We start from the raw sequence: 144,179 nt of genomic DNA on the forward strand, positions 1-144,179 counted from the left end.
AAGTTCAGCTGCTCAGCTACAGTAATTAGACAACCCACTTTTCAGTCTTCCATAACATTGCCTTAGAGAGAAAGTCTGACTGTTCCTAAGACTGTGGTATTTTCTGGCAATTATTAGACATCTCCTGAATGACTAATAGAGAAACCCTGCTTTCTGTATTATTCACTGCAGCAGTACAGCTCCCATTCTAGGCTTTGTCTCATGCACTCTGCTGTCAATATGTGCCATCACTGGCACTCCAGCGTCCAGATGTTATCTGAAAGATTCTTTATTTGCATCATTCAGACATAACAGTCACAAAGAATGACTCCCTCGGAATCAGAGTTGCAAGTAAAGTGAGTAGTGTTACTTCTCATGCTCCAACACTTCTCAGGAACAAAATCAAGCCAACAAACATATGCTGTCTCTGCTTCATGCAATGGAAGGCTTGCTTGTATGTCTGAGCCCAAAATTATTTTTAGCTACCAGTAGCTCATGTACTCACAGTACCTGACATGCAGAAATGTAAAGAATACGAAATGGCCTTTTTTCAAACATGCCAGTCAATCATAATACTGTGCAGTAAGTACAACTACAAGGGGGGAAAAAAATCTTTTAAATTGCACTTAGTTACTTTACTTGCTAAAATATTTCCTTGAAATACCAAATAGTGTCCATGGTGAATAGCTCTTCAGATGCCATAGCAATCCTACTGCTTGCTAGACTCTTTTCTATTTATCTACATTACCAAGCTACTCATTTAGGCCAAGCTGTGGCTCCTTTCATCTCTCCAAAACCAAGCACATAGACTTAAGAGGACATGCTATTTCTAAGTGAAAAAAACACACCTACAACTTAACACTTGAAAGCAGTAAAACAAAATTATTTTCCCTCCCAAGAGGCAATGAGAAGCAATGCCAGGGTTTGACAGACTGTTATGAGCTGTGCATACACTACTGAGTTAAGTCCACCCCAGAGTGTGCTGGCAGCATAGATATGTACAGACACAGCTGGCCAGACCTGAAGCTCCTGCTGCCTGTCTCCAAATATGCCTCCAAAGGCTGTAGATCAAGAAGGGCCTGGGATGTGCACTCACCAGGGCCCTTGGTCTTGTCTCGATGAATGACGTGCCCAGGACTAAGGTCCACCACAGAGAACACCTATTCCTGTAGCAGCCATGGTTTTATCAGTCCCTGACACTGTATCCCAGAAAAAAAGTGGGCTAACCCTTTAAGACAGAGTGACTTCTTCCTTCCATGTGATCAGTAAGGCAGTGCAGAATGACAATTCTATTGTGTCCCCCCTAGTAGAGAAGAACTAACAAATCTACTTATCTATCAGTGTAAGAGAACCTGAACTGTTTGTTCAAGGAGAGTTGAAACACTTCAATATTATCTCGGTTTTCTAACATGCAGCTTGCAGAATTGCTCCTCATGTTGCCTAACACGCACAGACACACACATGCAAACAGTGTGTTCTGTGCAGTTTATGCATCTAATTAGACAACTGTGAACATGAAGTTTGGATTTTTTTCAGTGTGGATGTAAGACAGAAATGAACATGGAACATCAGTTATCCACAGAAGTTCCATAATTCAGAGAGGTAAGGCTTTACAGACATGTCAGTCAGAAAGTGCCAGAGTGTTCCAAGTATCTGTTCAAAGTATTTTATATGAATTAAACTTCCACAAGAAAGCAGTGACTTCACTTGTCTTCACTTCTTAGTTTGGTAGAGTGATGGACTTTGAACTATCCTACACTTAAAACCCCACTTCAATCACTCATGCACTCCTGTGTTTGCTTAGACAGATGATGAACAAATTTTCCACTACCACCTGTCCAAGCTGTTAGCTAGCACTTAGCTCACTAAGGTTAACACACCTCTTAAGATGTAGTGCAAGAAACAAACCCCAACAAATATAAAGCATCTTGCAATTGCTTCAATTATATCTGTCTCTTATTTTGTTTCAGCTGCAGAATTCTCCACCTGGGAATTTTCCCCAGCCCTTAGTCTCTAGGCCCAATTATTATCAGGACAAATGATACATGTTCAAATCCTGAGCATTCAGGTCTATGAAAATATGTAACAGTCTTATCCCAAGTAATTGAATGGTTAAACATGAGAAACTAGGATTCTGCCAGCTACTGTCAGCAGATACTATGACAGCAAGAGACAGAGCTCCCTTGGAAAACAGCTCCATAAAATGGAATGAACTCATTTGAAAACTTAAGACCACTGTAAACCTCCCTGCTTTTCCTCTTGAGATGCCAAGTGCATTGCTCTGACTGCCTGCAGTATAAACAGACAGCTATTTAGAAACTTGTATAAAATAAAATTCCAAAGCAAAACACTCCAGCGATTCTCTGTGAGCTGTTCGTCATCTGGTGGGAGGCTGCAAGACTACGGATGACAGGTGTCAGACGTGTTGAGTAATGCCTGGCTGAGGAGCGCTCGGGTGCTCCGGCAGTGAAAAGCCCAGTGAAGTGGTGCAGAAAGCAGGAAGGCTCAGATCCAGAAGGATCTCTTTGTGTATTTCAGTCTTTTCTCGGATATCCAAAAAGGCCATATAAAGCATGAGGCAAGCATATAGAGAAACATCATCCTACAGTTGGCACTCTTCATTTAGGAATATATGTATGTTGGCAGTTTTCCTTCTCCTCACTCATGGTCCAGATTCAGCCAATCTGTTAAACACTTTACTAGCTTTGATGGACACAAACCTTCAGGACAGATTGAAAGTTAAGCCTGTACTTTATTGCCCTTAGGAAATGCACCTAATCATGAAACAAGGCCTACAATGAACTTACAATGAAGCCCATAAACTTCATGCAATAAAAAAAGGTAGTGAAAAGTTCTGAAAGTGAATTAAAAATCCAGCCAGCTCAAGCTCACATTTCATCAAGCACAAAGCCAGTCATTTTTCAGGCTAAGTACTTCTGGTATTGGAGTTCAAATCTCAGGTGAATAAAGGTCCTGGTTATGGCAAACATTAAAAAAAAATAAACAACAAAAAATCCAAACTTAACTTTTTATTTATTATTATTCAGAATTACAGTCTTGGTTATCAAGCATTCAGTTCTGTCATGCTGGCTATTTCCACAGTAATGAAAGCATGTTGTGCCTTGATGACATAGCTCTTCCCCTGTCCATTTTATCAAGCAGTGAAGAAAAATAATTGAAAAAGAGAAGGCCTCTGGCCTTCTGGGTGTGTTTCACATTGTGCATGTCAATGCAAGGCTGAAGCCCCCAGGCATGCATGGCACTCACCCTGCTGCCAGGGCTCTCAGGACATTGATAAACTCTTGATATTGTTTAAAATAGAAACCAAACATTCCTCTTCACAACACACATTAAAAAACCATGCACAACGTCATTTCTACAAAACTTTACACTGCTGATCAGAAACTTCTAAGACAATCAGGCACAGCATATGCTTCAGATTCTTCCTAGATCCTCAAACATAAGAATGCTACACATGAGCCCATCATCACTGAGGTTATCATTGTGGTATGCCATGAAAAAAATCAAACCTCAGGAGACAGTACAGAGCTTCAGTCTAAGGTCAGGAGCCAGAATCAGGTGTAAGAAGGTGAGATTCAGGCTTAAACATTCCAGCTGCTGTCCTGAAGGATGATGGGATGATCTGTGCAAATATTAAAGCAAACATAGTTCTTACCTCAGTACTTGAGCTTCAGAAAACATTTGCTAATGGTCCTGCAGCTCCTTTGCCTTTCACGCTTCATTATGCCTTACTCAGAATGCTTCATGCACTGCAGAACAGCTGACCTTTGTTCCCCCTCTGAATATACTGGAGTTACTAATATGCAGCAATTCTTCCTTACTAAGATGTAAATGCATTCATGACTGGCCAGAGCACATAGAATCAAGAGGACCTGGGGTTTTCCTAAACTCAGATTGTAAGAAAAGAAAGGAATTTCAGAAATGAACTTTCCCAGTATCTTACGATGAGTTTAATACTGTGTTCTGGAAGGCCTATACTCCTGAATCTGATCAAAAGCAGCACTGGGCGGTGGTGGTGGTGGTACCCTTTTGAACACACAGCACAACAAAGGAATCCAGACCAGAACTTCTAATCATTGTGCTGTTCCAGTGTCATTCTGTAATAGTTACTAGAGTGTCAGAACTCCATTTCTGATAGATCTCATTTGCAGGCAAAACCCTTACTGTTGCCACAGAAAATAGCAAGCTGGTGAAAGGAGAAAAATCATTGGCAATTGTTTACCAAGTTAGCTGAAACATTTACTTTCCAATTAGGATACAAACATGCTGACAATTCAGTAACATCAGGAGACAGGTAAGGGAAGCTTTAATGAAGTGACCCTTTCCAGCCTGAATGCAGCTTCCTATGTAGCAACTGTTACTGGGGAAGAGCTGGTATCACCCACAAAGAACTAACTTTCCCTGATAATAGTTAAGCAGCATCACAGTAGGCTTTGGCCCTTTATTTGTTTAATTGCTTTTTGTGGTTGAATGCCAACAAGTCCCATTCACACCACAAAGTTTAAGGAGATCTTAGGAACAGTACAACAGCTACAGTTTTGGATATTTTAATCATAGCAATTTGTTCCTGTTCTTGGTAAAAGATGTGAAAGTCAGCACAGACAGTAAGGAACTGGCAAAAATCTCAAAGAGCCTCTGCCCAGGAAATAATTTTGACTCATAGTTTTTGTCAAGCCAGTTATCATCCGTTGTAGACAGTTATCACTATACTGAAGATTGAAATTGAAAAACACAGAACAAAAGAAACCATACTTGTGCTGTGTGTTTGTCCTCCAGATGCATAAGGGGTGTCATGCTTTCAGAGCTAAGCAAACAAATTTTGGTATCAAAGCAGTTTTGTTTGGGTGTTTGGGTTTTTTTCCCTTTAATCCCTACACACACATTGTTCTTATGATAAAAATCAGGAGCTTAAACCAGCAAATGCCTGTGTTGATACTGTAACATTCATTAACCTACCACATACCTCTCTGTATTTGCATTGCTTTATCTCTTTTCTATATATAAATTGTGTATCATTAAGAGTTATCTGTACAGCAGCTGCCAAGGAAATAATAGGACAAATTTAAATAACCATTCTTCCTTCAGCCTCACAGTTCTAAAGTAATCTGGTCAACAGGACTTAAGTCCAGCCATTCTACATTCAACTTAAGTCCAACATTCAAGAGGGCCTATCTCAGACAGCTTTTGTAAGAAGTGTCACTGGCATGTACATGCCTACATCCTGTCCAGCTCAGTCTATTATCTTTTATGCATCCAGTCCCTCTTTCTTTTTCCCAGTAACTGCCAGATCCATATTCACTTTACAAAACATAACTGAAAATATTGAGAACACAAATCTTGCATTATTCTCAAATATGTGAAAGTAAGAGAATGGGCTTTCAATTCATCTGCAAATATGTGCAGAGGATCAAAGCATGTGCTCTAAAAGCCTATAGAAAAACAGGTAAAAATACTTACTTGTAGCACTGATTTGGAAATAATTTAGTTAAATTCACGCAAACATACAAGACCTGTGCTTTTTAATGAACTGAAAAGAGCTAAAATCCTATGCAACCATTTTTAAAAGAACATAAATTCTGAAGATCCTTTACAAAGAATCATTTGACATCAGACAAGATACATTCTGCAGGATATGCACAGATGAGAGTTCTGAATATCTGATCAATTCACCTGGAAATTCCTTCATCAATCAAAAGGCATATAGTTTCCTCCCCTGCAAACTTAGATTTGCCCAGGAACCTTGCTGTTGTAGGGCAGCAGGCTCACAGAGGGGAATCTGCTTTTAAAGGCTGCAAAACCACACTTAAAAAAAAAAAAAAAAAGCTTTATTAGAGGTAGAGCTCACTTCCCTTCTCAGGAAGGAGGCAGTTTAACCAAAGCCCTGCTGAATTTAAGATACTGTCAACTATAAAACAAGAACAAGAGTAAACTCACAAATTGAAAGTGGAGGACTTAAGGGAGATACAGAGAAATCCCATGGTGCAACTGCTATCCCTCAAGGCAGCCAGTCACCTTTTTTATCTTCAGTACCAAAATCTTTGGATAAAACCCAAAGCAACTCTCAGAATGGTAAAGCAGAGTTCCTGCATGTTCTTTCTCTGGCCTGACAGAAGACACCTTGGTTGGAAGAGGGTTGACAAAGAGGTCTCTCAGCTCCCTGGGAGCCCTTGTTATGTCTGCAAATACAAGACACTGAATGGAAAACTGCAACACAATATCAGTAAGTGTCCATGGTAGAAACCAGTCACAACCTGGTAGGTGTCCTCCTACCACATGTTCTGGAGTTTGGTTAATGGGACACTGTCAGGCACCCAAAAGCAGCTGGGGAGCTCATGGGAGAAGGACTCAGTGCTGGAACAGGAAGACACCTGCCTGTACAGTTTGCTTAAAGGCTCACAAGGGACCACCATGTGTGCTAGGGCAACGCCACAATGCCCACCCACCCTCCAGCCACACTCACAGAAATACCTAGGGACTTTAGACTTTCCATCCCTTATTTTGAGTTCAGTAACCTGCAATAAATTAACATCATAAAATGTACTTTGCAATATAGAGAAATTAAATTTTTGAATGCAGTTGAAATAAAACCAGTCCTGCTGACTATTCAAGAATATTAGACAGACTCTGGCCAAGCTGGAGCTAAAAGCTATCAACTGGCAGGCTGAAGCCAGTATGCTCACTGATCTGTCATAAGGTGCCAAACAGGAAAGATAATGGCTCAGTTCTTCTTACCTTTCTCTTAACAGAAGCACTTGTTTCACTTTTTCTCTATTTGGCTACTGATTTACCTTTTTTTATTTTTAAGGAAGATTCTATTAAGCATCCAAGGATTATTTTGGCCAGTATTTTACGGATTCCTTTATGAAATAAAGCCCTTCACCAATTGCTTCCTTGCCTTAAAATTAGGTTACTTGCACCACTGTCATCAACAGATCAAGATACCTACTTTTCTTTTCACAGACAATACATTATTCACTCTGTTTAAAAAAACCCAAAAAAAACCAAAAAACCAACCAAAACCCTGATTTCATTTAATAAAAGCAAAGAGAAAGCTGAACTATCATGTCAGTTTCTAAGGCATTTATCAATACTGATTGAAGGTCCAAAGTGATTTCATGTCTTCTGACAAAGATCTCTGTGGAGATCATAGAGGGCAACTCTTACAATCACTTTTATTTTCAGATGTATCTTAACTGCAGTTTATTTGTACAGGCATAGCATTTTATAAAAGAATTTGAACTGAATTAAATAGCAAGTGAGACATTTATTCATTATTTCAAGGGAAAGAGAAAAAAAACAGTAGTTGCCTGGAAAAGTTCTGTGAGTGATTTACTGATTTCCTCTCTTACATTCTCAGTCCCACTTGGAAGTTTTCCTCCTCATGTATCTGGACCCCTCACTGTCGATTGCTTCATAGAGGTCCTTTTTATTCTCTGCTGTTGCATGCAAATAACCAAGGTAGGCCACACAGAGGCTAATTGCTATCAGTCCAAACGCCATCACAGGTTTGTTCTGACAAGAAAAAAATGTGGTAAATGTTTTTAGTCAAAACGTTTTTCATTAAACTCAAAGATTACATTCATCTATCTCAGCTTAGAAACTGAACAGTAAACTATTGTGACATCTGCAAAAAATCATCACTGCCTTCTTGCAGACTGAATTTTCTGACAGCAAAAGGAATTCCCTTTGAAAAAGAAGATTCTTTCTGGAGAGAGAACAGCCCAATATTCTCTGTTTTGCTGCTTGGAAACACTTCAGTATGAATGAACCAGACAAAACCAATTACTGAAGGTCTCCACTACAAACTTTTAACAGAATTCATCTGGATATACTACTGGGACAATGCACTCTGGTCCTGCTTGATTACAATCCTCTAAACCACACTTTGTGTTCTTATCACAAAATGTACTTAAATCCATACTTATTATATGCACAAAATTTCACCCATTTCTGGGTTCTTCAAATGCAAATAAAACCTGAGTATCATCAACTTAATTATAAAAGCAAGAAAGAGGAAAATCCAAAATATTGAAAAGCTACCAAAAATCATTTCACTTCATACCAAGAAAGTTTGCATTCTATGATTTGTTCCCTTTTAAATATCAAAAACAACTCCTGTTGTTTTTATTACTTAATAATAATATTATTTAACCTGTCAAATTACATGGGTAATATACCTCTAAACAGGTCTTTCTGAAAGCAACTTGGCTAGGTACAAAAGAATCAGACAATACAGCAATGAAATAAAAGCGGCAGTAATGTTCTCTGCTCTCCACAATCAAGAGTGAAAAAAAGTAAAAATATTTTTAGTTACATTTCTGAGTGGTTTGCATAACAAGAGATGGTTATATAATCCCTAGAGAATTGTAATGATCACTTTAAAGCAACAGTATCTCTTCAAGCATATTTAGATTCTCTCAGAATGACTGTCTTACAGGTTTAATGAAGAGCTCTGGGTTCACAGCTCGGAAAAGCATAGTTGTCTGAACACTCCTCAGTCCTGGTTTTCTCTCTTTGGGTGTTTCATTTTCATTTGGAGGTTTGGTGGAAGGCATGTTGCTTAGTGTCAAATACTTCCTAGAAGTAGAATGAAATACAGGAGTAATTTCTGTAAAAAAAACTGGAAGAGCTGCGTTCACTGAATGCAAATTCACACTCAGTTTGTCTTACAGCATCAATTTTAGCTGGCGTAAATATTACTGATTACCTCCACTGTCGCATAACATTCCCAGCTTGTGCACAATGATTTTCGATCTTGTTAATTTTGTGCATCCTAAAATTAACCTTAGGAGATTCACATCTTCATACAGCAAATCTAAATCTCCTGATAATGGGCTTAGGGTTTTTCACTTGCCTTTGGCTAATGCTTTAGCTACCTGCAGACCAAATAGCAACAGTCTTCAGACCACTGGCTAAAAAGACAATCCTAGGAAAAAATCTTCTAGATGACAGGCCAGCCCAAGCACCACTGTAGTGCAGTCATCTTAGCCACCCACCCCAGCAGGCCCAGCACTCAGGTCTCACTTTTGCACTCATAGGACAAATGCCTTGGGTTCAAAGTGAAAGAGGGGAAATTTAAGCTACTTAGCATATGCAAGAAATTCTTTATTCTGGTGGTGGTGAGGTTGCCTAGAGAGGCTGTGGATGTCCCATTCCTGCAAGTGTTCAAGGCCAGGCTGGATGGGGCTTATGAGCACCCTGGTCTTGCGGAAGGTGTCCATACCCGTGGCAGGGGCGTTGGAGCGAGATGATTTTTAACCCAAAGATGATATTTTCCCAACCCAAACCACCTGAGCAAAGGCGGAAAAACACGCCCTTGGCTACCCTTGATTAATGAGGGGCAGAGGAGAGACGGTGGTGGGGGTCTCCTCGGAAGGGAAGGGCACTGCAAGGGCAGTCGCACAACTCCATTCCGGGCGGCGAGGGGCTCCTGGCGCCGCCAACGGGACGAAGGGGGCAGATTGGCCCCAGTTTGGAAGAGCCCAATGGGACCTCCTGGGACACCAAGGAACCCCCCGTGCCACCGCCTCACGGAGCAGCACGGCCGGGTTGGGGGGGGGGGGGGAGGAAGGGGGAGAAGAAACACAAACGCCGGCCGCGCCAACCCGCCCCCACCGCTACTCACCGCTCGCAGCCAGCGGCGCCTCCCCGCGGGGCGGGGCCGCGCCTGCGCGGTGGCGCCCCCTCCCGGACGGAGGCCAACGGCGTGGGTTGCGGCGGGGAGCGGGTCCCGCCCCGCCCGTCAGCTCCCCTCATCGGTGAGGCGAAGGGAGAAGTGCGTTGCCCTCGGTGGGAGCTGTGTGTGTGTTTGCCCAAGTCATACAGCCATCGAGGCTGGAAGAGACCTTTAAGGTAATCCATTACAACCGTGCACTCGACACTACCACTGTAACCCATAAGCACTAAAACACCCAGCGCTAGATCCAGAGGGTCTTGAACGCCTGCAGTATGGTGACTCCACCACTTCCCAGGGAAATACTTCAACGCCTGGCCACCCTAACAGTGAAAAATATTTTTCTAATGTCTAATCTAAATATCCCCTCTCTCAGTTCAAGGCCGTTCCCTCTAGTCCACTCACTCCAGGCACGGCAGAAGAGACCGGCCCCAGAAATCTTGCAGGGAGTTGTAGAGAGGGATAAAGGCCCCCTCAGCCTCCTCCTCTTGAGAATAAACAACCCCAGCTCCCTCAGCTGTTCCTCATAAGACATGTTTTCTAGACCTTTCAAGAGCCCTCTTGCCGTTTGCTGGTCACACTCCAGCACCTCAAAGTGTTCAAAGTGAAGGGCACAGAAGACAAGGGAGCATTCCAAAATAATAAGTGGGAGATGTGGGGAGGAGCTGGCTGGATCAGATGGGCCCTTCACTACTGAGCCCACTCCTAGCACCTGGCCATGGTCACAGCCAGTCCTGGCTTCATCCTCTCTTCAGCCTCCCTGCAGGTACTGATGGATGCTGCTGAGGCCCCCTTTTAGTTATCGTCTCGAGGCTGAACAGGCCCTGCTCCCTCAGTCTTTTCTTGTAAAGGAGATGCTCAAGTCCCTTAGTCATCTTTGTTTCCTTCCACTGGACTCGCTCCAGGAGTTTCATGTCTTTGTTGTAACTGAGGAGCCCAGAACTGCTTGATCCTAAGTGCTGGAATGATAAGATTCATGTGGAGACAGTCGCTGAGAGTACAGTTGGCTGAGCAGGAAAATATGCTACAGTTTAAGTGTCCAACTTCTGTTGTGTAGATCCAAACCCAAGATTTTGGGTGTCTAGAAACTCCTGGTTACGTAAATGCTGCTGTGTGTTGCTATGTTTTGTTTCCTTTTATTTGTAAACAGTAAAATTAATAAAGCTGCTTGAAGTCCAGAGGAAGCAAAGCCCATGTGGTTGCCTCTGACTGCTTGTGCCTCCCTTTCTACCTTCAATGCCACTAGGCAGTTTCAGCCACATTATAAATTATGGGAGAAAACTGAAATTTTGGAAAAACCAATACCTGTAGGGTAGGGTAGGGAGGGACACAGATCAGTGCTTCCTTAGGTAACTGGCAGGCAGAACCGAGATGTGATGGACAGTATTACAGATTTAGCAGCAGTGAGCTGCTGGATTAGCACATGTAGCTCTGGACTCACCAGTCCTGGCTCACACTTCTCTGTACCTGCAGGGTAAGTGGGAGGACTTTGGTGGAGTGTCTACTTATTGCAGCCAGGGAGGCAGGAGGGAACAAACAGAAGTCTTGGCCAACAGTGGCTGAACACAAGCTGGCAGTGTGCCCAAGTGGCCAAGAAAGCTAGTGGCATCCTGGCTTGGGTCAGCAATAGTGTGGCCAGCAGGACCGGGCAGTGATTGTTCCCCTGTGCTCAGCACTGGTGAGGCCACACCTTGAGTGCTGTGTCCAATTCTGGGCCCCTCACTACAAGAAGGACATTGAGGTGCTGGAGTGTGTCCAGAGAAGAGCAACAAAGCTTCTGAAGAGTTTGGAGCACAAGTCCCATGAGGACACACTGAGGGAGCTGGGGTTTTTCAGCCTGGAGGAAAGGTGGCTCAGGGTGGAGCTTAACGTCCTGTACAATGACCTGGAAGGAGGTTGTCGTGAGGTGAGAGTTGATCACTTCTCCTAAGTAACAACTGGCAAGACAAGGGGAAATGGCCTCATGTTGCACTGGGGAGGTTTAGATCGGGAAATATATCTCCACTGAAAGGGTAGTCTGGCATTGGAACAATGGCTCAAAAGGTGTGTGGATGTGGCAGTTGTGGATATGGTTTAGTGGTGAAAACAGTGACCCTAGGTGTACAGTGGGACTTGATAATCTTAGAAGTAATTTCCAACCGTAATGATTCTCCTGTTCCATGTTTTTATTATGCCGTAATCAAACTGCCTTTTTTTTTTTTTTTTTTGGAAAGACGGCAGAGTAATAATAAATTGCAGGTAAACTTTTCATGTCTAAGTCCAGATGGAGTATCTAATTTTTTTTTTCTTGTTGTGAGAAAATATAATGAGGTGAGAAAAATAATAGGGAAATAAGTTTAGGTGTCAGGAGAGGATTGAGTAGTATGTCTGGGGTTTGTGTCAACAATTAATTCACAACTTACCATCTGCTAATCTGGTAGCTATTGTTTTGGTGGCATATGTCACACAGCTGATTTTGTTTGGAAACTATTGAGTAGAAAATCTGAGTGAAGCTGCTTTTGTTTGTTTTCATATTTGTCTAATTGAAAGAAGCCAAGGCGAGGTTTTTGCAAGAGCTTGGTTTTTAGGAAGGTAGCTTGGTTTTCTTGAGGGGAAGGGGGATGTTTTACTGTAATATAGGAGATGTTCTGCATGCAGTTCCCAAGCAATTTTTTCCCCCACATTTTGGAAGCCGAAAGAATTACATCAACAGAGAGAAAACGCACTCACTTATTGGCCCATGTACCTCTCCCCAGCAGTTACACCACCCATGCAGATAAAACTTCTGATCCAAAGTCAGCCAGGGTCACAACAGTTTTTTCCAGATTTTTGGTAGGGTTTGTGCCAGAACACATTTGCAAAATATTGGTGGCAGGGATTGTTAGGTTGCTGCTAGTTCTCTGGCACTTCCCATCTTATAAAGGACAGGTAGGTCCCAGGCATCACTGACGGGGGAAGATCCTACACTGTACAGAAAACACCACTGGCTGAAGAGAATATATTCTCCATATGAAGAACTGTAGGATAAGGCTTTGTGTGTAAAAAGAGAAGCAGAGAGGGATGTAGAAACAGGCTTAGGCTTTGATGTGAATGCTACTTGGCCTATGTTAAGCATGTGCCAACTAACCAGATTAACTCTGCAGTGATGAAAAGCTTGGACTGCTTACTGTTTCTAGTTTTGCTTTATGACTGTGGGAAAGTGTTGTATGTTATCTTTAATGTGGCTATTATGTTGCTGTCATCTGACCCAAAAGGATGTTGAAACATTCAATCCATTAAGTCTTATGAAATTGTTTGGTATGTTTTATAGGAGAGCCTTTACAAAAGTGTAGAATAGTAAACATCTGTGGCATTTCTGAGTCACCCATCCTCTTAATATCCAAGTATCTCTCCTGAAAAGAAATCACACAAAAACCCCTTCCTTTTCTAAACCTGAGCCTGTTACTGAGATTTATTTTCCTTTCAACTAAATTCCTTTGGGATTCTGCATTCAATATTGTGCTTTGTGCCACAGCCATTCACAACCTAACAGCAATTCCTGCTTTTCTTGAGCCTCGCATGCCCTTATCATTTGAGCTGCAGAAGAGCCTCTGCAGAGAGCAGAGCGAGGCCGGTGCTGTGCCCCGCAGAAATGGTTGGCATGCGACAGCCAGCCTGGGGCGGTCCGGGGAGCAGCGCCGCGCCTCCTGCCCCGGCTGATTGACCTCACAGCTCCTGCTTATTTCAAGTACTGCACACGAACAGAGCTTCGCATTGTCTTCAGAATAAAGATAGGGTGCCTCAAGGTACTGATAAGCTTATCCTTGCTTTAGAGACACAGTAACAGAGCTATTGTGGGCAGAAAAAAATTCTTATTGCATCTACACTGGGACTTCAGCACTGCTATGACTTGTACTGAGAGGGGCAACTATCATCATATATTTGTCAGAGTTTTGATATATGAATGTGAAATTCACCTTTTAAAATTATTTTAAATGTTTTAGGGACCATGAGTTTCACAATATTTTTATTGGAGTTGACAACTAGGACCTTTTTTTGTTTTGTGCTGAACAAATCTGGGGGAGAAGGGAAAGCAAAAATTAGTAATTAGAAGTACTTTTTTACTCTTTGCTCAAAGCTAATGATGAGAATAATCATTGTTGCACTGAGGCGTGTGAAACAGTATGGCTACATTAAGGACATAAATGCATAAGAAACAAACAGACCGGCTAGACAGGGTTGGCATTGAGGGTGTTAAGTGTTTTCTGTGTGATTGTTGCTCTGCTCATGACAGTCTCAAGAGTCCTTATGCTGATTTTCAGCAGCTTTTGCTCCTTTGTGTTGTTCCCATTGAAAGAAAGCTGTTTTCAGACAGCAGCATGCACTGTTTGGAACCCTACCACTGACAATCCAAAACAGTTTTAAGGCAAATATGCGTTTTAAAACCAAGACTCTTCTGTGTTTCATAACGTTATTTGTATGTCTTCCATAATACTTGTTAGCCAGCCATGTCTCTGTGAGACAAAACAAATCACTCAGCCGTGCTTTCCAGCAAAGATTAAAGCAATTGTTGTTCTTCAAACACCAATCAAGCTTATAAATCTTTTTTCAGCTGAATTCAGTATGGAAGAAAAAAGGCACTTTGTTTGGTTCTACTTTCATTTTTGAGTGGGTAAATTGGTTCTGACTGGGAACAGAATATCAAAACTCAAAGCATCCCCTCTAGAAAGAAAAAGGTAGTTTCTACTACAAAAGAAGAGCAGAGAAACATGTGTAGCACTGCATTTTCTCACTACAACAATGTACAGCCAGATACATTACAGTGCAGTTTAAGGACAAATTTGAACTAAGACTGCATCTACAGAAAGGAAGGGCAAGGGAAGACCTCTTTTCACTTGTAATTGCTCTGGACTTCTTTGCATGCAATGTCATAATTGCTCAGCTTTGGAGTATGCCAATTTTATTCCCTGGTCCATTGCCAGAAAAGAAAAAACAATTAAGTTTATTTTTCAGTCTAATGTAGGCAGAGCAATGCAGTTGGAAAGGCAGTTGGAAGTGGAGGCACGGACCAGGACTAACCTCTGCCTCTGACAGCAGGACTTCCAATCAGTTTAAGCTGTGAGAACTTAAAATCCTTTCTAATGTATGCACCCTTTCTAATCTCAGGCAGGGAACACAGTTCCTAAGAAGACTACAGAGGGTAGAAATTTCACCGTTTCAACAGAACAAACTCTGTAGTAAGGGAATCTCACACACAGCATTCTGGAACTCTTCAGATTTTCTGCACCTTACAGTTGTCTTTCAGTAGATAAACACCACCACATAGAATAATAGAATCATTAAGGTTAGAAAATACCTCCAGATCTTTGACTCTGAGAGGAGCTGAGCTGGTTAGAGCATGGTGCTGATAACACTGAAGTTATGGCTTCAATCCCTGTATGGGCCATTTACTTGAGAGCTGGATTGATGATCCTTGTGGTCCCTTCTGGTTTCTGTGATCTGTGAATCCAATGTTTGACTGAACACTGCCATGCCAATTTAACCATAGCACTAAGTGCCATGTCCAGTCATTTCTTTAACACTTCCAGGGATGGAAGTGTTGATTGTTGAACCTTATAAAATTGGCTTCAGCCCACTGATCCAGCTTGTCCAGATCCCTCTGCAGATCCTTCCTGCCCTCAAGTAGAGGGCCTCAACACTCCCACTCAACTTAGTGTCATCCACAGCCTTTCTGAGGGTGCATTCTATCCCCCTGTTCAAATCATTAATGAAAATGTTGAACAGGGCTGGCCCTGATACTGATCCCTGTGGGACACCATTAGTGACTGGATGCCAAATGGATGCAGCGCTGTTCACCATTGACCATTCTCTGAACCTGGCCACTCAGCCAGTTTTAAACCAGGACAGGAGTGTGCCCGTCCAAGCCATGGGCTGCCAGCTTTTCCAGGAGAATGCCCTGGGAAACAGTTTCAAAGGCTTTGCTGAAAGTCAGGTCACAGCCTTTCCCTCATCCACTGGGTTGGTCCGCTGGTCATAAAAGGAGATTGGTCAGATAGGACCTGTCTTCCCTACCCCAGGCTGGCTGGGTCTGATTCCCTGGTTGTCCTGTACATGCTGCATGATAGCACTCAAGATGTTCTGTTCTATAACCTTCTCCAGCACTGAGATCAAGCTGACTGGGCTGTAGTTTCCTGGATCCCCCTTCCAAACCTTCTTGTAGATGAGTCACTCTGGCCAACCTTCATCCCACTGAGACCTCCCTAGTTAGCCAGGGCTCATGATAAATGATGGAGAGGGGCTTGGCAAGCTCTTCAGCTCCCTCGGATGAATTCCATCTGGTCCCACAGACTTGTGAGGGTCCAAATGGCTCAGCAGTCCACCAACTACTTCCTCTTAGAGTGCAGGGAGTCTACTCTGCTCCCTGTCCCTGACTACTACCTCGGGGGACTGGTTGCCCTGAGGATCACTGGTGTTTCTGTTGAAGACTGAAGGAGAGAAGGCATCAAGTATTCCAGCCCTCTCCTCATCTTTGGTAACAGTGTTCCCCTCCACAGCCAATAAGAGATGGATATTTTCCTTGGCCCTTTTTATGTTGCTAATGTATTTATAAAACCACTTTTTATTATCTTTAACAGCAGAGGCCAAATCAAATTCTAGCTGAGCTTTTACCTTTCTTATTTTCCCTCTTCATAACCTAATGACACCCTAAGGCACTATCTGAGTTTCATGCCCCTTCTTCCAAAGGTCACAAACTCTTTTTTTCCCTGAGTTTCAGTGAAAGCTCCCTATTCAGTCAGGCCGGTTTTCTTCCACACCAACTCATCTTCCAGCACATGGCAATGGCCTGCTTCTGTCCCTTTAAGATTTCCTTCTTAAAGTATATCCAACCTTCCTGGATCCCTTTGTTTTTAAGGACTGTTTCCCAAGTGACTCTGTGAACCAGTGTCCTGAGCAGACCGAAGTCCATGCTCTGGAAGTCCACGGTAGAGGCTTTGCTGATCCCCCTTCCTCTCTTCACCAAGGAAGAGAGAAATTATTATTTTGTGGTTGCTGTGCCCAGGATGGCCACCGACCACCACACCTCCCACCAGCCCTTCTCTGTCAGCAAGCAGCAGGTCTAGCAGAGCACTGCCCTGGCAAACTCCCTTACCAGCTGTGTCAGGGAGCTACCTTCCACTCACTCCAGGAACTTCCCAGACTGCCTGCTCTCCACCATGATGAACTGTCAGCAGATATCTGGGAAGCTTTGCATTACCTGCAGTCCAGCTCCAAGCTCTGGCACCTTTAGTCACCCTCTGAAGGCATCATCTTCTCTGGGGACAGTACCAAGGTGCAGGTTCAGGCATATGTGCAAGGCTGTGTAATAGTTTCCTCTCTGTAGAACTACCAAACATTCACATGTAATTCCCAGATAAAAGCCACAGTAAGTTTGAGCATTTAAATTATACTATGAATAAATTAGAGTGTGAATAATTCATTTAAGAGGTAAAGAGTTCATTTACGAGGCAAGGAGTTCAGTCTTTCTGCATATTTTGTCATGTTATTCAGAAGAACAGCCACATCCCAGGTAAAATTGGGCACCAATGCCTCAATATGAGATGCATGAGGCAAGGCATAAACACTTATTCCACTGCTTAGTTATTGAGAGTGAAGTTCTAGGTTTCCTGGTTGGGCGTGGTTCAGCTGTGTAGTCCAGTGTGGGTACTGATTAGTACAGTAAACAAAACACATTTCAATAAAAAAACCAGGCTTCATTTGTTTGGGAAAAGCACTGTATGCTAAAATTCTAAGAGAAAGGCTTTTCTGAGCATTTGTGTAATGTATTGTTGGGAGTCGTGTGTGCCTAAAAGAATGTGTGTGTTTTGTGGACAGCTGACTTGCCCAGGAGAACACAAAATGCAACTCTGATGTAAAATGTCAAAGAGCAAATGGTGTGAGTTAAAGCTCATAGCATACATGTCTTCAGGCTGTGCTACTGTGCAACTGTGAAAACACAGAGTGTAGCATCTGAGCTGATGCCAATGAGTGCTCAGAAGAGATGCAGATAAATCCTACAACTTCAAATAAATGCCAATTTCCTCATATCTTTCTGATGATACAAGCTGCTTTATGGTTCTGGTTTGAGCTGTGTGCCAGCAGAGATGATCAGGTTGCACTCATTTAGTTTGCATTACCTAGGAGATAAGCAGTTCCTATTTTCCAGGCACAAAATAGTAACTCCCTTTCTCGGAAATGAGCTGTTGATTGTTAATTCCACTAGAGAGCTGGGATCCAGCTGTAATCATTCAGTGGACACAGGTAAGTTAGATTTTCTTGTTACAAAATTCAGTTTCACTGAATGAAAAGTTGATTTTCTAATATTAAATAGGATTGATAGTAGCCTCATGCAAATGTGCCATCAGCCAACATAAACCATGGACATAATCCTCTTTTTGTTGCACTATTGCAGTACTTCATAATATTACAGAGTTAAAATCTCTGTATAGCGGCCAGTGACAATTTATTGTCCAAGTGGAAATCTTTTGACTTTGTCAATTCTTTTTATTATTTTACAAGTTGACTAAAGTGTGACAATAGTAACAGTAGCCTGAATGGAGCAATAATATTTATTAATGTTGAAGATCATTTGCTGTGGAGGGAGATTTTTGTTTACATCAGGAGAGCATGGTAGAAATGAGTTATCTGTTTGGCACGAAGGTGATGAGAAATCCAGTTGTAGTTGTGGGTGAGATAGGAATATCATGGCTTTAAAAAAATTAATTAATTTTAGCTACTTCTCAGCTTAATTTTTAAAAAATACATCATTTACCAAGTTACAAAGAAAACAGTGAACTGTTTCTGCCCTCTCAAAACCCATTCATTGCTGCAGAGAAGAGACCACAGCAATTAGCAGCTGGCAAAGCATTACACTCAGCAGCTGCTTTTTTTTTTAAGTGATGTTTGTGGTTTTCCTAAATACAAAACAAGAGGGGATTTTGCCATAGTTTAGATATTGTATTTTCAGGAAAGTGAATGTTTGGCAACTGAGATCCTGAAGCACAGGAAAAAAAAAGGAGTTTTGTCCCAAGCCACTGCAGAAACCGATGTGAAAGTCAGATGTAAAAGCCAAATCAACCAGCTCCAGTATTGTGCTAAATGACCAGCTGAGCCCTCTTCCATCTAGTGTTTCCTTTTCCTTCCTGTAGTTGGTTGACAAATAAGTATCTAGGCTAATGTCTTTACATACCACATGTCTATTTTAAGCCCTATTTATTTCTTCTTTTAATATCACAGTAGTTAGAGGTTTATCTCCCAGTGGACCAAAGAGCTTATTTCTTGCTCCAAGGAGTTAAAAGTTAATAATAGGCATGGAACAGTGAGAGGTTAGAATCAGCAGGCTAAGGCAGGTGAAAGCAAGGGACTGGGCTATGAGAGACCATGGTTCTTTTCTTAGTTCTGCCTTTGATGTGCTGAGTGATGCTGGATAAACCACATCTGCCCCTTGACAGCACGTTTTCTCAGTCTAGATTCACAATGTTTGTAGGAGAGGATGCCCTTTCTCATTACATTTTAATGAAGGGTTCTACAGTGTCTACTTTTTGTCTGTGCATGAGAGAAGAGCAAGCTATTGCCAGTATGTTTTCCTCTGCCATTTGGGTGGCTTCCCTGCCCCTGGAAGCACCTGAAGGATGAAATAGGTGGGAAAATTTTGGCTCACGTCAGCCGTAGAACCATGGGCTTTGCTGCACTACAAATAACTAGCAGTGGTCATGGCAGAAGTGAACAGCTTGGCCAGGACACAGACCCAGGAGGGCTGTGTTTGTTCAGGGGTTGTCAGGTTCTACCTGGCTTGTTTTTGGAGAGCCTTAAAAAATGAGTGTCAGTACTACATTAATGTTATAGCTTTACTTATTTAACAAAAAGATGTGAGTTGTCTGAAAAAGGCAAAGTTAAATTATGCCTTCTCTTTTCTCTTGATGACTCTCTCATAAGGACCCGGAGATCACCCTGGCATTCTCACCATTGAACAAGAAGCAAAGTCGTTACAAGGTTAGTGACTTGTAGCAAGAGATTTTCAGCTCCTACTGCAGATGTGCAATAGTTTGCACAGCTGGTGCATGTGCAGCTTGGTAATGTGACTTTGAGTCAAGTGATACAGTTCCTTGGTGTTCCCAGGAGGATTCCTGATCCCTCCTCTTCTGTAGCAGAGCACTGAGTAATGAGTGATGACTAATGAGTAATAAGAGCAGCATGCTGAGGGGTCTAGTGGAGCTTCCATCAACTTAAGAATAGACTGAACAGCCAGGAACAATTTCTGCCCAAACTAAGCCTTTTTAGGGCAGAGAACAAAGCAAATCAGTGTTTCTCAACCTGTGGACCTCGCACCTCTGGTAATCAGTAAGGAAGCAGTAGACAGACCATGAAACAGACTCAGCAACCATAAAATGGATGCATGCCTCCTTATATCAACAAACAGAAAAGATAAAGGCAAAATGCTGTTACTAAATGAACACCTGAAGATAAGCTTCATTATTTGTTTGGTTGTTTATGGAAACCATTGTGCTAGTACTTGTTTTTTTCTTTTCCTCCTAATACTGGGAGGATCCTCGGTGTTTGGGGAAAAAAAAGTGCTGTGATGATGTTTTGATTGAAGTGTAAAAAATAAAGGAGATAATGGACTCTAAAGATTGTTACCAGCTCTGCTTTTTTATGGTCCTGTATTCTCTGTGGTTTCTACTTCTGCTCTCTTCTTTATCATGTTTTGTCACTATTTATGGTTCTCTTTCTTCCTATTATTAATAAATAAATAAATAAATAAATAAAAGTTTTAGGTGCAGCAAATACTCCCCAGCAATGTTTAGATCTGAAAAGAGAGCTCGTCCATCTCTCAAACTGTGAGGATAATTTAGCTTGCTTGAACAGAATTGATTAATCCACTGTTCAGAGGCTTGTGCTGTTTCTCTCATTTCTCACTGTTCCATCTCTATTTCCCAAAATATTGTGCCTTCTTCCTGTAATTTGCCAGCTCTTTGAGCTCCAAGTTGCCTGCCCTTTGTGCCTCTAACACTTAGGATGCTTCCCCACTTCCTCTCCTGTTATTCAGTTTGTTCTTGCATTTTCTTGCTTTCCTGTCACTGCTTATGCCTGCCATTTTTCTCCACACAAAAATACCTTTTCTGCTTTTAAAGTAATTAAATTAGCAGAGCTGATTGAAATCTAGGTGAAGTAATACTCTGAGCACTGTGCTTTTCAATGGATGCATTACTCAATGCGCATTAGCCAACCTCCTGTAGGCATCAGTGAATGACAGAAATTAATATTTGATGAATATATTCAACAACAATAGCATTATTCAAACACTGTATGCAATGAAGTACATTCAGCACACTCAGAAGTTAATGGTGCATTCAGGTTACTCTGTTTGCTCAGCAGAACATGTGCACAACCCCAAGAGGGAAAATCAAGTCACTAATACATGTGAGAGAAATAGGGTGGGAAGGTCATTTGTGCCTCTGGTCATTTGTGCCACTCATGAGCAGGACATAGTGTATGTGTATGTTGGTGGGGGTGTTTAAATCCCATATAGGGAATAAAGGATGTATGTGATGAGGAAGAGAGATTATTTGCTCTATTTCCTGACTGGCAGATTTTGTTTTCATGCTTATCACTCACACTTCAGCTAGAAATCAGAAAAACAAATCAACATATTTCTAATCTTTAGCTTTTCTTCAAACTAGGGTGTGCATGAAGAGATGCAGAGGGTTGAAATAAGTCTAACCACATATCCTTGCTTTTCACTTCTTGCTCCATTTAATGTTTCCTTGAGTACTTGGTGCAAATAACCTGTCTTCTGCTGTTTAACTCTCTCTAATGCCTCCGTGGTAGAGGATGTCTTCCAGTAGAGGCCAAGTCTCTTTTGTGGTCTTTATGTCCACAGTGCCAAGGAGATCCCCTTTTAATGCTTTTGTAATTTTCTTAAGATTTTGAGTATTTTCATTTTTAGCTTCAGCAATGGACATTACCCCAACACAAATTTATGTCATCTACATTTCCCACAATCTACTCAATTTCTTTAGCTAGCTTCCATTCTTGACTCCCTTTGTCTCTTTCTGCACAAAATGAACCTTCTCCAGATTCTAAGGCTAAAATCTCTCCTTGGTTGCAAGGATTTGGATCACACTTTTCCTCTCTTGTCCTTACATTAGCCAGAATATAATTTTGCTAAAGCACTATGCCACAACACTACTCAGCATCTGTTGCCATGTGTACTGCCACTTCTTGAAGTGTTTCAAAATACCACTGCCATATTTTTCCTACTGCCCAGCTATGTACTCACTAGATGATTTTTCTTTTTTTGTTGTCTGAATCCTCACCTTGATGTGAATTTCATGCAGCCCACCTAATGGGTCTTCTCTAGCCTGAGCTAACTTTACCCTTTATCAGTCTTGTGCCTATGCTGTCCCATAAATAATTTTCCTCTTGTTTACCTGTTGAGTAACTCCTTGTCTTTGAAGTCCATTTTCTTTTTTTTCCATTCCATGTGTTCTTTGCAATGCTTCAGTGAATTAATTGTATTTTCAAAGGATGCAAAAGCATCAATTAACATCCACATCTATAGCAACAGTGGTCATAAAGCAATCATAACCTTTACAAAGCACATTTGCAGCTCCTTTGAACAAGGGAGCTGTGCTAGTTACAAACAATACTACAAAAGTGGCCCTTTAGGTTTGAAGCTGAAGGTTGTTCTCTACAGCCATTTCTCATTATCGAGTTAAAGCTGCAGCTGGAAAAAATATAACCAAAGTTCTGCACACCTCTGGCTGCAGAACCACTGTGGGCCACAAGACCTGCCCTGCAGTCCTTCAATAAATTTTAGTTTCTCTACAACAGAGCACACTGACCAGGAGCCACTTTCAGTTCTGTGGAATCCCTGATGCTTAATTACTAAACATCTAGATAACAGAATGTGTTGCTCTCTTTCAAATTATCTTTGCAGGAATTTCATCCATCCAGTCTTCTGTCTGGTTAGAATTTGCCCCTTGCTCAGGATCTGTTGACTTTAGTCAAATTCCTGATCCCTGTTTTCTTTGGTCAGGACTTCTTATTCTCCTTTATGTTGTTCTTTTAAGTGGGGGATTGGCAAAGAAAGTGTAAAGTTGTTCTTTTCTAACCCCTCCTGCTGCTCAGTTAAGGAGGTAGCAGCTCAGCTTTGGGAAAAAGAGACCTTGAGGTAAATTTTTCAATTTATATTTAGGTATAACCATGGCCTGATTTCCACCAGTATTGGTTCCCACTGATTTTTGTGCCTTGCTGGTGACCCAGCATCTCTTTCATTTCTGTTCACTTGGAGGCTCAGAACTGGTGTACTCCAACCATGGATGGATAGGTGGAATCAGGCTTTTTACATTAAAAAGGGATGGTGCACTTACAGTGGTCATCAGCTAAAGCCCCCTTGCAGCCACGCTTGTTTTCCAGGGAATTACAAAATCCAGAATTCCCTCTGACAGTGCTTGTGCACATCTTAAAGCCTTAGAAGAGGCCTCTTGAGGTTTTCCTTCAAATCTCCAGAGGACAGCTCATCCACAAGATGCACATGCACGTGCTAACATTGCTCAGTGAATGCTTTGTTTCCTTGCCTGTGATTTATTACATAGTGGTGTGTTCATGTTTGCTGTTCAGCTCCTTTGAGACTGTTGTGACTGTGTATTGCTTATTTAGAAAGCATTAAAGCCTTGAAGCTTGTGTCTTCAAAAGTTTGATTTAAACTTCTGCTTGAACTCTGTTTGCAGAAGACAGGAATAGCTCTTTAATGAAAAAGTAACCACACTGCCCAACATATTTAAAAGCATAGAAGCATCTGTCTGAAGGGATATAAGCTGGTATTTCCCTGTTATCTTTTTTATCTGCAGAATAAAGGAGTATCTTGGTAACCATTCTTGGCAGTATAAATCAGGAATATATTAATTTCTGCAGCTGTCCCTCAGCTCCTCAAGCTAGTGCTCAGCTCTAATGGTAACAATGCAGGAATATCCAAATAACCTTGCTTCCCTGCAGAAGCCTGACCATAGGCAGAGATCATGAAGGGCTGCAGAACTGAGGGACAGCAAAAGAAGCACTGAGCTTTCCATGTGTGTTGAGCCTTACAGAATCACAGAATCATTTAAGTCAAAAAAGACCTCCAAGATTGAGTCCAACCTTTGACCAATGCCCACTTCGTCAACTACACCATGGCACTAAATGCCTCATCCAGTCGTTTCTAGAACACCTTGAAGGGATGGTGACCCCACCACCTCCCTGAGCAACCCATTCCAGTGCCTGAGTACCTTTTTCATGAAGATTTGTGATGCTGTGGCCTGATTACTACTCAAACTTGCCCACAGATGAACTTGTTCATTCCGTCAGCAGTACCTGCAGCTACAGCAAGTTCAGTGGGATTTGCATGTGCCACTGCAGCCACAGAGGGGGACATTTTCTCTCCTGCTAGGCAGAGCTTGCAGAAGCAGAAGATGGGATGAGGACATTAAATGACATAACACATGGAAACTTCTGATATCCCTCCTCACCTCATGTCTCCCAGCTACTCTGTGTGCTGGGAATACATCCACTTTTTGCTCTTGCAAACAAAGGAGCTAGATACCCCCAAGGATCCAGTCAGACCCAGAGATGGGGCCAGGTGCAAGGGTACTGTATATTCTTGGTGGATATACAGTCACCTTTGTGACTTCTTTTTACTCTGATGAATCTCCCTGCCAGTGGCTCCTTAGGCAGTATTCTAGAGTTAGGACAGGGAAAGACTTGTGCAGATAAGAAACTGTAACACACACACACACAAAATACGAAACATATTTTTGAGTAATGATAAGAAGTACAACAAATAAAATCCAATGAAGCAGGAAAATATTTAAAATATTGCACAAGTTTACCCAAAAGTTAGACCACAGACAAAAAGCAATTAATTTGCATTTTTGTAGTCAACTTAGTATGGGGCACTTGGTTTCTGTGCATAAATTTGAAAGTGAAATCTGATTTGACTGTGTGTAGTATTTGCATAACTGACAGGGCTAAGTTGAGTGCAATTCAGTGGTAGTGTGAGCCTGAACTTGCCAGAGAAAGCCCTACCTGTCAGTCAGGAGACCCTCAGGGAGAACAGGCACATTTCTTACAGAGGACAGCTTAACAGAATGATTAGACTTCAGCCTAATTGAAAAATGTATTTAAACAGCGAATAAATTTTGTTCAATAGCCTCAGAATGTATCAGAATTATTAAATTATCAGAAATAAGAACAGCTTTTTGTTCTTATTTAAATGCTTAATAATATTAAATTACTTTTAAATGCTTAATAATTTTAAATTGTTTCAGCTACTGGTTATATTTCATGTTGAATGAATGTCTCATTTGTCTTCACCCAAGAGGATGCATCTCTCTGATCTTGTGTTTCTTTGATATAGCATTTCCATCTTTCCTTGATGAGAAAAATGAGCTGGGCATTCCTACGTGATTTGCTGAGTGGAGTGAATAAATACTCAACAGGAATTGGAAGAATTTGGGTAGCTGTTGTGTTCCTGTTCCGCTTACTGGTTTATGTTGCTGCCGCAGAAAACATCTGGAAACATGAACATGATGAATTTGAGTGCAATATCAAGCAGCCTGGTTGTGAAAATGTCTGCTTTGACCATTTCTTCCCTGTCTCTCACATTAGATTTTGGGCTTTGCAATTAATCATGGTCTCCACCCCTTCACTCTTGGTTGTCTTTCATGTTGCTTACAGAGAGAACAGAGAGAAACACCACAACCAGAAACTATACAAAAATCCAGGAAAGATAGATGGTGGGTTGCTGTGCACTTACCTAATCAGCCTCATTTTAAAAACAGGACTTGAAATATTTTTTCTTGTTCTGTTCTATAAATTGTACAACGGATTCAAAATACCACAGATTGTGAAATGTGACATAAAACCATGTCCCAATACTGTAGACTGTTATATTTCCAAACCCACAGAGAAAATGATTTTCCTCTATTTTCTGGTGGCAACTTCATGCCTGTGCATTGTATTAAATCTAAGTGAACTGAGTTATCTGATGTTCAAATACTCCATAAAATGTTATCTGAAGAGACATGTGAAGAACCAGCAAGGCTCAAAAAGCAATTGCTGCAAATTCAGCGGCAATTCAATTGTGCAAACTCGTCAGGCACAACAGAGCAGCAGCTGCAGGACGACTCCACAACAGCTCATCATCTCTGCCTCTGAATATGCAAGATGAACATGAAAAACATTCCCTGCTGACTTGAAAGAAGGCTGGAGACCACCCTCCCATTACAAAGCTGCTTTTGACAAATTGCTTTTCCAATCAGTGCTTTGCAGAACTATCCTTTGAAAGGATAGTTACATAGGAAATGCTGTTCCCCATTACTTGAGCTGATAAACTCGGTTACATTATATATGTCGTACATAGAATCATTGAGACCTTTTCATGTTGAAAAAGGAAATGTAGAACTTCTGAGAATTCCATGAAGCTTTAATATAAACACAGATGCTTATGATAAATCATGCTGAAACAATTGCCCAAACAGTTGTGTACTGAATATTACACAAAATTGCTATGGTACAAGAAAAAATAGGCTTTTTATATGCAGAGATAGGAAGAACCTGAGATTGATGAAGATGAACAGCAAGGGGTGTACAGGATTTGTCAGGTGGGTGGATCAGACTTGGTAACTGCTGAAATGGCAATGGGAAAGTGCTGGCATAGAGTGATTGCTGTGCCTTGAAGTGAGCTGGATAGTCACGAGTCTATTCCATTGTACTATAAAACATCTCAAAGAAAGGAAGAACCAAGAAGAGGTAGACACATCTAGTTTAGCCCCTGTGATAAATACAGATTTGGTTATTTAGCTATTTGTGGAGCACCTCCTTCTAGAATTGAACCTTTACAGATATTAGGGTGTTAATCATCAAAAAGTATCCTTTAAGGCACTTGCTCTAACTCATGCAAGCAGCATGTATCAGGGTACAGCATTAATTCCTGGTCATCTGCACCAAGCAGCTCCCATGTCATTAGACTTGTCTTCTGCTCAGTGGTGGTGGCATTTAAGTGACCAAATCATTCGTACTTCCCTAGGATCTGAACAGACAAATGCAGGCCACACAATACAGAACAGTAGCCAGCAGTCCCTAGTATTAAGTAGCCTAGAATCCCTTTAGTAAGGCTGAAAATATGCTACTCCTTCAGTAGATTTCTCTGCTGCAGAAGAACACATGAAATCTAAAAATGTGAAAAGCCTCCAGTAGAAACACAGGAAAAAAGAATCACCTGTTCTCTCCCCCAAATTTCAAAGTATCTCATAAACACCACATACCTCTGCTCTTTGTTATCTGTGTTGTTTGGGCTAACAGAAAAGGGACAGAAATAATTTAAGACAAGTCTTCTGTTGAAGCTAGGCTTCTAAGACAATGGAAAGTAGTGCCTTAAAAACTTCCTTTGGGGTAGTGTTCTCTTTCTGTTGCTGGAATGAAAGACTTTTGGACATACATCTGGTACTGAGCCTGATCAAAATGCATTGTTTAGATGAAAACCACCGACTGAAGTGGAGCTGCCTGAATGCTGAACTAATTTTATTGTTTGTGCCAGGATAAGAAGGAAGAAACAGTGGCAAAAGCGGGTTAACTATTTTTTTTTCCTCTGAGGCCCCCTCCAGCCCCGTGGCTTTGGTTAGAAAGCATGACATTTAATGAGTAGCAGTTACAGAGCAAAACTTAGTAACTAATGAACAAGCTATGCACTTTTGATGGTGATTTCCAAGGTAGGGATTGTTTTTTGTTTGTTTCCCTAAAATAAACCTACTTTTAAAAAACATGGGAAGACATTGCTGCTGCTGAAATTAGCAGCAACAGCAGTCCCTCAGATACCAGCTTGTGGCCAGTTAGTTTTAAATCTTGATTGATGCTGAAATCAATGCTTATATAGAGAGAGGGCGCTTTATACAATTCAGAACATTTTCTGTTAAACCTCTACATACACAGAAGGTGGCTCATGACAAAAATGCAATTAGAAAGTCTTTTGCAGTTCCTGAACAAAACTCACCAAAGACGGTCCAAAGCAAAACCACCCATGAACCCTGTGAAACTGCAACTGCCGCAGCTTAAGTAACTAAGAACAAACCCCAAAATTATCTTGGCCCATCTGGACCCTCATGCATGATTTTATTAAGTCGAGGGCAACACTATAAAATAAAAAAATGTTTCTGAAATATCTGGGTTTTAATAACTACGGACAGATTTTTAAGAGCACATTAATGAAAAAATATTTATTCACTGTTTTTAAGGTAAGGTTTATTTGATAGAAAATGAAGAGAAGCAAACACAGTTTAGCCAACACAGGTTTCTGATAAAATTAGTGCATTAGCAGCTCTCTAATAAAAAAAGTATATTAAGTCAGGGCTTGAAAGGTTTCAGAGACCCCCTAAAGCACTGTGGCTGGTCAGAGATTACCACTTGGACCAAAAATTTTCCCATCAAACAAGAACTCTAATTCTTTGGAAAGGATATTCAAAGTTTTATTTTTAATTCTATCTTCCAACAGCCAAGAAATTATAAATAAATTCCAAAATCAACGTTTCAAGTCTTGGAGGATACTTCAGATTTGACAAAGCCAGTACCTTACATGAGAAATATTCTGAAAAATTATTATGGACCAACTCCACATAACCCAACTCACTCACAGCAAATTGCCAAGTAGCCTTCACATCATGTGCTGCGAAATTTGAGTGTTTGACATGGCTACTAATGAAAAGGAAATAAGCATCACTTAACCTGAGAAAACAGAAACCAATTCATCTGCTGTCTGAAGCCTTGCTCTTGGCAACCATTTGGTCTTTAACTGGCTCCTTCCCTTTCCCTGGTTTTATATGCCTTTGTTCTCCAGTTTAAATTTTGCTCATCCATGCACCCCTGAAGGCATTTGCTGCTATATTTTTGGTTCAAATGCGTTTACAGATTTGGTCCCTAAGCTTCTGAATCACTCAGACTAACATTTTAAAAAATTGAACTCAAGTGCTGTGTTCCGCAAGGATATAAGAAATTGATAGGAAGCTGATCTGAGCCTATAATGTAATGGAGAAATAACATAATCACTGCATGCACATTCATACAAAAATATTTACCTCATTAGTATTTCAAAACATCCCTGCAAACATCAAAAGATCCGTGTCTTACATAGACTCTCATTTTCCTTAAAATCCAAGTAAGTTTCTTGCCTTGGGACAGAAGAGGTTTGAGAAAAAAGACACAGACAAAATATTTCCCTATTAGCTGATAGTTTCTTTCCTCTACTCCCTCCTCCAGTACCAGTGGCCCCATTTCCTATCCCTTTAATTGTATCATCTCCATACCAAGTCTCCCAGCAGGGCTGAGCAGCACATGAGCAGAAGCTTCTACAACCTGGGGACCTAAACCCCAGTGTAGCCTGTCCCTGCTCCTGTCCCTCTCTCCCTGCACAGAGGTGGGAGCCCCAACCAATTCTTTGGCACAGAAATGAATTGCAACAATTAGCCAACTACTTGCCCCTCACCTGACCCAACAACTGATTCCAGTGTTGTTTGTACAGGCATTGCTCACTTACTATCCAGCATTCTAAACCAAATGTTCCAGCTTAACACTCTAGAAGCCACAGTCCCCCCATCCTGTTGAGAAGGACCATCCTGAAACATGTGGGGACAAACCCACTACTCTTATTTATACTGAATCAGGGCTCAGGTAATAGCAGATTTCTTTAAAGACATAGCTGAGCACCAGAGAGGCTGACTGCCAGTTTAAAGGTGTCTTTTGATCACAAAACAGTCCATGCTCTGCATTCAGACAGATCCCTCAATTTGGTTGCTTCCCCATCAGCAACACCTGCAGCTGTAGTCAGCACCTTCCTGATGGCAACATGGGGCTTCAAAGAAAGGACCTTGCTTGAATGCTCCACAGTTAACAGGTGACAATTCTGGAAGGCAGAGACATAGAGGAAGGAGAAAGTAAAGGCAGAAGACAGGGGACTGGACAGTGGGGCCAATGGCACCTCTGGGGCACCCCAAAGCAGGCTGAAGTGCTGCTGGTACATCTGGCTCAGCCACCTCGGAGCCCCATCCCACCCAGCAGCCCCAAGTGCAGGGCGTGGCTGCAGGTCCCAGAGAAGTTGCCCATCCAGGTGTGCTACAACTGCTAGGGTAGAAGGTTTTCTCTATCACCCAAGGTAAAACATCTGAATGCAAACACCAAATTTATTTCCTTGGGAGTTTCTGCAGGTGTCTTTACAAACCAGAGTGCCCTCTGCAGTCTGTGACATTTTAAATCAGACCCTACCTTTGGTACATTTTAAGCTCAAAATACTCCTGTTTGTTTTTTAAAAAGGAAACAACAAACCCCATACTAGCTTACCTGTTGGACAGGCTGTCAGTAGCCACCTAAAAGGGAGTGTGCCATGGAATGTACTAACTATATGGGTATAGCATCTGCTTTAGTTGGATTGATTGGGATGAGACAAATATTTTATTCCCAGAAATTCAGATCCAAATTCAAAATTGCTTCCTGAATATTTATGGCATTGGATTTTTTTTATCCTTTTCTCTTTTTTTTTAAATAGAATTCCAGTACAACACTATGTAGCTAAATAGTTGTATGCTATTCTCAGTCCAAGAACTGCAAATGATACAGTATCAGTCATTGGGAATGTTGAAACTATTCAACTTACACAACACAAACATTCTTCTAAAGACTAACAGTTGCGAAGTCTGTTGACAGTGACTGAAATGGTTAGGTACAGCTGAAAACAAGAGAATTCAGGTGAGCCTTGAGGATCCTCTCCCGAGGATCTCTGCCCTCTTCTCCCTTGCAGAAGTTCCCTGTACAATCACCGTGGCTGGTATCCAATAGCAGCTCCATTCAGGGGGACCAGCGGCCTCTGGCAGGTAGAAAATGGCACTGAGTACTTGTAATGATTATGGATTGCTCTTAAGAGTCACAATGCAAGGGTTTGTTTTGGTTTTATCATTCTCAGACTGCACCTTGGATTTACTAACGTGGCATAAGAGTTTGGTCACTTGGGAGGGACAGAAAGTGAGAGGAGCCGACGGGCTCTGTTCAAATGGAAGCACAGGCTTTCTGCGAAGGTAAGCAATTTAGCACCATGTAGCAAACCAAGGGCTGCGCCCGAGGTCAAATGCTGTTGCTGTTCACACATAATCCTCACTCTCGTAATAAGTCACTTCATTTGGTTGAAGGAAGGTGCCCTCTGCACTGATATTCAGGAAAACTGTCAGAAATTCCAGGTGAATAGCTTACGAGCAGTCAAATCTAGCATTTAATGCAAAAGCTTACACAGCAAGACAAGCTAATAGAAAAAAAAATCAAGCCAATCTCACCCCAGATAAAGACTGTTTTATATTACTGAAGGTAAGGTCACATCCAGTAATGATAATAATCCAAGAAAAGTTTTTGGTACCACACAATCCAGCTGGCTGAGTCAAACATAACCACACATGAAAACCAACACTGAAGATTCCTGGGTACTGACAGCTCCCACCAATGCATTCACACTTTTGGTTACTCAACAAACGGGATACCTGTCATTTCAGTTAGCAGCATACAGAGGAATTGCTCCAATCCCGGGCACTACAAGCAGCACCGCTTCTGAGGCTCGTTCCAGTGTGGAAAAGAGAGGTTGTGACTGGTGCCACGTACAGTCAGCGAGAGGCAGAGGAGCGCAAAAGGAGCCTATGCCACCAACAGAGCACAACCACCGAGTTTATCTGTAAGATCACCATCTCACTTCCCTTTCAGAAAGTGCCTTGTTTATTTAGTTTTTAATGGTATGGCATAAGGACTCGTGTATTTTATAGATAGATACCAAACTGGTATTATCAAAATAAACCCATCTGTTTTATAAACCCACTATTTACAAAAATGGTTTCTGAAGTTTTTTTGTTTTGTTTTGTTTTTTTAACAAAAATTAAACTATACACCAATCTAAGTTACAGAAACAAAAATAACCTTTATAAGATCACATGTATAAAACAAGAAATGAAATGTGTTTTTATTTAAGGCAATACTGGGCTACTTCACAAATCACCACCTCAAATATATACACTGCTCCACACTACTAATTTTCTATCACATTCACAACGGATTCTTTAATACCAAATATTGTTTTAAATCTTCAATGTAGCAAACTATTTTTATTCACATTTCCATTTTTATTATGGAATCATAAATGCTTTGTAACCAATTAAAAGCAATGAAAAATGTAGCTATAAGAAAACTATTATATTTATGTGTTAACTACATATGAATATCATCCATAGATACTGGATGTTAAAATTTACAAAAATGAGAGTGTGTCAGTACGTTTAACCTATGAAATGTGATCTTATCCAGCTTTTCTTCTGTAAATAAATGCTTTATGCAAAATAAACTGGATATGGCAGACTTAGCTAGCTTTAGTTCAAAAGTTCTTAATTTAAAATGATTAAAGGACAGTTTTAAAAACTTGCTCACTTAGTTACAAATTAAAATTCCGAATATAAATGTGTCATTTAATAGTTTAGACTTACAGACTGCTGGTGGCAGCAAATGATTTACAATAATAAATATATACAAAAAAATGTATCTACAAATAAAGAAAACTGTTATACATGAGAAGTAACCTGGTGAAAGATACCAATCACAGACAACTCACAAAGATTTAGTTTATGGAAAGGACAATCTGATAGAAAGTTGAGGTCTTGATCAAGTATTTACAAAACTGAAGCAATTACTTTCTTCAAGTCCCATAGGGATAAAAACAAATAAGACATTTACATGACTCATGTCATGTTTTTTGCTAGATTAAATCACTTCAAAATAAAAGAGCTCCACAGTTACTAGCATGCTTGATGGCTTCCTATTCAAAATAAATTCTATTACAGGTCATGGTTTAACACATTAGGTTTTCAGTATTTTGATTCCCCTTCCTCAGTACCCAAAACAATTACTTTTGCAGCTATAACCTCTGGATTATCCTCCCAACGTCCTTCGAACTTTCTCAAACTGACCACAGGTTTCATTTCCTGAAGCTGCTTCAACACACGCTCCGTGCAGTCTTTAAGAGTCTTGTCTAACACTATCTTTACATTATCACCACATGGAAGCCGTGATGGGTTGGCAAACGGTACAAGGGTTTCAGTTTCAGAACATGGCCAAGAGACGCTATCGTTTACTACAGGGGCCTTCTCGCTGGCTTTCCGAGAATTTGAATGGGATCCTTTCTTGGTTCCGCCGCTATGGTATTCTCTTTCAGAGTTTTTCTTTTGCTTCACAGCAGATTCTTCAAGGAACTTGAGGAATGACACTTCAAAACCCATTGGCTTGAACGAGCTCCAGTCAAAAGCCGCAGGTTGCTCCTCAGCCGTTTGAATGGCAACAGCAGTCTCTTCCTCTTTGTGCAGGCTACTCACACCACTGGGCAGTGCCTCCTCTGTTTTCTCAGCTCTCTTTCTCTTACTCTGAGATACATTTTTTTCTTTATTTGCTCTTTTCAGGTTGTTTGATTTTTGCTTCTCTGAGGGGCAGGAGCTGGTCTCCTGCAAGTCACTATTTACACTGGAAGAGATTTTTGCTTGATTTTCAGCAGTTGAAGAATCCTCATTAATTAGTTTAGTAATGAACAGTTCTGTCAGTTCATCCACTTCATCCTTCTCACCTTTTTCAGTTTCCTTTTGTGATAAGGTAGTTGTGCTTGAATCATTATTGCTCGCTGTCAAACTCGTTTCAGGCTCTTTCATGTCAGTTTTTTTATCAGTTTCCTCCTGCTCACAAGAGGCTTCTTTTACTTGGGAGACAGAGTGTTTTTTAGATACAATAAGAAGATTCCTGTGTTGGGAAGTAAAAGCTTTGGACAGTTTGTGACATTTATAATGCCTTATTATGTTACTTTCACTTGTGACTACGGACGAGCATCCCTTTATCATACACGGATACTGAGTTATGAACCTGCTTGTACATTCCGATAAGGCATCGTTTCTGGCCTTTATTAAATACACGTACTTGCCGCGCTTCAGTGAATAAGCCTTATTTTCCTGAACCTGTATACCTTTTGAGTTTTTGTTTTCCAAGTTCATGTTTTTCTTTCGTTTTGTTTTCACTGACAGCCTGTTACCCTCTTTTCCCGATCTGTTTTTGAGTCCTCTCTGTTTAGACTTCAACGGTTTCTCCTGATTTGCTTTGCTTGAAATGTTTTCCTGGCCTGGTGTCAGCCTCCTGGGTCTTATTAGATGATCTTTATGCCTGTCATTATGTTTGTTAAAAATATGCCTCAAGAGGTTAGACCTAGTAGCATAAATACGGTCACAGCCTTCACAGTCACACTTGAACATGCCATCATCTTCTACTTTGTTTGGCTTTATCTCAACACTGTGCTCTGTCTCAAGATGCACAACATAATTAAGATACGCTGTAAACGAAGACTTACACTGAGACTGGTCACAAAAAAACCTTCCCACCTCTGGAGCTGATTTCATGTTTCCAATTTGCTCTGGGGTCATGTCATGAAGCTTCATATAATGCTGTATCAAGCTGGTAACTTCCTGGAAGATACGGGAGCAGTCATTCACTTCACACCTGAACTCTCTGACAGCAGGTTTGGTTTCCACCTCCTCGCGTTCCTCTCTGCCTTGCTCATTCTCCTCCTCCACTTCAGCAGAAAAAGCAGGGAGGTCTGATTTGTGCACAGCCTGGTAATGAAGAATGAGGTTTTGTTGTATTGTAAAAGCTGCGAAGCAGCCCTGATGGACGCACCGGTAGGGTCTGTAAGGGCTGTATCTAGTGGGAAAGTCCAGGGATTTTGTTACAGGCTTCCTACCATTCCTCTCCTCCTTCTCTTTCCTGTGCTTCCTAGCCTTGCGTACTTTGGCTTGCTCCTGCATACTATCAAAAGATGCTGCATTGTGCTGCTCCACTGGAACAGAAACCACCTGGGGAGGTTTCTCCAGTCTTTCAGGAATATTATTTTCTGGTAGAAGTTTTTCCAATACTTTTACAGGCTCTACAGCTTCCTTTATCTGAGTTTCTTTGACCAACGGAGCTACAGTTTTGTTTTCTATTACTAGTGTCTGCACATTTTTTATTTCAACAGGTTGTGGGGCTGTGTTTACACTTTCATTTTGAGATCTTCTGCCATAAGGCCTCTTAATTTTTAATTTTACCATCTCCTCTGTTGTAAAATGATGTACAAGCTGACAGTGAGCTCGGAGATTGGAGTTTCTTGTGAATGTTTTTGGACAGGTAGCTACAACACATTTGAATGGGGCATACTTCAGTTGATGTTTCTTTATTTCTAGTATCATTTCTGCAGTGTACTGATGGATCTTGCCATAGTGTTTAAACAATGCATCTTTTGTCATAGCACTGTAACTGCAGCCAGGATTCTGACATACAAAAGGTTTATTAACTCTATCACTAAATTGAATGCTACTTGCCTCTGGAGACAGCTGGATGAGGGGTTTATTTTCAAGTGATACAACAGGAACTGCTGGTGCTAGCTTATCTGCTGGAGGACACTGAGAAACGGTCTCAGAGACTGGAATGGGAGAATCATCTTCTAGCTTCAGTTTTTGCAAGGCTTCCAAAATTTCTGACATTTGAGTATCATCCTTTTGAGGCATCTCAGCCTGAGCAGAGCTACCCTTTGCAGCAGTAACATTCCCTGTGTGCAGAGCCAACTGTGTAGAAGTGGGTAGTTTTACACCGTGTGCAGAATTATCTGAAGCAGCCTGGGTGTTATTTACTTGCAAGTTCTGTCCTGAAGCAGCAACAGTATCCTGAATTTCAGTTTTCACCTCAAGCATCTGTGAATTCATAGCAGTTTTAATTATTTCCAGGGTTTTTTCGAAGTTCTGCATAACACTGTCCTGTGAAATCTGTTCTTCCGAATTTGCCTGCACACAAGAATTTGCAGCCATCATTTGGGAATCCCCATTTTCAGTTTTTACTGTTAAAGGGGGCAGAACTGTATGAGCCTCAAGGTTTGTTTTGAAATTATCTTTGATACTGGCCATGAATAACTGATTGTCAACATTACTGAGTTTCTGTGCGAGGTTTTCCACCACCGTTTGAGAGCCACAATTTGCCAGCAAGTTGGACTGAAAACTTTCTCCCTGTATTTGCATGTTTCCTTCAGTGCTTTTGGTTAGAAGTCCCATTACTGTTGCATTGTTTACTGCTAATTTCTGTGATGTATTGGGTAGAAGCAGGGGTGTAGGCGTTTTTCTCTTCCTCTTTGAGGAGCTGGTTCCCTTCTTATTCAAGTTGCTCGATCCCGAATTCTTGGGACTACTTATTACTGAAACTCGTGAACTGTTCCCTGCAAAGTTTTGTGCTGCTGCAACAGTGTTAGAATATGAGCTAGGACACAAGCCATTTTCAACAGTCTTTAGCATTAAGTCCTCTGTTGCAAAAACAGGCAAAGTCTTGCATTCATTTAGTGGAGGAATTTTGGCATTGAGGGTCCTGTTTTGGTCTGTCAGCAGGGTACCGGGGTTACCGACTGTCTGCAGCAGAGAGGGCGTGGCTGAGCTGGGGAGAATGGCTGCATTTATCTGAGTTGTACCAGAGACACAACTTGTCGTAACCACACGTGGAAGGACTTCTGTGTTATCAAAGCTATTCGGGATGCCTGCAGTTTCCAAGGCTTGCTTTATAATTTGATTACCTTCCTCATTCCCACTGGCATTAAAGTTAGTCACATTGGCCCGTGGAAACATAGTCTGCAGTGCAGAACGATTTTCAGCTGCAAGTAACTGGAGGAAGGATGGATCTTTAAAACACGTCTCTGGATTGAAGGCAGACTCCTGAGGTTGCTGCAAGTTTAATGAATTTGAAGAAAGAATCATACTGGCAAGCAAAGATTGTCCATTAGCCTGCAGAGCTTCTGGAGAAATTTCTGATCCTTCAAGAGGCTTACAGTAAGACCTCTTAGATAAGTGACCACCAAGTGATCTAGGATTAGTAAAAACTCTGAAACACCTGCTACAGATAAATTTGCCATCTCTAATTATTGCTGGCCACTTTGCTCGCTTGTTATGCTTTGGCTTCTTTTCTTTCCCATTTCCTGAGCCCCTGCCACGATCTTTTTTCACCTTTTCTGAAGCTGGGTGCTGAGAACTGGTTTCACTGAAGTTATTTTCATTACTCAATTGTGAGGGAAACATTTGATCAACACTCTCCTCTTTGGGGAAGGTAGAACTAGTGTTTCCTTCTAGTTGCAAAGAAAAGCTATTTGTGTTATTTTCCAGTTGTGAGAAGACTGAATTTGGAGGATTCTCTGCTGATGAAGGAAATAGAGACATTGGACCATTTTCCGCAGGCAAAGGAAGAAAAGGATCTGAACCACCATCAATATTCAGAGGCATAACTGTTTTTGCCAGATCATCCAACTGGGAAGGTAAGGTTGCAGCAGACAAATTTTCCATTTGTGAACACAAAACGCTCTCAGGCTCGCTTTTAATACGAGCAGACAAATTTGGATTTATGACACTTTCCACTATAGGCAACATAGGATTTGCCAGATTTTCTAGGTGGGTTGGGAAAAGAGTACTTGAGACATGCTGCACTTGACTGGAACAGGTGGGATTCAAATTTGATTTGTTCTGTGCAGTAAAAGCAGCACCACTGGGATTGCTCACCTGGGATGGCATAAGATATACAATCTTCCCATCGTTCGGCACATTTTGCAGATTGCTGGATTTCCGCGGTTTCTTATTTTTACGCTGCATTTTAAAAGCAGCATATTCATCAGGGTGGGCTGCCTTCATGTGTTTGCCAATGCTCTGAGACGAATTGTACGTTCGAGTACACCCCTCAACCTGACAATTAAATTTCTGAATTGGGGCTGCTGGTGATACAGCTGGAACTAAAGAGTTATTTATGTTAGGCTGTGATGGAATAAATGTAATACTTTCTAAAGTCTTTAAAGGCAGGTTATATAGATTAGCTGCAGCTTTAATACTGTCTTCAATTTCAAGTTTGGAAATGGGTACACCGTTTCGATACCCTGTCTGATTCTGCATGCTGAATGGATTTACAATGCTCACTTGTCTTTCTAAGCTTTTTGATTCAAGAGCTTCTGGTTTTAATGTGTCTGAGGTCACAGAAACAGTTTGAATATTCTGAGTCTGACTGAGACAGCTTTCCTCCTTTCTCTCTTGGAAAACTGGAAGACAGGAGTCAAGTGATGAGCACAACTGCTGGGCTCCAGGTTTAGTAGTATCTACTTTACTGGCAGTAGCAGCCAATTTACCTCTTTTTACAAAGTTATCTCGGATCTTCTGGTTAACAACAGACATCTTAATGCTGCCTGCTGGAACTGTTTCTTCTGCTTTTATTGAACCCATAGGAGACTGCTCTGAACCAGCATTAGGCAAGGAATTGCTTTGCTGGAGTACACTCACCGACGCATTTACACTTTCATTCCCTACTGGTTCTGCTTTGATTTGGTTCCAGACATTTTTTCCTTCAATGAAACTGCTTCGGTTTTCAGCTGGAGGAGATGTCAATTCCTCTTTAACTTCAACTCCATCAGTACTTTCATTAGCTTTAGAAGGCTGACTAAGATCAGGCTGATCAATTTGGTTTTCAGGCTGCTCTTCTTTTTCAGGCTGCTTGTTGTGATCCTCAATATGCTTCTCCAGTTCATTCTGTGAGCGGTACACCTTCCCACAGCCTGTGACTCTGCAGGTATAGGTATTATAGTGTTGTGCTTCGTGATCATAGAGTAAATAGGCTTCAGAAAACACTCTGCCACATTTGGGAAACATACACTTAGCTCTGAAGACTTGATGCTCTCTCCTATGGGTCAGCAGCTCAGCGTAACTGTTAAAGCCAGCCTTACATTTCATCTGTATGCAGATATAAGGCTTGCTGCCACAGTGCATTTGTAAATGATCATTCAGGTGAGTAACACTTACAAAATGTCGTCTACAGTACTGGCAAATCACTTTTTTGCTCTGCATTTCAAGAAAACGTTTAGCTTCTTCATTATCTTTATGGCCCTTTGCGTGTGCTATTAGATTTTTAAAATATTTAAAGCCTTTTTTACAAAGTGTTACAGGGCAGGTGAATTCATTAACAGGGGGTGGCTTTTGAACTGGCACTATCTCTGGTATGTAAGGTTTATCTTTGTCATCATTTTCATCATCTGAGCCATCGTTATCATTAAACACAATGAAGTCTGTTGAATAGAGGCTGTTCTTCTTAATGGGTCGCTGCTCCTGTTTGGATACCGAATTAGTTTTCTGATTCTCATTGGCAGTTGCTATTTTAGGAGGTCTTCCCAGTCGCCTCAGTGGTTTCATAGCAGCCAATCTCTCTTTGCTAGATTTTTTCACATGCAAAGTTACATGGGGAACAAAGTTTTCTTTAGAATTAAAATTTTGCGCACAAATAGGGCAACTGTAAATTCCATCTTTATAATGTTTCTGTGCATGTCTAACTATTCTATGACCTAGGAATTCCTTGTCACACAACACACAATACTGCATGTAAGCTTGCCAGTTCCTAAATCTAGCTGATATGAACCCCCTCTCTCTGAGTTTTTTGATTTCTCTCTTTTTCTGCTTTTCATCTCTGATACCCCTAAGAAGGCTGGTAGCCTCATCAAGGCCAGCAAGCCCATTCAGAGAGCTTTCTTTACTATCTTCTTGGCCATCCTCAACCTTCTCATAAACTTCACTGTCGTTTAGTTCGTCTATGGATGACACGATGGATGCCTCCTCTCCCATAAGTGCCAGACACTGACGCTTCAGAGTTTTCCAGTCCCAGAACTCTGGATCAAAAGGCCACTGAGTTTTCAGTACAAGTAAGAGCTCACAGCGCAAAGAATTTGGTATTGGAAGATTCTCTTCATCATACTTCTGGTCAGGCTGATTATATAGCATTTCAACAGCATAATACGCATCCACAGTGGGTTCCAGTAGAAATTCACTCAGCTGACAAGCACGTTTCACCTCCAAATCATCTGGAAGTAAGCAGGAGATCGTCTTGCAAATAGATATCTTGACATCTGCATTTTCACTGGATTCCAAGCGCAATGCTTTCACACACAGTTCAATGCATGTTGCAAGTCCAGCACCATCAATCTGTAAAGCAAGATTAATTTTAGTAAGTCATTTTATCTAACTCTTTCTATACTTTGAAGATGTCATTATTCAATCATATATGTCAAAAAAATGCACACAGTAATGCTTTTTACCTCATGAAACAGAATGGATTATATTCAGATGCTATTCTTTAAGTTGCATAATTTGTCTTCATGCTACTAAAAAAATGTTGAAGTTTACTGACAACTAAAGACCAATTAATTGTATGTTCTGTCTAGTTTGAGGACTTTTACACTGTATGTTAGAGATGTTTGGTTTATATTAGAGTAATATTGAGCCTTTTCCTTGGACTAAAGCCTGTCAGTTGTGCCACAGGTACTTGAGATGAGATTTTATGAAACATCAACTTAACACTGGGCAGAAATCAAATGGTAAAAATTGCTACAGTTAAAGAAAAACATGTGATCTTCAGAAAGATCAATAATTTAGAGATAACTTAAAGTAAAAGCTTTACTTCTTTTATTTTTAAAAATTATGTCATTTCAAAGTCCACTGACCTCAACTGAACACAAGGCTTCAGTCCAACTGAAAGCAGTAAGTGTAGTTACATTTTGTTAAATGTTCCATCATTTGAATGTTCTAAAGGTCACGTGGTCTTTACTCACTCCTACCCTAAGGCAACACCATTTACATTTACATTGACTTTACAAACTCTTTATGTTGCCAGGGATGCACAAGAGAGGCTGTGGTATACAGGAGAATAAAGTTCAACAAATTTATGAATGTACAAGTCTACTACCTACATGGCCTCGAATTTCTGCCAACAAGTAAATGCTCAAATGCTCACTGGAGAAAAATCAATATAGCATAGAGCAGGCAGAGATTTTAATATCACAAGACTCTGTGAAAGTTATTTTCCTCCCCCTCTCTAATTCCAATTTATTTCACATCTTACAGGGAGGGAAAAAATCTTTAAATTTAGAAGCCCACGATTAACCATACCAAAACAATGAAAAACAAAACCAGGAATTTTTATGCTTAGAATTAATTTCCCAACTTACAGAAATCTTCATAAGAGCTCAATTTAGTTATCAATATTAAATATTGCAACTACTAAAGAAACTAAGAAAACTAGATGACAAGGTTAGCTGGGAAAGATGAGCAGGGTTTTAATACATTGTATGTAAGCCCACAAGTGACAAGTATTTCATTTATCAAAATAAACTGCATTCACAAATGGCAATTCAAAAGGTTTTGAGTTGTAGTTTTGGGGGTTTTTTTTGTGTAGTTTCTTCTTTTCTTTCTAATTTCCTGTAATTTTCCTTTTCTTATTTATTAACATACACTCTTCATTTCCTTTCCTCATAAGCTGGTCCTCTCAATTTTCTGTAATTTTTTAAAATATGAAAAATAACAGCGAGGAATGTTAGGGCCTCCCTACAGAAAATATCACATTTAGAGGACACAGGCAAATCTAGAGGCCATAACCTCACCTTTAGTTCTTTCTTCATCTCAGTTGTGGCATCCAGCTTTTCTGTTTAATCCCACTCTTTTTGCAAAGGAGCCAAAGTTTTAACGATTCAAAATGAATCAATTCATAATTTACCTGCAGAAGGAAGTGGCTATGGCCATTCCTAAAACTAATTAGGATTGCCCTGAAACTGATACTCTACAGAAAGACAGGATGTCAAAGAAGTTTAAAAAAGTTTTCATAAATTTTCCTGATTACAGTTCCATTGAAAGTGCCAAAAATATTCTTTCATGAGTATCCTTACCTCTGAATTAATTACTTTAATCAGGAAGAAAATGTGATAAACAGTCTTAGTTAACACAGAAAGTTGACGACATCTCTCTAGATACACTTGAATAGAAGGCTCTACCCTTTGCTGCAGTTTACTCCAGAAAAGAGTCAGTTCCCTAGAACAAGAGAACAATATTTCAGGGCCATCAATGCAACCACTAGTCTTATAACAAGAAATGCAAGGCTAAGAACAGTTTCCATTTTGTCTTCGGGAAAGGAAAAAGCCTGAAATTTATTTATTTATTTACACCTTATCTTTTATTAAAATACCCACACTATTAAGTACCTAAATTTAAAAATTATGACAATGACTCAATTCCAGAAGGGCAGTTCAGAATAAAACCTGTATTACCACAATTTTTGCTACATAATTTACTCATTATGTGGCCTTGGAAAAAAGAAGCCTTGCACAGTAGTTTATTATTCAAAGACTGGAACTGTATTCTTCTGAACTCGTCTAAGACCTACAGAAGATTGGCTTTTCTCTCTTTTTTCTAAAGCTACTCTGCTTTAAGAACTGAATGTGACTGTGATTTAGCAAGAAATTAGCCCCCAAAGCCAAACAGTATTACAGTATCTACATTATCTTATCTGTTGATTCCTCCTCAGGTGCAAGAGCCAAGAGTACCTAGTACCTTGTGGAATGCTCTATCACCCAAAACTTTAGCAGAATCTCTTAAAGCAAAATCCTGCATTAGCAGTTTTCTCCTCCTGCTGCACATAAAACAGAGATGCACAGACAAAGCAAATACTTCACGAATTATACGGGTTTGCTAGTTAGCAGAAGGAATTAAAACCCTAACAGCTCAAATATCTGCCAACAAAGACCAGTTACTTGTTCCCACATTAATGAAAGCAAGCCCTAAACAATAAGTATCTTCATCTAGCTTATTATTGTGGTTATAGCAGTAGTAAAGAGCTTCTTCCTTTCTAAGTTTGTTAGAAAAAGAAATACTGTGTTATTACAGGCCAGAAAGAACAGTACTTACTCATTAAATGCTGACATAATGCTGACCAGTTGCCTGCAGTTATTAAATTTCTTATTTCTATGGAAAAATTATTAACCAGCTATTGGTATTTGCCTCATCATACAGACACCCTTCAAATTCCTGTAATGGATGCTTATCTTGCAAAATACATTTCTTTTCTTTTTTAGCTTTCCAAGAGTCTTATCTCCTTTCTGTTTAGATCACAGATTTTATCAAGCTAAACAAAGTTAACTCGTGGTTTATGTATCTTCCCCAGACTAAGTTTTTGTTCTTAGATAGAAAACAAGATTCAAACTCACCAGGCACAGTACATCTCCCCTTGCTGCAGCTGGCGAGATAGAAAAGCTGCACATAGAATTAGAGCACTTTTTTCATCTCCATCAGATTCCAGGTTACAGATCATTTCTAGTGCATCTTTGCAATCTACTTCTGCAATCTAGAAGAGAAGAAAGAGAAGAACGAGACTCAGAAAGTGGTTGCATTTTCAAACACACAGTTACATTAGCCTTTGCAAGACAATAATTCAGAACTTTAATTTAACAGTCAGGTAGAAATGAGCTTGAAAGCAAATCAGTATATTTCTAGACAGTATAAAAAAATCATTATGCCACCAGAAAAACTGTCTTATTAGAGTGAACATAAACTTTTTTCTCAGACATAACTTATTTGTATCTAGTGTCCCACTCACCTAAGAAATTCAAAATATATTTATTTTTTATATATATCACATACATGTGGTAATAGTGATATGAAGACATAACTTTAAATTGCAGCTTAACACAAAAAAGGAAATTAATTGTAATTCTAATCCAGTTTACTTCTCACTGATAGAATTACTGCTTTAATACAATGAGCTGGATGGTTAATGAATCTGAAGTTTAACATGACTGTTCTAGTACTTTTTAAAAAATCAAAGATATGAAGAAAAGGAAAGCTGTACAGTAAGAAGCAGGTCATCTGAATGCTGTTCTAGAAGAATGCTACAGTCTGTACAATATAAATTATTTGTCGAGTACCAATGGAAGTACTTCATTTTACGGCAAATCAAAGGAAAAATCACAGTTGCCCAGTACTACTAGACAGCTAGATCAGTACTGAATCAGTGCACTTGCTGTAACAACTACTGTCTAATTTGGTTCTCAGCAGACTGGTTTGATTACATCAATTAGTGCATCTGGCAGGACATGCTGGTATTTATTCTTTGACACCAGCAGCTGAAGAATAGCTTGACTATGACAACAGCACTGTTGGAAGTCTCTCTTGAGAAATCACAAGACCACCCAAAGCAAGAAACAGAAGTGCTCACCCAAACACCCAGCTGGTCCGGCACTCTGGGTAAGGCGGCAGCACAGCTGGATTGGGCACCACGGTATCCAGCAATCAAACTACAATTTTGAATAGTACAACTACTTATTTTCACACCTCTAAATTGACACTTCGTAAATATACTAACAGCCCTTCACTGAATGTCACTGGAGGTTTAATAACCTCAAAGTAATCTTCTAGAGAAAACTGTATTTCTTAACATGGAACAGTATTAATCTAATAGCAATTTAGACTGAAGGTCTGCTTTGCTCAGTGCCCCATCTCAGACAGGGTCTACCAATTAAAAGCTTAGAGAAGAATACAGCAAACCGAACTCATAATAAGGGAACTTTCATCATTAAAAGCTTTTCCAGCCTGTCACACTTCCTAAGGGATGCTGTTTCTAACAAAGGTTTGTACATCAAGTTTGTCAGTCTAGCATTTCACATACTGCAGATCTGAATTCTTCACATTATTGAAGGAAACTATTAGGAAACCATGCTGAAAGCTTTCCTAAATGATACTTTCCTACCTGTCTGAATGGATATAAAAATTTCCACACCAATAATATACTTTTTTGCACCTTTTTTACTATTTTCTTGCTTTTCTCACACTACAAAAATGACTGTCCTCAGTTTGTAAGTCCACCCTGACATGTTAAAGCTTATCTGCCTTCTCATGGTAAGGTATCATCTTTCCAAAATGGTTAGCAATACTGCAAACAGTTAGCTGAAGCTGCTAATCTAAGCAATCCAAAGCTCAGAAATACCTGTATTAGGTTCTCTCTGATAACCCAATATGAACTTATCTGTACATTATGGCATCCAAAGAAACAAGGCCAACCCATTCCTTTTGTCCAGGGGATTCACAGTTCATTCACTGAACCAGCCCATTCTGTGTTGGGGCTGAGTAATGAAGGAAGGAAGCCTGTTTACAGGGTCATAAATTCTAAGTTCCATTGCATGTCTCCAGCAAACAAAGGTAAGATTGCACAGCCCTATCATAGCCCCTCCTGAGCCTGTTCTGACTGGGTCTGCAGCAGCTGGAGCTGGGAGGAGAGCAAGACTGATCCAACTCTACTGAGTATCTGAAGAACACGCTCAGTGAGAAGCTGTCATCTTAGAATTTCATCTGTATCTAGGGCAGGAAAGTTTTCCAGCTCTAATCAGTGCACAACTCTTATCCCTTTAGGTTCAATTGCAATATGCTTAATATTTAACATAAAAAGATGACAGCAACAAAAAGACAGGAGAGACACTGGTAGACAAGAAAAGTGACATTTGCAGTTCGTTTTCCTTCAAGAAGGAAAAAGGCTTAGCTAAAACTTTGGAGTGGGATGAGAAATGAAGATGCCACCTGAAAGAATGCAAAAGAGCAAAGCTGTCATCTCCTCTCTGACTTTTGTACTTAAATTAGAAGGATTTTATATTACAAACCAGATCAAAGATCTGATTTCACCTTCAATTGCACCCAGGAATTTGGGTGAAGTTACATTTATTCTCTGAACTGCAAGCAGGATCTAAAGGGCCCCATTCTATGTACTAGCTATACACAAATAAGAATACAGTTCAAGTAATAAGAGTAGGAAAATTAATAACTTCACTTTACTAAGGAGGTCTGAGGCAGAGTTTTAAAATACTTCAAGCAAAATCAAGCACAGAGTTATGGCACAGCCAGAAAATGCCCATTAATGACCTAATAATACACTTCCATGAGAATTTTGAGTCATTACTACCCAGCTTAAAAGTGACTTGAATGAAAATAAATACCAAAAATATTTTATATCATATTTTAAAAGAAAAACCTATTCTATAGAATACCAGCTTATGATTAATGACTCTACTACCATTAAAGAAATAAGTCTAAGAAAAAAAATTCTTCATTATTTACTTACTTCTTCCATTAGCCTTTCATTTGGTGATCCTGAACAAAGACAGACCAGGTAGGTTTGCTTGAAATTGCCTTTCGCACTGATTTCTGGATGGTCAGAGCAGAGTTTTGCCAGTGCAGTAGCTTGCGTTAATTGCTTTGTTTTCATTAGGTGCTTAATACGCATATCCAGCAGAACAGGGCCTTCTGACACCAAAAATTCATTCACTTAAAAAAAAAAAAAAAAAAAAAAAGGTCAAAATATTATAAGCATGTTACAGAGTTAACAGACTGCATTTACTCATCGTGGTTGACCCCTAAAATTTACAACAATCAAAACAGATACAAAAGATACAAAGCAAAGATGAGGGAAAAGGTTCTCAGCGAACTGCACTTCTTTATCATAAAGATTCCCTGTCACAGACCTTTTATATACTTGCAGGTTTTAATTGATTCTAATTTCTTGGTAAAACAGCTGCACACAAAACAGACTGAGAGACCACATAAACATTAAAATATTTAGATACCATTTAATTATAGTTCTACAGAAAGACAACACTCTCATATACTTTGTACGCTTGCGCTATGCCTTTGCTAATGTTGCCTTTTAAAGATCTTGCTATTGAAGGATATATGTGACAAGTACAAAAGTTTCTGAACCTGTTTTTTTTTGGTGTGAAATGTTTCGTATTATACACCCACTGAATACAGTCAAACACTTCATAGTTCTTCAACCAAAGAAGTTTCCTTATTTGAAAAAAGAGGCATATCTTGTGTACATTTGACTGTGCATAGTCTAAAACTCAAAAGACACGGGTACTGAACTGGATTTTTCAAACATGCTCCCACCAGAACTAAACTCTGTAGTCTACACTAACAACCCAACTTGAGGTGCCTCAATGGAAGGCATAAGAATTCTACAAAAAGGGGGAACACAGGTTAATGTTCCATATCTTAAATATTAATCTTGGGTCTCATCCAGATCTTCCAAGATGAAAATTGTTTCAGCTTTGAAGCATGAGGCTTAGTACTACCTCTAGAACACTTTAAGTCAATTATTAAAACTAGACACATAGACAATCAATTTTCTCTAATCCTTTTGACATCATCCCCTCCCTGTTTTCACAAGGTAGGTATGTACTGCATAAAAAAACCCTTGGTTTTCAATTGCCCTCACTTCAATTTCATAACACATTCTCACATCTTTAAAACCAGCAGACTTTTTCTACTGATTTTTTATTCTTTTGTGAAAACTAGCACATTCATGATATGCTTTCAGTATTAGGAGTAAAATCTTGATAATTTCTGAATGAGATTTTTTCCAGCCTTTGAGTAGTCCCCAAAGCCTTCTGGCCATCTGCAGTGCTCACTTTCTGACACATTTTGACAGGAACTTTCATCATATACCTTTTAATTTCCTCATCCTGTATTTCACTGAAATCATGTTGCCCATTCACTTGATTTGTATTTTCTTGACTTTTCAAATATTTGATGAAATAAGTACTTTCAACACGTAAAAAATTAATTCTCTCTGTAATACTTGAACTAGTAGAATACAAAACATAGTTTACCTGAAAAAAAAAAGGTAATCTCATTCTTTGCTTCTTCCCATACTATTTAGTTTGATTCACTACTGTCTTCATTTCAAGATTTCTCTTTCTTCTAGCTGCTTATATGGAACATTACTAGAAGTCCATCTTAAAATCAGAATCAGGTCAACGGTTTTCTTTACCACTTTAATGCACAAGATTTTCAGGCAGAAAATGTTGCCTTTTGCAGAAATTGGGCCTGTTAAACCCCATCATTATCTTTCAGGCATTTTCAGACTTATGACTGAATTATCATTTCAACCAACTTCTCAGTTATTTGTCCATACCCTTGTACCCTGTAACAAATGATCAGCAATGGCTAACTGATGTGTAAGAATATTCAAATCATATGAGCTCCTTCTTCCTTTCCCCATGGCAATGAAGCTATGACCAGATTTGTGTTTATGCAGGAAAACCAGAGCACACTAACAGACAATGGGTAAACAGTAAACATTTTTTGTATTTATTAGGGGACATTCTAAGCAGCAGATAAACGTTCCATTAATGTCATTACCAATGCATTATAAAAGACATTCACACTACTGCCAACCCACAAATGACCCTGTGACTAACCACATTCAACAGCCTAACCTTGCTCTTCCTCTACCAGGTACCAATAATCCCTTCGCCCACAACGCTTAGTCCTGGATAGTCCACCTGGAATAACATTGGAACATTTTACCTTATTTCTGTAACAAGATACAGGAAGACCTTAGACTTCAAGATATATTGGTAATCCAAGATGTTTCACTCTGATTTATTACTATAATTGCTGCATTTAATATTGTAAACATTACATTCTATCTGCGAGTTCTTAGTAATCCCCTTCCTCTAGCATTTACTGCTTCAGCCAGCCTAGCCTACATAAGCATCAGCACATTTTCTGTTATCTTCTCAAAAAGACACAGGAAGACCTCAGGGTTACCAGTTACATATTAGCTCTTAAGCCTTTATTCTAATCCCAGTGATTATAACCATTATGTTTAACATCTGAAAGCTCATTCAAAACACGAATTTTAATACATTTGTTTTGTAATTTAACTAAAGCTGACATATTAAGACAAAAACCAGTGCTGGGGTTACAGGACCAAGTTTATGGTGGGGAACAGTCCTAAGGATAAGATTTTGAGGTTACTGAGGAAAGTTCTGTTTATTTTTTAAACATTTGATAAACATATTTTATCATACAATGTCAAATTCAAAAGTTATTGTGGACAAATTGCTAGCCTACCATAACAATAGTAATTTATAAAAATGCTTTGAGACAAGTGCTTTCCCTATGGAACTTTCTTTATCTCAGCTTATGAGATTTCTACCTTTGCCCTTCCTATTCTCTCCCCAATGCTGCTGGTGGGGGAATGAGGGAGTGGCTGAGTGGGGCTTGGCTGCTGGCTGGGGTTGAGCCACAACACCTCCTCAGTCATCTTCAAGTGTTAGTCCACATGTGTATTCACACTATGGGTGACTCAGAACTGACTTGGTGCTTCCCATATCTACCAGGAGCTGGGACTCAGAATCCTTCATGCAAACATCTCAGCACAATTCTGCTGAGTGCAGCATCAATCCTGGATGCTTCTGTGGTGGCACAGTGTCTAGAGCAAGGGTAAAAGAAGTTCCAGATGGCTGCCTTGAGTATAACCAGGATGAAAACACATTTTTCTCCTCTCTAAACTAAGGCTGCTGTTATCATTCAGCTTCTGATGACAGGTGCTCTAATTACTGAGAATAGATCCACATTAGCTGTTACATTCTGCCTGCTATCTACCTTGACAATCTCTGGATAGTGATGGTTGTATCCAGATCCTCTTTTCAGTAAGATATTCTTTAGATGCCTCCCTACTACATTTAAACTTATGAAAAATTCAGGAACCTAACTCTTGGCATCCAGGTTTAAATCTCTAAGGATAATGAGAATTAGTTACCAAAAAAGCAGCAGCAGCCTAGCTTTTCATAAGGTTATCAAAGATCCTTTTCCTCTAGACACTTCCTCCACTCACCCTCAGTATCAGCTGAGGAGATACCAATGACAGATTTGAAGGATTATACCATCACTACATGAAAATGATAATCCTGAGGATGGAAATGCAGGTTCATGCTAAAGAGCACAAGCCACACTGACAAAAATTGAGGATGGAAATGCAGTGTTTTAATATTGCATAGGCTATGGTATAACCTTAAACATTTTGGTGTACTTCACTTTTGAGTCTTTGGCACACTGAGCAATAAGGCTGCACAGACAGCCACATGACTTCAGAAAACGTAATGTTCAATTGCTATTAATTCAGATCAGTTTCAATTCTAGATTAATATCAGTCCTGAGCTCACATTAAGCTATCTGGTAGTTCAGAAGGAGGCCAGTATGACAAAAGACCCACTATGATGCGAGAAAATTAAGATAACATTACTAAGGTTTCCTTCCGTAACCAATTAATGAAGTGGAGAAACATAGAAAATTCCTCTCTCCAAATACAAATGCTTCCTGTCTATCATCTGCAACCTTGAGAAAAAAAGAAGTCATGCAGGTGAAACCTGAAGTAATAGCAGGTCCAGTCACCATGCAAATGCAATGCAATGCAATGTCTTATAGCAGTGCAGGACCTGCTCCCATGGGACTCTTACAAGACATTCCTTAAAAATGTTTAAGTTAGCGCTCCTGAAGTCCATGGTCACAATCTTACTTGCTGCCCTGTGTCCTCCTCATCCAATATTGAGCTCATGAGCAAGTTCTTAAAAAGACTCAAAATCAAGGCAATTAAACATTAATTAAACCTCTCTCTTACAAGTTCCTTACAAGTTACCGTGGATGAAGTGTGGTTGAGAGGAAGATAGTGAAGGACTACTCTAGTGTAGGACTCTGAGGACTGCATACAAATCCAAAGTCTACATAAGGTGTATAATAAGTAATTAAAAGAAGTAACAAAATGCAAATCTTGAGGAAGAGTATGCCCAACTTCTGAAAAAAAATTGAAAATCACATTATACATTTACTGGACTTACCCAAGGGAGCTCTGGTAATTCGAATAAAAGGAGATCCAACTTATTTTCTAAAAGCACTAAAAGAAGCCCATCAAATCCCTAAAGATACCAAGCTCTCTTGGCAGTAAAAAAAAGAGCCTTGTACAGATAAATTATCAGTTAATGGAAAAAGAAAAAAAAACCCAAACAAACTCTCAGTGGGTTTCTGTAGGATCTGTATCAGGGACAGCATATGTCCAGCACTTTTATAAACATTTGGAAAAGGGCAGAGAACCATGACAAAATATGCTGAAAAAAAATCAGGGTAGTAAAAACATGCCAACAGTCCATAACACAGCATAACAGATAAAATGTTGATAAAATCCCCAAACTTATTTTCATGGAGAAAAAATATACAAGTCTAACTGTACACACAAGCATGATAGGGGAAAATCTTAACACTGAAATAGGTACTAGTCCTCAAGAAAATGTCTTGTTTAGTTCTGATTTAAGAAAACATTGGTTCAATGTTCAGTCAAGAAGCAAGGCTAATGTTATGAAAGCAATATTATTATCAAATATTATGAAAGGAATGCTGAAGGAAGCAGAAAATCATATTGACTGCTGAATAAACCTTTAGTTCCCCATGGAATGGGAACAGTTCCACAAGGAATGGGACAGTAAAGTTGGAAGACATGTAAGACACTGCAGAAGAGAGAAGATGAGATATGATAGCAGTCTATCAAATCAGGTCTTGTGATACATTCATTGAAAGATGTGAAAATAGTTAACTTATAAATAGATAGAAAATATCACATGTAATAAGCAGGCACCAGGCTAAAAGGAGACAGACACTAAGAGGAACTACTTCACTTGATGTAAGAACTGTGCAACTTTGCCACAGATGCTTGCTTATGTGTGACACTTATACAGATTCTAAAACCATTTAAGAATCAAAAAAACAATTAAGATTTATTCACACAAGGATACCACTTCTGAATTGCAATGACCGAAAAAAAATAACATATCAGGGCACTATTCCTGTAAGCCTCTGCTGAGGATATACTCTTCCCTATGCAACTACTGTTAGCCATTCTCAGCATTCAGGTCTAAATGAATCTTCAGTAAAGGTCCTCTTGGCATTTCATCACTGAGTAAACGACATTCTCATTTAAAAAAATAGATGCAGTTTTTATTTTTTGGGTTTATGTCAAATAATTTTGCATATCAGTATTGAACTTACCCCATCGTAAATTAGCCAGTATGTAAACTCCCTTCACATGGGTTATAAAGAAAATGGCAAGAGAAGCTGAGGGATGATTGTGTTTTATGCAAAATACCAACATTAATTTATTTGTATGTTACCATGAACATATTATCTTAATAGTTCAGAAAATGCTACATGCATATTTATGTATACAGCTTATAAATTATCACAATCTATACTGAACAAACAACTTCCATCAATCATAATATTTCAATGTCCCATAAAATTGAAGTAAATAACTTAAAATTTTACCTTTATCTGGGTCCAACTGTTCCTGGGACAGAATACCACACAATACTGGGTTCTTCCACACTCCCTTCTCTTGTGTAAGTGTTGTTAAAATGTGCAGTTCCTGGCTGCCATTTTCCATCAAGTTTTTATGAGCCACCTGAATAATACATTTTACAAAACAAGGTATTGTTTTAAACAGACATAAATAATGTGTCTTTCATACTCCTTTATACCTTTTGTTATCACATTAGCACCTTACCAGATAGAGAGTTCAATGTATAACAAAACAGTCTTAACATTCAGCCTATATAGGTTTTACTTCTGCCTCTGTTGCCTAAGATATAAGCTGAGAAACCAAAACAAGTGAGTGCTTCAAACTCACCTTGAGATTTATTAACAGGGCTACTTCTGAAATTTCTGAAACTAAATTTTGAAATAGGCCTCTCTTTTAAAAATGGATGAGCAATTTCTCTAGTCCACGTATTGTTCTGGTACCAGGTGCCTAAACTTTATCTTCTCAAACTGTTCAGCAGCTCAATTTCTATGTACTGTAGACAGTGAAAAAAAATTTTTATAATGTCAAAGGACTTTAGCTGTTAAGATCTCACTGCATAGTTCTATGCAAATATGATGAAACATAGAGTCTTAAAATCAATTAAAATATCTTCCATGGCACTTGTATACTAGAACAAATTCTATGAGCAGATGTACACTTGGGAGCAAAACAAATACCTGCAAAAATCTGTGGCTTAAGTAGCAACACACAATTTACACTGGTCCTTTAAAAAAAAAAAAAACAGCCAAGAAATTATTTTTCTTTACTTTTCCACCTGCTCTCAAGGCTGTGGAACCCCTCAGGACCAAACACATCTCTTCAGTATTGACTTATATAAGGCAATTGCTAGTTAAAATTCACTCTAAAATAATCAGCCTTTCATCTTCCTATGTTATTTATGCTCAGAATGCTGAGGTAACTGTATCTGGTCTTTTCATTATTATTCTTTTCTCCCCCCCTCCTTTTTTTTTAAAAAAACTGTAGGCTGGACCTCCCACTACATATTTCTGATAAATACTGAGAAGCAGAACTTGTTCCAACACCCTCCTTTAATGCAGTGCTCAAACCTTAACCAGCCAGTGCCCTGTGAGAGATTTAAAACCCCTCAGTATCAGCTAGCCTTTCATTCATAAATTTCAAACATACAACCATATATAGTAAAGAATTACTTATATGATAATTTTTCATTTCTAAGAGTGTTAATAATCAACTATATTTTAAAACATGTATTTTATTTCAATAATCCGTAGGTATTTTTTTTCAACAGCTGCTGCATGCAGACAAATGATATTACTTTCAGCAATTACTGCAGAGTATGAAGGATTTCCAGCTGAAGGCCTTGCTCCTTACATACTTAATATACCTAGGTTTCCAAACCATTCTGAAAAGCTATTCAGTCTTTATTTTATGAACTCAACTCACCTGTACAAAAGCCTGAAATTCTTCCCATTTATTTTCAGGTAAGTCCAGAGGCAGACACAGTAGAAGTTCAATACAGCTTCTGGAAGTCAAAAAGGAAAATTATCAGAGGAAATTTTTGATGTTGAAGTTGTATAATCAACAATTCCTTATTCTAATGTCAAAATAGTTGTCTGAAACACCAGCCACAAAACAGTTTGCTTCCCTGAACACATGAAGAAAAACAGGCCATGAACACTCTTGCAGAAACTGTAAAAACAAGCTCTCTAAAGGACCATTAAAAAAATCATTGAATCCAGCTCTGTAAAAGCCTGTGCAAACTGATGCACTTTCAGACTGTATGCAGATCAATAACAGCAAAGTCTTTCAAGCCAGGAATCTTGGTTTGTCTAAGGTCAGGAATCCTTCTTGCCTTAATTCCAGCAACCAGATATTCTCCCTTACATACAGCATCCTCCATGAGGAAGGTAGATACTGAGAACTGGACTGGGAAAACATTTAGGCAATGAAAAGTTAATACCACACAGACTGGTTTCAGTAAACAAAGAACCATACTCACAGTGCTAAACGTTCAAGCACAAAGGCTACATTTTCACACTCAGAGGTAAGGTAAGGTCGTGCTTTAACATAACTTCGGATAGCCACCGTGTACACCTCCAACAGAGGCAGAGGATCTTCTGATGTCTTCCACTTTTCTGCATATTCCAACAAAGTCTATTTAGGAAAAGGAAAAAAAGAATACAAAATTAAAATTTTAAATTTCTCACTAGTAGATCTCCTTAATATGAATTACATATTCTCAAAGCATGCTTTTTTGCCTTAAAATTTACTGTTTCATTAACAACTGACACTTATGGCTCCACACATCATCATTCTCTGATCATATAAAAACGTTATGACTGACACTTCCTCCCTGTGGTAACATCATATGATTCATTTTACATTCCTATTTTCCAAATACAGAAGCCTGAAGAGCATATCATAGTTAAGGGACTAAAAACTCATTTTTAGACATTAATCTCTACAGTTCAACTTCTAAAGCATGTAAATCTGAAAGTATTGGTTTTTACTTTAACTCTTCTACTTCCAGGAACAGTTTTGCTTTTCCCCTGCCTTGCCACCTTGAAGATACAGGTATCTTCAGGACATTGCTTTTTGCATGGCTCTGAAAGGAATATGGTCTATGCATTTTAAAGATACCATTTGTACATCAAAAACTCATTAGTAAAAAAACTGTTTTCCTACTTGCCACATGAATACCTACAAACTGTGATTTCAAACTACAACTCATGAAAGTGATGAAATAAACATCATCAACCAAAGTGCAGAAGACTTCTATTCATTTCAGTCAATGCCAGAGGACTCGGACACACATTTAGGCAAACAATCCAGTCAACATCCCAACCACATCCCCCATGGACCTCTGCTATCATGTCTACGGTAACTTGATGGATTGCAAACTAATCCCTACACCATGGCAGGTTGCATGGAGTCTGTCCTATTAAGATGACCAGTTTTGCTGTTTGCTTCTTGAGGGATGTAAACACACAGAAAGCTGAGAGTAAGAGAGAGCACTTTTGGCTGTTTGATGTCCTGCCGAAAGCAGGGTCATTATGATGTATGGTTTGGAGGAATATATTGACGGAGCTGTGTGTATCCTGAAGAACAGAGACCCAATAGCCTTTATGGGCAACCTGTTTCTGAGTGTTTAGAATTCCATTTATTATGATTTTCCTCCACCAGTACCTAGAGAAGCGGTCCCACAAGTTCTCAACAGAGGGATTAATCCTCATCAAACTGGTGCAAGCACAGCTGAGTGTGTAGCAGGTGCTCAGTCAGGGCACACTGGAGCTGCTCAGGAGAACAGCTGGGCTGCTGCCCCAGAGCTGGTCCCAAGCCTCTTCAGGTGCATGGGGCTACACTCCCTCCCACCCCCCAGCTTTGTGCTCACCCTAGCCAAACCACGTGTCAGTGCATTCCACCCAGATGCTGAGTTCCCTCCCAACAGTCTCTCTGACCTCTCTCTTACTTTGCTTGCTCCCACCAAATCACTATCATCCACAAAACTGCTGAAGATGTGCTCTGTCCCTTCATTCAGTTGCTAATAAAGAAGTTAAGAAACTATTTGCTCCAGTATTGAGCTTGCACAGGAAGCACAAGTAGCTGGCTGCCATCTGGACTTCATACGACTAAGTGTTGGGGACCCACACTTCAGGCAGTGGACTATTTCATAGATTTGTTTCTAAGAATACTATGGGAGATGAAATACTATGACCTGCTGATGTCTGGCAGAAAAACATCTGCCATTATGCCCTTGTCTGCAGAACCACCTACTTCACAGAAGGAAATCAGGTTTGTCTGTGTGAAAGCATGTTACAGAGCGCATACTGTCAAGGACATTTAGCAAAAGTCACAGTTCTTTTTCATAAGGTCGGCTGTAATCAAACAAATTTTGACAACATTGTTTCAATTCCGACAAAGTTTGTTCTGGTAAAAAAAAAAATCAGAGCCCTCTGAGCAACAAAGTTCTTTTGCTACAGAGTCCCACACACACCTGAATAAGAAACAGAACAAAGTGGTTCTCAACTCATTTAACAACAAATATTGAAAATTTGTTTAGTTTCTACCATATCAGTGCAACTATCTAAAAGGACTTGCTCTTGTTTGGGATACAATGCAACTCAAATGATAAAATGGAACTTGGTGCAAGTTTATGTATCAGAAAGTAAGAAAACCAATGTTAACTATTGTAGAAATGCAAGCCATCATATTAAAAAACAAGACAAAACAAAACTAGGTTTATTCCTGTCTTCAAATCTAGCTTAGCTAAAAAGCTGAGCTTAAGTTAAATTCAGCATTGTCTATGTTGGCTGTCTTTACTGACTTAGCCAGTGGTAACATTAAGAACATACTTAAAATTCTTACATTTTAATATGCAAATAAATACTCTCAATAAAAAATGTCAACTATACCAAACTGAATCAGCAATCTGTTTCATGTGGTCATTTGCAATTACAATACCATCACCATGTTATATATTGTACACTCAAAACAAAGGCACAAAGGTATCTCATTCAAGGACATAACAGGTAAGAATTATGCAAGTTTTGGCAAACTGATTCACTAAAGCCTGGTTTGGTTTTAAATGAGATCTTACTACACAATCAATATGTAAAGAAGTTACGTAGTCTACCTCTCTCCTGCAGCAGAAGATGCTTCTAAGCGTCTAGTGCTTCCTACTGTAACCTTTAACCTGACTGGAATATTGTCTGCTTTACTTTAACACTCAATTTGATGCTCTCCTAAGAGCAGCAAAACAGCACCACAGATCATGGCAGAGAAATCAAGAAAGAGCAAAACAGAGTTGAAGCAGGTAAGAAAAAACAGAGGAGGACTGTATAAACAAGATGACAATATTAGCAAACACTATTTCAATACCACTTGGCAATTTTGCTCAATGCACTAGAATAATCAGATCAGAACAAAGCAACTGCCTTCAAAGAAACTCCAGCAAAAAGCCTCCCTTTGTCCTGATACTCTCATAAGCAGAAGTACTATGATTTCCATTATTGACTTTTCATATCCAACATGTTTAAGGATTCTAGTGGCAAAACAGCAAAGCTGAACAAAAAACAGCCCAGGAAAGTATACTATATATTCTTCACTTTTTGGGTCTTGGAGCAGTGTTTTGGATGGAAACCCTTTCTTCCCTTTGTCCAGCTGATATAAAAAAGAGGGAATAGCATAAGCTTCGATTTACATGAAAGCCACAGACCTGTAGAAGTAACCCTCTCTCCTCAACCTGATGTTGTTTCTTGTTAAGAATTCACTAGAGCAATCAATACCGCTCCTTTCACGGTACAGTACTTGCAGGAAATTTAAAATAAAAAGCACAGTGATATAATCCTTTTTCCTTACGGAGTAAACTTTTTCTTCTTTTAAGTGCTTTGGAATGACTTGCATTTTTGTACTGGAGAAAACACCACCCAAGTGCTTTTTGTTAAAAGAGTATTACAGCTTAACCAATTTCACACTTGCTTAAAAGACAATTCTCCCTGTAAAGGGAAAATGTGAAAACAAGTTGCTGGTGAGACTGAATAAAAGAGGGACCAACATGCTAATGTGAGAAACAACTAATCTGAAATTCAGCACAGCATACTGTTCATATTGATTCACAGATATGCTGGGAAAATTCTTTGCATTAGTTTGGAATGCTACTTAGCTCAGACAATTAGCTTTGTAATTGGAGATAAATGGTTAAAACTAACACTGTCACACAGAATTACTTCCCTTTCTGATTAATTTGAAAAAACCTACTTCTCTTTTTATACTAAATATATATTAAAAAAACGCCAAACCAAACCACAACAATAACCAATCTCCCAAGTGGCAGCTAACATATAAGACCAAGGCAGTAAGAGCATAAAGTACCATTCAGTTTTACCCAGCTTTTATCCTGATTGTCCAAACTTGCTACAACTAGCCTAGAAGCCAAATAGTTAAATCTGGCCAAGTAACTCCTGTCAGTAAGGTGATATTTAGGAAGTTGATCTATGAAGTCATGAATCCTGTTTAATACTTAAAACACCATGTTATTAGTTGATGTAAATTTGAATGTGACCCACCTACTTTTACTCATCTTCTCTTCAAAAGACCACAGCAAACAACAAGATTAATGTAAGCTTTGGTAAATGAAGGACATTTCCAACTTAGCTACAAAGCCAGGACAACATATCCTGAAGTGTCCCAAAGTGTTGAGGACAAGAAGGAAGAAGAAGGGGTAAGAAAAGAGAAGGAGGTAGGAAGATATAATTGAACAATTGGTCATCTAAGCAGTGTGACTGAAGAGTATCAAGAATATTCTCTCCTGCCATTGCAAATATGAGAACCTAAGGAGGAAAACCAACAGGCTCAGTAGAGAGACACTGATTCATAACATGGCAAGTGACCACTGAGACCTTAACAAGAAGATCAGGAGATCTCAAGTTTCATGGTAGGTGGTCAGCATGCTAAAGAACCACCAGCTAGGCAGTATCACCATCCAATCTCACAAGGGGGAATACCGAGGACTGCTGATCCGTTATAACAAAACCAAGCAGGAATTCTCCCAGACAAACAGGAACTTTGCAGAAATACCATGTAGTCATTAATACCAGAAAATTGGATGAGAGAAGAATTATAAAAGCACTGGCAGAAATTATGACAGTCCAATGAAGACCAGTACAATCTACATTCAGATTATTAAGAATAAACTGAAGCAAATAAAATCTCATTTTTAAGATATGAACTTCATTAGCAGTTTGGCAAAATAGATGTAATCAACAGATTGGCAAATTCTCAGAATACACCATCTAACAAAGAGTATTTGGAGTGTTGGTGACCTGTTACTACCATCTTTTAAAGTGGCAAACACACTGTTAAAAGAAGAAGCTTGCACTAACACAGTGGCACTAACTTCAGCATTAAACAGTGCTATTTTTATCTCATATATATAGATCAGCCACTTCCAAGCCATTATGTGAACTATATTAAGCATTTACACCCACCACACCCTTCAAAAATATTCGTATGACAGATTTCCTTGTCTGATGTCTCTAGACTATACAGCACTGCCATTATACAAAGAAAATCAAATTCATTCTGCTTTGCTTAATGAATCAGAGTTGTGCTCTGCTTACAACCATAAAAAGAAAGAATTTTACCCCCAGCCCTGGGCCTCATTAAGTTATTTATCTCCCTAGTCAGGACATGCTTGTTAATCAAGCCAAGTACTGTATTCTGAGCACAGCAGCAAAAGTTTTGCTCCTCTTTGAGACTGAAACAGGCATTTTATTTTAAACAGCAGCTTACACAGTCAAGAATCCTCCAAAAGTGGAATAACATTGACCTGTACAGTAAAAATATGTACTATACCTGTGAATTAAACTGCAAAAAATGTACAACCACAGGTAAGATTCAGACAATTTTCAATCTTTATCAGAACCCTTACAAGACTGTTGCTGTAGCAACCCACCCACCAGAGAATGCTTTACTGAACAATCTTCTTTGCTAAAACTAGCCCTACAACACCAAAGCAGTGGTAAAATATGTTTCATATAAAAAGGCAGCATTAACAAGAGTTACATGTGTATGGTCCACACCTACATGTTTCTTCAGCTCTGAAGAACTGATTCTTACCTTGAACAGACCTGAATAATGGCAAGCTTACTTAAATTTATATAAGGACGGACATGCCTGGGACTGTCATTTTCATTCCCTGCTACACCCAAAGGACTAAGAAGCTGGGAAAGTGACAGACAATGGCCACACAGGTAAGCTGCACCTCTCAAACAACTGCAGTAAGTAGCAAAACCTTTATTTCAGTGACTTTCTTCAAGCACATCCACACAGGAGAAAGTCCAAACAAGAAGCCTGACACAACTATATTATGTGGAGATGAGTCTTAGGGAGCTGCACACAAAGAGTAGCTGAAGGAACTCCCTCCATGAAATAAACTCCACAGTGGCAGAGGCACCAAAGCAATGACAGAGCTCCACGCACACAGGCAGGTGCAGGAGGTACAGCCCTTCTCAGTGAGATCGCTCTGCCACTTGCTGTTCACATGGAGCATTCCCACAGAAGCAGGCCTCCCCTTGACACAAGGAAACCTCTCACTCCTCCAGTACCTACCAACAACCAACTGATACAAAAGAGCAGCTGCCTTCAGAGGAACCTACAATGGCCTGATTCAAGAAAACACATCAAGCTTTCTTCAAAGCTGGTGAAGAATAGCTACACTATCACCAATAGAAATTTAGAAGGAAAGCGAGGGTTCCAGTCAAGAAAGGGTAACTAAAGAAAACCAGTGAGTAAGTCTCCCATATGAACCATGCACGTGATTTAAGAATATTTTTCTTGGCTTAAGATTCTCCCCTGTAAAGGTGACAGGTCTGTTCTAATAACCAGTTACAGCTTGTGTCACTAGATGATGGATCATGAGGAAATGCAAATGAATTGGAGATCCTGAGTTTGGTATCATCATACAGAGGAAGATGCAGAGAGATGCTATATGCTGTAATGAGCCTGACAACATAACCACTTGAGTCAAATCAAGTTCCACTGACTGCTCTGGACTGGTTTACAATTTGATGCTCAGGATTAAAAGGACTGAAAGGAAGAAGACATATAGCATAGTTTGATCCAGAGTAAGTGTCCCTGAGGACTTTATCTTGGGAGCAGTGTCTTTCAATATCTTCATCCATGACCCAGACACTGAGATCAAAAGTACCCTCAGCAAGTTTGCAGATGATACAAAGCTGAATGGTGTAGCTGACACAAGAGAAGAAAGGAATTCTATCCAGAGTGACTTGGACAAGCTTGAGAACTGTGTCTACAAGAACATCATGAATTTCAACAAGTCCAAGTACAAGGTGCTGCCCATGGGCCACGGTAACCCCAGATGTGAGTACAAACTGGGAGAACTCATTGAGATCAGCCCTAAGGAAAAGGACTTGCTTGTTCTCATGGATAAAAAGCAGAACAGAAGCCAATAAGGTGTGCTCACAGCCCAGAGAGCCAACTGCATTCTGGGCTGCACCATAAGAGGGGTGGCCAGCTGGTCAAGGGAGAAGATTCTCCCCCTCTGCTCTGTCCTTGTGAGACCCAACCTGGAGTGGCTGCATCTGCAGTCCTCAGCACAAAACAGACATGGACCTGGTTGAGCAGTTCCAGAGGAGGCCACATAGATGATCAGAGGAATGGAGCAGCACTCCTATGAATAAAGGCTGAAAGCTGAGGTTGATCAGCGTACAGAAGAAAAGACTTGGAAGAGAACTCACTGTGGCTTTCCAGTATCTTAAATGGGCTCATAAAAAGGAGGGGGCAAGGAATTTCGTATGGGCAGACAGTAACAGGACAAGGGAAATGGTTTTAACTGAAAGCAGTGAGTTTAGATTAAATGTTAGAAAGAAATTCTTTACTCAGAAGGTGGTGAAGCTAGATGTCTCATCCCAGGCACTGCTCAAGGCCAGGCTGGATGGGTCCTGTGCAACCTGATCTGGTGAGTGGCATCCCTGCCCATGGCCTGGACCTAGATGACCTTTAAGGTCCCTTCCAACCCAAACCATTCTATGATTTGTTGAATTTCGTACAATCAAGTTCCTCAGATGGTCTTGATACTGACCTTCACTTCAGAGTGATTTTGACCTCCCAGTCCCTGACTTATGGTGAGACAATACACGAAAATGATTTGTGGTATCTTCTTCTTCCCTACGAGATTATACACTAGAGAAATTAAAAGCAGAGGAAGAGATATAACAATGATTTCTTTCAGTATTTGAACCCTTGAGGCTTGTCTGTTTAAGCCTGCAAGTTTACTAGACTAATAAGGAAAGAGCTCACACAACTATTCTTGCCAAAGGTAGTTCAAAAACATCAATTACCAAAATCATTCATTTTCCTTTTCCAAAAAGTGCATGAAAGTACATGTTTCTTGTCAAAATCATACATCATTTTTCAGATACCCTGAAAAGCAGACAATTTTCTTAATTTAATTTGTAACAACAGAGATACATCACAATTAATTAAGTCAATGGTCAGCTCATAATCTGAAAGACAAGGACTTAGGTTTTTTGAAGGAATAATTCAGCTTATCATGGCAATACTATTATCTGACAATAAGACAAGGGGAGTGAGATATGATTTAAATAGATGTTCATTGTGAATGGCTGTCTCCTACATTAGATCGTGTTAGAAAATCAGATCTAGTGCCAGACACTGCCTGTTAAATACACATAACGAAAGGGAAAGGAACTATTTTATAGTACCATGTATTATTTCAACTACATACGTACTCTTCAAGTACTACTCATCATCTAGAAGATGTTTTCTTGTTCCATGCAAACTGATGAAAAACAAGGCTGTATGTTTTACCCTCAGGTCATAATATATATTGCCTGTGGTCAGCTACAGAACAGCACAAAAAGATAATGGCAATTCTAATACTGACCTTTAAAATCTCCAGACTACTGTCTGCTTGCAATTATTTAAACTCTTGCTTCCTCAATTTTTTTGTGTAGTACTACAGATGAGCACGAACAACCTTTCAAATAGAGACAGCTGTATTTTAAGAATGTAATGCACAGTAATAGTCTCACTCCTGCTTGTCCATGTGCAAGTTACTAAAACATGCAACGATGAGCCATGCAAAGCAGGCAGAGAAGACACTGGAGCAGAGTCATGACAAGCAGGCAAAGAAGACACTGGAGCAGTAAAGGCTATGAAAATACTGATCATGTCTGTTGAAAGTCTCCCTATGCTATCTGACTGCTACTGAACATGAAGAACACTGACAGTGCAGCCCCGCTGACCCCTGAAGAAAACAGAACAGATGATGCCTCCTGGTTTTGTATTACCAGCACAATCCTTTCTTTGTATTACATAACAAAGTGTAGCCCTTAAGGTAAGCTGTAAGACTCTTACCATTTAAACCTAAACTGAAATTAAAATGGAAATGTATCCCAATATTCTGTACCCTATGCAATTAATTATTCCTGAACTGCCATCTTTCTGCTTTTGACACTTATAAAGTAATTTTACTGAAGCTTAGAAAAGTGAGATTTACTACATATCTAGCAAAAAAAAATGTCTTCCCCTTCATGATTCTGTACTTCATTTTTGTCACGTTTTGCACTGATCTCCATACCTTGAAGATAATCACTAAATGAAGACATGGATTTAAAAGTCTGACTTGTAGAGGCCCAGATAATTTCTCTCTGCTGTATTTCTTCTTCAACAAAGAAGCTGTCTACTATTCAATTACCAAAATAACCCAATTAGTAAGATTAAAGACACCCCGCCCCCCCCCCCCCCCCCCAAATCCTAACTCCAAGGGTCTATAATCTTAGGTTGCAGTTTTGGAAATGAAAACTGACTTATCTGCTTCTCTCTGAAAAAGTATTTTCCATGCATGTTCCTCTCAATGTTGACCTTTCAGATATGGTAGTAACAAGCAACAACTAACTGCTTACATTTAACTATTACTCAAAACAGAACCAGATTTGAAACTGCTGGTTGAACTTTCCTTTCCCAGGGGAGTTAAGAGCACCATGAAATATTCAATCAAGTTCTCGCAGTATCCATGGTTCCACAAAGACTGTTCATCAGTACTGGAATGTGCACACAGACACAACTCTCTGCTCGAACTTGAGAATCTCCACCAGTCACATCTTGCCAGTAGATAAGCTCACTGACAACTGACAACAACAGGAAATACTGAGGAATCTCAGATGTGCAGCACTCTATTGCAGAAGCACGCAAAGCAACTGTGCACAAGCACAGCTCCCAGATGGTGTCACTTTAACGGTGTGCACACATCCTGATACTAGGGTAACCAAGTATTTTGAGATCTACAATTTGGGCAGCTAGACCAGCAGATACAGATACTTCTAAAAACATTTCATAAATATATAGGTTTATGCAGTTGCTTTGAGATACCCAAGACAAAGACATTTCTTTTAAAAAATGAATATACTGGTGCTTTTTAATGCCAATAAATTCACTACTGAAATACCTGCATTAAATATAGATGAACAAAAAGTTTTTTTTAAAAAATCTGTGAATTATATTAAAACTGCAATGTAAACATGTTATAAATAAATTTATTGTACATGCATAAATTCCTCAGACCAAGAACAGAATAATACAGTGAGAAATAAAGCCACTTTAAAAAAAGAGTCAAAAAAAAGCTGAATGGCCACTAAAACACTGCTTTCAAGGAATAAAGACAAGAGAATTAAATACCCTCCAGTCTTTTTAGGATAGCCAGGAAAAAAATTATCATATTGCACGCAGAGGTGAGAAGCCCTTGAATGGCAACAGATCATGGGTACTGGAGAAAGTGTTAGAAATTGCAAGACAGCTTAGTCCCTGACAAAGGCCCTGAATCCTAAGACATGAAACACAAGGCACATGCTGACTTGATGTGGTTTCTTGATCAAGCAGCTAGGTATAGTCATGATGTTGATGCTATCTTCTGACTTTACAACAGCAGAATAAAAAGTTTTAGTTTGTTTGGGTTGTTTTCTGGGAAACAAACCTATTACACTGAGTCTTGGGCTGAGGCTAAACATTCATCTCATTCAAGACAAGTTCATTTTTGAAAGCTGTATTTTTCAGAGTAAAACTGTGAACCTGAAGTATAATCTCACTGACTACTACAACCATTAAAGAACTGAGCACGTGATGAAGACAGCATTGTTCAAATTCCTGGAAAGCTGATAATAGTCTGCTTTTAAGGTCAATTTACGATAGTTTACAAAACTATGCCAGGCTGCCGGCCTTGAGTCTTTTGTGCAATTCCACCCCTGTGCAAGTATCATTCCCCAATCACATGAAAAGTCACTGAACTGAACTGGTAAAATAGAAATTAACCTGTAAGGGAACAGATCTCTTCATTCCACGTGGGGCATAAGTCCTGGCTTGCAATAGTAAAATCATCCCCACCCCAAGAATTCAATGTCAAAGAACTCAATTAGAAAATGACTACGATGATAGTAGGCATGACCAATGAGCACAAGACCATGCACTGGGCAATCGTCCTCACAGCTGCTACAAAGGAATTGCTTCAAGAAGCATTTCCAGACCATCAGAACTTAAGAGAACACAGCAACACTGCCTGTGATGGAAATGTAAGGAAAATGAACAGTCTGGTTCAGAATAGCTTTATAACATGTGTTCTTTTTAACTAAGTATTTGAGACATTAAAAATAAATTAGAAATCCAAAGTTAGACATATCTGGAGTCAAAAAGATTTCCTACCAATACATTAGTACCAGATGATGTCTTTGTGAAGTCCCACAGCAAAGTTACATCCTAAAGGGACACACGCAAAAAAATCTTTCCAACATTACGCTACAATTATTCTCAGCCTTAATGATCTAAACCTTCTAGAGATGAAAACTGTCTTTTATTTTTGTGATTTCTCTCTTTGCCTTTCTCTCCTCCTTGTTGTTCAGTGTTTTACCAGAAGATGGAGAACAAGCCCTTCACCACATAAAATGCCAACTGCTGCAACTTTTTTTTGACTGTGAGGTTAAGGTTCTCATGAAAGGTTCCCACCTTATTTGAGGAAAGTGGAGGCAGCTAAGGAATCACTGGGATGCAATCAGCATTTATATTCACTTTGTACAAGGACAAACTACCCAACTAAGATGCCAAATGAACCAAGTATTCAAGCAAAAACTTGAACAGTTCTTGAACTAGTTCTGTATTTCACAAAAACCTTCTATGTCTAATTTAAACCAAGTCTACCCTCAGATTGCCCATGAGACTTAACCATTAGTCACTAGAAACAAATACTATAACACATGATTTTTAAAGCATTTACGAGTAAACAAGATGGTTACATAGTGTAAACCCTATCTCTTGCCTATATAAAAAAAACACAGGGGAAAATGAGGGAAGAAAAAAATAAGAGTACCTATTGCTTTTGCTGTAGTATGACAACCTTCTGATCAAGACATTCTCCACATCAGCATGATCATAATCAATCTTTATTTTCCTTTCACCTTTGTGTCCAACAGAAAAGCTCAAACATAAATTATTTGTTTCCATTTTGTTTTTCTGTTGGGATACCCTACAGGCTATTTTACAGATTTTTAGGTTAGAACAAAACTTACATAGAAAAATACAGATATTTTAAACCTGTCCACAATCATATGACAGAACAGCACCCATCTGAAATACAGTTGCTATCACAGATTTGCCATAATAAAATCAACAAAACCAGTTTTTATTTATTTAGAACTGTACACAGAGAGGTCATTTCACATCAAAACAACACAGCCCTGTAATTCTAAATAATTTCCAAAGCAGTTCAATGATACAAATTAAAACTGGCACTACTTAACTGATTCAGTATTTGTTTACCAAGGCTTAGCACTGTTACCTTGATTTTGTAGCTACACAAGTGTTGCAAGAATATTAGCTCTTACATGTTTTTTATTATAATACAAAACAATCCAGACTCAAACAGCAAAACTCCAGCAGGTACACAGTATCAGACTGCATATACAAAACTGTGAATGACATAATCTAATGCAATTGTATTTTCTACAGGACAAGTACTATTTAAATTATGGTTCTGATCAAGGAACATCAATCTCAATTTGTACTCAAATTTCATTTCTAAAGCCTATCAAGATTTTAAGTTGCTGATATGCTCTTTTTACTTGAATGTGTCTTCCGAATTGTTTCACAATACAGTTGTTAAGCAAAGTATAGCTCTAGAAAGCCAAGAGTCCTTTGGCTGAAGAATCAGATGATGACGCTTTAATTCTAATGGAGATATTGAGTTGCGCCCAGAAGAGAGGACTGAAGCCAGACTCTTAATTCCATCACTTACTACAAGATTGTATTTAAGCAATTGTTTTCACTCTCAATTTCTGCAAGCATGGTGCCGAGCTATCCAATTTTTTCCCCATTACAACTCCTCTCCTCCAGGCTGCAGTCCCAATCTTTGCTGGTTTTTTCCTTTCCCTTCAAACATAAAACTCCAGCTGCTTTCACACTTTGCAAAGCCATCCTAACATCACTGGCTTCCCTACCCTGCAGCTGAAAGCAAGGGAAAGTCACATCAAGATTAGCAAGTACTGAATCAGTGAGTCAACACTCATTCAGAGAGGAATTTCAAAACCAGAATCTGAGTTTGCCAATTAGGTTCTGGTCCACAAAAAGCTCACAATGACTATACCATTCCAATGCAATGCACAAGGAGTAGATAATATAACAGAAGAGAGGGTTCTGAGAACCCAAGTGTCCAGTGAACCCACCACAAGTGATTGTATTTCAGTCTGGCATACAGCTGGTTCCATTAACTGGACAGACTGTCTGCACCTGCTTCTGGAGCACAGCTTCTGGTTTAGTTTCATCCAAAAGACATTACAATTTCCACACTACAAAACTGTTTTACAATGTAGAAAGAAGTGTGCTAACAGGGATGATCAGATCACTTACAAAGCAAATCCTGTGTCTGATCCAGAGTATTAACATATTGGAACTCATTCTTTTGGTTCACATATATCTTCTAAAACTGCTCTTTCAACCACTGTCTCATTCATCTACTGAAGAGAGCATTTCAGAACACTAAAAGCAAGTTTTGTTAGGCTGTATGAGCAGCTATGTGTTTCTCCTTCCACAGGCAACAAAAAAGTCCACCCATGAAGGGAAATTTAAAAAGATTCCTACCTGACTCACCCATGTATTTGAAGCACCACCTACAAGGTAGCACTGGTTTTTGTTACTGGTACCTTCAGAACCCAGATACACAGGTGCATTCTGTGATATAGAAACCCATCACTTAATAAGAACTGATTTTTTTGGTGTTATCTAACCAAAGAAAACATGAGCTCAAATACCTTTAAGTATTAGTTTCCTGAACAGTTTTAAAGGTAATCTGTAAAAGTGTTGCAAAACTCTATCCATCTACAAGCCTTTTTTTAATACACATTCTCCCCCCCACCATCCTCTTAATTTTTTTTAATCTCAGACTGATTAAGTAAATCTAAAATCTTGCCTATCAAACCAGAACACAAAGAAATAACTGATCTATAACTGAACTCTTTTTTCTTTTTTTTGTGATGAAACTGGAAAAATTGATACAAATCTAGGTTTTATGCTCAAGCTCCACCAGAAAAGGAAAAGGAACTTCACAGAAACAGCAAAAAATCAAGACATGCAGTAACTCATTCCTCTGCTCATACTTAAAGAAATCTATCCTCCCTGGAGACTTTTTAGAGACAACAGTCAAGTTCAAAACACAAAGAGAGAACAGGTAATTGTTGAAGAACTGATACTACTCGCTGACTAATTTTGCTTTGTTAGAAAGAATTAGAATACTTTTGAAATCCAGTAAATGTAACCAACTACCCTGCAATGAATGATTCATTTTTCTCAGTCTGTTCAACCACTACACATTCATACATATATTCAGTAGCTTATAATGTAACTGCATATTATGTTGTTTATCATTCCACAAAAATTAGAAAACATGAAAGTTGAACAAACATAGAAAGTTAGTAAGAATTACCCCATTAGCTGTTTTTTAACTCTTTCCTAAAGAGATTCTCCTCAAATAACCACTTCTACTTAGGTCACTTCTGTGATTTTTTTTTTTTTCAGTAAAAATCATTGCAGCTCTAGTTACCATTTATATGCAATTACAAAACAGATTTCAACCACTCCGAAAATGCAAGAGTGCACTGAGTATTTGAACTCTCCCCTCCCTACACATATTTACACCACCTGAGGTGTAAATGACCTTGATGACTTACAACTCCTTGCCAGTAACTCTCAGGGTTGTGTGTCTCTGAGTTAAAATGAATTGTGGAAAGAATACATGTCATAATCTTAAGGGTAAGTTTCTTTATCAACTTCTTGAGGACTTTCTAAATTATTGTTATAATTCAATTTTTAGAAACATTAGCATCCCAACTGTTTGGCACACAAACATAAAAAGTTAACCATGACTCTAATTCAACCATTTCTACATCACTAGACAGATAATGTAACAACAATAAAAAAACTCAGGTTTGTTCTCTAATGCATATAACCAAGTAGAGGGGAAGTACCCACTACCCTCTATTTACAGATACAAAACTAAGAGACATAACTATGCTGTTGGAAAATATAAATATATTTTTAAGGCAAAATCTATCTTGGAGGAAGGTTTGAGAAAAAGCACCTCAGCAACTACAGAAGCAGAAACAGAAGAACAGCTTGTGGGGCTCTACAACAACTCTCATAAGTAATTATGTGATGTGCCATCACCCAGAAAGTTAAAAAAAAAAAACCCACAGGAAAGGGAGACAACTGAAAGCTAATTACTAAACACAGAACCTTCTCTTAATTGACAGAGAGATATTTCTCTCCCCAAATATAAGTTAAAAGGCACAAGCAATTTGCTTGATTTTCATCTGGGCATGCTGAACACATACTGAAGGTGCTCAGTTTGCTAATTATTAAACTGAAAGAGGCAAATGTGAAATTACTTTGGTGCTATTGGTCCTACTATTTTTTAGGCACTATTTTGCTTAGAATTCAAACCCCAACTAGTTTCAGAAAAAGACCTAGAAAAACTTAGAAAATTAATGGAGAGCCTCTGGTTACATCCATAAACTATTTTAGAACAAATAAGTTATATAAGACATCAGTAAATAATTTCATTAAGCCTCATGCTTTGTCACATACAGTAACAGAAATTACCATTCTTTAGGCTTGCCTTTAATCTTTCAACATTTTGCATTTAACAGGCTCTTTCTGATCTGGTCATTGGTATCTAATTTCTCTCTTGCATCCTAACATAAATGAACTTGCTATAGTTCTAGGGTACATTTCTCTCTATTCAGATATTCAATCATGTCTCAATTCAATGTTGTCATCCCAACACTCATATTTTAGTCTGTTTACTTAAAAAGAGCATTCAGCAGTTGGCTATTAAACAAGCATTTCATGAATATGGCGGGATGTTCATTACAGTAAACTTTCATCCACTGCCAGGAAATCTAATTTACCTATTCTTTTAATTATCAGACTGGCATATGGGCAGATTAAAAATAGGAAGACAGCCAAAAATAACTGTGTCTAATCTGGAAATATGTACATTTTCTGCAACATAGGTGACTTAAACTTGCTCTCTCATCAAGTGAAATGAGACATTATGATACTTCTATAGTTCAACTGCATCACATTTTTGTATTAGCTGTCTTTATCAGATGAATGCAACTTATCCCACTGCTACTTCATACCCTTTTAATTCTGATAACTTAACTGATAATCTTCATCCTCAGTAGAAAGATTACTCAATTGCTATTTTAAACTTGTCTACTCAGCACTGTCAAATTGGTATTCCAAAGGACACCTTCCATCTGATTGATATTTCCAGTGAAAGAACAAGGTAACATCTACCACACTGTGTCGAATAACCACCAGTGTCTTTTCACCAGTGTCAAAGTACTGCCACTATGTCCACATGTGGGAAAGGAAAAGAGCCAAGGCCATATTTTCTCCTGAATATGTTGGCAAACATGAGCAGAACTCGAGTTCCTGCTGTCACACTGACATGATGACCAACTCTGGCTGGGTATCCAAAAGCAGGGTTTAGTCGCTGCACAAGTTTCAACAAAAACATTATGCAAATTCCCAGTCTGTAGAATGGGGATTATCAAGTTTTATTATCTTAACTATTACAGATTCATAAACAAAAGTTACTTTTTATCCCTGCAATTCCTTCATAAGATGAACCCTCCAACAATTTAAAAAAGAGAAGTTCAGATTGTGTCTTTTGTGATTCTGAACATTTAATCTCTTCTTGTACCTACCCTTGCGTTCCCTGCGTTATAAACCAGTATATCATCACAGGCTCCTGAAACAAGCACTCTGCAACAGGACCAGCACTGGTGGATGGGGCAAAGCAAGCTGCACTTAAGGAGTGTTTGATGCTCTGCTGCACTGACATGCTTGTTTCCAAACTGGAGAGGCATGGATTTGATGGATGACCACACTGTGGATAAAGAACTGGCTGGATGGCCACATGCAAAGAGTTGTGGTCAAAACCTCATTGTCCACACAGAGACCAGTGGTGCCCCTCGGGGGTCAGTACTGCGGCTGATTCAACATCTTTGCTGGTGACATGGAAAGTGGGACCAAGTGCTCCCTCAGCACATTTGCTGATGACACCAAGCTGTGTGGTGAAGTCAACATGCTGAAGGGAAGGGATGCCACCCAGAGGGACCCTGACAGGACGGAGATGAGGGCTGTGCAAACCTCATGGAGTTCAACAAAGAGATGCTATTGGTACAAGGTTCTACATCTGGGTCAGGGCAATCCCAGACACACCGACAGGCTGGGCAGACAAGTCACTGGGAGCAGCCCTGCAGAGAAAGACTTGGGTGTGATGGCTGAAGAAAGACAGCATGAGCCAGCAGTGTGAGCTCACAGCCCAGAAAGCCAGATGGAATCCTGAGCTGCATCAAAAGGAGCGTGGCCAGCAGGTCAAAGAAGGTGATTCTTCCCCTTTATTCTGCTCTTGTGGGACCCCATCCATAGTACTGCATCCAGTTCTGGGTTCCCAACACAAGGAGGACATGGAATTGTTAGAGTTCAGGGCCATTAAGTTGACAAGAGGATTGGAGCACCTTTCCTATGAACACAGGCTGAGAAAGTTGGGGCTGTTCAGCCTGGAGAAGAGAAGGTTGTGTGGAAACCTCATAGCAACCTTTCAGTATCTGAAGAGGCCTACAGGGTATCCAGAGAGATTCATCATCAGGAACTGCAGTGACAGCATAAGGAGTAATGGGTACACATTGAAAGGGAGGAAGCTTAGGTTAAATATTAGGAAGAAAGTCTTTACTGTGAGGGTAATGAGACACTGGAACAGGCTGCCCAGGAAGGCTGTGGATGCTACAAACCTGGCACTGTTCAAAGCCAGGCTGAGTAAGGCCTTGAGCAACCTGTTCTAGTAGGAGGTGTCCCTGTCCATGGCAAGGGGGGGGTTAGGACTAGATGATCTTATCATTCCAACCCCTTAACATTCTATGAATCACAAGACTGAGGAATTCCTTATTCATTATTTAATGCCTGATCACTGAATGTACTTTACCAATTCACCAAAACAATATTTGGTCTGTTAGATATACAAATACCAAACAGGATTTGTCTACTTGACAGAACCCATTCTCTCCATCAATCTGAAAAACAAAACAGGAATCCTCCCAGATTCTGGGATTTTTTTTAATATACAGGACACTGAGAATGCTACACCAGCTCAACCGAAAACTGCTCAATTCATCCGAAAGAAAAGAGAGTTACAAATAAAGACTGGTCTTTATCCTAAAGAATTTTACTTCAGGGAGTTAAGGTTCTCATACCAACAAATGCACCTGTCCAACAGTTAGAAGAGAATGAACACCAGGAGTCAGTGTTTGAAGATGGATGGAGCTTTGGTAGTTGTCCATGTCATATGAGTTCCTATAAAAACAAAGAACTGTATGACTGGTTCAGAATGAGTAACAATCAAGTGAGAGCTACATTAGTTAGCAAAGGATTTTCCTATTTCTCTGATGAATGTTTAATTTACTTTACCTACCTACAGGAAATCATAAAGCTGGAAATATCGTATACTGGAAGACTGTACAACAGTTACAGAAGAGAAGATGGAAGAGATATTTGATCAAACTATTTTTACCAATAATGGGCACACATTTTTGCAAGTTTGGTCCAATTACCAAATGGATCAGATCTACTTTCAGAGAATATTTTATAAAGCTCCACTGCCTTTTTGACATTACATATATCTTCTTCCTGAAAGTCTTTGTTCTGCCAAGTACTAGGTGTTATTAGATTAACACTTCACAAATGAAAGCAGTGTACTTCACCCTTAGAGAGGAAAGACCTGAGAAATAAGACCTGAGAAATAATACAATGGAGTTGTTTTTAATGCATATTTGGAAGATTAAACAGAAAAAAATATTTCATACCTCGAAAAAAAACTTGCATACTTCCTAAAACATGACACATTAAGTTGTTAGCCAATACAAAGCACAGACCTAATAAAATGGGAAATGCTATATCAAAAGGCAGTTTCAAGCCATACTGTTTACCTGTTATTTAAACTAAAATTTGCAAATTGTTGTATATCATCACTATAAAGAAGCTCGTGGCCTAAGAACCTCATGCTAGTTTCTCTCTTGAAAATAAACACACTCTATTGCACAAGGATATGCATGGAAGCCTTTAAAAAAACACCAATTAAAAATTTTGGAACCTCTGAGTATTAACTTCTCACTTCTCTAGAAGTGTTTCCTAGAGAAATGGTAGTTTGCTTATAGAAGGGGCTTTCTCTGTAACTTCTGTAAAAGCATCAAGTAACTTAAATCTGCAAAATACGTGCATCAGGGCAACTATGAAACTAAGTATCTATTTGCTGAACTTACATGGAAAGATGGACTTTTGTCAACATCCTGAATTTTTAATAATTTTTATCCCTCCATCTACATTTTGTCATCTTGATTGCCCTAATTTGTTAGCTTCAGAGAACTATCACTTTTCTCTTGAATATTTTTACTTGGAAGGAGAAATGCTTTAAGTTAAATCATAAGTGTTAAATAGACTGTCACCTTCTTACCAAATTCTTATTAGATTGCTACCTTCCCTGCAATTCAGAGCTCCAAAAATCCCATACGTTCCAAGGATATAGCAACAAAGCAAAAAGGAAGGGGGGAAATAGGAAAAAAATTAACATAAAGAACTGCAAAAGCTGTTCTCAAAAGTAAAAGTAGAAAATAACAGAAAATAGCATTGAAAATGTAAGAGCTGCTTCCAACAGAAAGAGAATATGCTACTCTTCATTATGTACATGGGATACAATAAATCACAATAGTCTTCAGCTGCAACAAGATATTAAGTTATACTGCAAGTGGAGGCAGAAGAAATTATTAAAGGGAAAGAAAACTAAACTGAAATGTATTTTGCAGAGAGCTTCTTTGAATCTTTTTCAATGGATAGTTTTGAGAACAGATTAAACAAGCATTTGTAGCTATGGCCTATCAATAATCAATGTTGCTTTGGAATCATGGTCTACCTGGCTTATTTCAATACAGGAAAATCTACTGATAAAATCTTATAGTACAGATCTCAACAGTTCTAACAAAGACCAGCATCAATCTAGTACAATGCTGGGGCTTAATGCCATAATTGAGGACAAGAATTAGAACAGTTATGCTCACTGATTAGATTTACCCTAAACAGCGAGGGTGCTTTCTTCTAAATACTTTTTATGCACATTTTAACCGGATAGGTAAGCTTACTGTTTTATTTGAAAGCAAGACAATTTCTCTAACTCCATGTAGTTTAGCTAAAAAAAAAAAAAAAAAAAAATGAAATCAGGAGCTTTTGCTTCTATCCACCTTCTATCCATCCAAAGAGATAATGTGACTGTTTGACATGGCAGGTCTCACAGTGATGAAGTAGCACAAAAATGCCTGAGGCAGCTGAAAGTCTGCATGACGACACAGGGGTGGCAGGTGTTTCTCTTCATGCACTTGGGAATCTGTGTGGTGTACTATATTTTAGCAGATTCCTTGCTATTTCTGGCAGCTGTACATCTCTCCCTGAATACCAGAACATCTGGAGGTCACAGGTACAAAAGTAAAATCAAAAGTATTGGAAATTATAATGGGAATCTTGCACTCATGGTAACGTATTTAGAAAAAAATAGGAACTCCGAGACCCGAAGCAACACAGAGTGGTAGAGGCAAATGCATAAAGACAGAAACATCGTAACAGAAACTTGTAAGTGTTACCTCAGTGTAAAAACCCCTCACTGGAATCAACAGAAAACACTTTCTACTCAAAGTCGAAGCTGCAGAATCCATGCATACCCAAAAGAAGAGACAGACTTGATTAGACAGGACATAATTTAACTGAAAGCTCAAAAAATATCAACTTACCAGCAATTACATTCCACCAGTTTGTGCCTGTATTATGTAAACATCACTGTTAGCTGTTGAGCTAAACAAAATCTAAGATGGACATCTACCTATCCACTCAGTGAAGAGTTTGATTAAAGTTGTCTGGAGCAAGAAATCAGGTGTGATATTAACAAAACAGAAAATGTCTTCTTACTTATATTAAAAAGCACCTGATGTTTTTGCTGGTGGTGTTTCTCACCATCAGTGAACGCTAATCTTATGGTCACATCACAACTGCAGGTGTTCAATGAAATAGCTAAAAAACATCCTTCAAAGGCTGTTGAGGTCTTTAGACACAGAATTACTCCTGGCAAGGGATCATACTCTAACTCCTGCAGGAAAAAAATAAAGCAGCCTACTGAAACACTTCCTTCTCATTAGATTAAGACAGACTTTGGGTTTGGATAAATCCAGAACATCTAAGTAAAAGGTTTAAGAAATGCTTCATTTCAAATTTTATGGATAAAACTCAAGATTATTTCTGTCACCTTGGGTCTGAAGTGGAAGTTGATATTTCAGAGATTAAAAGAGAGGAAGACAATGACAGTTGAAGAGGGTGACAGCACCAGAAAGTTGTCAAGTCCATGAGGTATATAAACTGAATGCCAATTACAGTAAGATTAATAAGAAAATTTTTAAGAGAAAACATAAGACTAACCTCCAATAGAAACAAATAATTAGCAGAAACTTGTACTATACAGTAATTACAAATATGTAATAATAATGTTTTTATGTAGAGACATGCAGGTCTGCTTTTAGGAGGGACATCTTAGATTATATATGCCCAAATATTACCAAGATCTACTCTAGCATGACAGCACACCCAAAAAATATAAGGTAAGACCTTAAGGTCCCAATACTTCACTAGAACCTCAAAACACAGTAAAAAACAGCTTAAAACAGTAGGAACAAACTGTACAGCCAGAGCAGTTAAAACCAATTTTTCTTTATAAGAAATGTTGCGGTGTCTTTTTAAAATGCCCAAAAATTTTCATTACCCCCCTCCTGATCTTTCTATCATCATTACACCTTTTCTGCTACTAGTGTTGAAAATATTCAAGGTTACTACTGGGTAAACTGCCAACACTACAAGGATATTAAGGTGTCTACTAACAGCTAAGCACACTTTTAACACATTTTAATACACAATCTTTCTCATAACGGGCAGACACGACAAGGCAACCAAGAAATGAACCAAAAGTGTATTCAAAGTTATTGAGGAAAGGCCACACAACCATCCAAATCGCATCTTATGCCTATAATAAAGGCCACTATATGCTCACAACTTGTACATTAGTAGAACAAACCTAATTGCTTTACACTTTTGGAGAATTTGTACCACAAAGTACAGCAGGAGAGAAAAAACCCAACTCTTAGAAGCAGATTCAGGAAAGAAATGAAGTGTCAAAATAACAAAGGAGGGAAGACTCAACACATGTCAACTACAGAAAAACAGTCAGAAGAAGCAGAAGCACCACAAAGATTTCACAACCACCTAGTGACAACAGGAAATTTGTTACCACTCTGCAATCTGTTTTTATTTACACAAAATAAATTTTTTAAAAAGGGGTACACTGCATAGTGACAACTAGAAGGGAACACAGCCCATAGTGAGGAGCTCTGATATACCCACCAGCAGCACATTCACTTAGCTCTCAAGCACAAAAACCTCAACACACATTTTGGTCTTTTCCAACTCAATATAAACAACTGGTCACCTTTAAGAGCCAAGTCTGAAAATAGCCTAATCAGCTACCACATGGTGACAAGAGCAATCTTCTTCAGATCATTCTGAATTCTTGCAAAATTTACACTTGCAATTTTTAGTCACTACAGCTGAAGATACTTGTTTTGTCTGCCACAGTCTGCACTCATATAGTTTGTGAAAACATAACCGTTTGTCAAGGATTTGCTCATTATTGAATTGCAACAGAAGAGCACAAATCACAATTAAAAAAATCATTTTACATACGGATGTGAATTCCACTTGATAACAATAAAAGAATACTCTCTATTGCAGGCTGACAATTGAGAACAGAACTGCAATCACACAGATCTGGTACACGATTAAGGTCCAGTCTATAATCCCCTTAAAATTTAAGAATAATTGCACCATTTCACAGAGCAATCAGCAGCAACACACAAACATATTTATAGCTAATGAAATGCTGCATATGAAATACATCAAAGTAAACTTTATTCTTACAAGAGAAGAAAACAGGTCTATAACATTTTCTGTCAAGGTACAAGGGTCTTGTTTTTCTGTGTTTTTAATAGTTGTTCTACACTGTTGGGTTATAAACAATAAAGTATTTCAAACTGAGGTATTTCAAAACCAGATAAAGGACTCGGCTACACAGCTCCCACTTTCTTTAATACGAACAGAATACTAAAATCCTTTATTTGCCTTTGAACCTAAGGATCTTTCCACGCTTTACTGCACATTCTTTAGCTTCCATCAGTTTGAAAATAAGCTTATTTCTTGAACACTGTTACCTACTTCATTAAAAAAAATAAAAGTTCATTTATGGCAGCAAGCTATAAATGAACTTTTGCTGGGCTCCAGAGTGACTACCTGGCAAAACAAAACAAGGACACCAGACCTTCCCAGATCTATGCAGTTATTACATGAGTAGAAACTAAGATGGGGAAAAAAAAATCAGGTGAAATCATACTGCGAGAAATACTAAAACATTTCTTAATTACTGAGCTTCTAGACGAAAGATATAAATAAGTGATATATATTCAATTTATATATATAATAAATAACAACTCTCAGTTTCATATATTTGACCAAATCCTCCTTTCATGCATGTATTTTTAAAGACTTTATACTAGAAAGCATGGCAGATACCTTTAAACTGTTATTTGAAAGAGATTTCTGAGATGGCTTTTATATTACATGGTTTTTCTACAACCCATGTCATGCAGTGCAAACTAAGTAGCTAAGCCAACTCTCTGAATCACGGATACTATTTTGTGTCAGCTCAAATAAACGATTAAAACTGCAGAAGAGGCTGGGTAAGTATTCTGGCACCACAAGCACAGGTGAACAGATTTAAAAAACTGCCTAGTAAACTAGTACAAAAACACTTGCCCAACAACACTTGTTAATACATTAAGCATTTCTTTAGTCCTCTGTTCAAAATTTGAAAAGCAGGATCATTCAACACTGAATGGCATGTCTCAACCCTTAGTGCTACACATCAGCCTTCAGCCTGCAAAAACAGATACGGCCGTACTATAAATCTTGGTATGGAAGGAACAGTAACTCATTTCAAAAGACCATGATTTCTATGTCAGTTTCTACACAACTGATTTGCTCAGTGAGACTTGTTTTGAAAAGGTGCATGGTTAAAAAACATAGTAAACTTGGGCTTTACAACGGACTTTTGTAACAGTCATTGAAGTAATGAGAAGAATATTCATGCTGGTTAAACTTTAAATCAATCAATCAACTCTTGAAGCCACTCGCTAAGAACACGTAACCACGATTTCAGTGATAAATCTGCTTTAGACATCAGTAATCTACTCTGTACATGTCAAGGATGGTGTCTTCATTCCCACTTACCCAACACTACTTCAGTTCAATGAACAGCTCATTCACAAGTCGAGCCTGAGCCAGGAAAGGCAGATTTCCACCTCTCAGTGTAACAAGTTAAGAAAGTAGGCACAAAGATAAAATAGACTAAGAACACACTGATCTGAACCAACATAAACCAACCTCTCCGTGCTTAAACCAATGTTTCTGTGCATTGACATGGACATTCTAACCAAGCACAGTATGATAAATTTTGACCAGAGAAAAACGAACCTGACATATGAATTCTGCATATACAAAATAAAATAAAACTATGCTCAAAATATTTAGCAGTAAATCTTCCTGGTTAGTAGGAAGTAGAACCCAGTTTAATCCAGAAGCGACAGACGTGAAATTAGCATGCTACAATGGCCACCAAGAATCAACTTAAGAAACCAGATACAAGATCATAAATAAAACACATTTCAACCTATGTGAATCCACTCTTACCCATTCCACCTTTTAACAATTTGCCTGACCGTCCATGAATGGGTGACAGCAATGTGTAAACAAACACCATCACTTGTATCAGCCAGACTATTAAACAAAGTAAAGCTACAGAAGTAGCGGTTTCTGTGGCCTAAAATATTTGAGAACTTGTTTTATACACTGGGATGCACCTAATGCTATCCAAGAAAGGATATCTAAGGGAAATCAAGGCCATGTATAGACACAGATATGACTAAAATGGTCTGCTTTTTTAGCAGTCCGTGGAGCTAGTACCACAAAGTTTGTTTAGGAACAAATACTAAGCAGGTTCACCAGCTCAGAAGAAACACCTGCAAACAAACCCTGCCTCAGGACCTGCCCAAGCTCCGGGAAGCGGGCCTTTTCCCGACGGCTGAATAATTACACACAATGGTGCTTCAAACAGTGCCGGCTCGGGAACCCTCTCCCGAGGTGGGATTGCGCTCCCTTGATAGGGCAAGAAAACGGCGAGCAACACGGACCTGCCACCACCACCGGCGACTCTGTATAGTCCACCACCACCCCCACCTTCCCAGCATGGCAAAAACTCCACTATCCCTCCAGTGAACGAGATAGGGAAGGGAGCGGGGGGAGGAAGGGGACGGAGAGCAGGAGCCCCGCGCCGAGGGACGCGGGACGGACTTCCAGCTCCTGCCCGGCCCCTCGGAGGAGCGGCGGAGCCCCCACCTCCCGGACCGCCGCCTCCCTCCCTTCGCCCCCAGGGGAGGAGGGGTGTCAGAGCGACGGGGACGGGGGGGCCCCCGGTCCGCCACCGCCAGGAACAAAGGGCCCTTCGATAAGCCGAGCCGCAGAGCACAACAAAGGGGCCTGGAGACCGCGAGAACCGGGGCGGGGGGAGGCGAAGCGGGGGATGGGGATTACGGGCCGGGCCGGAACGGCAGCGGGCGTGGGGGCCACTCCGCCTCAGCCAACAGCGAGCGCCGGCGGCGGCGTCGATCTCCCGGCCGGGTCCCGAGCACCGAGTCCCCGCTCCCCCCTCCCGCGCCGGACGCAGCACCGGGCCGCCGGCTGCGGGTTCCCCGCGGCGGGGGCGGCGCTGGTCCCGCCCGGCGCCCGCGCTCCGGCCTGGCCAAGCTCACACACACACACACCCCGCCGGGGAGGGGAGGGAGCGGGCGGGGGCAGGGCACGGAGGAAGGGAAGGGAAAAGGGAAGAGGCGGCCTGACCTGGCAGAGCTGCTTGCAGTACTCGGTGGCCGCCTGCACGGCCGGCTCGCGGCTCTCCCGCAGCCCCGTCTCCAGCTCCAGCAGCCGCTCCCGCAGGCGCCGCAGCTCCAGGAGGTCGCCGCCCGGGCCGCCGCTCTCCCGCTCGGCCTCCTCGTCCGCCATCTTCGCACCCCGCTCCGTCGCGTACGCAGCCCCCCCGCCCCCCTTTCCTCCCTCCCTGCCTCCCCCGGCTCCCCCCGCTCCGCTCCCGGGTCACGTGATTACACAATGCCACGTTCCAGGGACGGGGGGTCACGTGCGGAGGAGATGGAGACGCGCGGGAGCGCGCGGCGCGCGCGCGCGCGCACCGCCCGCCGTCCCCCCGCGGCGCAAAGGACTGGGGCCGGGGAGGGGGCGGGGCCTCCGCGCCTCACGTGACGCGATGCCACGCGCGGCGGGGCGCGCCCCCGCGCTGCCACGTGACGGGGCCCTCCCCCGCCCGCGCGGCGACGCGTTTTGGCGGCAAAGCGGCCGCAAATGGCGGCGCCCTCGGGAGTGGTGGGGGCGGGCTGGATCGGTCCCGTTTTTCTCCTGACCCTCGAGTTCAGAATTGCGGAATCAATTAGGTTGGAAAAGACCTCTCAGATCATCGAATCCGACCTATGGCTGAACACTGTGACGTCAACTAGACCATGGCTCTAAGGGTCACATCCGATCCTTCCACCTGAGGGCACCATGTGGCGCAAACCGCTGCTGGATGGGCCGTGGCCCACACCACCGAGGTTTTGTGGCTTGTTGATTACCTCACCTTTCTTCCTCTGCAGGAAGTGTGTTAGCCTCAAGGATGCCACTGAGTTGTCTTCACACCTAGATCATCCTGCTTTCATAATTGGAAATGGGAAGTGCAGCTTGGCTGTTCAAATGAAGCAGTTCAGATCTGGAGGTTCTGGAGGGCTTTGTTGCTCTTGTGTGCTGGGCCAAGCACCCTCTCACACACTAGTGGCGTACTCACGATAGTGGAAAGCTCCAGTGATGGACATTGTCCTTCCCTGCATCTACTGAATTAGCTGAGGAGGTGTTGGAAGTACTGGAGATGGGCCTGAGAAGGATTGAGAAGGAAAACCTAAATCTGATGGACACTGAATTGGCATGGATACATGTTTTGCAGTCTTCTAGGCTGCGCAGGTTGACGGGTGTTGATGGCTTCACACTTCACATTACCAGCCCTCATTGAGGAATTGAGGAGAAAGTGTGTTACAGCAGCGAGAGCCCTGCCTGAACTGAACTGAATCATTTCTCATAGCCAGCCAGCACTGTCTTAAGCTGGGCATTTCACATCTGAAAAATGAGGAACACTGGTACTTTACACAAACTTATATTGGGTGTAGCAGTATTTTGACTGGAAGAGGCTACCAGCAGACCCCTAAACATACCTTGCAGTCTTGCACTGACCCAGGTGTAACTCATTATCCCATACCCACTACCTTATCTTGTATGACCATGGGATTGATTTGATGTTCTCTTTTTTTTGTCCCAAAAGACAAATGGCACTACCTGCTTCTTGCGTGCAGTTGAAAGCTGAGGTGTATGGTGAAATGAACACTAAATCACAGCTGGGAAGAAAAGAGGTTCTTCTAGAACTGCAGAAATGTTAGTGTGCAAGTGTAGACATTCACAGTGAGAGCACTCAATATGCAGCATTTTGGAGACAGGCTTGGGAATCTGGTCCAAAAATGACCACATTTTGGGTCATAGCAGCGAACCCAAAGAGGTATGTTGCTTGTTTTCCATACAAGCATCCAAGTAGATATCTTATTTGCAACTTGTAAGCCTGAAACGTTTTTAATTTTCTTGACAATTTTTGCACAGGGAATCCATTCTGTTACAAGCAGAAGAGAAAACTTTCAGCTTTTCCGTTTAAAGTTAATGTAGTACCAAGTAAATCTGATTTGTATGTATCCCTTGCTACCAAACTGCCTTTAATACCAGTACTAGTCAGTCATGCAAATGCTAGAAACAATGTCATGAAGACCTATTTATTCTTTCTCAATCATTTAATATATCTGCAGGATCTAAAATACCTCCTCCTCTGCATAACTCCGTCCTGTACTGTGCCATTTGCAATTATTTTCACTTAAGGGTGAACCACAATACCCCAGTTGATAGTCTGTGGTCTGTCCTTGCTTTAGCTTGCTGTATTGTTTCTGCCTTGACCAGGGGGTGTTCTGAATTGAGCCCAAGCCAGGAAGGAAGGAGAAAGGGAGTATGGGTTTCTCAATCATGCCAAAGGTTAGCACTTGGAGAGGGTAGAGTAAGTGTTTTTTGTTTTGTTCTCCTCAGGGTCAAGCCTAAAGTAGCCTGTGCTTCAGTCCTTCAGTGCTACCCTGAAGAGGACTTGCACTTAAGCCTCCAGGGGCTTTTTGCAAGGGAGGACTCCTGTCTTTAATCGTGACTCACAGGCAGAGAATTGCTAATGTTATATCTAAGAGACCCAGAAAATAATTATTAAGTAGAAGGAATGACCACAAATAGTGGTGAAAAACAAAGGAGTTATTTTTTTCTTGACAACAGTGAGAGTGTGATGACAGCAACTAATTCAAGCATGGCAATGACTTGAGGAAAAGGAAAAGAATAAAGAGAAACTACGAGGTCTTGTTGTTCATCCTGTATTCGACTTCTCACAGAAGCTACACTGTGGTGAATAGATCTCATGGTAGAGAAGAGCTGTTGCTTAATGGTGACAGGAGAAAGAGATTGTGCAGAGAAGAGGTTATTTTCAGGCACCTCTTTTTTTCATGGACCTGTGGGACAGCAGAAGAATGTGAATATAAGAGGCTTACATTCCAGAAGAAGAAACATTGACTGTAATTGTAAATATAGTCAAATAATCCACTTGCTGTTAAAATGGAAAATACAGAGAAGAGAGAAGCAGATGAGGAAGATGCATGTATTAGGAAGGACAATTAAAAGGAGGGATGAAAAACATGAACTTAACCAAAACAGTACAAGAACAAAGACTGTGAAGATGTTGAAAAAGAACAAAAAAAGGATGGAAGAGTGGAAGGGAAAGGACCTGACTTTTACACCAGTTCAAAGACAGAATTTTTTGTCAAGAAGACCTGAAAGGCTGATTACTTGGGTGTGCTAGAAATAAAGATTTACAATAAGGGCTTATAGCAGTAATTATTCCTCACCATCAGAAATTTTTTTGGGGTTCAATTACACTCTTTCCTGTTCTTTTGTTCTTGCCTCTTCCTTGACTGAATCATTATTTCCACAGTGTGGTGTTTTCCTAGCTCCATACTTTGATTCTCATGTCTCAAAGCTGTCATTTAGAGGGGGCACATCAGATACTCTTTATGTTTTGGGATGCAGGATCTGGTTAGAAATGCATAAGAGATAAAGGAGTCTTCATGACCAGTTGTTTGAAATAGCTTTAAATATAGAAATATTTGATTTTAGGTAGTGGAAGAGGGAAATCAAGCAAGTAGCACAAAATGTATCAGAGGTTAGAATGATGACAGCAAAGAGAGAGGGTTGGAATAGTGGTGACTGTGTAGCTTAGACTGTATGTAGCCAGTAGTTGGGAGAAAGACTAACTCTTCCTGGGAGAATGTCATGTTAGCAAGAAAGAGCTTTGATATTTGTGTATCACTGGAGCCCTGGCAACAAAACTAGATATTTTAGGGATAACAGAAGATATGGCAGAATAAAGATTAGAATGGGATCACACAAATATTAATACACTCATGGTGTTTGGGAAGCTAAGGGGATTAATGGAGGATTAGAATTTGCAGCATGATATTTAAGAATTTGCAGATAGATACTTAAGAAACAAACAGCCACAGGACAAATAAAGTAGAACTTATTTGAGTCGGTATTGGTAAAATGTGTCAAAGAACTTCTGTTAGAGAGCATGAAGATGTGCTGGAGATGTTTGGCTTCAAGTCTGGAGAGAAATAGTTTTTAGAAGAATAATTAGGAAAAATACTGCTTGGAACAAAAGTAGGTTGATAACTAAGGTTCTTAATTTCGTAGGTCAAACTTTGGGAAATTAAGGGAATGAGCTGGTGATGACAAATGCATCTAGGTGGTTGAGGACTTGCTTGTGGAAAAAGTTTGGCAGCTGCCAAATCGCTCTGAAAAAACATCTGTAATTCAAGTCTCAAACAAGAGCAACAGTCAGTCCCTCAGCCTGATAAATAGCCACTTCAAAAGGGTTATTGGGGACAATCAAAAGCTTGAAAGGAATGGAACAATATGATTACTTGAAAAAATATTAAGAAGGGTAAGAGTAAAGTGAGAATTTTGAGAAGCTCAGCTTCCTTTACAAAGGAAATTAAAGCAGGGGCTAATGAGAAAGATATGAAATGTTTCCACATTTGAGATGAAAGGAAAAAGCCTGTCACATACCCATCTGAAACATCAGAAGATCTTTATTCATCCAGAAATTTCCATCAATGGTGTAGGGGAAAAAAAAAAAGAGCTGTAATAATGAAATGTGCTGATGATACAAAACAGACAATTTCAATATGAGAAGGATCAAGACTAGATGACCTTCAGAACCTTAATAACAGAATGAATTAATTTTAATAACACAACATGCAAGGAGACTGATAGCAATACTTTCTGCTGGAGAAGAACCTCATTAGTTAGAAGTAACAGTGGGTAGGAAGTGCCCGTTGCATTAGTTGAGGATGACCAAGTCATAGATATAATCCAGCTGCAAAAAAAGTTACTAAAATCACATGACATGCCAGGTCAGCTATTTCCATTAGATACTGCAGATAAAAACATTGGTCTCACCTCATCTGAAATGATTTATTCAATCCTGGTCACTATTATTCAGAAAAGATGAGATCTCACCACAGGAGGTACAGAGAAGGACTCAAAGAATGGTGAGTAAAACGGAGAATGTGTTTCATGAGAAGAGAATAAAAATGGTTCATTTAACCGAGAGAAACAAAAGGCGAAAAGAAGTGTAATTTCAGTCTGGAAACAGTGAAAGCAAGCATATAGTTAGTTAGGACAAAAGCTTTTCAAGCTGAAGGATGGTAGTGTGTGGAGAAAAACTGATTATTGAATATGTTGAAACAGACATAGCTATCATGTTAGGCAATAAATAGTGCTATTTCTGAGGCATGTAAGTGTTCCTTCACAAGGTTAGAAAAGAAATTTCAGGAAAATGGTAGAATGGTAGATTTGTGCAAAGGGATCTGATAATGAAAATTATTTGCAATTAAAACATAAACTCCAAAAGAGGCAAGAAAATGAATCTTGTGTAGTCACATCTTCCTTAATGATACTGCTGCCTTCTGTCAAGGCTGGGCCCACATTCACCTGTATTCAAAACCACTGATATAGGTCTATATATTACTCAGTAATCAACATGACCTGTATGTCTGACAGCAAGAACCAAACCAACTGAGCAGAGCCTGGTCTTAGATTGTCTTTATGAGCTGGGGGAAGAAATGAAAAAAGTTTTTACAATATCCATTTTCAGGTTGCAGAAAGGAGCAAATTAATGAGGGAGGACAGCACTTTTGAAAACACAGCCTGGGTTGTGTTATATTTCATTTTTTTCAGAAGGAAATATTACAAAATATTTTCAGAGCCATCTTAAAAGCGAGGGAGTGGATATGTTCTCATTTACATAATTTAATACAACCCACTGTGGTGCTAATACCTGTAATTAATGGTGCCTTTCTACCTTTCTAATTGTGTTTTCTGTTTATCATTTTCCTTTGTTCACTTCCCAGTGCACACTGCCTAAATCCTCAATAGTTTAGTTCTCATTAAGAGAATCTAGCAGAGTTCTAGCTATACCTTAAAAAATTATTAAAAGAAAGAAAGGGTGTCCTGGAGATGTGTTTTCCCATCATTACATTCTTTTCTTCATTCTCTTCCCTATTTGGCAAGATTTGGCTTTTCAGTCAGGAGGATTCCACAGAGACACTTTTCTTTTTTTTTCTTTTTTTTTTTTTTTTTTTAAATTTTGTGTCTAAGAACTGAATCTTTTTCATGAGTATGGAAGATGGAAGAAAGGGATTGGGCACTAGGATAGGGCAGTTCTTGTGAAAAAGTTAGGGAGAGAGAGGAGAGGGGATATTTAAAAAAAAAACAGATTATCCTGCTAATAGGTAAAGGAAGAATTTACTTCAGGTGTAGGTGTAAGGTCAGTTAAAAGAACATTTTGTTTTCATATTGATCTGCATTCTGCATGATTCCTGATTTTTCATTATTTAGCTGGTTTATAACCAGTTAATTACTTAGTGGTGACACCCAGCTCTTTTCTATGATAAAGTGTAAAGCTGCTTCTCAAGAGCATGTTTTACAGCAACACATTTAGTTTTTAAAAAATGTTTCATTGAATCTTCCAGCAAATTAGTATTGAAAGCCTCTGATAAAATATAGATCCCTGTGTCAATAGAAGGAAAAAATGGTACAACCTGCAAATGACAGGAGAAGGAGGTAGAGGGATGGACTTTAAGAAGTGATAGTATAAATGTTCTGTAATCCCTTACCATTCTCTGACTGATGATGAACTACATATACTGCCTGTTACAGCAGTATTGATTGCAATCAGATAATAAAATCATTGCACAGAAAAAGAAACCACTGCAGTGAAAATGAAAAGATGGACATTTAATGAATTCGTGATTAAAAAATGATTTCTTGGAGTTAAATCAAAACCTCATTATTATAGCTGAGAGTTAGTCATGGAAATAACAAAATGCTGAAAAAATATAGCCAGTCAAGAATTTGTTTCAAAGTATGTATTTATCTTCAGCAGCCATCCCACACTTTTCATCTATGTTCCTTATGCTACAAATTTTCCTCACTCAGAGCCTTAGATTTACTTACAATTAATCCACTGGTATAGTGATGGAGATTCTTGCTGGAATGCATTAACTTCCTCCGTTAAATCCTCCCTCAGGCAAACCTCTTGAAAAATATTTCCTTTGTCTAGTACACACAGTTTAGTAGCTCCTTTCTTATAGTGAGATAGCAATTCTTTTGCAGTGATTTATGCATACTATTCAAATACAAAACCTGCATTAAATTATGTTACATTAAAAGATCTGAGACGTGCATGTCGTTACTTAGGCACCATTGTGCAAGGAAAAACGTGGGTCTGTTCCTGTTGCTGTTCAAGCTCATGCTTACAGGAGCAGCAAATCAATGTGACATGGGCTTGCAATGATGTAGCAATACTGGGTAATTTTTGGCTGACAGAGACCAAAGAGCCTTTCAAACTCACTGCTGACCACGTACACCTTTAGTATTTTTATTAACACAACAAAGTTGTTGTGTGGCTTTTCAAAAGAAGCAGGCTCAGGACTTCTGGAGGGAAGATTTCACAGCCTCTAACATAGCTTGTTTAAATGCTTCATAATCGGAACTGTTTGATTGGATTCACAGTATTCTACTTAAATCCCTGCTGGAAATTCATCTGATCTTTGTTCTTTCTCTAGTTGTCACGGATGAACAATAGCCACCAAATCTTTTATGGTAGCTTACTACATTTTTGAGTGCCACTATAATACCTCTCCTTGAGCTCTTTATTTCGCAATTTACTGCCTTATTTCTAAGCCACATAAACCTCATTCTTTCAGCTTTCCTCACAGCTGGTATTTCCTACTTTCCTTGCTGGCATATGTATTCCTCACCCTCAGTGATGGACTGCAGTTTTTATTTCCTGGAGCACAGTGTCCAGTGTCCAACTCAGTTCTCATTTGGTGGCACTTTGCCAGAGCTAAGTGGAATGATTACTCTTTGTGTCATCTATTACATTGTTGGCTCTAGTTTGTGATCTCCCCCATTGTTTTCTGCCTACACAGTCGTTTCCTATTCAATATTTAAATTTCTGCCCTCATTAGATTTCTCTTTTCAAAGTGTTGCCTGGTTTGTATTTTGTCTGATTAATTTTAGGCTGATTCTTCAAGACCCATTTTTAGTGCTATTTTCATCCTTCACAGCACTTCACCACTTTACCCAAGCTGCTATTGCTGCCTAACTGTGTCAGTGCACTCACATGCCATCACCCAGGCTGTTAAATGGATGTGGGGTGTAAAACTCTTCCCAGGATGACGTACTGTGGGACTCCTCCCGAGAAAGCTTCCCAGAATGACAACAAACCATCAATTACTGCGCTTTGAGAACAATTTTACAAATGTTGTGCACCTACAGGGTTGCTACTTATCTCTGGAATGCACTGACGTGGCTTACTTAGTAAAATGCTGTGTGGAACAAAGTCAAAAACTTGTCATTGTCATGATGCATCATATCTGCTATTTGCACTTATTTGTTAAAGCAATTATCCTGTCAGAGAATGAGATTAGCATCAATTGATACAATTTTTCTCATGACTAACCCATTTCAACTGGTTTTCAATAATTATCATAATCTTCCAGGTATTTACCGATTTTTTATTTAATAATTTGTTCCAGTTCAGGGGATAAAAGTTAGGTTGACAATATAAAATGCTCTATGTTCTCTATTCTCTCTTCTAAAAATAAGTATTGCATTTATACTTTTCTACGGTTTGAACCTTCCTTGCTAGCTGTTACTTCTTGAAAATCGTCATTAATGATTCGAGCATTACTTCAATTAGTTCTCTGAACATTCGTGGCTAATTTTGTCGCAGCCCTCTAATTTAGCCACCTCCAACTTTCCCCCGCCCTGAGTATCGTGAGATCAAAGGCTGGACTCACTAAGCTTGTACTTGGCAATCCCAATGCCATTCTGCAACATGTGTGCTTAGGGTCAAAAAATTGTTGTAATTAGCAAAGCGTGTGCGCTTGTGTACACCCCGCTCGGCCAGCGTGTAAGTACATGATCAAATGCCGCTTAATGAGACTTCACACCAGCGCCTGCGCTGCACACAGTGCAGGCGGCTCACCTGGGGTCCAGGTGTGATCCCCTGCCCTGAGCCGTGTTTGAATGTCTGCTTGCTGTCGGATTTTACCTCTGAGCACCCCGGCGGGGCTGGGCAGGGCGCGTTGGCCGGGCGGCAGAGCAGAGGCGGGCGGAGGCACGGCTGGCTGTTGCGCGGTGCTGGAGCCGGGCGTGTGCCAGCCTCGCCCCAAGCCCCGAGTCTTGGCCGTGGCCGCGGGCGCATCGATCGTGTCAGCTCCACCCCGAGCGGGGAAAGCTGTGCGGAGGCGCCTGCAACGTGCTGATCCTGAGCACAGCAGCAATCCGACGGCACCGGGTGTTGCTGGGAGTCCCATGACAAGCCTTGCTTCTCAGCTGAGCACAGTAATTCAGATGTGGCAGCGCGCTGCCGAGTCTCTGCTGCTTTTGTGGCTGAACTGGTGTGTTATACAGGGCCATATCACAGCGGTGGATATCCTGGGGCTGTTTGGTGCCTGCAGAATGACTCTGGATCCTCTGCTGATACCTGCCTGGGCGTTTTTAAACCTGTTTTCAGAACCTTGGTGCCTGTAGTGATGCTCTGACAGAAACTGTAGTGATTGAAATAGGGAGTAGATAGAGTAAATTTAGGTGGGCCACTACAAGGTGAGGTTTGGGTATTTTGGGGCTTGTGAACCTTATCTGGCCAAATGTAAGAATCTGAAGTGCAGCTGCACATGTTTACATCTGAGATAGATGTCAGGTTCCCCTTATAACCAAGGAGAGTGACCAATTTGTCTTGGCCTGAGATAGTTGTCAAAAATAGGTCTAAAAGCACCTTTTCCCCCACTTTGATTCTGAGGGAATCTAGAAAGTCAGTTCAGGTGTCTGTCTGGAATTACAGTTGTCTCTGTCTGATGAGGCAAATCTCAGGGTCATTCAAGTAAACATTGCAGATTATGTGTAACCACAGATCCATTCCAAATATGGTAAATAATGAAAGTATCAGTTAATATCCATGCATGCTTTCCCCCCTCTCTAATTTCCTTCCCCACTCTTTCCTCTACATTCAATTTTATTTTGTTAGACTTTAATTTGCTAGACTGATGAATCACTTACTCCATGGTTAGCGCTTGCTCATTCCTTGTTTGTAACTGGTACTGATCACAACTTTGTATGTAGGATTTTTTGAGTGGGAGGGAAAGCATGTGCATAGGATTCATATTTCTTCTTGGAAACATTTGCTAGACCACCACCCAGAAACTGGTGACCTAGTACTGTTTCACAGACAGCAAGATGAGTGACTCCAACATAAACTGATGGTAATTCACAGAGGACTCTTGTACACCCCAGGAAACCGAACTCATCACTCACTACATTCCCTGTCCTCCCTGTTTGTGCTGAGCAATTCTGCAAGTTGTGTTCTGAGGAATACTAATAGTAAGTTTGTGAGTACTAGTTCATGATTTGCTTAAAATAGGTTTTTAAAGCATACTGCTATGGATGTCAGTCTCAAAAAGTTCCCAAGAATGTTTCTTCCTCTGTTTTCTCTGCACATTAAAGCAGCATTGGTGGAGGACTTAAAGCAAATAGCCAGGAAACTGTTAAAACACAAAGATATTGGCACTGAGCTTTACTTTTCCCTGTCAGAGCGAGCTGATTTCACACACACAACCCTTTAAACCAATAAATCAATGGTAAACTCGTGACCTTATTTGCTGTAATGAATCACTTATATTGCTGTGTTCTGCAGCATTTCAAACAGCAGCAAATCTGGTTTCACTGGCCAGTGCACTCTGGCTGGTTCAGTGCTGCAGTGAAGCTCTGTTTAAATTAAAAATGTATGTTTCAGCTTGACAAGGCATATCAAATGTTAACTTTTGTTTCCTAGTCATACTTCGCTTGGTAGTATTTGGTCCTGGCCAGTAGAAGTAGCAAAGCTGTACTATCTCTGAATTTCCCACCTAATATCTAGATATGGCTTTTAAAGTGGTTTTTTTTTTTTTTAACTGTAAAGGATAATAGCAAGAAAAAAAAATTACAGTCAATTAACAAGTGGTGACACTGAAATATTTTTATTAGTTTGCTAGCCAAAAGGTCTGTCTGCTTTCTTAGAGTAGCATGTAGTGCACTCTCAAATATCAACATCATGAAGCTGGAGCTGAAGGTTTGCTTTAAAGACTTTGTATGGCACTTGCCAGCATGACTTTTTGCCAGTTTGTAAGTATCTGCCTCTACCAAAGACTCAACAAGCTGACAATCCTCAGTCTACGTATTTCTATGATTTCAAAGCTGATATTGTTAAATGCATTTTGTGTTAGTCTGTGGACTTGCCTATGCCTATCAGACTCTAGGTCCTGGTGAGGTTACTCCTACCTGTGAATAGCTCTGGAAAGGTGATTATGTTCCTGAAAGTCTGCTGCACTTGCAGCACCCCATCCTTTCAAAGGATACAGAGCATTCCCTTCTCCATATCAAGCAGGCAGAGTGTTGGTCTGTAGTTGTTATACTGTCTAGGACCATACATCATGGACGAAAATAATTTGGATAAAAGGATAGCCTTTGCTTCAGAGAATTTTCAAGCTAAGTACCCACTAAAACAAGAGGTTTAAAAGAACACAGACAAAGAGAAAGAATCTGGGAGGAAATTAGCAGATAAGATCAATCCTCCCTCTCCTCCCCTTTCTAACCTCCTGGATATGTTGTGGGAAGTTACAGAGAACTACTTACAATATGTCTATTAGGTTATCTGACTGCAAAAGTAAAAACATGATCATGTTCATTCCAGCCTATTAGACAAAACATTAAAGATGCTTTGCACTGGATCTAGTTCATTGTGAATATCTTAAAAAATGGGTATGACTATCCAAGCCAGCTTTCTTGACCTGTATGTCACCAGTGGAGCAAGCAATTGTAGGGGATCACCCATTTTATTCTAAGGTGAGAGCTAAGACAGCCCATGCCTGCGTATTTCAACTGACTGCCAGAGCAGCTAGCATGGACATTGGCCATATGTACTGCAGATGTCTAAAGCTGAGGGGATTTGAATCCCACTGTGGTAGCTTTTTTCCTTCTGTGCATTTGTGCAAGGGTAAAATATCAATAATCTATACTTCTTGACAGCTTACTATTGAAGTGCACGCAGAATGTTGCACGAACAAAGTAATTCCTGAGTGTTGAAGCAGGGAGTGATCCCCTGAAGCATTTCCTACTTTATTTCTCATGTCTGAAAAGAGGACACACCCACCATCTAGACCATCTGAACAGGAGACTTTATTCAGTCGTTTCATTTCGTGTTCTAACTTACCTTAAGAAATAGTATGGATCAAAAAATAATATAAAATAGCAGCTTCACAATTTTTCCTGGTTTTCAGACTGCCTTTCCTGCCTTCTCCCTCCTCCAAAATTTACAGCTTAGACCTTTATAATCTACTTAGATAGACATTTAACCTAAACTTGAGATGTAAATTTAAAGGATTGCTGGCCCCTGAAGACAGCCATGTAATATTGTTGGCAGCAAATGGTTACTGTTCTGCTGTGTGAGAATGGCTAAATTTCAACCATGTGGAAAATAAACTCTAAATATCCAGCATTCAAAGCACTGTAAGTTCTATTTTGAAGTGCTATTATGTAAATGTAAGCCCTTTTTATTTCTGATAGGCGACTGTATGGAGGTGGGCAACACTGGCCCACTTTGCTTTCCAACATGGCATTAATTATAACTCCCTAGCCCATTTTCCATGTGCTGACTCACACCAATAGACAAATACCATGTGTAATTTTTTTTATTAATTGCTCTGATAGTCTCTGGCAAATGCTGTGCACAGTTCTCTAAAGGGCAGGTGGCTGTATGAAGGGATAGCTTAGACATGATCAGAATACACCTCTGTGAGTGAGGGAAGTGACCTGCTGCACTATGTAAACCTAAGGCCACATCTGAAAATTTTGGTGAAGAACATCAGTTTGATATCTGATGGCTTAAGAAAAATGCACAAGTGGGTTGAACAGAAGGAGTTTAGGGGAATGATTTTAGTCATTCAAAGACAGTATGAGATGGTGAGCTCTCCAGGGCAAGGGACCATTATCTGCTTGTTCTTTTTGTGGGTTTCTTAGGTGCTGCTGCAATATGGATCTGAAGTATGGCGAGTTTTTTATACAGCCAGATTACCTGGCAGCCAGGTTTCTCTGTGCAGGGACAGTAAGAGAGGGTAACAGCAACCTCTTGCTGATGTGATAGAAAGAACTTGTTTTCTTCAGAAGCCTTTTCCCAGCTAAGTTTCTATGTCAGTGCATTTTTTTTTATTATCAGCAATGTAGGCTACTTCTTGCTTTCTGCAATTTGATTGGAATTTAAGGAACTTGAGCATTTTTTTCTCCTTTCATTTTTAAATCAAGAAATACAGTTCTATGAAATGTGAAAGCAATTAATAATATAAACCTCTACTGACAGAAGAGGTGATACAGTGAGCAAATGAAAGCATTCAGATTTGGGACTAGAAAAGGATAATAGCTAATTGTCTGAGCAATTATTACTGTATAAGATAATGAGAGTTGCTGAAATAGCTAGTTGTATAAATGAGACATCCTGCATTATTGATCAGGCTTCTTTGTTTTAGCTGCACTAGAGACGTACATTTCACTTTTACATGGCTATTTATCAAGTCTAAACCTCACAAGCAATGATGCACTCATATGGTTTGGGGGGTGTGTGTGTGTTTTGTTGTTTTTTTTTCAAGAAAAGGGATAAATGTTGAAATACATTTAAAGTAAGGCAGCATTATCCATCTTTCATGGGCTACCCTCATGGGGCTACCCTTGTGGTGGAGGAACATATTCATTGTTTGATCAGTAGTCTATGCAGTCCAGTGGTTTACCTCTGTCTGATAAAAATAAATTAATAATAGTTACTGTTTCAGGAGCCTAACAAACCTGGTTACTTCAACTCAGCAGCATTATACATCACAGGAACGGACCTTCCGGACCTTGTAATCTCATTTAGTCATCATATGAAGTGTAGTTACTTTTATTAATTTAAAGTAGAGAATAAGAATATTGAAATGCAATCTGTAAAGCCCTTGAAGTTAAAGCTACATGTTAATGACATTTTGTTTGCTGTCCCACAATGCTGTGAGAATTGTAATATTATCTATTCTAAATTTGCTCAAAGGAATTGGATTTCAAATAAACCCATTAATAAAAGAAGCATGAAAACAGAGCTAAACAGGAGTCATCATCCTATTAGTACTGTAAGTTTCCTAATAACAAGCAAGGATTAAACATTTTGACCTTGAAAATCACAATAAGAAAGGGGAAAAAATATATCTAGTCCTTATAATCTTTCTGATTTTCTTCAGTGCTGTAGTTTTTACTTAGCTTGCATGAAGTAATGTTTATTGCAGGTATATCTGAAGTGCCATAGTCTGTAATATTAATTCCTTTAAAAACAAACAAAAAATAATGTATTAGTGAACCTGCTTTACACTATGGTTTTAGAATAGGAGAGGATTTTCAGTCAATTATTTATGTGTAATAAGTACCGAAAGACTTATTATCTCAGAATAACCAATGTTTGGCTGAAGCTTGAGAACACTAACGGCTGATCTTCAAAGTCTCGATCCAGTGACATTTGAAATAATGACAGAACTCCTGTCAATTTTAAACAAAGGAGGCTGAGGCCAAGAAGTATTGCTTTGAGAGATAATTTTAGATAATCAGTTGAAAGCATCTGTAAAAGAATAGAAAATTCAACTTTCACTCTTTACATAATACAGTATGAAGTATTTCAGCAGAGGAGAGCTCCTAATGGTGTGTATCTGTATTTTCTATTGCCTTGGGGGGGGCTTTTTTACAGATATAAATGTGTGTATATATATATATATAATGAATGTACACATACAGATATATATGCACTGAGCTGGTCTTACTTTCTCTGGGAATAAACTGATGGCAGCTGAAAGAATTAGGATCAAACTGAGAAGGAGTAGGGAGACTAGGTGAAATACTGAAATACCTGCAAATCTCTTTATTTAACACTCAAGTTATTTTTGTTCCTTGAATCCCCAGCAATATTTTTCTCTCTAAGATATGCTTTCACTCATTCTGGTTGTTCTCTCTCTTCAGCCATCCTGATCATTTGGTTAAGTCAGTGCAGAGTGACTTGGGATATGTGACATCATCTCTCCTCCTAGGAACACCTGGAAGATAGCATAAGAAATGAAGGAAGTGACACCCAAAATGCAAAAGATAGTACCAGTGCTTCAGGATGCCTTCTGGTGCAGGGTATGGTGCAGGCTCTCACTTGTGGGTGCTGTGTCAGCCTCTAGGGCAGGGCTGGACTAAGATATCGAGGAGGCATTTGAAGATTGCAAGGGAGAAGGAAAGAGGAGTTTCTGGCATTTGGTGAGCATTCCGTTTGCTCAGATGGAGGACTGCTCTTTTCTGATTTTGTATCAATGATGAAGGGTGAATTTTAGCTGCATTTGGAGGAAATTCTGAAATGTAATTTAATTATTATTGAAAAAAAAAATCATCCAAACCTTAACCTGCTTGTCCATCCAAGCAAAAAATGCTATCAAAACTTCATTTTAAAGGTTTTTCCTTCTCATTTACTTGTCAGCAGGGATTAGGAAGACCAATCAAGAAGGCAGGAATGAACACAGCAATAATTAAAACCCAAGACTTAGGTGTGTGCTCTACAGTATTTTTTCCTGGGCTATGGTATAGTAAACCTTGTATTATATAGTAAACCTCATCAAAATAGGCATATTCTGTTTAACAGTGCTAATACGTAAACACACTGGGAGGGTGAGTTTCTGTTTATTAATAGAGTGGACTTATTTTTGAATAGAAGCATTTGTTTTCTGAAGTAACAGAGCCCCTCTCCAGTCTTTTACAGACAGTGCTGGGTGTCAGTGCTGAGTGGCAAAGTAGAAAAGCTTTCCTCTAGTGAGGAAGAGGCAGCATCAGGAAGCAGCCTGCAGATAAGCAGATCTCGCTAAGTAGGGAAGTAGGACAGATACCCTGAGACAGCATCTGGCAGAGCAAGGGAGGAGATGTGAGCTCTCCTTTCCAGAGACAGCCAGAGAAGGAGCTGCAGGGACCCAGCTCCTAGAAAAGAGCCATAAGTCCTGCAACTCCAAAATATTTTGATTCTGAGCTCACACTGATTTCAGCCTTAACAAGTGCTATATTTAGTGTCACATATGTTCCTTAATAAAGTCCCAGTCTGATTTAGGAGCATACATGGCCTCAAAGAAACTTGAAAATTTTAGCAATTCATTGCATTTTTATAATGCAGAACGGCAAAATACTGATCTTGGCAAAGCATATTTGATGGTCCAGTTTGGGGTACATATTTACCTATATGTTCATCCATATGTTTGTACAGACCATAAAATCATGTTATGTGTGTGGCAAAAATACTTGTGAGAGTATCACTAAGTTATTTAATAAACTAAAGGGTGCCCTCTCCCCCTCCAAAACAGTGAGCCACGTTCTCTCATTTCTCATTCAATCACACATTAAGACAGATTTGACCAAGTATTTTTAGTTGGAGATTTGGAGCGGCTAAAGTAAGAAATCCTCTTAATAAATATAGGGGCTTTTTTAAAACTATCTTTTATACCAGTGTAATTCCATTGACTTCACAAGATTTTTTCCTAATGCATTCTGATAGGGCAAGAGTAGCAGGTTGTGGGCACTTTTTTTTCCCCCCCACAGTACGGATAACATTTTCACTGTGCTTGAATCCTTCTGATAAAATAAACATTTTGCATAGCTTTTGCTCTTTACTAGTATGTGGAGGGACAGAATGTAAGAAAATAAAGATAGTGCAGAGGGTAATCTCACACCTGAGGAGTTACAGCTGTACTAATCACCAAAGATTAGGACCAGGCCTGGCCTCAATGGGCCACAGCTGTGTCCAATAAGAAGAAGAGTGCTACAAAAGAGTGGTTTAGCTGGCTGAGAAGAGAGTTGGAGTTTGTTGGCTGTGCTGTGAAAAGAGTTAGAGTTGTTGGCTGTGAAGGAGGAGTCGGTGCTGTGAGGAATTGCCCAAGAAAAATCACTGAGAAAGTATGGAACTTTTGAAATACGATGACAATACTAGTAGATGATTTGCTACAATACATGGGAAAGTATCAAATGCACAATACAAAGTTTACTTTTTTTCATTGTTATGAAAACAGTTTCCTGGCTTTTGGGAAGGATTGCAAGCCATCCTGGTTTTCCCAAAGGACTGCAAGCTGAGGTGAGTATGAAATGGGCAGGACAGAGGCACTCTGTAAATTGCAGCAATTTTCATCAATTTGCTTTGAATGACAAGAAATATTAAGCTTCTGTCTTCCAGGGAAACACTTCTCAATAAACTATGTTTACCAATAGCTCTCAAATTTCAGATGTATGCTTTTATAATTAAATGAAGCAAAAATTGTGGGGAGAGAGACTTTTAAAAATTTATTTATCTTTTATTAGACCAGGACAAATTTTGAAAAAAAAAAAACCCAAAAAACAGACAAACTTACAGGTGTAGAAATCTGTCCTCAGTTGTGAAACAGGAGCCAATTTCGAGCCAAGCGTAGGCTGGGGACAATTGTTTTGAGTTTAACTTTGTTACAGTGATGAGTTGAACAAATGGAAGAGAAAAAGGTGTCTGACACCTTGAAGCAGATGAGATTGTTAGTGAAGGCAGAGGTGATAAAGGTTGCAATAAATGTGTCTGAAATAGCAAATGGAGTCTGGGGGTGTTGCTGTTATTAAGAAGAGAGTCAGGGTAAGGGAGAAGAAAACTGAAGAGCAGAAATCTACAGAGGTACAATTCACCAAATCTAACTATACATAAACTTGTTGTAAGAGACTGATTGTTTTGTGAATAAAAGCCTCATTTTCATAGGAACACGAGAAGCTGCAGGGGATCTCTTTCAATATCCCATCTCCATCAGTGTGTGACACAAAGCAGGTCCTTAAAAGGTAGTTTTAAGCCTTTGGGTGTTTAAGAATTTTTTAAACTATAAAATATTTGTAAATATCTCTAGGTAGAATAGTGAGCAGTCCAAGGTAGCTACCCTGGGCTCTCATTGATGAAAAATAGGCACACAGTAAAAGTGGCTTAATCTTGTACCGAAATAGATGCTTAGGGCTATTTCTCTGCATTGTCTGTAAGGGCAATCCAGAGTGAGTAACTCGGGTTTAGGCACTTCACTTCTGCAGTGAGCTTTTATGTGTGAAGTGAACCTCCCTCAACTCTCCAGGACTTGGAAACACAGCAGGGTCTTGAGCACGGACCCAAGGCTCTCTGCATTGCCAGGGGCTGTTCCCAAAAGATGCTTGAATGTTGGCCTCCCCTTTGAGAAGAGGAAGGGAAACATCCAGCAGATGTGAGCCTGGCTGTACCAGAAGGCAGAGGAAGACCCGTCCTATTTAGCCAGCTCTACACAGACTCTGTCACTTGAAATTGAGGACTTACAAGTCTCCAACCTGCACTCTGATGCAGTTTTCAGAAGTGCCTCCATTGTATTAGCTTTAGTCCAAAAACAAGATAAGATTCTGCCAGAAATCTTACCTTTATAAATGTATTCCTTCTACATCTCTTTCTATCCATGCCTTCATTTTCTGTGCATTAGATTCAATGGAGAATTTACAAACTCTAAATGTTTGCATCAATCACTGTTGCTCTGTTTTTTATTCTCTGCTAAAACAATGCCATTTCTATAGTAGTGTTTTATAATATATATTTTTAATAATATTCCCCAGTTTAAAAAGAAGTGTTAGAAAACATTAATTTGTTCTTTTTTGAAAATGAGCTTCTGTTCGTTGAAAGCTGGAGCAAAAAATGGGTGTTCAGTGTTTGAGTTCCCCAGGAAACTCATACAGCGCTGACTTTGTGATCTCAATCTGACCTTTTTTTCATTATGTAAGAAAAGAAATAATCCTTATGAAAGTCAGGTTGAAGATAAGATCAGCGTGGTGGGCAGGTAATTACATAAAGTGATGTTCAGTCATTAGAGAAAATGTACAGTTGATCCGATGGCTTAGATGTGGGCGAGGAATATGATCTAGCTGTTACTGGTATAAAAGAAAGGTGCAACTTTTTCATACATCAGTTTTGGGAACTTACCACCAAGTGTTGAGGACAGCTCATCTTCCAACACCATCCTGCAGTTTCTCTGATTTATTCTTGTTGAACAAGGGAGGTAATTTATTTTTATTTTTTCATTACTTTTAGAGAGGAACAATTGCATATGTTTTGGCATTCTCTTTCCCTTCTTTTCCAAAAGTTTCCTCCTCCTTCCATTCTGTCAAACTTTTTGCTTTGAACATAACTTAAAAGTTACTTTGGGACTAAAACATCAATGCTTAGAGTTAAGCTTACTTTGTAAGTAAGAGACAATGAGGCTCTAGAATTAGATTGCAGTTAAACATTGCAAATTTGTGATTTTGGATGGGATCCCAAACTTCTTCATTAATAACTTTTGGTTTTTCTCCTGCTCAATGGTGGCAATTGATGTCAAATATCAAACATTATATAACCTGTAGTATTAGTGCCTCTTTTAAAGTCTTTAACAGAAAAAGACAAGACCTTGTAAATGATAAGGTGAGAATTAATCTGCTGGGAAAGATTTAAAATTACAATCTTTCTAAATAGCTTCTGAAATTCAGGCATTATGTGTTGTTCCAGTAGCTCAAGAGAGATAATATTTAATAGAACAAAGCAGAAGCTTCCTTGGATATGACGGTGAGATGAAATGAGTGATGGGAACATTAACTGGTATAACAGCATGGGTACAGTCAGAAAATTCAAGAAAGACCATCAGACAAAACAGCTATTGCTCTGGAAAAGTAGAGAAGATCACATCTGTGGTTTATTGTCAGGTCCCTTTGGTGGTTTTGGTATGAGCCTGAAAATCGGACTCAATAGAGGAAGTGCAAAACTGCAATTTCAATTCCCCTTTTGGTTAATATAATGTAAAAAACCTTTCCCTCTGGGATTCCCTTGAGCCATTACTATGTACCAAATTATAACTATATCTTCTCGGAAAAATTAGGGTGAGGGATGCCACAGTGCCTTCAGCAAAAAACATGAAAAACAGGATAATCTGTCTAGTGTTGTGGTGTTATTCCTGTGGCTGGCTTCTTTTATTGGAGCCATTGAAGCATTTAGGCTATCAAAGGGCTCAGGATGATGTAACAACAGATCATTTGGAAAAGTCTGTCTGTCTTCTGCTGGTGCATGAGACCCTCCAGCTGACTTCTTTCACTCTGGAAAATGTTCCCCTGGATGGAGCAGGGCTTAACGTTAAACTGTGGAATTGTGTTCCAGTGCAGGCAAGTCTGCCAGTAGTCACACCCCCTCTAAGGGACTGGAAAGAGACTATGCAGAAAACAACCCTTTAAAAAGTGCTTTATTTTCTGGAGGGAGGGATCCAGCCAATCCACTCCGCTGGCTTCATAGATGCTGTTGAGTACAATTCAGTTCCTACAGTGTTTGGCAGGATCATAAGAGGTTGTGGATCTAAATGGTGTGAAGGACCACCTTTCTGCTGCAGACACAGCTTACTCTTGCTGAAGGAACAGGTCACAGAGGGCTGGCTGCTGCTTCTCAGGAACCTGACAGCCATGTTCAATGCTTCCAAAGCTTTCAGGAAAAGTTCAAGCAGAGAAGGAAAAAAGGTTGCATAGAGCCCATACGCATACCTACATGCATACACTGAAATTTTGGATGACTCTTCTAAATGCTTATTTCTAGTGGTTCCAAAATTGTTGCCAATGTTTTTTATTCCTGATCGTTATTGGCTGCTTTTAATTCCTTTATCCTCTGTTTTCTGCCAGCATGAACTGACTCACTGGGCAGGTGGGAGGAAGGAAGCGATGTTACTTGTACCCAGCACCCAGCCTTGCCACCTGGTGACTACCACATCATCAGCCTGTTAGCCATTCTGCTCAGCTGGGCTTCAGATCATTCTCTTTCTTCCTTTTTTTTTTTTTTTTTCTGTCTTAATTAGGTAGATGCTTGTTTCCACTGCTCTCATTCATTGCCCTGGAAAGCACTGCATATCAGTTTTGCTCACAAAATTTGTTTCTTTCCACTTTAGTAATCCCTGTCAGGCAGGGGCCTGACATGTTCTTTTCATGTCGCCTTTGGTCTCAGCCTGCAAAAATGTGTGTATTTGTATTTCTAGACAGATCATGGATTGCTATGGGAAGTATGCAGCTGTCACATTGACCATTTTGTCTGTATTTCTACATCTTCTTCATACATTCCCAGATGGAGAGTTCCTCATGCAGGGTAAGTTCCTTTCAGCACTCAGAAATAGAACAAGTATAAAGAGTATTAATTAAATTTTCACATTTTATAAATGTGGTCATAAATTTTGTCATTCAGTTGCATTTATTGACAATGAGGGTATAATACAACCAAGATAATTTCACTATGAGCATGCCTCCTATTTCTTCCCTGAATTTAATTTCTCCAGGTCAACAATGTCCCAGATGACCATGTCCTGAAGTTGATGTGGGTAACCTTAATTCTTGAAACACTATTGAATAGAAATGTTTGGTTTCTTGTACTCCTGTGAACTAAATTACAACGTAACATTAGGAACAGCAGAACCACAGCTTTTCCTCATATGCAGAATATTTTTCCTACGTAGATCGCAGAATATGGGATGCTGGTGGTATAGCATTCTATGAAAGACAAATATTAGATTTTAAGGGTACTTTGGAGGTTGCAGAGTTTTTTATTTAGCCTTAAATAGAATATTAAAAAATGTGATGTACAAAACTCTTGGTACCACCAAACATTTAAAAAGTGCTTTATAACAAAATCATGTCTAAAACCAGGCAATGTTCAACAAGCACTACAAATCCTGCTGGTGATTTTAACTATCTACAGCTAGTAGGAAGTTTTCTAGGGATAGCTACTGCTGTAGACAGAAACAAACCTTCACAAGTATCAACAAAATTGAAAAGAAGAGCAGAAAAGATCCAGTAGTGCTTGTGGTTTACCTAAAAAGCCACAGCCTAGTTTTACAGCTGGTGCGTGTTGCAGAGTTGAAAAAACCTAAAGAGGAGAGCTTTGGTGTTGTGCTTTTCTGTTCTGCAGACATCAAGCAACAAAATGTGGCTTGTGCTTCCTCTTATGGCCTGCACTTTCCCTTTGTTTTTGAAAATGACAATGCAGCTGGAAACCAAGTAAAATTCTCTTCTTTGTATTTTTATGGCAGGTTGTCCAGAGTGCAAGCTAGGGGAGAACAGATTCTTTTCCAAGCCAGGAGCACCCATTTACCAGTGCACTGGGTGCTGTTTCTCCCGTGCCTATCCCACTCCAATGAGGTCCAAGAAGACCATGCTTGTTCCAAAGAACATTACATCAGAAGCAACATGCTGCGTAGCAAAGGCTTTTACCAAGGTGAGGGTGAGAATGAAGTCTGCTTTAGCTTCTTTCAGAACGCAATATTTAGCTGAAGCAGTGAATAGTAAAGAATATGGTTTTGCTGGAGGACACTGGAGAGCAGTTGGAGGGAAAAATCCTTGGCATTTATGTCCTTTATGCCATAGTTCTTTCTTTTTTATAAAGAAGGAATTAAATCATCAACCAGTAATGAGTCTGATATTCAGCTGAGATGAGGAAACTGGTGCAGTGCCACTGAATTCTATGAAACTGCTTTGTCTCATGACACCTGCAGCTCTGGTGGTGGACTTGTCCCAGTATTTCCAACTCCTCTGGGTGTGCAGCGTCCCCTTAAATGCTACGCAGTGTGTATGTGATTTGAATAAGTCAATTGCCTTGTGCCTTTCCTGCATACTCAGGAGTTCTCTGGGAAGGTATCTGGTCAATACTATCAATTACATATATGGGAATGAGGGACCAAAACCATCTGTGCTTGTTAGATTAATTGAGATGGTGTTTTACTTTTTCATAGTGTAACCAAGAGAGACTTGTAAATGTGTCCAAGTACTGTGAGCACTTAACATTCATCAGGAAGGATCTTTTAAAGTTTCTTCTAAATCTGATTATCTTGGGAGTGTTTCTGCTCCAAGTGAAGAAACCTTACATTTTATGTAATAAATGGTGAGCTAGTTGAAACAAGCTAAGGTGTCTATCCTGTGGTGATCTGAATCAGGCTCATTAAGTGTGTCATCTAGAGGTTCAGCTGAGTTACCCACTCACAGATTTGGTGCATTTGAAATACCTTAGGGTACTGAAGTCGTATGGGCATGGCTGGCAGACACAGAACCCATGAAAGTGTTTCTAGAGTGACAGCTGGAGGCTGGGTGGGATCCCCTCTGGCCCCTCAAATGACAATTGACAGCTCAGGGTGCAGCTGAGGACAGTGCTGGGTCCCCACTGGCTGTGAAGAGACCCAGACACCTGACTTTAAACTCTGCTGAACCAATCCTGGCTCTTCACCTGAGGAGAACATAGATCTTATTCTACACTGACAGTGCAATACTTGCCCTGAGGCAGCAGCTAGAATCTGGCTGAGATTAAATATTAAGGTGACTCTTGTGTTTGTTGCCTTTGTTTTTGTAATTCCCATGTGATATATTTGAAGGACACTTTCTGATTTTCCATAGATTGGTTACTTGACACTTTTGGAAAATTAGACACTTTAAGGAATGTTGAAGTTAAAGAACAGCATATTGTGTCACTGTGCATGTCACTATGGAAAACTTTCACATTACAGCTCCAGAAACTGTGATGATGCAGCTTCACAGGCTGGTATTGAGGTCATTCTAGTACATGTACCCTAAAGGGCCTGGTTACTTTGTAGTAAAGAAAAAGTTTTCAGACATATTTTACCTGACAATGCTGTTTTTGCTGCACAGCTAATCCTAATTATTTATTACATGTGTGTGTTTTCTTTTTTTAAGATTACCCTTAAGGACAATGTGAAGATAGAGAACCATACAGATTGTCACTGCAGTACCTGCTACTATCATAAATCCTAAAGCCTGTCCCTTTGTTAATGGTCAAGGACAACAGGACAACAGTGAATGGAACATTTGTTTTACAGCTTTTACAGCACCTCAGTGTAAAACCTTATGTTTTCTGGTAAAGACTCTGGGTAGACCTCTGGATAAGATAGATGGCTATTTAATTTCCTTCTTGCTTCTTCATGCATTTAAGTAAGTGTAATTATTTCCATTAGGGATAAAATACAGCACTTGCATGACCAAATGCTTGATCTATTTTTAAAATAAACTGTCAGTTAAATCATCAATGTTTATTGAGGAAAATGGTGATTTATTAGCTTAACAGACAAAAATAGATTCTGATGTAATTTAAATTTCTAGATACTTTTTTTATGGGAGAGAGAGGGGAAAAGGAAGAGAGGGATGGGAAACTAAACAGAAGAATAATTATTTTCCCTTTATTCACATAATGATTACATTTTTTGAAGTTGCAATGTATTGTTCCTCCTGCTTTTCTTCCATTTTTATTTTACCTAATGGGCAGAAAGTATAATAGTATATAATCTATGCATAGTACCCTATATTTCTGTGCCATCTTTTATATTTCTCTGAATGTGGTCTCCTCCCATACAGAGAAGCAAATTAAGCAAAATCAAACAGTATGAAGAATTTTTGTACATTTTCATGTCGAAATGGTGGAATTGTCATACAAGTGTATTAGCTGTTTGAGCTGCTTACCTTTTGTTTGTCTTCATCAAGGCATAGAGCTTTAGTAATTCCCAAATGCCTTGTGCTAGACCCAGGTATACAAATGGAAAAGGTAAGGAATGTGTTAGGGGGGAAGGGGACGACAGAATATGTGCTCATAACACCTGACATTAGTATAAAAAACTTTAGTTGTAGTGGGTTGCATCTCGGGCTCTGGAGGAGCTGCTCACAGGTCTGAAGCCTGTCCATGGGAACAGATGTGAATGAATTTCTTTGCTATTCATCCTAATTTCTGAGGTGAGAACATCATCCTTGCTTCGGTCACTGGCTGCAAGAGTTTCAATGTGGTGACCCAAAAAGCCTCAGATCTATTTGTGGGGGATTTCCCTGCAGTTGAAGCTGTGAGGACAGCAGTAAGAGATTCCAAGGGGGATAGGGAGGATTTCCTGAGTGACGCTGAGAGGGTGGCTGGTCTGTCCCGGGCCATGGCCGGCCGTGGCTGATACCTGTGCCGATGCCAAATGACTTGTTTAGACGGACCCCAGGGCTAAGCTGTGATGGGGAACTTGAGGAGCTGAAGATCGGCTTCTAATGATCGTTTAAATCCACCAGTCCACCCCCCCACTTCTGTCTACTGGAGTGCAAATTCAGTGCTATTTGCTAAGAATACTATCCCGGGGCTTTGTGGAGAAGAAAAGGCTTTCCGTATGTAGAGGAGATGAGGATCTTAGAGAAGCGTTTTTCAGTGTACGTTCAATAAACCTTACTAACCTGATCTCCACGCCTTAACCCCTTAACCCCCTCTTATGTCCTAGCTTCACCGAGCCTTTCTTGGGAGATGTTTTGCCTGACTTGCTCTTGAAAAAAACCCCGATTTTATGAAGGAGAGTGATCTCGTTGCTTCACTGTTCTTACTGTTCTGGAAAGCTTTTCCCTAAGCCTCATTTGCTTCCACGTTACTTTTGGTCAGAGGATAGAAAGTTCTATGGTTCAAAGTAGGATGGTCTTTAGGATTAGCTTAGTAACACCAGCAGCACAGGTTTTCAGGATGATATTACAAATAAGAGGCATGACTAGGCCAACCTTCAAGCAGCTATCAATTGATTAATTAATATGGTAAAGTAGGAGCAACACAGCGCTGGGTACAGTGGGGGAAGCTTTCCCTCCAACTGCACAGTGATGGTTGGGGCTTACAGGTATTTATAGGGGAGCTCATAAGCTTTCTCAGCAGTTTCTATTCCCAATTTTTACGTCACAGTTCTATACACTATTGTGATTTCGTTTTTCTCAGGTTGTATTTCCTGACAGGAGTATTCCAGGTGGTGGGGTCCAGTTTCTTGAAAAAAGGAAGGAGTATTTCATCTGGTGAAGTCCAGCTTCCAGATGTGGGTCCACCTTTTGATTTGCAAGCACCATAAATCTCATAACAGTGATGTCCAGCTTCCCTTGGTCCGAGGCTATTAATCCTTGAGTTGATCTCCATCTTCCTTTCTCAAGCTGCTTTTCACTGTTTTGTTAAGGTGCAAGATAAGCAGGTTTCCTTTCTATACATTCCAAAGCTATAGTTTCAAAAGGTCCTTACTACAAGCAATATTCTAAAAAGGTTATTATTGCAAAACTCTTTAAGGCTTAACTACAAGCAGAAAATTCTTGTCAAAAAGCACCTTCTGAAAACTTTAATTCAAATGCTCCTAAATCAACTGAAGACTTATAAAGGTTAATTGCAAACAAAGGGTAGGTTCAAAGGCCTTCTTCCATGCTTTATTTTCCTCAGTCATTATTAGAATTTGTCTCTATAACTATCCCATGGTTGGTTTCCACACATATCACAATCACAAATACACTTGCTGCCTGTACGTACCTGACACGAAACACAGCTTTGTATTTCACAATGAGGAGTCTAATTTCCCATTCTGGATCATCACTCAAACATTGTGGGAATACGTGTCGAGCAGCTGCTGTAGCTGACTCACAATTCCAAGCTGCTGTACAATTTTATTAAATGTGATTGATGTGGCTACTTTTGCAGGAAAGCCAGGTCCTACCTGGGATTCCTGGGTAACGAGAAAGGAGTGATTTGAAGCTCTGCAGCATGATTACCTTAGGGAATGGTATTGTTTTTGCTCATAACGTTGACAGGACTGAAAAGGGGAGCAGGGAAACAGGTTCCCTGAAGTTTGCTTGCAGGAGTGACGTGCCTTTTTCTGTCGCCAGCCTTCTTGGATGACGTCTTACTCAAATAATCTCCTCCGGCAGAATCGAACATTTGTTTGTCTACCTAAGCTTGTGCTGCCCACAGTAGCTGCACAATAAACTTTTGTTTGCAAATTCTGAATCAACTTCCATATTTTGGATTGTAAAACCATAGTAATACCAATTAGAGTGAAACCCATGCTCTATATATTAAAAAAAGAAAAAGAAGGAAAAAAAAAAAAAAAGAGATTATCTTGCCCTGTGTCCTGCTAGAATGCCTGGCGTTTTTTCAGGGGCTTTTCTTTTGCTTTTAGTAGTGACCTCCTCAACTCAGGGATCCCTCTCCCCCTGAGGCGACCTCAGGCATCAAGAGCTTGCAGAGTGTGTATTGTGAGGCTGTGTGGAATGGGGGAGTGCCGGCCTCTTTAAGTTCTCTGGCTCTATCTTTTCGGTTCAGGAGTAGCAACACATAACAAGGAAAGGGATGGAATAAGCACTCAGATACACAAACTTATCAGCAGGTGCTAAGGAAAACAAGACAGACCAGACCCCTTCAGCCCCCGGCTGATGGGCCATTAGGGATGGCACTCGGGGGCATCCTGGCCTTTCTAAGCAGCAGGGAAGGGGAATGAGCCTCCTGTTGGTGCTTGGGGACCGGGCAAAACTTTGTATCCCACGTATGTGTGCTGCAAGGCCTAAGTGAACTGGAGAAGGAACACATGGGTCTTGATGGCAGCAACTAGTGAGACCAATATGCCAGCAGGATAAAGTCAGGGCAGACCTTATCAGCCTCTAGAACTGCCTAAATAGATGTAGCCAGGTGAGGCTCTGTCTCTTTCCCCAAGTAACAGGTGATAGGACATGAGCTAGTGGCCTCAAGTTGCAGCAAGGGAGGTTTAGACTGAATACTAGGAAACATTTCTTCTCAGAGAAGCTTGTGAAGTGCTGGAACAGGCTGCCCAGGGACTGCTGGAGTCACCAAACCTGGAGGTATTTCAAAGACGTGTAAATGTGGCACTTAGGGACATGATGAAGTAGGGGACTTGGCAGGGCTGGGTTAATGGTTAAAGAGATGATCTTAAAGGTCTATTCCATCTGAAATGATTCTATCATTCTAAAAGAGAACACTCATCATCTGGAATGGAATTATTTTCTTCTAGACATCAGGGTTGTCTCAATTGGAGGGACCAGGGTATATATTTATGTGGGAGAGGTTTAAATATTAGCACATGTAAATAACAAAATATACTTCTTTTTCCCCTAGTTAATTTAATCCTGTATGGACATGTATGTGTAATTGTATGACAAATTTTAAGCTGGACTAATTGATGAGAAGGAGGAAACCTGAACCTGGAAGGACTCGAGGTCTGAGGTCATGCTGAATAAGGGGACGCAGAATCTGGGTGTGGGTGGACAGAGGAGCTGTGCTAAATTCAAGGAATCCATGACTGTGGAGAGGCTTGTGAAATGAATGTGTGGTCCACACATTTTCTTGCTAGCAAACTTCAAGCTGGACTGTCTGGAGAGTAGGAGGAGACCCAGTTGGTCTAGGTAGGGGAGCCTAGGCAGGGGTTTTAGAGGGCTTTACAAGCTGAGCTGCTATTCAAGGATCTGTGAATGTAACTGCACTCGTGAATTTCAAAAGTGAGGGCACATATGTTTTCGTAGAGGATTTCAATCCCTATAAGCTGGAAGGGAGGAGGGTGAGGGTTGTTTGAGTTTATGTGAGTGTGGCTAAAGGCAGTGGTCTGCTGGGTAATCTCTGTGCAGTTTCCTTGGTGCCTCTCTGGGACAAATGCTCATCTTTTCTGCTGGACAAACCTGCACACAAGGACGGGAGCTGTGTCCAGGAGACTGGGATGGAGAGTCCCTGTGTGCCCACATTTGGGCTGCACCAGTCAGCCCGGAGGGATCCCTGGGTCCTGGAGTCCACAGGATTCAGCAGCCAACCTTTACATCTTTAACATATATTGTTTGAATACACTTTCTTTGGTCATTGTTGGAATGAGGTCAGAATGAGTTTCTTTACGTTTGAAAGTAAGAGCAAAAATCCAGGCCGTGGCTGAAAGAGTGGCAATATTGGGTAGGTCAGTGGCCCCACTTACAGTCAGGACTAGGAAAAACAGTGCTACATATTATTAAGAAGCTAATACAGTGGACCATAATAAAGAATAAATGGGATATGAATAGGAGTGCTAGAAGACTAGATTTATATTTGTAGGGATTAAATACCATATTTGCAGTAAAAAAGAAAACCAGGAAAAAACCCACAGTACAATTTCATTGCATTATAGAATGGCTGAAATAGAGGTTCAGTTGGTCATATATATTCAAGAGGGCATGGATGAACAATGTCATAAAATCAGAAGAAAAACTAATTCCTTGTTTATGTAGATAGCCATTGTACATCTTCTATATTTTAGGAACCGGGTATTTGTGCATGGAGATAAAATGAAGTCTTTGTCAGTGTGGTTTATAAGTAACAATGAATCAGTCAGACTGATACTATGGATTAAAAATGCTGAAGATCAAGCAGACTGAAGATAAAAATTATATATTTTTGCTGTCACAGTGACCTATATAAACTTACATCACCACAGCCCTAATAACAAATCCATTCTGTGAGCAGAGGGGCTGACTATCTGTGCCACATCTCATTGAAAATCCATTTTGCCATGTCCTCAGCAAACCCCTCTTGCAGCTGGTGGCCCTGTTAGGTGCCCTCCCAAGCTGCTGCAGAGCCATTAGCCAGAGCCAGGGCTGCTGTTTGTCCACCCAGCATGTTTTCTTAGGGGTGCTACCAACTTCTTTTTGGCCAGATCCCAATTTTTATATTTTACCACTAGTAGGTGTTTATTTTCACAGAGCTGCTAAGACCTTCCCAGAGCTGAGGTCATTACCCTTTATCCAAAAATACTCAAAACTGACCAGAGGGTTAAAAATTTGCTGAGGAGCAGCTGTTGGACACCTGTGTGGACAGACAGACAATGTGAGTGCCACACTGCTGCCAGGTGCCAGGCTGAAAAACATTTCAATTTCCAGTCCACAGCTGGTGAGAACAGGAAGGGCACCTTCTTGGCAGAAAGATAAAGCTCTCAAGCTGTAGGGATTTTAATTAATTAATGTTTCAGACCAGACCTCTTACTCCTAGCAAGACTGAGAATCTCCAAGTGAGAAAGTGCTTTTCCCTCCCTTTAACCCTGCTGAAACAATGTTTTTTAATAGTGATGAGGGGAAAAAGGTTATCCCAGGGCTTGTTCTGGAAAAGCACAGGCTGTCTCCCTTTTACAGCTGAGAAAAAGCTCCTTACTAAATTGGAATTCACTTAAATATATGCATACATAGCAGGACTTTTGCAGTGGAGGGAAGGGCATCAACGAAAATTGCCATGAAAAAGGATTGATTTGAAGATGATGGCAGGAAACTTGTAAACTCACTTGGTGATGAAATAAAACTAACAGTTAATCAGGTGTCTGTTATAACAGGTGTCTGCAGGATTTCACTATTTAAGGGGTTTTCCTGTTGCTCTGCAATTCCCCATGTCTGACATATGTTAACCCAGCACTTGGCCTGCTGTCAGGTTGGAGAGAGATGCCATCTCATTATCTGCACACATGTGTAAGCAGTAAATCTAACAGCTACTGCTCTGCCAAACCATTCTGGGTCTGGGGGTGTGAGAGAAACCACTATTCTTTTGGTAGAGGGAGACAAAAGGCCAGGAAATTTGCTTTGGGAGAGGATTTTGGCTCAGTGTTAATTTCTTGAGAATTTGGAGTTTATTGATTTTATAGTTTGTTTTTATAACAATCTGTCTTTCTCCATAATTTGTCTTTCTTCAGAATTTTGATGGTCTAAAAGCATAAGAAACATCTTTCAGGTCAAATCAGTCATCCTTCTACCCAAGCACTCAGTTTCTGACTCTGGCAGTATCAGATGCTTTTTATGGGATCACAAGACTCTGGCCATTTCTTGCAGTTGATTTCCCTTGTGCCATTCCCACAGTATCACAGAATCACTCCCACATGTGCCAGCATCCACACTGGTTTACTGGGGGCTTCTAGGGATTATGTCTCTGCCTTGTTCTTTCTGGATCTACCCATGCACTTCTTTTCTATTAATTTATCCACTCTGGTTTGAACCTGCTGATACCATGTGCTTTCATAACTTCCGGTCACAATAAGTTAGAGACGTATAAAAATGACTTAGTGTCGTGGGGTGACAGCCTTTATCCCAATATCGTGTGTTGTGTCTGACCTTTCTTCCCCCCCCCCCCCCCCCCCCCGGCCGTCTTGCTGCGGCGGGGCGGGGAGGGGGGGGTGAGGGTGACCGGGCACCTCGGCTTTTGCTTTCGGCTGGCTGCGGCTGCTGCTTAGCTTGCTGGCTGCTTTTGCTTTTGCTTGCTGCTGCTGCTTAGCTTGGCTGGCTTGCTTTCTTTTGCGCTCTTCTCTTTTTTTTTCCTTTCCCTCTTTCTTACCCTCCCCTGAAGATACCGTACCGGCTCCGGACCTGACCTGGGACGTCCAGGACCCCCCGGAGTCTGCGAGAAGAAGATCAGCACCCTCCACAACACTGCCTGGTTTCTTTTTCTTTTCTTGTGTTGGGGAGTGTTCCTTTGTTACTTGTTATTAAATAGGTTTTATTTTCCACTTTGCTCCTCCGAGGAATTCCTTCCCGAACCCGGTATTGGGGGAGGGGTGGTTGGAGGTTTGTTTTAGGGGACTCCCTTTCGGAGATTTCCCCTAATTTGTCCTAAACCAGGACACTTACTCTATTTTAAACTAATTTCCTAGATACTCCCTTAATTATTTTGTAATGCTCAACTGTTCCTGTTCTTAACATTGTCCTCTCTACCAAAAAGACATTATTTTTAGGGTTTTCCTCCTAAGGCAGCAGCTTGATCATTTTGGTTGGTTTTCCCCATACCTTCTTTAACTTTACTTCACCCTTCCTAAGATGCAGAGAGCTGACCCTGACCTGTATTTCAGTGAGGTAATACCAAAGTTACATGTAGCAGCAAAATGATGCCCTCTGTCTTCTTCTGATACCCTTTTTCATGATACTGTTTTATCTTATATTGCTGCCCAGAGACTTGTGAGACCAGAGACTTGTACATAATGACTCTTGAAATTTTTTTTGTGACATGCCACTTCTGCATTTGGTATCATCTGTGGTTTGGTTTACTTTTCCCTGATTGCATTAACTTATATTTATATGCTCTTAAGTTTATCCAACATCTGTTTGACCATTTTGGTTTGTCTGGTCTTTCTGTGTTTCTTCACCTTCAGCATTAGTGTTGGCTGCCTGAACAAGGGCTTAGTACAATCTATGAATCTGGAAATGTCACAGAGGATTTCTTTCTCTAGTTTTCTGATTAATATGTTGAGTAAAACTGGTTCTTGAAAGTAAAAGGTCCAAGTATACCCTTTCCTATAGCTAGCTTTTAGTTTGTAAAAGAAACTTTTTCCCCAACCTTGTGGCAACTTAAGCTTCTCTAAAAACACTCTTTAGGCATTATTTTGGCATGTCTCCATCTTCTGCAGTATTATAATAGTAAAACACCCCAAGTCTCAGTATCCAGTTCAAGCTGTCTCAAGCTGCTGCTTGATAGATATTGAACAATCCCCTGGTGATTGCTGAGACTGCCTTCACCCTGCTGCGGGGTTTGGAGTCAGGCTGCCTTACAGCAGAGTCAGTTTTTATCTTTTGAAAATTTTGTTAAGGTATTTTCTTTTGGAGCAAGAGTAGCCATAGTTTGGCTCAGAGACAGCAAGGTTTGAACTTCCTACACCTCTGCATGGAGACAGCATGGGGAAGGCTCAGTTCAGAAACAAAACCAGCACTTCAAACACAGCTCCTGTCCCTGTTTCTCCTACTTCCAGAAATGACTCTAGTAAGTCACTGCCAGCCTGTATGAACAGGGTAACTTCTACCATGCAGTCACAGCTAAGGGAATCAGTGTTCAAAGAGAAAAAGCCAACATGCTCTATTTCTCTGTTTGTTTGTTGTTTTATTTTTAATTTACATTTTATTCCCCATCATAATTTTCTGCCCATCTTCTTCATAGTGATACTCTAGTGAGTGCAAAGACCTATCAGGTGTGATCCTCAGCAGACAGGAATGGAGAATGTTATTCCTACAGGTGTAGGAATAACACAGGTGTACACTTACTAATTTAAGTAAGGTAAGGCCAGATGAAGGCATGAAGGGAGAATGATTTTTCTTTCCCCTGCAGGTTTTTGAGTTAGCTTGATTTGGAATAAGTATGTTTGTACATGTGTTTGTCATTTCACTTCTTTTAAGTCTTTGTACTAAGTGGTTCGTAATGTTCCTTTCATGTAAATATATTCCCAGAGGAGGATACAACAGCAAAGCAATTCTGAAAAGTCACAAAATAAATAAAAGGGCAGAACACTGAGCCATGTATTACTGGAAGACATAAGGGTGCACAGTTGCCTGAGAGCCCAGGGGAAATAGCTCCAGCTGATGGGGCCTCCAAGCACAGAGCTGGAGGTAGAAGTCTGAAAGAGCTTTAAGTTAATGCTTAAAAGAGATGGGTAATTGCATAGCCATTAGTAACATTTGCAGCCATAAATACAAGGATAATGAGAAGCATAAACAAATAAAGGTTTTGGCCCTGTAGGCATTAGAAGGAATGCGGTCTTTTTATTGCTTTTTGGTCAGATCAAATACTTGTTTCTGATAGGTTTTATTAATTTTTTTTCCTTTCCTTGGTCATGAGGCATTAACCATTGCTGGGGCAATATGATACAGGGTTCCATAGCGCAACAGTATTCCTCATATGGATGTCTTCTAGTTTCTTAGCATTACTGAATAATTTCTGTCCCAAGCAGAAGGAAAAAATATTGCTCTAGACATGTGGTATAGCAGTGGGGAGACTGAAAACCAGCAGTGTTCAGAAAGATAAACATGAAGACAGCATGGTGCTATTTACTATAGCAACTTACCTTTCTGTGCTCTTCTTTTTCTCCATCCTTGGGCAGCATCAGCCCAGTGGCTTTTTGCTGGTGCCACGGATGCAACAGATTTCTGTAACGTGCTTGGGAAGAGAAAGTTGGTGACAATACAAATGAGTCCAGTGGTTATGCTCTGGATCCATCCAGCATTGTGTTGCTGATAACCTCAAGGACAAACTGAGTTCCTGGCTGTTGGTCAGGGTATAAGGGCTCTACGGGCCAAAGGTGATGACCATCGAACAGCTGATCCCAGTGGCTGATTCTGGGTGTCCATAGGGCTGTGAGGGTACTGTAGGTGACGAGGAAAATTTGCTCCTTTTCAGCTGCTTGATTAGAGAATGGCCATGAGGCAAAGATACTGCTGGGATTCTAACATGAGGAATGTGTCAGATATAACACAATGCCTTTGTTGTGTGCATAATCTCTGTTGAGAAATTACTGCGTATTTGAACTGTGCTTTGTAGTTTCTAAAACCCAATTCAGAGTCAGTCTTTTGATACTTAGAGTTAAAACTCTGCCCTTGATATTTCCTGTTTCTTCTGTTTTACATTACACTGTACTACTAAGTGTCAAAAACATGGTTACTGTTTTCTTCCACAGGAAGAAAAGGAGTTGTTCTGCTTCTGTTATTGTAAAACCCCGTTTCAAGGGGCTGGGTAGAAAATCTTGCTCATGGTCGATAGTAGTTTAAGACTGATAACCACTCCACCCCTTCCACCTCTCCAGGTAAGATAAAATAGGCCTTACAAGAAGAGTGTTTGGACAAGATCTGTATCTGATAAGAGTCTCCTGAGCAGACTGCTGTGAAAGAAGACCAGAAGATTGCTCTCTGGGAGCTTCTCCCTGCCCTCAAGCCCTGGTTTGAACAACAGTGCCCAGGCTGGGAGAACAAGGTTGTACAGGCAGGACTGTTGTAACTCCTCTATTTTCTTTTTTGGCCTCATAAGCTGCATTAGAGAGATAATGGCACATTATCATATCAGATCCAGGGACCCACATGAGCCTCTCCAGACAACCAGCAACCAAGCACCCCTAAAAGCTGAATGTAACTGGGTGCTAAGATTCCACCAGGCTGTTGTGAGGACATTACCCCACATGGCACTGGAGATCCTCTCTGAACAAAGGACACATCTCTAGGGACATGAATATTTAAATATATAACATATAATATACAAATATAGTACAAAACATATATTTATATGTTTATTAAATACTATATAATGTATTTATTATAGAGTATATATATTTTTTGTGAGATACTTGAATACTACAAACACATTCACCTCAATAGGAAGATTAAGCCACATCTACATCTTTTTGCTATGAAGCAGCCTGTAGAGCAGCTAGAGAAGATCACAATTTAACCTAGGTATTGTTAGACCTCACCCCTTTTTACCTGAAGGCACCTGTCCCCTGAGTTCAATCCTCACCAGAAGGAAACATATCCTGTTGCCATCATATCCCAAATGGAACTGAACTGCAGCAAAGAGTCCTGGGCATGTCACCACAAACACCGTGACCAGCACTCCTGGCAGCACAGCCTGAGGAACACAAACAGCCTGAGGAACACAAACACCTTTGGGCAAGCGAGGCCAGAACCACCACCAACCATGCTCTCAGCAAGCGGCAGCAACGCTGGTTTCCCAAGGCAGACTAAAAAAATTAAAGAGGGAACAAAAATTCATAGCTAGACTTCATAGCAAAACCTACAGACTTGGCAGCCACACTGGTTGCCCAGAATATCACAGCTTTTCCTGATGAGTGTTTTGTTGCTCCTACTCCATCTTTACGCAGCGGAGGCCGTGGCTCTGCCATTTCTCCTCTTCCCAACTTTCCTTTGTACCAGAGGTGCAAACTGTCTGTTCCTTTCGAGGTGTTAGCGAACGCTGCTCGCCCGAAGCGCGCTGCGCTCTCCCAGCCCTGCCGGGACCCCGGTGTGCCGCAGCGCTCACCCCGCTCTCCGGGCACACCCGCTGCTGTGCACCAGAGCTGTCCCGCTGCAAACCGACCCTACTCGCACTCCCAGGCCCTAATAGCTACACCCCCAGCAATGCTGCTACTGCTCTGGGGGGCTCGTCTTATCCATGAGAAACGCCGGTCTGTCTTTATGGTTAATGAGGGGCTGGAAGTGCGGGGCGGCTCAGGTGGGAAGGGGCCCCGGGGGGTCTCCAGCCCAGCCTCCTCTCAGCCGCTCAGCCGTGAGATGGGCTGCATTTAATGATGCTGCCTGGCGGTAGGACGGGGCTGAGCTTTAAAGAAGGAATACAAAGGCAAAAATGCTTTGAAGGGCTTTTTGTGTGTGCAGGTGTTGCACGACCAGGGCATTGTGTCTGTGTGGACCCAAGGTCAAATTAATACTTTTCACTTTTTCTCTCCCTGTTGGGTCCATATTGGGTAGGAAAAACACAAGACATGTCGAATTGTTTCCTGCCAACCTGTATTAATGTTGATGTAGACTGAGATGCCGGGATATGACTGTTGGATTCTCCTAATTGGAATGCTGCTTTCAGATCTCCTGTCCCACATCCTACATGCATATTCAGTTTCGTCTCAGAGGAAAGCTCCTTTCTCCTCCGAAACTGTTTTTTTATCTTTCCAGATTTATTTCCTAGGAACCTTGAAAGCATGAATACATTACAGAAGCTTTACCAAGAATCCAAAGGCTTTGGACACTTGATGTTTTAATTTTCTTTTGCTGCAGTTCCCATTGTGAGTATTTATGGCCCTTGAATGCCATCCAGTGGTGGAAAAGCAGGGCATCTCCCAGCCTGCTGAGAAATTGCCTCCAGACACGGCAAGTTCACACGGAAAATTATTTTTACATTAACAGCTTATCATTCTCATGCCCTATTTGTAGTGAGATCAGAAACCATAAAAATATATTTTATATGGCAGGGCACAGCGACAGAGAAGCCATCTGGCGTTTCACAGTTCTTTAAAATGTGAGGCAGAAATAGACTGTATTTATAATTTGAATTATAATTGGCTTTAAAGCTGAGGCTTCAAACAACTGAAAGGGATGACTTTTTCATCTTCATCATGATTTTTTAAGGCAGAATTTTCTCTTGGGATTTGCTTGCTCAAGAGAGCTAAAATGTGAGCTGCCATGGAAGGACACCGCTTTGTTAACTATTTCCATGCAGGGCTTTGGAATACCTGGGTGTTTGGAAGCTTAACATGCAGAGATTGCAAGACTTGCTTTGTTGAGAGTACATTGTTACCTAAGTGATAGCACTTTCTGCCTTTTCTGTGTGTGGATTCAGTAAGTATTCGATTTTATGCAATTTCAAAAACACAGGCTGCAGATAACAACAAAGACAGTTCAGCCTGTCAGATAAACACCTGGTTTGTTTGGGAAGTCAGAAATATATTTTGAAGGGTTTATTTTTAATTAAAAAGCCCGAAACAACAAACATATAGAAAAGGTGCAGTTCTTCAAATAGTTATCGTGGCTCAGTTCTTAAACCACAATTTAAAGTCACATATTCTTTGTTTTCTCTCCTCACACAGTTTCTGCTTTGTCCCCCCACTGCCATTTAATGATGGCAATATAGAATGAACAAAGAGGAAATGGCTGGAAAAATAGAAAAAATGTTTCAAAAAGCCATTCTAAACCAACAAGAAACCCCAGCAAATCCTCATTTTCTTGTTTCTTCTAACACGGAAGAGCATCTTCTTTCTTCTGTCTCCACAAAACTGAATTTTCATTCCTTTAAAATTCATTACATTATGGGAATTTTTTTTTTTAATTTAAACCGCTCTCTACCCAGTCACTTCTGATTTTCAGTGAGATTATTGCCCAGATTTCTTGCCCTCCAGGCGACTCCCCATTTGCACCCTGAGTTGTGACCAGTTACGGTGCCTGGTGCTAAACCACCAGTTCAACAATGATGGTCAGCCCTTGTTCTGAAGCCTCAGGCTTGTGAACCTTCCTCATGGATTGCCTTGCAAGGATTTGGGGTGCAGAGATAAATGGATATTCATGGTCTTCCACCTAACAATTCCTGCTCCCTGGCTACTGTCAGATCCTACCAGAGCAGATTCCATCTACTTGGACATTGATACTGGTGGCGTGCTGGCACACCCAGGGCGCTGTGTCAGTTTATGCCATGTAGCACAAATCCCAGATCTGGTTCAACAGAAAACACCTGGGTCTGTTCCAGTATGGTTCCTGTTTTGGAGGGAAAGTTTGGAGAGGGACAGAGAACTCCTGAGCTCACCTTAGGAGCTGGAAGCAAGGAGTAGTGGTGTTAGATGGCTGAGTGTCTGTACTTCTTGTGTACAGGCCCTGAGCTTCTAGAATATAGTATTCAAACATCTCCTGAATCCTAGACACTGTTTATAGTTATGTTAAGGCATTGGCCTTAATGGCTACTCAGTTCTCAGCTGTTGTAGTGAGACACAAAATAAATTTTCATTTCATCCCGAGTGTTTAAAACAATTTGCATGTTTGTGAGGATTTCTATGGGTTGGGGACTATGGGATCAGAAGTGCCACTGAATTCCCTAGGTAAAAATTTCAGGGAAACTATTGCAAGAACAGTGGCATACATTTTGGGATTCACACTCCAAGCGTGCCTGTCACTGAACACTGATCCCAGGAAAGAGCTATCACTCAGCTCTGTTGGTGTTACTTTTCTCTACTCTTTCCTCTGACAGACGTACTCCCTACACCTTTTCCATTAGGATCTCGCATGCACTTCTCTTGAGGAGGCAAATTGCATCTCTCTTTTATCTGCCACATCTCTCAAGGAACAAAGTGTTCCTAGAAACCAGGATTCATAGCAGTTCTCCAAGTGCTGGAAAATAAGCACAGATCAAGTCTCAACATTTAAGAATGTAGTGTAGAAGTAATTCAATTATTCACAGCAATAGTTTGTAAGTTTATTTGCTTGCTAGTTTTACAGCCCTTAGTGGTACCATACTTTTAAGCTTCCCTGCTTTCCTTGCACTCATGTGGAAAGAGACAAGCAGAGACTGGCAGGGCTGCCTGTGGTCCTTCCACCATCTCCCTTGGCTCCTCAGGCTGTCCAGGAGGTTCAGTATCTCACTCTGGTTTCAGTGTTAGCCACTAATTCCAAGCAGAAGGGTAAAGGAAGGTGATTCAGGAAGCAGGGAAGGAATGTGACTGCTACACTGAGATAATCCTGGCACAGGTACCAGGTTTGTGGTGTTTGTGTCTGCCTGGACAGTGCTCTGCAGCCGTTGCCTCTTGTCCTGCTGGTGCTCAGGGTGGTGGCAATACAGCAGGCAGCACAGACCTCTGGCCCTAGCAGAAGGTGCCAAACAGGGGCTTTTCTGTCAGTCCTGCACAATCAGAGGCCATGGTTCTCACATGTGGAGAAGCTGATAGATACATTGTGCAGCCATATCGAGACCCATGCTGTTCTACTGCCCCACAGTTGTGTTTTCTGCCTTTCAGCTGGGCTTCAGCCTGGAGCCTCTCCTCAGGTTTCTGACTCTGGGTAGTGTTGAGCTGCTTGAAGTGTTCCTCTCTATTTGCATGTAGTACAGTCTTGTTTCCACCAGCACAGAAACAAGATTTGGTGCTGGGTGGAGATAATTTCCTCACAAGACATCATGATTTTCACCAGGACCTATCCTTTCAGCTCTGCCTTACTTTGGCTTCTGTCATGTATTCCTGTTGACAGTCTGTGTCTGTCTGCTGGCTCCTCTCTGCTTTGCAGTGGCATATCCTGTGTCTGCCAGCAGGTGCCATCAAAACTAACCAAACATCAGAAGCTACATAGAATCAGAGAATATCCTGATTTGGAAGGGACCCACAAGAATCATCAAAGGCTGACTCCTGTCCCAGCACAGGACCACCCTGAAGAGTCACACCATGTAGCTGAGAACCTCCTCCAAACATTTCTTGAACTCTGTCAGGTTTGGTGCTGTGACTGCTTTGCTGAGAAGGTTGTTGTAGTGCCCAACCACCCTCTGAGTGATGAACCTTTTCCTAATAACCAGCCTAAACCTCTCCTGACATAACTTCAGACCTTTCCCTCATGTTCTTGTCACTGGTCACCAGAGAGAGCATATCAGTGCCTGCTCCTCCTCTTCCCCTCGTGATGAAGTACATATTTGTGGGGGGAGGACAGTCCTGATTCTTTTGCACTTTCTCTGCTTTTCTCCACATCAAGGTCAGAAAGGGGAAGAAGTGATCAAGGATAGACTAAAAGTAATTGAGAGAATAGGTAAAGAACATGTAAGTTTGATGTCAGGCTGAGCATGCCTGATTGAACAATGGAAAGAACCAGTCAAAGCCACCTCTGTGTAATTAACAACCATCTCCAGTGAGAAGGGCTGTCACTACTGTAACAGTTAGTCCTAGACCTGCTGGATGCCTGGATTGCCACCCATCTGCTAGCTGAGCAGGGAGTCACTTGTGCTCTCCTCTCCTAATCAGTGCCTGCTTGGGATATTTGAGAATGCCACCTGAGGATAAATGGTTATTTTATGTGCAGGGCTTATGTACTTCACCAAAAAGCAACTTTTTCATGCATATATGTGAGGCATATGAAAAACAACTGGCTGTGAATCCTGCAGCTCAGATGTATGAATTAAAGACTTCTCTTGCTGCTAAAGGTGATTTTTTTTTTTTTTCTGGTAAGCACATCCATTCTTAAGTTGTGTGCTTCCCATAATACTTCAGGAATAAGAGTTGTTGAAGAGTGCTCTGATAGTTAAGTGTGGACTGGATGGAGCATTTCAAACTTGTAAGTACTTCTTGTAATAGGCACCCAGCTGCAGAGGAATAATAAAAAAGCATGTCATTCTGAACTGTTTACGGAATGTAGGTTGGTTTCTTGTCTTCTATTCCCCTTGACCTGAGGTGAAGTTGATGATCTTTTTCACTTGCAATTCATGGGCCTCAGGCTCCCTGTGCACTGAGATACACAGAAAAGCAGGCATCTGAAGAAAAAGCAATTGTCTATGCCGCAAGGCTTTGATGCTGACCTTGACCCTTCCATTGTTAGGTGTGAGATAGTAATATTTTCTTCAAACATTGCTTCTTGTTTGAATTTTGCTCAAAACTGTGTGAAGTCCAATGACTTTGGCACTGATGAAGGAAACTATTTCTCTTCAATAGGAAGGGAATTTTTAAAATCGCCTCTATAACCAGTACAGAGAGATGTGTCCCTGTACAGGGGGTCATTTGTGCCCTTGTGTTGTGAACAAGATTACATGAATAGCTCAGGTGCCATTTTTCTGGGTGGCCAAAACTAGGTGAAATGAAATAAATCCCACCTGAGTGTTGGCTAACTGGTGAGATGAGCCTGGAAGTGCTGCCACCATTGCATATCATGATGGTAGAGCAGCATCTGCCCTGCTGAGCAGTGCTGAATTTGCTAGTTTGGCCTGTGCAGTGGCACTGCTGGGGCCTGAGGCAGACAGAAGGACACTGAACAAGGTGAGGTTGTTGATGGTGTCTCAAGGAGAAGGCTGATTGATTAGAAGATAGAGATTACTGAGAATCTCAGGAGGCCCACCCTGGATGAGGATGCAGGTAGGAAGTGACAGTGAAGACTGCTGTTAAATACCATCTTTTGCAGTGCAAGGTTTCCTCCACTGAACAGCAAGTGTCTTTCTACAGCCAACTTTTCTGGCTTGCTTTCCATATATTTTTGTGCAGCCAAAGTTTACTCAGCAATTATTAATATTAAGCAAATTTGAAGTTTGCTGTCAGCAAACACTCTCAGCAGAGACTGCAGTATTAGTGCCTCCTTCCATGGCTGAGCTGAGAAGAACGAGTCTCAGGAGGTCTGTGAAGCAAATGCAGCACAGCAGCAGTTTGCACAGTGGAAGCTTTTAAAATGCATGACATTTTGAGGGAAATTTTTGATATTGTAATGTCCAAATAGCTGCAATCTGCTTATGGGCAAGACATAAGCAGAATATGAAGGAAGATTTGTAGGATGGTAAGGGTTCAGAGGCTGTTGCAAAGAATAGGGCATTTTTTTTTCTCTTTGTTGGTGGTAGATGGGATAAAAAGCAACATGACTCAATTGTAGCAAATGAGGAGATTCAGGTTAGATAGTGAATAAAGCTTTCTGTTGCTGAAGGAAATGAAGCAGGGAAATTGGCTGTCTGGGGAAGATGAGGTATCTCCATCACTGGAGAACTCTGAGAACAGATTGAACAAATATTTGTCAGAAGTGACATAGCTGTAGGTGACCCTGCCTTGAGGCTAGGGAATGGATAAGGCCCTTCCAGCCTTATGATCTGCTCCGTCTGAGATGATTATCTAATTCAGACAAGTCTGTTGGAGTAAACACCACCACAACGATGTGTTTGTCAGACTATTGGAGCACTGTGAGTACAAATAGTCAGCCTAACGGACATGAATTTAATGCTTCACATTTAATTGAAGTTTATTTCCTAAAATGAAGTAAGGGATGGAGAAATCTATGTAGGAAGCCTATTCTATAAAGTCTGAGTGTAGCACTTGCTGCTTCTAATATTGCAGACTGGCTCATACAGCACTACAGTTTTTAAAGAACTGAGCAGGAGAAGGGAGGTTTGGTATTTTTTGGGTGTGGGTTACTCTTGATTCAGGACCTGTGTGGTGTACAGCAGACCTGTGTGAATGGCATCATCTTCCTGATACTGCTGGAGCACGATGCCTCTTCCCTGTATGCTCCCTGTGCTTCCCTTGCTGTCTCTTCTTCTCTCACTAGATTTTTGAACAGAGCCTAAGGTGACATGATGTATATCTTTTACAGAAGCCACCTGGACCAAAGCTGTGTCCAGGGTGATCAGCTGGCTGGGCAAATACCATTCCCATTATCCAGTCAGTTTCCACCCACTCAGCATCTGCTCCCCCCAGTTTCCCATGGTGTGTGCTCTGCAGTTTGGTCACAGTGATCTAGGCAGCCTCCTCAGTTCTCTGTGGGTTTGTACTTAGTGCCAGATGGCCTTTGTCCACCAAAATCTGTGCTTGAGAGCATCTGCTGGGGAATGACAACAAGGCTGGTCTCCCAGGGAACATGATGATTGCTGGGATGACAGAAGTGGTGGTGAAATCGGCAAGTTCATCACCACTGCACCCTAGGTGTCACTGTAGGTACACGTGTCAGAGGAGGAACGGGGTTCCAGAGTATGCCAGCACTGTGTCTGTGAAAGGCTTTGTGAGTGAATTTGGCAGTGACTGCTGAGGCCTCGGTCTAAGAAGAAACTGTGATTGTGATAACCACTGCTTCACTGGAGGGATGTCCAGTCCCAACAGCTCCAAACCAGTCAGACATACTGCTTACATGGGAGGGGGAGGTGAGGCCTGGGCTGGGATGGGGGGAGCGAGCTGCAGAGGCAGCAGATGACTTCTGTGCTAAGGATGGTTAGCACCTGCATGGGGCAGTGGGGATGGGTTGCTGATGTGAACTTTCAGAAGAAAGCAGTTACCTGTATCTGTACTGAGGGATTGAGGCTGGCCATTGCTGAGCTGACACTACAAAGCTGCTGGCTGCTCTGCTCCGAGCCCAGGACCATGAAGATCCACATCCTCAGGTGAGCAGCCTGGCACTCTTCTGAATCAGGAGTACAGGGTATTCCCAACAGGTGCTTGAGCTGTCCCTAGTGGTAAATCATAGTAGATTTATAGTTGATGGCAACAGCTCTCATCAATGGGCCATACTTCTGGTTTGAGAAAAACTGGCTGGTGCTGGTGCTGGAGCTCCAGCTCCTAAAATAGCCCTGGGATATCTGCAGTTACCTGCAGACATTTGCAGATGACAGAGAATTGTGGCATGCCCCCTGTGCCTGGGGTATGCAAGGACTACCTGCTGCTTTTCTCTCCCTTTTTGAGCAGGTGGGGAGGCCAGCACAGCAAGATCAGGAGTCTGTGGGTAGGCACAAGCCTCTGACTGGATATGAGACAAAGACGGGAAATAACTGGAATGTTAAAAACCTCTGTGGGGATGCTTCTGTGACTGATATTACCCTGTCTGTGGTAGTGCATGATCATATCATGCATTCATGACCACATCAGTGTTGATGCAGGCCTGGAGACCTGACAGAGCCAGGTGAAGCCATGGAGCTGGAAAAAAATCCCCAAACCATGGTGCTCCCCAAAGCACTGGTGCTTCTCTCTTGTGCAGCTGAGGAAACTGGGCTGCCCTGGAAGGCAGCAAGCTGGAGCTCACACATGGACTCATGGCTATTGTCAAGACAAGGAACTTCCACCATGCTTGCACTTCCTACCTCTGCTTATAGACCAAAAGATCATTAACAAATATTTCAACAACACAGATACACTATCAGATAAAAAAGTACACTCAATAAAAATTGTGTTAACACAGCCCCACATGTATCACACGGGCTTGTGAGCAGAGGAGCTGTACTGTCTTACCTTTCAACAGTTATTTTTAAGCCTCTCTTTTTGTGTGTGTGCAGAAACTTACTCTTATCTCCAGGTTTTGGAATTAGGTGACCTGAATGACTGGTCTTGTTTTCATCCCTTTTCTCCAGCATGTTCAAGTATTCATTACAAAAAGGTGGCCATTTCCTTCATCTGAACATATTTTTTTACCTTTATTTCCTTGGATAGCCTTGCTGTTCCCAGCACCCTGTTGACCTTCCCATGACAAAGTTGAAAATGTGCAGTAGAAAATTCTTTTATGTGATTCAAAGACAGACCAAAGCAAGTGCTTAGCTGGAAGAAGAAGAAAACTATTTTTACCTAAGAAATGGGCTTTTCATGGAGAATGTGGGGTATTTTTAAAGGACTTTGTTTTTAAAAGGTCAAAGTAGAAAACTTATTCTTGCCTGACTGTGTTTCAGTGTTCAAGTGTAGCCGACATGCAGTTGCCTGCAGGAGCCCAAGCTCCCTTAGGAAACATTGAAGATCTAGGGTTTACCTCCACTGCCCCAGATAGGCATCCACTGACTCCTGAGGTGCCCTAAAGTATTCTGCTATTGCTTTGCAGGTCTGTGTGTGAGGCCTGTGTCATGCCTGGGTGCAGGTGTACTTTCCAGGATGAAGTGAATCACAGCCTCTTATTCCAAAGGCTGTGTTGGACAAATCTCTCTTGGATGTAAAGGGAGCAGATGAACCCAGCACACATCTAGGTGTTTCTGTGCGTCTAAATTTTGTGTTTTCATAAGCAGCCACATCCTGTCCCATCTGTCTCCATTCCAGACAGTCTCTGACATTCCTCTTGTGCTCCCAGTCTCAGCCTCATTAAGCTGGGGGTATGATGCAGCCTTGACAATTTGGTATTTCAATATGTTTGGTATCTCTGGCAAAGAGCAACTGAGCTTTCTTCATTTTAGGCAGAAGGGTAAGTGAAATCATCATAACTTTCCTTTTTTGCCTTTAGAAAATAAAGCATTCACGAACAGGACACCAAAAAGCTTTGAATCCCAAGAAAGGCAAGTGCTACATTTCCTGTGCTAGCAAGAAAATGAGCTTCTTGTAAGGCAAAATGTAGCAATTACATTGGCAGGAATTTGAAAGATAAGTGGCAAAGCTACTTTAGAGCCAAAGAGAGGTCTTACATCGATGGAGGTATTTGATTTCAGTTTTAATTTATGTAGCTTCTCAAGATGCTTACTTGTCAATCACCTTACATATAATGGTAGATAGGTTAAAAGGATCATGAAATGGTGGGTTACCAGGAAAAATGGAAAGGCTTTTGTGAAGAACTGTGTGACCAGCAGACCTGATGAGCTGTGGAAACAACTTGTGTTTTAAGTTGGTTAAAAGCCAGAAAACTACCATTGGAAAGTATGCAGTGTAAAGTAACATGGAACAATAGAGCATGGAGGCAGTTCATCAACCCAAGTAAATGCCCGTAGGAAAGATTCATCTCTGGAGCACCCCTGGCTGTTTCCTTCTACTTACCTCAAAATTCCCTTTAAAAATAATGATTTTCAGGATCTGTCTGATTGTCAGGCTTGTGCATGTTCATTTTTGATAACATTTTGGCAAGTTACACATCTAACAAATGATTTTTGAAGCCTTTTTGTGAAATACACCCTCCTAATAAACAGAACTTACTAGTTAACTTAACAAACAGTAACTTTCCTTTTCCAGACACAGCTCCCCTCAGGGTACTGGAGCTCTTGACACAGACACTTTGTGACACTACAAAGCAGGCTGGGTCTTTAGGAGTATTTCTGAAGATGGCTTATGGCCAGCCCGAGAAATGGAATTGCAGGTGCAAGTGCTGGGCATGGAGCTGCTGCCTTCCCACTGCCTGCCTCAGCTCAGAGGTGACATCCATGGCACCAATGTGCACAGGGGCTGGCAGCTGTGCTTTTGAACCCAGGGATTGTGCCTGGTGGGGTTGCTCCTGGCTGCCTCTTCAAATCAAACTCTTCAGTGATGCTGTTAAAAATACGTGATGCCTGTTGAAATGGGGAAAACAAAATCAAACTCCATACAGGTAAAAGTGCTTTTTCTCTAGCTTATAGCCCATGAGCCGCCAGGATGCATTGACTCTATCCAGCTTCCTTGGGATCCACAGCCCAATGGCAAAGTCCATCACAGCTGGATGAATGTGGAGCAGTGCTTGGCAGGAGGTTCACTTCCATACCTTTGTCTTCCCTGCGGCATCATCTCCACCCTGCAATCACACTCCTGTGCAGAGGAACACAATGCTCAGCAACTGTGAATTAAACCCAGACTCGAGCTGTGTCATTGTTCAATCAGAGCACCCCTGGTGAGAGCTGGGGGTGGCAGTGCTGTGTCTGTTCCCTGACAGCCTAATGCCAGGGCTGGGGCCAGGGCTGGGCAGCCCTCCCTGCCTCCTGCACTGGGGGTCTCTGTGGGGATGTGACATTCCCTCTGCCTCCAGCTGCTGGCCTGCCAAGGAGGCAAGGCTCTTTATCAGGAAAGCACTCCTTTTAGCTCAGATGACAGCAGCCTGTGGGTTCCATGCTGGTGATGGCAGTTCTGTCCCTCATGGTGCTCATATACATGTGAAAGCATAAAACATTTCACTTGTCACTCCTTCAGTTTGCTTGGTGTTTCCCCCTGTCATTATGATGACAGAAAGGGTGATCTCAGAGTGCCACCAAGTGCAGAGTGCCTTGCAGAGATACAAAATTGTTGAGAAATTCAGTGTGGACATGTAAGGAGCGTATTAGAGGGCACGTCAGCCCTCATCCAAGGCATGCCCTACCTCTGCTGCTGTTTAACATCCTGCTTCTCATGTTTCTTGTGGCTTTTGGTTAAAGTTTGAGGAATGCACATTCCAATCTCTGTGCCACTGCCGAAGTCAAACTGATGCACTGGATTGAAGGTAATGATTCACAGTAAAATATTAATCCAACAGTATAATGGGGGGATGTGTGAAAGAGGGAGAAAATAGACAGGACCAAGAAATAGCCACTCATCTAATGTAATTCAGCATCCAGACATTACTGGTTATTGTAACTCCAAAATGCAGATTATAAGGCAAGTTTTCAAACAGCCTTCAAAAATTGCTCCAAATTTTGCATACCAAGAGACCCATTCAAAAGAAGTTGAGGACAGTACTAGGTCTAACACTGACTTTTTTGACTTTGGATCCAGTTTCCGAAATTTTATGGGTGTACAGTATATGAAACATAAACATCACAAACAGATCACCACATTCCAGAACTTCTCAGTACTTTGTCCTCTCAAAACATTCTCCTTTAGGGACACCTCAGCTGTTTCTTTAGTATGGAAATAACTGCAATCTCCAAAGGCAGTGCAGCTGGCCCAGAGGACCTCCACACTTTGTGTGCTGTTAGTCATTACTTGGGGTGTCAGTGTCAGACTGTTGTCCCAAATGTGGGCTCATTACCTGAAGCACGGCACCAAGGTGAGGTATTTCCATTTTCCATTAATTTCATTCATTTTTCATTCTAATTTGTGTAAAGTAGGGAGATAGGTGAGCAAAAGGCTGGCTTACTGGGCATTAAAACTTTACACTATTATGTTTTCATAACATAGGCATCAGCATTCATTGGTTAGAGATTACTTAATTTTTTTTGAAATTAGTACTTACATCCCTATTTGCTAGTTAAATCTCTTGTTTCTCATGCTAATTAGCCTGCCTGTGCAGTTCCCCCCTCCATTTGAGTCTGGGATCTGTTTTGAGTCAAGTGATTGCAATCTCCCACTGCCAGAATTACCTTTCCCTCAGCTAATGCTCAGTTCTGCTGACTTCACTCCTAGTGGCTCCCAGACAGACAGCCCATTCATCTTGGAATTGTCTTCCCTTTTCCTTAAAACAAGAGATTAGCCAAGCATACAATGTTCACAATGCAGTTGCTTAATCACAACTGTCCCACTATAGCTACTTTAAAAATATTGCAAAGTTTGATTCAAACCTTGAGGGGTTTGATATTAAGACTTATGTGTCAATGTCAGACTGTGCTGACTCTAGCAGGATCCATCAGTAATCACTGCTTTTCAAAAGAGGGAGAGGAAAAGGAGCAAACCTCGAGGTGGAAGGAGGTGAGAGAATTAGCCAGGAGAGTCAGTGGGAGCTGCTCAGTGCTCTCTGTGCCCCATGAGCTTTTACATGCCTGAATGCTGCTGAGTGCCAAGGCTGCCCTTGGTGATTGCCACATGACACATTTAAGGGCAAAGAAAACTATCAATTTTAGGGACCAAAACTACCTTATTCCATACTTACGCCCATCCTGAGGGCAGAGAGCAGCAAAGCCACAAGTTTGTGGTTGCTCTGGGGCTGCAGTGGCAGCAGCTTGTTGCTCCCCAGCTTGAGGCAAAAAAAAAAAAAAAAAAAATAGGGAATTTGGTGTCTTCCATTGCGTTTCCTCAGCTGTTCAAGCTAGGAACTGAACTGAGAAGTTGCTATCACCTCAACAGGCTCTTAAAGACTGGTAAGGCCTTGGCAGTGGTTGTTTTTGGGAACATTGGTGGCTGCTGTGAGTGGTGTCAGGAATCCCAGCCGCAGAGCTTGGGGGTTAATGCTGTCACTGGATGGTGGGTTTTATCAGCCCTTCCCTTGGTTTTGCCCACACAACCTTTCAGTTGTCTCAGTGTCTTTGTGTGCCTTGGCTGTCTTTGTGTGTGAGCCAGGTTTGGTCCCAGTAATACTGTCAGCACTGTCAGCCAGAGCAGTCACTGCAGTGTCTGTAGGGGAGACATGCCTTGTTTCCAGCCAAAACCTCTGGATGTGGAGGATAGCAATGCTTCCTTTTAAAGGGGGGTTGAATCTCCTGCTTGGGACTGTTTTGATCTGTAGACTGTCAGAACTTGTTAGTCTGCTTTAGGGAATGGGAAGTTTAGAGAGTGAGTTGGTCTGGTGTTGCCCTAGGGGCGTGTGCCTGCCTGCCATACAAAGAAGGGTTTGGCAGTGGAAAGCAGCCCAGCTGAGCAAGGTGAAGACATCTCTGTAAGGTGTGCTGTGTCCTTCCTGCATTAGCCAGGGTACTGCTGGTCAGGATGCTGCAGCCCCAGCTTTTGCAAGGCTGACACACAAGCACAGCCCCAGTGAGGGACGATGCTGAGCCCTGGCTGCTGTGTGCCCTGCTGTAGTGTGCTGGGAGTGCTTGATGAACGGGGCAGCATGTGCTTGCTCAGGCAGGTCTGCTCTCCTGGGAGCCCCTGCTGCAGGTCTGAACGGAGCTGCTGGTGTGGAGCACATTTGGTGTGCTGGACCATGCTACAGGGAAAGGGACAGTGACTGCTTTGGGGACTGCCTTGCTGAGAGGTGCCCAGGGTGAGGTGATTGTGCTGGTGGCTCATCTGCAGTCTGTCACTGTCCAGATGCCTGTTCTGCTCTGTCACTCACCTGATGGTTTGGTGGTATTGGGGAACACAATTCCAGCCAAGTGCTTAGTGCACAGCCCCGGAGGAAGTGTGGGTCAGTCATTCACACTTCTCACTTTTATTGGTCAGAGGTGCCCTGAGTCCTCTGGATGAAGGTGGAAGCCATGGGGGAAGACTGGACTCTGAGGAAGGCAGGGAGCAGTGGTGACACCATGCCCCAGTGCACAGTCTAGGGCAGCCATAAAGCCCCAGGTCTCAGTCCCCTTCCTGCTGTGGGCTCTGCATGCATGGTAGGAAAGGGTACAGCCTCCTACTGATCCTAATTAAAACCACAGATAACCTGCTCTTCAGCAAGTAGTGAAACTGCTGTACTGAAAAATTAAAAGATTTTGATCTGTGACTTGTGTGCATATGCAAGCAGCAGACCAAGACAACCACGCTTAATTTTGCAGTCCTAGATTAACTTCTGTGAATCTAATTGGATTAATTTTTTCTTTCTGCCAGCTTCAACATGACTGTCCAGTCATAATACAGAAATGTTTTAAAATCAGAAAAATGTGAGAGTAGTTTCTTGTTACTCTGAATTTAAAAAGTGATTATTTTAATTTCTCATATGCAGGCTTACCAATAAACAAATGAGGAATTGCACTGAAATATGTATGAACAAAAGGAAAACTCTAACTGATCGACTTTATTTTAGTGGTCAGTTCAATTTAAAACTCTAAAGCTGGAGGTGTTAGCCTCATTTTCTATTTATTGAAGAAATAAGCCTGTTGAGGCTTAACCCAGCAGTCTAGCAGCTTGGTGGGCTGTTCCTCCTATAAAGGACTGAGGTAATACTTCTTGTGGCATTACAAAGGTGAAAGTCTTTTGAGTGGAACTTTTTATCCCCTTGGAAATGTCATTGTAGAAAGCTTTGGAGAGAAACAATATTTTATTGTAAAATCCACTGGAGGGTCTCTCTGCATGTTGCAAGCTGTTCAGCATGCATGTGTGATTTTATATTTTGTTTCTTGGAGCTCTTTTAAAAAACTAATATTCAGAAGTCATTTCAAATTGTGCACAAAACAATTTACAGATGAATAGGAATTCTGTCCCTCCTTTTCCCAAAAGTTGTTTTATTTCTTAATTGACAAAACATGCATCTTTTATAAAGTGTGGTTGCAAGGAGACAGTCCTTTATGCCTCACCTTGTAGAAGTGTGTGCTGTTTGCAGTCATGTGGTGTACAAAATGAATATGGGAGATGCAGCACATTAGAAAATTTGAGTTCCCCAGTGACAAGGGATCCTGCACCAGATAGAAACGAGGCTCAGAACTTGTCATGCAGGAAATGAACCCACAAAAACTTCAGAAAGCTGCTCTATATGCTAATGTGTTTTAAGTATGCAGTGGAAGCAACTGGAAGACTGTGAAATACAAGGGGCAGTGGGAGCAGTGGAGTGGGCACTTCCAGTGCCACTGATTCCATCTGGAAACCATGCTAGCTGTGGCTTTAGTTTTTATCGAAAGAAGCCCCATGGGTGAGTAGAAGAGAGAGAGAATTATTAAAAAGATATCTTCAAAAATTGTGACACGTGGGAAGAAATCATTGTTTAATACAAGCATCTTTCACTTGGAAGAATCTTGATGCATATTAGAAATATGATTTGCAGTAAAACCTCAGTAAAGCTGAAATAGAGACTGTGCAGAGCAGTGCCACAGAACAGAGCCTGCAGCCTGATTTCCTAAAACCAAGAGCAGATGCTTAGGTGATGTGCATCAACATAGCACAACGTGGCCTTGCTCCTTGCTACAGGTTACCAGATGCCTCTGTGGTGCTGAGGAAGGCTGCCAAGGAAAAGAGGGAGAGAAAGATAAACACGGGAAAAAGTTAACAAACAGGATTCACAGGCCAGGAAACAGTGAAATGAGAAGGAAAGAAAAGTGATTAGGAAGGTAAAAAATTGAAATGAGTCTCTCTCCCTTAGGTCTTTGAGAAGCTGTTCGTATAATTTTCTAATCGTGATTTTTTTTCCCACAGCTCATTCATAGTTACATCTTCTACTCACAGCAGCAACATCAAAAATTTATATTTAAGCACTGATTCATAGAAGCATAGAAATTAGCTGAGTAGGAAGGAGTAATTTAATCATATAACTTCATCTATAGATGATTACCTGCATGGGATTAATGAAGAAGTAAAGATCCCCTGGCAGTATAAGAGAGGAAGGGAGCAATGTTTGCAAATGAACATGGAGTAAAATAGAGAAAGCTGAAGAATAATTTTACTGCTGATGAACCTGGAATTTATCCAAAGTCAGATAATTAAAAAAAAAAAAAAAAATTGGCCCCAAGTGAAAAACAGTAATTAGAAAGGGTGACTATATATTGCACAGGACCCTTATGAAATACTACTTGAACAATAAAAGATATCACAAGATTTACTGTGTCTACTTAAGCAATAAAGCAATTTGAGATAATCCTTCATGGAAATCATTTGGGTGTGTAAAGGATGAACATAACCCAGCTTGTCTCTTATTGATATTTGCAATGGTTAAACAATACCCAGGCACAAGGACTATCTCTGCACTTAAGCTGGAAGCTTCTATTTCCCCTCAACACTCTAATGCTCTTTACTTTTTGATAACTGGAATTCAAAACAGAGGGAGTGGAAATCGAGTCCTTAGAAAAGATTCCTTTATTCTTTTAATATATTGCCTTGGATAAACCAAATTTTTTAAGTTCATTTTTTGTTTGTTTGGGTTTTATTTTGGTTTTGTTTTTGTGGGGTTGTTTTTTTTTTTTTTTTTTTTTTTTTTTTTTTTTTTTTTTTTGTTCCTTCCTTGCACATGCAAAGGACAAAGAAATAAGTGATAAAAACTGGAAAGCTGGACAGCTCAGGTACACAGCAGTGAAGTCTGAATTGTGACAGTGTTTTATGTAAAGTTGGGGAGGCAGGGGCTTTATTTTAAACCTTTTGGGAAGCTCAATCCCATCATCTTTCTCCACACAGGAAGATCAACAAAATAAATCCTGTGTTGTGAACAACTTGGTACATCATTGTGGTGAGGAACCCACAACTTTAAAGTACTGTGCATGAGCCAAATCTAAGTGGCTCAGGATATAGCAACTCTTAATGTGTTTTTGCTGCGTCTGTGTATGCTGTGCACTAGAGAGAGATAGCTCACCTCAGAAGAGGATGTGATCTGTATGGGAAAGGTGGAGAAAAAGAGACAGGCAATACACACACACAGACACAGAGATTCCTCCACTGCCCACAGTGACTGCTTTTCTTTCAGGAGTTTTACCATATCAGAAGTGGTTTTGAGAAGGAAAAAACCCATCAGCTGCAAGGAATAGGAGAGATGTGGAAAGATCATGGAGGTGGTGAGGACAAAGCTTGTAAGGAAGAGAGTGGCTGGCACAGGTACAAATCAGGAGCTGAGTAAAACCTGAGTAACCTGTGCAGGGACAGGTCCCTAAAAGCAAACATACAGGCCCATAAAAGAACAAAACTAGGGTCAATTTAATGTGGAAGAAAGGGAACAAAAGGAGAGGGTACAGAAGAAAGGCAACAAGATAAAAAAATAGGTAAAATAGCATTTGAAGAGTCTGTCTTTTGGGGGTGACAGCTTGTTGATTGGTGCAATCTTCAGGAATGTATGAACTCACTCCAAAGCATTGGCTGCTTACAGAGTAAAAACCTTCTGGAAATGTCCTGGCTACATGTAAGACAGTAAAATCTTGCAGACTTGAACAGCCACAATCATGGGAATTCTGATAACTGCAGAGAGATTGGGGGAGGACAAGGGTTTGCTCAAGTAGGACCACAATAAATTCAGGGATTGGAGAGAGTCAGAAACCCAAAGGCAGGACAGGCAGGAAGTCAGGGCTGTAAAGCAAGACACCTTTGCAAGGGCACCATTGGAGTGTGAGAACCTAGGACATCCCTCTGGTTGCCCTGGAGGGTTCGAGCCCGTGGTCGAGGGCTCAGAGACCTTGGCATGAAGCCAAACACATCTGTGCCTTTGATTTTAATGGAGAGAATTGCCAGCTTTATGTGAAGATTTACAAGCCATGAGAATTTAAGTAGAATGTTTGTCACAAGGTAGAAAAGTAGAATTTTGGGGTTTTAGAATGGGGGTTCAGAAGCCAAGATGGAGGGATTTGGACGTACCTTGTCCTTCTTCTTTTTTCTTCTTAGCCTCCATCTTCTGGGTGATGGTGGCACTTTTGGGTTGGTTTAGAGTAGAAACACACTGTCTAACACAGGTGATAGGTATTGGGAAATTATTGTAAATAAAGTACACGTAGTTTTTAGCATAAAAAGATAACTGCCTCTGGGGCGGTCAGTGTGCCACGGACTGACTTGCTAGACAGACCTCAGCAGGTCACAAAAAGAATGTTATAGATAACAGAGAATAAACAACCTTGATAACCATAGCCAAAGATTCCTGACTCCTTCTTCCATCTCGGGGCTGGGAAAGAGAGACTTTCTAACGCCTCGATATAATCTCGACCACAGAGGCTCTGAGATTAGACAAAATAAGGCTTTGAGGCTGCAGGATGGTTTAGAGAGGTTGAGGAAGATGGAGGTAGTCTGTAGGTCTTGAATACATCACCAAGAGCTTGTTGGGAAGATCTTGTATTGCACCCATGGAGTGGGTGGGCCTGATCCAGGATAGGTGTGAAGGGGGAATTGCCATGGACAGGTCAAGAAATGTCTCCAAACCAATTGTAAAAGAAGCAAAAACTTAACAGAGAAAAAAAAAAAAAAAAGATGTTGTCAAACAGTGTCGTCAGACTAGCAAAAGTTTTCATTTTCATGAGAAGACTGGTAATTTCTGATCAAGTTGAGTTAAGTAGCCAATCCTTTATATTGTTCCTGACTTTGATTCTGATCATGGGGAAAACATACATCTTCATCAATCTAGTGGCATTTGTTGGAAAACATTCTCTGTGTTTAGCTAATGACTTAATTAGAAAATCAGTAGTCAGCTGGCAGTGAATGGTGAGTCTTTATTTAACAGGAAAGCACGGAAATTAGCCATCCATCTGTTTTTTCCTGTTAATTACCTCTAAATATTAAAACTGAATACAGCCTTCAACCTGATTGGTAGTTGGAGTGGTAATAGAAGTGCTCACATACTAAAAGGAATCTAAAAGGAAGCCTTTAGTAGAAATAAAGATGGTGCAGCTCCTGTATTTTACAGCTTTCATCCCTGTTTCTGAAGCACTACTACCTGGCTATGACAGCTGCTGTGGAGGTCACACTCAGCATTTCCAGCCCCTCAGCCACACATACAGCTTTAAATGAGAGTCAGTCTTGGCAAAAGAGTTGACTGAGCTGTTGTTTTTCCAGGAGAAGCATGACTGCCCACAGCATGTCAGAGCAGTGCTGAGCTGTGAGGCTGGTCCCACTCTGAGGTTTGTTGTTTGTAGGGTGCTGGGATCAGCTGGCCTCCAGAGAACCAGTCTGACCTAAGTTACTCTGTGTGCCATGCACCCTTAGGAGCAGCAGTCAGAGCTGGAAGCACCTCTCATCTTGTTGGTTTTCCCCTCTAAAACACCTTTCACCAGCACTGTCACTCCCACCCCTTCCCTTCTCCTAGCAAAGACCCCTGTGCAGCCCAGCCCAGAGCTGAGCCAGAGCTCCCCCCAAAGAACCTGGCAGGGGTGCAGCTTCTGCCTCAGCTGAGCTCCTTGGGGTGGCTCAGACAGTCTGCTGGGGCAGTCTTGCACTTTTACTCTTCCCTTTCTGGTCTTCACAGCAGCTGGGCACCCTGGTGCACCCAAGGGACACCAAAATCTGCTCTCTTCTAGCCATAAGTGCTTGTGTGTCCTTTATTCTCTGCCGCATTCAACTTGTTTCACAAATTGTGCCAAGTTCTTGTTCTTTAATAATAAATTCTGTTGCCCTTTCTGAAAGAAAAAAAAATATTCTGCAGCACTTCTTACAAACACCACATTTTATTCTAATTTCCAATTTTTCTTTTTTTCTTAATAGCATATCAGCTCTGGGGAGCTTCTTTGGAAGCTTTGTTGATAGGCAGGGTCAGCACACACTTCCCCGATTCCAATCAACAATTTCCACCTCCAACAAGCTGCAAAAAGGAAAAACTATAATGGATGTCTGTGCTTCCTCACCAAAAGAAATTTTCAGTGGCTGAGATAATTTTCCTCTCTTTTTAGGTATTAATGTTTGCTAGTAGGTAATCCAAAGGTGTCTGGTGGAGGCAGCTGCAACAGTAGCTTCAGCAGGGCAGCTGGAATGGACCTCCCAAATTCAGGCAGGGAGTCCTGGAAGAAGAATCCCACTGCATGTGGGTAAGCAGCAGGTCACACTTTTGTCACCTTCAGACTTGGTTTACACTCAGCTTGTGGCACTGCATCTTTCCAGCCAAATGCTTTCTCTCACCAGCAAGGATGTCATTTCCCAGTTCCATTTGCAGTTTATTACTCACATATTACTTACACTTCCTTGGCTCTTGATAAGAAAAATTACTGTCATCTTGTAAATTTTAAAACATTTTTAAGAGATGGCTTTCAGTGCTGTTCCAACACTTTTGCTACCTCTAGTATTTGTTTTGATGGATTTGAAGCTGCCATACTATAGTTTTCACAGTTATTGGATGTCAGGTTGACACATGTGGTGTTACCTTTGTTGTGTATTGGTGTAATTCAAAAAGGATTTGACGAGAAAAATGGTCAGGGAAGAAAATTAGGGTGCAAGGCAGTAATAAATATTTAAATGGTTCCTAGGAGTTTCTAATGGACAATACCAAATTCTCAGCTTTGATTTTGCCCCTTCCCAGACTGATTTCCACAATATTTGAATCAGAAAATTTTAACTTCCATTAAGCACAAAAGATAGGATACAAAGCACTTTTTGTCTCTCAGGACAGAGGAAGCAGATCTGTGAAGGACTCCCAGAGTAAGAAACCCTACCAGAGCACCTGACCATAGGTTATGTGGGCAAGATTGGCATTGTAAATTGTGTGACGAGAACAAGGCATATGCGCAGACTGCTATTAAAATAAATTACTCTACTGATTTTTTTTTCCCTGATATTCAGAAATAATTAGGTTTAGATGTTTTTGAATTTCTGCATATAGCTGGCCTGCTGAGAAGATATCCAGTTGATCTTACCCACCAAGGGGTAACATCCATAGATCCTTGGGGCTGTGCTTCACAATATTCAGGTGAAGTGTGGCACAAGAGAAAAATACCACCCCAGAACTGACTAAGGCACAAGGCCTGAAGAAATAGGGTTAGTAGTATTGGAATTGTGACTGCTCAGATGTGCAGTTAGTTTCTCAAGTATGACACCTGCTAGCTGCATCCTCTCAATTGCCAAACAATCTGCACAGCTGTCTGCCCAACACCTTGAATGTAAATCTGGAATATTACACAAAGAGAGCCACTTTTTAGAATTCCTTTGGGTTATGAAATGGGATCATTTCTAGATGCAATGAACTGAACTTTGCTTTCTGTTTTGGGAGTGTGTTTCTGAAGAAAGGAATGGTTTATTCTGCCTCAACCCAAGGTAGAAATGGTGGTAATTTTCCTCCTAAATGGTTGTTACAGCTTTCTCACAATGCCACAGTAAAGAGGTGCTGTTTAGCTGTCATGACCATGAAGTGTTTATTAATTTTGAATATGTATTTATGGGGTTTAGTTTATACAGCACATAATTTAGATGTTTGATTCTTAAATGGAAAAAGTATAAAAGTGAATATTGTTGTTTGCTTCTTGAATCATTGATTACACAAAATGTCTTAGAGACACGAGTATCTAATACTAATTTTTTGTTGTTTCATTTCTAAAAAAATCTTTTTCTTTGTAGAATAAATTTATTTCAAACCCTTTACTATGAATATCACTAGAGATTAAAAAATGGCATAATGAATTACAGGCTGAAGAACAGTCAGGCAAATAGACAAACACAAAAATCCCCTTTATCAAGGGAAACAGTGGCAGAGTCAAATAGTTTTGCTCATTTTTAAGGCCTGGAGTCATGCCAGCATCATCATCTCTCAGTGCTTTTAAGTATGTTCTCGACACCTGATGAGCTTTCTAAAGGCCAGCTTGAAATCCTCGTTAAAGCTCGTGTACAGCAAAGGGTTGATGAGCGAGTTGACATACCCAAGCCAGGTCAAGAAGTCTGCTACTTCTGGAGAGACAGTGCAAATGTGGAGGCCCACAAGCAGTTCCTTGATGAAAAAGGGCAACCAGGACAAAATGAAAGCCCCTAAAATCAGCCCCAAAATGCGAGCAGCCTTTCGTTCTCGTGTCGTGGAGATCTGCTGCCGGTCGCCAGCCGGGTCCAAGTCATTCTCAAAAGGAGGGATCCTCACGGATGCGTTGATTTTATCAAACTCTGTGGTTGGGTCAGACGTGGAGAAGTCTGAGACGCAGAACGTCTGTGTGAGCTTGCAGCTGGCAAAAGAGTTCTGGCTGTCGGTGCTCCTGTTGCTGAGGTGGCGGCTCGAACCCCGCTTCTGGTAAAGGCTCTTTGCAGCGTGGTAAATTCTGTAGTACAGGATCAGGATCAAAGTCAAGGGGATGTAAAATGCCCCGAATGTGGAATAAATGGTGTAGATGACATGGTCATGCTGGATGCGGCACTCACTGGGAATACTGATGCTGTGGTGGTTTCTCCAGAACAAGGGGGGCATTGATATGAAAACAGAGATAGTCCACACAGTGGCTATCATCAGCCCAGCCCTTTTTGCCGTTCTCTTCCTGGCGTACTCGATGGCGTCCGTGATGGCCCAGTACCTGTCCAGCGCGATGACACACAGGTGAAGGATTGAACACGTGCAACAGGTCATGTCGACGCTGAGCCAGATCTCACAGATGAAGTAGCCCAGAGTCCATTTATCTATCATTATGTAAGTGATGCTCAAGGGCATGACGAGAACAGCAACAAGGAGATCTGTCACAGCCAGTGAACATATGAGATAATTTGCCGGCTGGTGGAGCTTCTTGGTTGTGGAGATTGCTGCAATTACAGCAGAATTCAGCAGCATAGTCAGGGTTGTGATGGTGGCCAAGGTCAGGGTAACGAGCATCTTTTCAGTTACTGTCTTTGGCTTTGCAGCCTCACTGGCTTCAGTGGTGCAATTTGTGAAATTCATTTTCCCCTCCAGGATGCAAGAAGTTGGTAATGAAGAGTTCCAGGTTCAGAAGTTATCCGTTTGAAAGAGATGCTCTATGTGCAATTTTAAAATATTTTTTATAAATCCATATTCAACAGAGCAGCAAAAAAGCTTCCAGGTTTCTTCCTGGAAAGAAGAAATTAATTGTTCGTTGTTTTCCTAGAAGATAAAAACACATCTGTTAGTCAATGTAGGATAATCCCACCTTTTTGGTAAAAAAGTTTTGCATTTCTAATATTATCATCTCAAGTAAAATGTTGGTCTGTTTTCCCTTCTCTTCTCTTGCCTTTTCTCTCCCCTTTCTCTGCATTCATCGTTCATTTTTTTCTTCTCTAAAGGGCAATTTGGGCCAGATTTCCTGCTGATGTGAAATGGTTATTCCTTCTTCATTTTGGAGATTTTACTTAAAGTAGGAGGCTGTACTACGGGACCTCCACTGGTCCCTTTTCACAAACAAGTCTGTGATCTTTGTGATACTGATACCAGGAGCCAGCCCTTTTCCTGCTTGTTAAAATACACTCCAGCAGATGAAGAGCTGAGGGAATTTGCCTCTTCATTTTAATTGCTGTATGAGCGGCATCAATTACTTTTATGTATCACCTTTGGAAAAAAAGCAGCAGAGCAGCCTACCTGAGTAAAGGCATGCCAGCACTTCACACCTTTCTATTCTGCTTTTTCATATCCATGTCTGCATTAATATATTAGAAACAGTACTTAAAAATTATTCAGGTTACTTTTATCATGCAGGTTTTCAACAATGTTTAAAGCTTTATGGCAAATGCTTGGTTTTACACAGCACATCAGTGTTGCTAGGAGCTCATATAGTTTTGTCTAATTATTCCTGACATTTCACATATCCCACTGTGAGTGTCTTTAGAGGAGACAGACAAAAAGCTTTTGCCATTGCTTTGAGATTTCTATCTAATTGTGCTTCCTGTCAGGGAGTCCAGCGTGATGCAAGGAACAACAATTAACAAAAAGTTTAATTTTATTTCAGAAGTTCACATGCCTTTTCATTACATCCCAAATGCTAACTGAAGCCAGAGTTAATAGTCCATGAGATGCAGCTTGGGATGACCTCTGGGATCTAGCTTACTGATTTGTAATTTATCTTGGCATAAAGGATGTGGAAAACTGAAAGTCAGAATCCTTATCCACTGAAATAAATAAAAAGATTCCTTCCCCTGGCTTCATTTATCAGAGTAAGGAGGCTTCTATGTTAGTTGTACAGGCTCCCTTTACAAGCAGGGGAAAAAGATAGCGGCTGCTGAAAATACACTTGTCCCCTCCCAAGACAAGCCCTTAAGGAAGATGCTATGAATCATATCCTGGAAATGCTGATCTGTCCCTATTTTCACTACAAGTGGCTCCTCCACAGTTGCATTCAGAATACATGCCTGGTTTTCAGATGGCTAAATCTGAGAGGTGAAACCCATTCTCACCAGTGGGACTTGGATTAGGCTCGGGGTTTGCACATGCAAGCTAATGAGGAATTAAGAAATTGAATGAGGAATTATGCATTTAAAGCTAGTTGACTGCTTAGCTCTGTGTACATATGCTCTTCTTCAGAAACTGGAGTGCCATTTCAGAATGAGCTGAATGAAGAAAAATTAAAAATAGAAACTTTAGATAAAAACTTCTATTTGTGGATATGCTCTAGGAAAGCAGATCCGGACTGCTGTAGTCTCTGGGTTAGCAAAATGTGACTTTTAATTCTGTTCAAGGAACAGCAGAACTGCCTTCCTCCCAGAGCATACTCCATTCTTAAGAAACTACTTTAAACAACTTTAAACTATGAATAGCCTTGGAGAAAATATTAGGCCTGCTAATTGAAAATTGACTGGAGAAGTCAGATGGAAATCCATCCATCAGTCTTCAAGTGCTTACCACACATGGAAATGTCAATTTGATTGTTTAGGCCTAAAGCCAAAATTTCAGCTCAAACCTTCCTCCTACTTTGTTCATGGCAGTCTTTTGTGTCAAGCCAGATTCTCATTTCCTTCCTTTGCACCCTCATTATGTCAGATGCTTTGATGGGAGGATAAAACAAAGAGGTTTTCTCGCCCTCTCTGCACTCCCGGAGCACAGACCAAACCCAATTGTAATCCATATCCTTTCTTCAGCACTATCATTTAGTGAGTGCACCCCAGCCTACAAGCACACTCAAAGATACTGGGAAGACACCATGGAATTCACATCTCCTCCACAACCACTTGTTGATCTGTTGCACAAACACAGGGGATCTTGTGGTGATTCCTGATGTAAGCAGAACTTCTTTCTGCTTGTCCTTCTCTCCTCTGGGGCCCTGAAGTTGCATGGCCCTGGGACATCCCCCCACCCTGTGTAGTCCCCACCATTTCCTCTGCCTACATACACATTTAATTCAGTAAGACCTGAATTGCTGTGGTTCTCCCCCCAGCTGGCCTCCACTGATGTATAGAGCTCCAAGGAAAATCCTTTCGGAGCTCTACCTGTTCCCTGTACCTCAAGGATACTCTGAAAAATAAATTTTTGCTTTCCTTAATTAACTTGCATTTAAACAAAATTAATCAGATCCAAACATCAGGTTTCCTTTAGGACAAAGGATACCACTGATAACACAGGGAAGTTTGGCTTTATGAGTCTGCTACTGCTCAGGAGGGCCAACATTTTTTTTGCCTGGAAAGCACTGCAATAATTGAAGACAGGGAGAAATATAAACAAAGCATCATCCCTGCCTGCAGGTACCTCAGACCCCACCAGCCCATCGTAATCCAAACCCATCACTGGAGAGTTAACTCAGTTTTAATTCCCGTGTTCCTCATGGGAAGTAAGCCCTTAGCAATTCAGACAATATAAATACCACATAAGAGCACTAAACCAGTATTATTAAGGAAGTATATTTAAATGCTGAGAAGTAATTTCAGCTTCTGAGAGCTGAAGGTTCCTTCTACAGCTTAAGTTTGTGCCTCTTGTCCTCCCTCACCCACATGATGAGGAGACACTGGCATTATAACTAGTTAGTTATAATTACACTGGTATTATAACTAGTTAGTTATAATTAGTGGGCTGCAGCCCTGGCTGTTCACCTCCCAGCTCACCTCCTTGTGTCAGAGCAGCCTGAGGCTCTCCTGAGCTGCTGGTGCCATCTCAGCACTGCCTCCTGGGGCTCAGCCAGGGCTCATCTCCACTTTCCCCAGTGCCTCCTCCCCAGCCACTCTCCCATTGTCCTTACTTGTCCAACTCTTGTCTTCTCTCTACTTTTGAATTAGAAGACATAGACAGAGAGTACTTTGGCTCAGAAAAGAAATGATGTTTTAAACTGGGAAGTGATTTACAAAGAGATGCCAGTGATTGACCTTGCTAGGAGGGCAGGATTTAAATGCTACTTATCATCAATCTCTTAAAAATGCAGGTGTGTTTGTGGTTATAACAAGAGTGTTAACAAGGAGAACTCTACTATGTCTAAGCAATAGTAGCTGGTTTCCAACATCTCCATCACTTGCATACAATTGCTATATATAGTATTGCTATCACTATAGTAATTGATTGTGGTTTCCTAAGTGACATTTTGGAAGGGACATTAATAACAGTTATCTAAAGTGCACTCACTAAAAGCGCTGCTGTATTTATGTTTTGCAGCTGTATCACTTTAGGCTGTCAGTCATTTCCTACAGAGAGGATTTTACACACACAGACTAATTTCCCACACTTGATGCAAGAAACTCATCTGGCTTCCTCCAAATGGGAATCAATCATGTTTCATGTAGCTGATTATTGGTAATGGCTTTGAGTGCTGTTTAGGAGGAAGAAAGGGGAAAGAGTTTGATTAATTGTTCCTTAAAAGGAACTGGTCAGCTTGAGGCTGTAAGATGGCAATGTTAAAAAAAAATCTCCCTCTTCTCAGCAGAGGACCACAGTGTAGCAGAGTACTCTGAATTTCTGCTGGACTGACTCCCACTCTTTGGCCGCTGAACTTTCCACCATTTCATAACAAATGGAATAATATCACTTGGACCAAACAAGTGGAACTGGCATTGCACATGTGAAGGTGCAAGGGAGGTTAGTTCCTTTAGATCCATGGTTTAACATTTCCTCTAAGCAATTGTTGCACTGTACAGCTGCTACATCTTTGTGCCCTAGACAGCAATAAATCAGTTTGATTCTGTTAAACTCTGAATTGGTCTGAGTGGTTTTCACTTTTAATATTTCCACAACTGGAGCTCTGAAGGGCAAGAATCTGTGCCATGATTTGTGAGACAGTTTATGAAAAATACGACTTAGCACATTTATGATAATGCTAATATTTCAAACTATGAGAAGACGCTAAACTTTCAGTGCTCTTTCTCTTACTTCAAAGAGGTTTTTTTCTTCCAACTTTATGTACAAAGCCCTGAAATTCAGGCCTTTCACTTGCAACTTTCTAGTGTTGCTTTTGTAGTCAACAAATCTTGGACTTCATGGCTCCTTGGTAATCAAATGATACAGCTGAGTTTAACTGAAGATTATAGGTTTCCAAATACTAAGTATTGTACTCTGGTGTTGCTTTGGGTTTCTAAGGATATCAGTGCCTATATAAATCCACATTATGGATTTATATAGGCACTGATGCTGTTTGTAACATGTTGTATGTGGAAAAGCAGCATGCAAAAGCTGAGAAAGTGGAAATGGCCAGAATCACACCAACCTGCAGTGAAATTGTCAGCAAAACAAAATCTTGTTGTCACCAGGCATCTCATATTCACAGCCACAGCATGAGATTTTGATGCCAGTTGTAGGCAAAATGAAAGCAAACTATCAGAAGGTGCATTGGGATTGCCTGACAGAAGTGTAAACTGGGGTAGGACAATAAAGGAAATGGCTATTTTTGTGTGAAACCCCAAATTTTACAGGAACATGTCTGAGGAATTCCTAGCTGCATTATGGGACCATAGATTTAGGGATGCAACCTTTTCCTACACAGACTGGATGAAGCCAGGAATGAAATTACTGCGAAATTTGTACGATTTGACCGATAAAATTGACCTTCAAGTTAAGATTCACCCTGTGCACACCACTGAAACAGGCAGCATGATGGAAAGACAGGATGGAAGGACTCAGCAGCAAGCAAGGTGTGTGGAGACATAGCTGTGTGCTTGCATCTGTGGGCATGCTGCTGATGTTGGTACATGCAGTGACCCTGTCATACAGGGTTGTATCCTTGATTACAACATGTCATGCAAGTTGTAATCAAGGATATAGTGCCCTGCAGCCTGTCTCTGTGTAATGTAGATTTCTAGAGATACAGGGATATCTGTGCTTCAGTCAGTCCTGGCCAGAAAGGATGGGCTGAGTGGGCAGCACTGGGGACACAGCAGACAACACGCTGGACGTGGCAGGTACCAGCACGGGTGCCTGACACTAGTCACAGATGATGCCCCAAGGGATGGCTGAGTTTTGCAGACAGAGTTACATGAGAAGTGGTTGAAATTCACCGAAGAGTGGAGGGGAGCACTGGGACCTTTTGGGAGCACAGCCTTGCAAAACCCACAGCACCTCAGTCACTCCAACAGTAATCACATAGAAAGCTGAGTGTGCCTATATCAAGTCTATCAGAAACCAGATTTCACTGCTTGCTGCAAAACTGGGACCGATGGGGAGGAGGTGATTTGGCCAGAGTTGGTCTCTTGGGAGGAGACTGAGATGGAGAAAGGGAGTGACAAGTCTGGTGAAAAGGACAAGAAGTGGAAGAAGAGACAACAAGGAGAAAAGTGAGTATGCCTTACTCATCCACAGCCAAAATCAGGGC

At 40.7% G+C, this 144,179-nt stretch overlaps 5 protein-coding genes and 1 long non-coding RNA gene across 9 annotated transcripts; 3 read left to right on the top strand and 3 right to left on the bottom strand.

The window, feature by feature from the left end:
* Nucleotides 1-7,149: 7,149 nt before the first annotated feature.
* SMIM8 (small integral membrane protein 8) lies at nt 7,150-9,687 on the bottom strand. Of its 2 annotated transcripts, none has more exons than XM_030236575.2 (3): nt 9,626-9,687; nt 8,436-8,577; nt 7,150-7,512 (listed from the first exon to the last, which is right to left on the bottom strand). In XM_030236575.2, exons 2-3 carry the CDS (start codon nt 8,553-8,555, stop codon nt 7,354-7,356), a joined length of 279 nt encoding a protein of 92 aa, XP_030092435.1. In that variant the 5' UTR covers nt 8,556-8,577; nt 9,626-9,687; the 3' UTR covers nt 7,150-7,353. The 2 variants fall into 2 exon arrangements, with proteins under 2 accessions (XP_030092435.1, XP_009092100.2); XM_009093852.4 differs by lacking the exon at nt 9,626-9,687 and adding an exon at nt 8,708-9,536.
* An 8,165-nt stretch (nt 9,688-17,852) lies between these two features.
* GJB7 (gap junction protein beta 7) lies at nt 17,853-28,774 on the top strand. The gene is made up of 3 exons (XM_050972027.1): nt 17,853-17,929; nt 19,604-19,660; nt 25,062-28,774. Exon 3 carries the CDS (start codon nt 25,080-25,082, stop codon nt 25,872-25,874), a length of 795 nt encoding a protein of 264 aa, XP_050827984.1. The 5' UTR covers nt 17,853-17,929; nt 19,604-19,660; nt 25,062-25,079; the 3' UTR covers nt 25,875-28,774.
* A 2,885-nt stretch (nt 28,775-31,659) lies between these two features.
* On the bottom strand, nt 31,660-80,131 carry ZNF292 (zinc finger protein 292). The gene is made up of 8 exons (XM_050972026.1): nt 79,940-80,131; nt 53,760-53,914; nt 53,204-53,282; nt 51,748-51,883; nt 45,710-45,912; nt 42,810-42,946; nt 41,496-41,637; nt 31,660-39,759 (listed from the first exon to the last, which is right to left on the bottom strand). The coding sequence occupies exons 1-8, from the start codon at nt 80,099-80,101 to the stop codon at nt 32,581-32,583; spliced, it is 8,193 nt and encodes a 2,730-aa protein (XP_050827983.1). The 5' UTR covers nt 80,102-80,131; the 3' UTR covers nt 31,660-32,580.
* On the top strand, nt 36,441-58,415 carry LOC127059364 (uncharacterized). 3 transcript variants are annotated; one of them, XR_007777056.1, is made up of 4 exons: nt 36,441-36,588; nt 36,919-37,067; nt 47,884-48,005; nt 53,242-53,766. It is a non-coding gene; the product is annotated as an uncharacterized LOC127059364 (long non-coding RNA). The 3 variants fall into 3 exon arrangements; XR_007777057.1 differs by lacking the exons at nt 47,884-48,005; nt 53,242-53,766 and adding an exon at nt 54,291-58,415; XR_007777055.1 differs by lacking the exon at nt 47,884-48,005.
* Nucleotides 80,132-100,957: 20,826 nt separating the features above from the next.
* On the top strand, nt 100,958-103,723 carry CGA (glycoprotein hormones, alpha polypeptide). The gene is made up of 3 exons (XM_009093888.3): nt 100,958-101,057; nt 101,995-102,179; nt 103,646-103,723. The coding sequence occupies exons 1-3, from the start codon at nt 100,958-100,960 to the stop codon at nt 103,721-103,723; spliced, it is 363 nt and encodes a 120-aa protein (XP_009092136.1).
* Nucleotides 103,724-137,252: 33,529 nt separating this feature from the next.
* On the bottom strand, nt 137,253-138,403 carry HTR1E (5-hydroxytryptamine receptor 1E). The gene has a single exon (XM_009093898.4). It carries the CDS (start codon nt 138,389-138,391, stop codon nt 137,297-137,299), a length of 1,095 nt encoding a protein of 364 aa, XP_009092146.1. The 5' UTR covers nt 138,392-138,403; the 3' UTR covers nt 137,253-137,296.
* Nucleotides 138,404-144,179: the final 5,776 nt, after the last annotated feature.

Source organism: Serinus canaria, chromosome 3, assembly GCF_022539315.1.
Source record: "Serinus canaria isolate serCan28SL12 chromosome 3, serCan2020, whole genome shotgun sequence".
Taxonomy (NCBI): domain Eukaryota; kingdom Metazoa; phylum Chordata; class Aves; order Passeriformes; family Fringillidae; genus Serinus; species Serinus canaria.

What these genes read in the sequence shown, in the direction of transcription:
- GJB7 (XM_050972027.1), top strand. Translation starts at nt 25,080, where the DNA reads ATGAGAAAAATGAGCTGGGCATTCCTACGTGATTTGCTGAGTGGAGTG.
- SMIM8 (XM_009093852.4), bottom strand. Translation starts at nt 8,772, where the DNA reads ATGCACAAAATTAACAAGATCGAAAATCATTGTGCACAAGCTGGGAAT. An exon ending in AATGTTATGCGACAGTGGAG is followed by an intron (nt 8,578 to 8,707) that starts GTAATCAGTAAT and finishes TTCTACTTCTAG; the next exon opens with GAAGTATTTGACACTAAGCA. An exon ending in CAGAGCTCTTCATTAAACCT is followed by an intron (nt 7,513 to 8,435) that starts GTAAGACAGTCA and finishes TTTTCTTGTCAG; the next exon opens with AACAAACCTGTGATGGCGTT.
- CGA (XM_009093888.3), top strand. Translation starts at nt 100,958, where the DNA reads ATGGATTGCTATGGGAAGTATGCAGCTGTCACATTGACCATTTTGTCT. An exon ending in TGGAGAGTTCCTCATGCAGG is followed by an intron (nt 101,058 to 101,994) that starts GTAAGTTCCTTT and finishes TTTTTATGGCAG; the next exon opens with GTTGTCCAGAGTGCAAGCTA. An exon ending in TAGCAAAGGCTTTTACCAAG is followed by an intron (nt 102,180 to 103,645) that starts GTGAGGGTGAGA and finishes TCTTTTTTTAAG; the next exon opens with ATTACCCTTAAGGACAATGT.
- HTR1E (XM_009093898.4), bottom strand. Translation starts at nt 138,391, where the DNA reads ATGAATTTCACAAATTGCACCACTGAAGCCAGTGAGGCTGCAAAGCCA.
- ZNF292 (XM_050972026.1), bottom strand. Translation starts at nt 80,101, where the DNA reads ATGGCGGACGAGGAGGCCGAGCGGGAGAGCGGCGGCCCGGGCGGCGAC. An exon ending in ACTGCAAGCAGCTCTGCCAG is followed by an intron (nt 53,915 to 79,939) that starts GTCAGGCCGCCT and finishes TTTCCTAAATAG; the next exon opens with ACTTTGTTGGAATATGCAGA. An exon ending in ATGAAAGGCTAATGGAAGAA is followed by an intron (nt 42,947 to 45,709) that starts GTAAGTAAATAA and finishes CTTCTCTTCTAG; the next exon opens with ATTGCAGAAGTAGATTGCAA.